This window comes from Anabrus simplex, chromosome 6 (genome assembly GCF_040414725.1).
Source record: "Anabrus simplex isolate iqAnaSimp1 chromosome 6, ASM4041472v1, whole genome shotgun sequence".
NCBI classification, from domain to species: Eukaryota; Metazoa; Arthropoda; class Insecta; order Orthoptera; family Tettigoniidae; genus Anabrus; species Anabrus simplex.
Window position 1 is genome coordinate 241,249,546 of NC_090270.1, and position 144,179 is coordinate 241,393,724.

The following is a 144,179-nucleotide window of genomic DNA, read 5'->3' on the forward strand; positions in this document are numbered from 1 at the left end:
TCGAAATATGGATGCAGTTTTAATGACGGCGCATAACTTAGTTTCGGGATAGTTGGTGGCTAAACAGTTAGTCATATCACAAAACAGATAGCATAATCGCCCTTCAATTTGGAGCGATCCACAACTTTGGTCCTATGACTTATTGTCGTGTCTCGATTGTTTGTGCGTTAGATAGCATTCCATTTCTCGATTATAATCAAATATCTCCAACTCGATTGTGACTGGCTAGGGAAAGGGTCTGGACTTTATAATTAAAACTCTTCATCTCTATTGTAAATGTCAGATGACAAGTGAGCCTGCCGTTATAGTAGCAACTCCCGAACTCGATTGTGATTGTCAGTAGGAAATGTGGCCTGCCATTGTTTTCAAAACTTCCCCAATGCCTACTGCAACCATATCGACGACGCCTGAACTTAATTCAGTGGAAAGCATAGGTTTGACGCCAGGGCGTGTACGGTCCATGCTTAGGAGACGTCAGACAGATGGTAGCACAATAAGTTCTTATAGTTTTGAACTTTTTGTTAATTCAAAAGAAACGAGCAAATCATATCACCATGTCATGGATGAACAGCAGAATTTACAGAGTCCAGGTTGGAAAATAAGGACGCCGTCCCCACGATGTTGGCGTCGAGGATGTCCCGTGGTGACGAGTTCCTTCCCCTCACAACTGAATACCTCTCCGTACCATGGAACCGCGTAATCCCTCGGTGGTCACCGGCGCTGTAAGTTCTGGTAACAGAGTCTTGAACCAAGGAGTCTGATGACAGCTGAAGTGCAGCGTGGAATGTATACTTATATGACTGAATTGCACTTAAGTCCCAAGATTGAGGTAAAAAAAAGCGTGCAACACCGAACAGAATGTCAATAAAATCTGAACGACACTTCCTTACAGCACTGCACTGGAGATAATTGCTTAACACTGCTCATACGAGTTACGAGTTCCACTGTTGGTAAACTTTAGCACACATAAATAAGTTTCAAGTGATGTTTTTATCGAAGAGATTAAGCCAGTTTTATAATCTACGACGAAACGTAAATTAACATAGTTCAAAAGTGAAATAATAACTCTACGATTCATTCGTCGGAAAAGTGGAAGTTAATGGAATAGTGTGAAAAACAGTTCGTAACTTTCTCCATCACTAAGGTTAATGAAACGAATTTAATACTGTTTTTTTTCTAAGGACAGTCTAATGAAAATAAAACAATGAAACAGAGACGTAGTTTTATTTAACACTTGAAAGTATGACAAGCGTCGTAATGAAGCACAGTGCCTTTAACATGCTACAGCACAGTTCGTGAAATGAGAACGATCGCTAAGACAAGATCGAATGAAAGAAAGCAAAGTCCTTTCTTGATAACATCGCAGTTTCCTAAAGTACACAGTCTTTCAAAGTACAATCTCATAAAATTAACACAGTTCTTTCATTCAGATCGGTCTTTAGAAGTACGAAAAGAAATTAAGTTCTCGTGCGGAAACAGTCTGAAAAAGCACAGTTCCTACAGAAGTAAACAAAGTCTTTCACCGAGCACAGCCATGAAGGTAAGTCATCGTCTAACGCAAGAGGCGAATTTCCACCACTGAGGCAGAATCAATTCATTATGATAAGGCACAGGTTTTCAGAAAAGAAAGCACAGTTTTGTAAATGCACATTCGGGGCGTTATTCAAACGAAATAATTTGAATGCACAGTCTGTAAGAGAACAAATAAGTTTTCTTACGAAGCACAGACTTTCAGAAAAAGAACTGAGTTCTCACGAGTCACTTCGCGAATAATTGTTCGCAGAATGAGTGTTACTTTTACGAGATAAATCATACCACACTCGTGTCACAGTTAAATGTTAGTCAATCACTATAAATGACTTGTCATACCTTAAACACCTTTTCTCACACTTGAAATTTAGAGTTCGAGGTTCGCACCTCGGAATTAGAAAATTTACTGAGCATTCGTACTTTACGCTTAGAACATCGATGTTTCGCCCGGCAGAGTAACGATGTAGAATCTTAAGTCCCACAGTTGGTCCGCGCACGAGATGGCTGGGACAACGAGAAGATATTGATTTACTACCGATCTCGTGGCCCTATTTTATACTTGAAGGTCGGACCACATGTTTCTAAATTAATATAAATATAACTTCTGATTACTTGGCTATTGACCGTAAAACTTGGTAAATCATCAAATTTAATATTGGGCTACATGATGGTGTAGTCAGAAATTTGATATCAGGTTTCATTCAAGAGATAGTGACATAGAACTTATAGAAGGTTCTATTGTGACGTAATTTGTCCTTGCCAAGCTCAGAGCAGCGAGCAGCCACATGATTCACAGTCAATCCTTTGCCTGTGCATACAGCGGTAGCTTCAAATCACCTAGACGGGTGTTGGCTTGCGTTGCCTCAGAAATACTTTGGGCGGAGAATGTCGGCACGGCATTCTCGTTTCACTACCTAACATCGGAAACAACGTTTGGGCGTCCTCCCTGTTTTGTTTCTCGGATAGCGCTAAGAGACATGCAAATTAATATAATCTTATTTACTGCCTTTACAGTAATTTGCTGAGAAATCCGTATACAACGTAGAATATCTTAGCGAAGCACGGGTACATTTGTCAGTAAATTCTTAATCTTAATGCATGTTCTTTCTATTAATGCACTTGCTGAAATATCAGTCAATAATTTTGCAAAATCTTAATAGATATGGTGAGGAGCGATTAAATTTCGAACCGGTACTAGTACCGTTTAAATTACTCCCCCCCCCCCTTTACGCCTTCATTTATTATGGATGTCGCGGCGCATTTTGATTCACACAGCACACGGTGGACTAATCGAGACCATTTTGATACAGCAGCATTTGAAAAGACCGATGTGAACAAGAAATTCCTTCAAGTGTTTCGTGATCTATTTTCACCTCCCAAATAAAGAATATACGGATTTCTCAGTTGTTTAATATAGGATGACGAATACCGGTAACAAAAATGCTATAAATTAGGGAGACAGATTCAACGGTCAGAGGTGTAATATCGTTTCCACTTGCATTACATGTGACAGGCTTCTTATCTTCACCTTTTCCATTTGACTTTGTGGCGCTAAATTTTGACGACTTCAAATCAGTAAACTCCAATCAAACCTAAATGGTATTTGGGCATTTCCTCACTATGTAGACTTTAAACGTTGAAAGTTACGTGTTTCCACAGGAGATGTCGAATTGATTTAGTATGTTTTAAGACCACTAATGCATCGGGTGATTATAGGATTCCACTAACATCGGCATTGCTTGTAAATGGGGACAGACACAGGGCATCAAGGTTGTGCGTGAATACCATGGCAACAAACCCTTACTTGATGATTAATTAACCCTCATGATTTGTTAAACCCAGCCAAATTTTCTTACGCATTTCCATATTATAGTATAATTTACTGCCGAGATAAGCATTTTGCGCTATGTAAATAGAGTAACATTACTGCTCCGTACTTGTTAATACCCTTAATAACCTCATAGTGACAAGAATAAGGAACTGGAGTGGTACTGAGAACTCTCTTATGTAGCGGTGTATTGTTAATATATTCAGCCTAGTTCATTGGTACAATACCTACAAGAAATATTATATACTCCTACATGTATTTATACATATATTTTAAATTGTTTCTAAGAAATTCCATCTGCAAGGAACGTATAAAATGCCATACAATCATCCATACCTTGAGAAAGTATACAACTTGACGACCATTCCATTGTCATCCAAAGTGCTACCGCGGTTTCGTGGCTCGCTGAGGAATAGGAATTGCCTGGGTTGATTGACTGAGCAGGGGATTGTTTAGAGCAAACATTTACTTTAACAAAATTGGAAATTACATTTATTTCCTTTCTTAAGGTTCAGAGAGAATAATTTAATGGGATGGCACGGAACAGTCAAAAAATACCTTGGGCATATTTACACTAACACCGAGCTCGTCAGCTCCAACAACGCATTGGACTTAGAAGTCCTTAATAAGGTACAAGAGTAATTGGGAGAACTCCCAGTCGTTAACTTAAATATGAAAGAGCACAATTGCTCCTGACAGATACAACGTCATGAAAGAGCATAGCTGCCCCGAGCAGGTACAATATTATAGAAGTCTCAGCTCCAAGATACAACAGAGGCTAGCCTTAATCAAGCAATCGATTGCTGTTTACAATCTCAGTTACACCTAGAAGAACCATAAAGAATATACAGGGGCATAATTACCCATACTACGAGGCCTTAAGAGTAAAAAGGAATTATTACTCAAAACAGGTCATAAACTAACGGAAGGAAGCGAAACACCAGTACTCCTTAACGAACATTCGAGAAAAACAAGAACCTAAGTGGACTTAAGGCCGCATAATGAAGAGGCTAATCCCATACTGAACTGTGTGACTAAAGGAAGATGGGTGGTAAAACCTCTAGCGACCCCTTGTATCATATATGATACACTGAGAATTTATTTTAATGGCGCTTCGTATGCATGTTGGAAAGTTTGTACCCATTGTATCACATTCGTTACACTTTACGCTATTCAACCGTCGCTTGTTTTTCATTGCTCGCTGTCCCGATAGATGGCAGGGGAGGTTGTAATCAGGTGGAGATTGAACCAAAACAACGATGCTGCGTAATAAACATGATAAGTTACATTATTACGTTCTTTATAACATAAGATTGTTTGCTAATTGCGCTCCAAGTCTGGAGATCATATTTTTATCATAGTAACAAATTTTTCAATAATATTTCAATGTGTAACACCAAGATATATCTTATGTATCATATATGATACATTGGGTTCCTATAACTACTCTTCAAGCAGTTTTCTCGTGGGTTGTCTGTGATTTAGTATTTAGATTTTTATTCTCGGAATAGTCATGTTTTTGGCTTTAATGCGATAGAACGGTGAGGTAAATACGTATCAAATATGTAATCCCATACAGACGTCTTAAAAATAAAAATATATCGATATTTTAAGGTTATGCTACACACGATCTTCCGATTTATTTTGTTAGGGCTGGATGATGATGAGATTTTTGAGATGTTGGATGCCATATATCCAAACAATTCATATATTGAAATTGAAGATGAGGATGTTGAGGCTGATATTCAAGCTCCAGCAGTTAGTACTGGCGTTGTGGAAGAAGGAGCTGATGATGATGATGATGATGATGATGATGATGATGATGATGATGATGATGATGATGGTGATGATGCTAATGATGGAACAGCTTCCAATGGTGACGTTTCTGCCAGAAGGTATCCTACTCAGCGATGGCGCCACAAAACAGAGTGAGTAATTTTTTTGTCAACTGGTCCATTTAATAAATAATCAACCCAGATAAAAGCCAAATTCCACAGATTATCTCATTGTGTGTTGTAGTTCAAACAGTAAAAAGTATCTTGTTACTAATTTTATGGTTTGGTGTTTTTGTTTTCAGGTCTCTGGGGCCATCTCATCATGCCCCAGGTACTGATTCAACAGTTTATTTTGAGGTTAAGAAGCCATATAAGTATTTTGAGAACTACCTTCAAGATAACTTTTTTGAATAAATGTCTGAATTCACCAACAGAAGTTACATGCTGCAGACAGGAAAATCTTTGCAGGTAACTGGACATGACATGAAGATTTATTGGGGTGCCAGCATTGTTGCATCTTTATTAGGTTTTCCAAAATTAAGGATGTGCTGGGAACAAAAGACCAGATACCCACTCATTGCAGACAATATCAGTAGGAATAAGTTCTATACAATTAGAAGCAATACCAAAGTTGTTGATGATCAGGCTACCAGTGAGGAAGGTGAGAGTGACGATAGATTTTGGAATGTGCGACCGATGTTGACGCGAATAAGAAATACTTGTTTGCAACATCCTCGTCCTGAGAAGGTGTCTGTAGACGGACAAATGATAACGTTTCATGGCCAACTGAAGATGAAACAGTATGTGAAAGGAAAACCCCAACCTGTTGGGTTAAAAAACTTTGTTATGACAAGTACCAGTGGCCTTCCCTTAGATTTTACCTTGTACGAAGGAGGTGGAAGGGGACTTGTGTCGGAAAAGATTCCTCTCCCAGAGAAAATGGACATTGGAGGAAGGGTTGTACTTAAACTCTCGGACTCTCTTCCTTCTGGTTCAACCTTTGTTATGGAAAGATATTTGTCATCTGTGACTCTCTTTGATGCATTGTTTACCCACAGGTCCATTTTAGCTTGTGGTACAATCATGGTAAACAGGATTCCAAAATATGTGACACTGAAAAGAGATGGTGATGTGAAGCGCGAAGGGAGAGGTGCAAGTGACCAAGTTGTAAGAGCAGATGAAAAGATGGTTATAGTAAAATGGTATGATAATCGCCCCATTCATTTAATTTCAACAGACTACGGTGTTGCTCCCATTGAAGACTGCAAGCGTTGGTCAAAGAAACATGGTCAGTACGTACGTACTCCTTGACCATTCCTAATCAAAATGTACAACAACAACATGGGGAGGTGTTGATCTCTTGGTCAGAATCCTCAGCAAGTATGCTATGAAAAACAGGACTAATAAGTGGACAATTAGAACAATCCACCATTTTTTCGATTTTGTGTTGGCAGCCGCTTGGATCGAGTATCGAATGGCTGCTATGCAAAATACGTGGCTAAGGAAAGACATTCTAACCTATTTCTCATTCAAGATATGTATTGCAGAGCATCTCATCTACTCTCATGTCACTAGGAGAATTGTAGAAAGTGAAGACGAAGATGAAGAAGTAGAAGAAGAACAAAGAAAACGAACCCCAACCCAGCCACTTCCACCATTGGTAAAAAGATCAAGAAATGCCATGAATTTACCAGAAATGATGACTCAACAGAAGTCAAGATCAAGGTGTAGAGCTCCCGGATGTTCTGCACTAACATACGTCAGATGCATAGATTGTAACGTGTTTCTATGTTTCACTTCCCAAAGGAACTGCTTCCGTGATTTCCATGCCACATGAGGGAGTTGCCTGTTGGATAGGTATGGAAAAGCAAACCTAAAATTCATTCTTTCGTTGTCTAATAGTTCTAACAAGTAAAAGGCTACGAAACAGCTTATTTTAATCTGTATTATCATGTAAATATATTTTCTTACACTAAATGTTTGTTCTTGATACAGACCCACTGTATCATATATGATACATCCTCTCCTGCCACTATGGAAACCCTAAAAAAATTAAATTGAAAGACCATTTTCAAGCCTAAAAGAGTAAAATTAATTCAGGGAATCATATTTCATGAAAGCGCTGGATCTTGAAGACTGCAGGTGATGGTCGCACCCTGCCTCCGGGCCCTCGCTAGCCTCAGTCAAGTTGCACTCTCAGTAATCGGAGCAAATCATACAAGACGGTCCTAAAGGGCCTTCCTTAAATAGTTCTGTAGTGGAAAGTTCCAGATTAAATTAAAATACAGAGCACTAATAGGCTAGATTTCCATGCACACCCGTGAGTTTGATTGGCTAGTGAACATAGTTACAAGCATGTGATAGGCCGATTACATTAGAGGAGGAACCAGATGAAAGATGAAGAGTTGACAATTTCCGTACATAAAAAATATCATCAGAAATAAAAGTTTACAACCTACATCAACAAATATATCTTCATCAATTAGTTTGTGTTTAGTCATTAGAGGTCGCTAAAAATAGATGGCGGAGCCATCTAACCGTCGGGGAACGAAGTTTTGGAAGTTTTTAAAAGTTCGTGTTCACTGACATAGATGACCATAGGGAAGGTGCGCAGTTCTAATGACCGGGGAAGGTGTATCCCAGGTACACAGGGTACAACGTAGCTTTTGTCCATTTTTCTCAGCCACCGAAGAGTTAAGTTTTTCTTCCCAGCTTCAATGGGAGGGCAGGCTTGAACTCACACTGAGGGACTTTCTTGACATACCTTCAGTCCTGTAGTTAGTCTTTTACCGTTGCTCGGGAAGGCCTTCTACACTTTGTCTGTGTTATGATCTGATGGCGCAACATCTCAGTGAGTTTTGTATGCGAGTCCATGCGCTGCAGCGTGAGTGAGAGGGGAGGAGCGTTCACTTCGCTAGTTGCTACGAAACTGTACACATCGGCTCCTGGTAATTGAATTCGCTTCTCCTGTTGACAACACGCCAGATGACGACTACATCTCGCTCTCAGTTGCACAGCAGTAGTTACACATTCCATTTCCTTCCCTCCCACTTTTCCTCTCCAAGCTCGTAGCTTCGCGCAGGTTTGTACCACTAGATGGTAATCAAACTCCAATATTAGTGGAATTTTGGAACGTGTCCATTTGTATTCGTTTTATTACAAGTGATTTTATCTGCTGGTCTGTACCGTATGTCTGTCAATGAAGATTGGATAAGGAGAGAGATGCAGGTGAAAGTGGAGGAGAGATTTCGTGTGATTTTTCGTACTAACAAACAATAGAGTTAAGCTGTGACATCCAGGTAGTTACAGGCCTCTGAAATATTTTATGGTGTGTACAATTTTAATTGGTGTTTTGATATCATTTAATCACTTATATCATGTTGTATGTGTATATATCTGCATATATAGATATATTTATAGGATTATTTGATAATTTCATATCGTCATTTCATCCCATTATATTGTACGATAAATATTAGTGAGAGCTGAAAAGAAAGGTTTCATATAAAGAGTATATTGCAACATACATGCTAAAATTAAGTTAACGGTTTACTTGAGCGTTCACGACAGCAAGTGGTATTTACTCAACCCGAACGGAGTCTAGCTTTTTCCTGGAAATTCAAGACAGTGGCTAGCCAAGGCCAACGTTAACATCTTTCCTTGTTCCCCCGAAATGTTAAGAAAAAGCTACTAGAGTCGATTTGATGGAAGGATTGATTGATGTAGGAGTGGGAGAGTAAACTTCAATATGGTTGGAACATGGGATATATCAAAGGAGGTGTCCAGTAAGTTGATAAGCACGAGAGGCTTAGGCCCCTCACTCTCAGCTGATATTAATATTTCTAGAGTCTCACTTGGTATTGTAACTTAGGGATAGCCACATGATGTAAGGTCAGTGGACAGACTTACTTCTGAATTGCGGTAACAATGACTTATCGTAGTACAGTGGCAGAGCTATCATACTCTGATTTCTTGTACTTTGTACATTAACTCATGGCCACTTACTTCATTTGACTAAATGTAGTCATATTTTCATGTCCGGAACAGACAAGAGACCCACTGCGTCTCAATCAGGCACAGATAGATTTTCATATCTAGAGGAAACACCATATTAATAATTGGGAAAAATTCCGATCTTGGAATTTTCTCCACCCTAAAGTATTCATGGTGGTTTGTTTCACTTGGATGTTATCTGCTTTATAGATATTGCTGTAATAGGGAGTTTAATGTTAGATAAGACGTCTTTCAAATCTTGATTGATGCACGCAACATGCAGGTCAGTACTAAGATGACGAGGTGAGCAGCCCAAATGAAGGAAGGCAACAACCACGGAAGCAGCCCATATGAGAAGGATGTGCAAATGATCAAGTTTACAATCGGTGAGCGTTTGATTAAATTGCAGCAAGCATTCGCGGAGTCAATTATAGTTAATGGGTCACTTTGCAATCAGTAACGCTTCAGTTCTTGGTACATTACCAGCATTTCTTTTACACTTTCATAAATTGCTTTTTTGCTCTTTTATTCATTCAGATTACATTAATTACCCTAGCTCCTCAAGAGAGTACTTAATTGTTAGTGCCCCATCAGCCTAACCCTGGAATTAGCTTGTGTCTCTCTTTTAAAAAATGTATTTTGACCTATAACCTTCAGCTCTCGGCTGGCTCCCAATCAACTTGCAAAAGAAAACTAATGTTAATTTAGGACGAGTAACCACGGAACTATCAGAATCAGAATCTATGTTTTATAGCACGTCACTGTTAATCAGATCTTTCAAGGTAGTAATTGGTAATATACATACTGTCGCCCGTCCGTGGTGCAAGAGCGTGTCCACCACAAAGCTACCATGAACATTTTTATTTTGCATTACATAGACTGGCTGTGCGTAAATTTTACTCTAATGGATGGTGGGGATACTAGTACGCTATTTCTGACAGTTAGTCAGTGTTGCACGGTAAAGAGCGAATGTGTCACCAGAGATTTTCTAAAAGCCGACATTGCATTATAGCTCAACAAGTTCAAGTAAGGCCGTTAGTACACTGTCAAAGGACTTTGATACAATATTGATAAAATAATTTGATCAAGATTTGATACCATGTTGTAATGAACGATATGCTGTTACGCCACATCAAATATCTTGGACAGAATCTACAGTGCATAGTCTTATTTTCCAGAAGGCAGTACAAAGCGATGTTGTCACATTTGAGTGCGGATTGTCTGCTGGCGTTGCAGAATAAGAACTTGACAGTAAGGATTACCTGCAAATAGAGGGTCCTCAGTGCGAAATGTGTTGCACATGTGGGCTTACTCCTTCCTGAACTCAACCCAATGTGGAGGGATGTATTAACTATTACGTGCTTTTCTGTTGGTTGGTTGGTTGGTTGGTTGGTTGGTTGGTTGGTTGGTTGGTTGGTTGGTTGGTTGGTTGGTTGGTTGGTTGGTTGGTTGGTTGGTTGGTTGGTTGGTTGGTTGGTTGGTTGGTTGGTTGGTTGGTTGGTTGGTTGGTTGGTTGGTTGGTTGGTTGGTTGGTTGGTTGGTTGGTTGGTTGGTTGGTTGGTTGGTTGGTTGGTTGGTTGGTTGGTTGGTTGGTTGGTTGGTTGGTTGGTTGGTTGGTTGGTTGGTTGGTTGGTTGGTTGGTTGGTTGGTTGGTTGGTTGGTTGGTTGGTTGGTTGGTTGGTTGGTTGGTTGGTTGGTTGGTTGGTTGGTTGGTTGGTTGGTTGGTTGGTTGGTTGGTTGGTTGGTTGGTTGGTTGGTTGGTTGGTTGGTTGGTTGGTTGGTTGGTTGGTTGGTTGGTTGGTTGGTTGGTTGGTTGGTTGGTTGGTTGGTTGGTTGGTTGGTTGGTTGGTTGGTTGGTTGGTTGGTTGGTTGGTTGGTTGGTTGGTTGGTTGGTTGGTTGGTTGGTTGGTTGGTTGGTTGGTTGGTTGGTTGGTTGGTTGGTTGGTTGGTTGGTTGGTTGGTTGGTTGGTTGGTTGGTTGGTTGGTTGGTTGGTTGGTTGGTTGGTTGGTTGGTTGGTTGGTTGGTTGGTTGGTTGGTTGGTTGGTTGGTTGGTTGGTTGGTTGGTTGGTTGGTTGGTTGGTTGGTTGGTTGGTTGGTTGGTTGGTTGGTTGGTTGGTTGGTTGGTTGGTTGGTTGGTTGGTTGGTTGGTTGGTTGGTTGGTTGGTTGGTTGGTTGGTTGGTTGGTTGGTTGGTTGGTTGGTTGGTTGGTTGGTTGGTTGGTTGGTTGGTTGGTTGGTTGGTTGGTTGGTTGGTTGGTTGGTTGGTTGGTTGGTTGGTTGGTTGGTTGGTTGGTTGGTTGGTTGGTTGGTTGGTTGGTTGGTTGGTTGGTTGGTTGGTTGGTTGGTTGGTTGGTTGGTTGGTTGGTTGGTTGGTTGGTTGGTTGGTTGGTTGGTTGGTTGGTTGGTTGGTTGGTTGGTTGGTTGGTTGGTTGGTTGGTTGGTTGGTTGGTTGGTTGGTTGGTTGGTTGGTTGGTTGGTTGGTTTGGTATAACGAGGAATTTGTTGTGATGAGCACGGACGCCCAGTTCCCGCGTCCGACCTGGCCAGGAATCGAACCCGAGTCTCTCTGAACCTAAGCCTGCGGCATAGACTTTTCAGAAAAGACCCAAGAATAGTGAATTAGGATGATAAATAATCAATAACATGCAAGTGAATTTATATTTGTATTTGAAATTATAACATTGAGATTTAGTATAAACATCCAGTTGTACTGCTTCTGGCAAAGGAGACTGTGCAATGTGGTTTTTGCCCAAGATATGTGATGCAGTGATACAGTATTTTCTGGCAAGTTTTGGGATCTGAGGACATTTATTGTCTTCCTAACGTCCTCAACCGTAATCTCCGACAAATATCCTCCAATTTCATTCGCTATCTTTCTGTATTGCCTTCATTACAGTTACGTGATTTTAGAGTTTGTACAGAAACTAATTCTCCTCATTTATGCAATAAAATGATTCGCTGCAGCAACGCTCATGTTTTTCCATCATTTTTACCTGGTTTCAACTCAGTTATATTTTACCTACGCATATCGGGAAATATTTAATCCGATATAGCCACATGGAGTAACTCCTGCAAGAATGATCCAAGATAGTTTCCAATCGAGTACTTTTATCAAATTTCTTTCGTTCAAGTTATTGGAATTAGAGTTATTTGACAGTGTAATACCGGGCTACGCCAAACGAATTGAGCGTTAGTTCCATCAACTGATGTGACGGAAATAGTAGAGCGAGTATGAGAGAGAAGACTGTGAACGCGTTGTTGCCGATGTAGCGAAGTATAACAACCATAACTCGATGTAGTTCAGCACTCGGCGTTCGACAGCCACAGCACAGGCTATTTAGACCTGGTTCACGGCAGCACCCATCTCCGTGTTGACAAGCCGTACGCAGTGAGAGCCAAAGCGCGGAGCTACCAGCACCTCCTTCTTACTTTCCATTTCCTTCTTTAGTATTTTACCCGTATTTTTCTTTGTTCATGCGGGCTAGAAAGAGAGAAAATAGTAAAACTTTTACTGACCAGCTTCTGAAGCAGAATGTCGCACGCGCATGAGTCTAGTTGATATAATGAGAGAACAAGTTGACCTTGTAAGACTGTGATGGAGACTGGTTGAAAAGCCTTTATAATAAGTTAAACGTCGCGAATTCACATTTTATGCATATAAAATTGATGAAGTTGACATATTCGCGTTTCATTTCGTTTTATTTCGCGAAACAAGTCTGTCTATTTTCGAATTCTTAACTGTTTCTCAGGCATTTTCCAAAACGTTTTTTAAAAGTCGGGGTTACCCCCAACGCGAAAAGCGAAGGTCCCTACATAGACTTCATATCATAAACTCGCTTACTATAGCCTCATCTTGCCATTCGTGTCTTGATATTTTTGATATTTTTATAACCACTGCTGCATTTGTGATAGGATAGAGAGAGCTGTTAAAGTTTCCTGACAACAGAATTAGTAAAAGCAACAAACAAACAAACAAACAAACAAAAGAAAAGGAAGCACTCCTGCTGTAAATGTTTTTTCTACGTCTTACTTATAAACCCTTAATTGTACAAGTTTTCCATACTTTCCTTAGCATGGCATAAAATAAAGAACAGGTAAATTGTGGAACTTGCCCGTCTCGAATCAGAGACACCCGTGCAGAAATCAGAGACCCTTACCACTCGACTAGTGGTGCCACAGATACTAGCATGCAATTTGCGAACAAATATGTAGGCTTTTAACTTTAAAAGTACATTTTCTCGTTACGTAAGGTCCAATGTCACAAACATTTACATTATTCATGGGTTTATTTTTTTACTTTGATCAACCTCCCAAAATTTGAAAGAAATCACTTAATTTTTGTTTGTTGTTTAAAAGGGCCTAAGAGTTAGATGGTCGGCCCACAAATCACCTCATAGCTGTGCCCTTCTCTTATGAGCAGTAATGCGTCGGCTTCCTGCTAACTGGACTCTAATTTAGAACGTCCAGAAAGAAATATATTAAAATACTTCATAACATATTTTTATAAATAAAATTCTAGGGGTCCGTTGTATGTAATGTCATTTATTTCGTAATTTGTTTTTATATTTATCCGTTTTAGATCTATTCAAGATTGTATCAGTAGTTTTTAGCTTTCGTGTCTGTTTTTTTGTCTGTTTGTTCCATCATCGTGGGTAAATGGCTAAATAGATCTCGACCAAACTTCATATTTAAAGTCTACTCATCTAGGAGCAGGTTTCCATATGCATATCACCTAAAAATTACTGAATAGACTGGGGGTTTCTAGAAAGACTAGAAGAATTCTTTTTAATTGTCTCTTGCACTATTGAATATATCTCGATCAAACGTCATATTTAGATTATACCCATCCAAGAGCGAGTTTTTGTATGCATATCATTTAAAAGTCACTTACATAATAGACTGGGGGTTTACAGGAAGATCAAGTGAGTTTTGTTCAATTTTTCTTTTACACTATTGATTGTGTCTCGTCCAAATTTAATATTTAGCATCTACTAATCCAAGATCAAGTTTCGATATGCAAATCATTTAAATACCACTGAATAGACTGGGAATTTGTTGCTATAACAGAAGATGGTTTTCAATTTCCTCTCACACTATTGATTATATGGAAAATCTGTAGACGATATGTGAAAAGCCCGCTTTAATTTAAACATTTTTTGTTATGTACATAGTTTCGCTTACTCTTCAAATAACGGAGAAAATTAATATTTTCTATCGGCTTCACGCTCAGCAGCCAGTGACGGACACCCTCGCAGATGTACAGTTATTTGAAGGATCCCTAACATGAGAAAACCAGAGGATGCGTAATATTACGCTCGGCTTGAAAATTAACCCCACCTATTGTAACCGAACACCGAGTTAACATGAGGTAGAACTTTTCTCTTTGGTGCCTGTCTATCTGTCTGGTTATCTATCTATTTATATATTTCTAAAAGTGGGGGTGAAGCTGATTCCTGCTCGTGGTGCCCCTGCATAGGTACCTGGATTAAAATTCCAGTACTGAACTGAACGTCAGCATTCCAGAAGTATCTACCAGTCAATATGACCCAATCGCTATATTCAGAACGGTCTTTATCAAGACCAACACTAACCATTATATCTGTAAATATTGAAGGTTTATCTCCATCTAAAGAAGGAATATTACACCAGCTTTGTCAAACTTACAAATGTGATATATTATGCCTTCAGGAAACTCACAGGGATGAGCAACTACGGCGACCAAAAATAGCGGGAATGAGACTTGTGGCCGAGATTCCCCACAGACAGTATGGCAGCGCTGTTTTTGCCAAACCAAATTTACAAATTTTGTCTGTTGCAACCACCAATGAAAATCAAATCGAGATAATAACTGTGGAACTCAGTAACTGCACCGTTTCGGGCATCTACAAACCACCAAATGTAGATTTCTCCTTTAAAATTCCAGATAACTACTTCAAGCAAAAGACAAACTTTGTGGTTGGAGACTTCAACAGCCATAACAGTGCATGGGGATATACAGATGATGATAATAATGGAGAAGCTGTATTAGAATGGGCTGATGATTACCAATTACAACTTATTCATGACCCCAAACTACCTCCATCCTTTAACAGCAGTAGATGGCGACGAGGCTTCAACCCAGACCTGATATTTGTGAGTGAACACGTGGCACAGCAATGTGTGAAATCAATGTGCAATCCTATTCCAAATACCCAGCATCGGCCTGTAATGTGTCAACTTTTCTCTGCAATTCAACCAATAAAGGTTCCGTTTCGAAGGAGATATAATTTCAAAAAAGCAGACTGGGAGAAGTTCAGCTCAACCCTTGATAAAATAATATCAGATATCCACCCAACACCAGAGTTTTATGATCAGTTTGTTGAAGCTGTGAAGAAAGCTTCCCGCGCTTCCATACCACGAGGATGCAGAGTTAACTATATACAAGGTCTAACTTCAGACACAGCTGCCCAAATGAACACATATATTTCACTGTTTCAGGAAGATCCACTAAGTGAAGACACTATCTCAGCTGGAAGGAAACTGCTTTCCTCAATTGCAGAGGCAAAGAAAGATGCTTGGATCAAACTTATGGAGGAAACTGACATGTCAAGGGATAGCCGAAAGGCTTGGAAGCTTCTCAAACGACTTAGCAACGATCCAACAAAGGGACCAGTCCATGCAAATGTTACGGCAAACCAAATCGCAAATCAGCTTGCCATCAATGGGAAAACAAATCACCCAATAAGGAAGATGGAACATAATATCCTAAAAAGCGAGGTAATGAAGTCCAGTAACCTATCCCGGCCATTTGAAATAACGGAATTACAGAAAGCGATTCAATGCGCCAAAAATGGAAAAGCGGCAGGATTAGATGATATCACAATAGAACAAATAAAACACTTCAGTTCAACCACACAGGCATGGCTTTTAAAATTCTTCAACAACTGCTTTACTTCCCTAAAAATTCCAAAAATATGGAGAAAATCCAAGGTGATCGCATTTCTGAAACCTGGAAAGGAACCTTCGAACCCTAAAAATTTCAGACCAATCTCCTTACTCTGCCACCTATACAAAATAATGGAAAGAATGCTGCTCAATCGCTTAATGGGAGTAGTAGACCAAGTCCTAATCCCTCAGCAATGTGGCTTCCGCCCAGGAAAGAGTTGCACAGCACAGGTTTTACATCTAACCCAGCATATCGAGGACGGGTTTGAAATGAAGAAGATTACTGGTGTGGCTTTTGTGGACCTCTCAGCCGCCTACGATACAGTAAATCACAGGATATTATTACACAAACTTTATAGAATGATTACAGACATCAAGGTAACCAAGATGATAGCTACTCTCCTGGAAAATCGTCGCTTTTTTGTCGAATTCCAAGGACGCCGAAGCAGATGGAGGAATCAAAGGAATGGACTACCTCAAGGCAGTGTACTGGCTCCTGTTCTTTTCAACATCTACACTAATGACCAGCCATTACCAGAAAATACTAAAAGCTTTATCTATGCCGATGACCTTGCACTTACTACTCAAACTGATACCTTTGATGAAGCAGTGATCTCTTTAACTGCTGCATTAGAAGAGCTAGGTAACTATTATGAGAAAAACCAACTCAAACCAAATCCAGCTAAGACTCAAATCTGTGCGTTCCATCTGCGGCATGCGCAGGCCTCTCAGAAACTCAAAGTACTATGGAAGGGGAACTTACTGGAACACTGCTTTACGCCAAAGTACCTGGGAGTTATGCTGGATCGCACATTAACATATAAGAAACATTGCCAAAACCTGAAACAAAAGATAGCTGCCAGAAACAACATTCTACGAAAGTTATCAGGAACAAGTTGGGGAACACAACCACAAACAATTAGAACATCAGCTCTAGCTCTATGCTATTCTGCAGGAGAATATGCCTCCCCAGTTTGGTACAGGTCAGCTCATACGAAGCAGGTCGACATAGCTTTAAACGAAAGCTGCAGGATCATCACTGGATGTTTGAAACCTACACCCATTGAGAAGGTCCAACTTTTAGCTGGTATTGCTCCCGGTGAGATTCGTAGGGAGGTAGCAGCTAACAAAGAAAGGCTCCAGGCATCTTCTTCAGAAGCACATCCTCTCTATGGATACCAACCAGCCATACAGAGGCTAAAATCTAGGAAAAGTTTTCTCCGCACATCAGTCAACCTTGAGGGGAAAGCAGAGAATGCTAGAGTCACAATGTGGAAAGAAAGAATCCACCACCTTTCCAACTGGATAGAGCCAAAGGAAAGTCTTCCATGTGGACACCAGGAGAAGTGGACAGTATGGAAAGCCCTTAACAGACTCCGTACAGAAGTCGGCAGAACCAAAGTAAACTTGCGGAAGTGGGGCTTCTCAAGTGATTCATCACTCTGTGATTGCGGAGAGCAGCAGACAATCCAACATCTATGTCAGTGTGTTTTATGTCCTTCAATGTGCACTATGAAAGACTTGATTGCAGCCTCCCCCAACGCTATTGACGTCGCCCAATACTGGGCAAGCATCATCTAGCTCTTGAATATTGTTGCTCTATCTGTGATTGTATAATAGACTTGTATATTTGTATAGTAGAAATGTAGATGTTGCTTTTTGTTAAATATCTATAAGTTGATACTTCTGACACGAATAAAGAAAGAAAGAAGATTTCTAAAAGTGGAACACGGATGGACTTATTTCAATAACACTACGTATTTGGATTCTACTCACTCTGAATTGTGTTATCAGGTGCATATGGTGTCATGGATTTCGAATTTATTATACTGAAATATTTTTATTCACATTTGGTCTTTCGAAATTCTGTATACAACAAACGGTTAAAAATTTGTTATTTCTGTTACCTTATGTCATGCACGTATTTATCGTACGACGGATAATAACGCAAATGATCATGAAAATTTTGATTTTTAGTCCAGTTCCCGTGGGACATACCGTATATGTCACTTGAAGGTAGGCAACTTGAAGCCAATGAGCCATTTTACTTTTTTCGATAGGACAGATATTAAAGGAGCTATCTTCTATGTCAGAGTGCCACGCCAGTGGTCACAGATACAATATGCGACCTAAGAACCACGGACAATTTCGCACAACTTTGGACCGGAAACTGTACACGTCATCATTCTGTCTCAATTTTGTTCAGCTTCATCATACTTCACGTTACTGCCACGCGCTTTCGTATGAATATCACTTTAAAATGTCAGATTAAACGTGTGAGTAGAGCCATATTACTTTTCATAAATTCCTGAAGATAACATGTAATCCACTGCAATTTCTTGTGCGAAGAGCAGGTACAAATGTTAGTAATAAAATAAATATTTAATCAAAATGAAACTAACTTTACTTATACAAGATAATTCTCTATCATACAAAATATAAACATAAAACCGAAATTAATTGTATTGCAAATGATATTGTGAAAATTGCCGTGCATTTATTGCTATAATTCTATTATAATACCATTATCGAAATGTCATATCCTGAAATAATCCCCATTGTTCAAGTAATTAAAAACAGAAATAAATACTGAAATCTCATAACTTAAATATAAAATGAAATATAACTGAATGAAGCTATGAATGAAATCACATTGTGTAATACACAAATCCTCTTCGTAATAGGTCCAGAAAGATTAACAGTAAACAAACATTATTAAATCTCTGCGAAATACGCAACATCTGTTCTCTGTTATGTGATAACTAGATTTGGGAAGTGATTATGAAATCAAATACTCGTTGTACTAATTTTCCCACCATGTTCAGTTATTTAATTCTTCTTTGTTTCCAGCTTTCCCTTTCTTTTTACTGGATCGCTTATTCCATTTCTTTCTGGCCAGTGTCCATTGCTAACTTAAGTTTCTTCTCTTTCATGTCTTCAGAGATTAGTTTCCTCTTCCTTCTTGCGGCTCTCTCTCTCTCTCTCTCTCTCTCTCTCGATCTTCCATTTACTCTCAGTCTCCTTATTCATGACACCTTTCCCCCCCACAATATGTCTCGTGACAAAGGCAAATCATCGCGATCGTGCTCCTTGAATTTATCCTGCACGCACTGCCAACTTTACTGTTCCTCTCATGTGTTTCTTATGGACTCAGTCTAATCTGGTGGCTGCGCACATTAATTCTAACATTTTTATTTCTTCCACTGTCATTGTATTGATGATGTACATCATTGGAGGCCTCTCCACTGTCTTGTACATTTTCTTTTAAGCGTGGCTGGTACTGTTCTGTCACACAATACGTTTTTTGTCTTCTCCCAGTCCTCCATCCGAGCTGCCCGTGAGTTCATTCCACATTTTCAGTTTCATATAAGACTGACCCCAAGTATTTAAAGTACAGTAGTCTACTCAGTTCACTACATCACCATTCAATTACAAATCACCTCCATCAGAGTCTCCAAAATGAATTCGATGGTATTCTGTCTTCGTTCCGCTGATCTTCAAGCCTCTCTCTTCCAGTGCTTTACTTATCAGTTACTTTGTCAACACTTAATTAGAATTAAGCAGTCAAGGGGTCAGTGGGTTGAATTTATCATTAATTGTTTCAGACTTAAAATGTTAAAGGAATAGCAGATTTACTGCTTTCTTCCATTTGCTTTGAGCCTTTTTTTCGCATTTTCTAACGCATTAAACCTCATATGAAGTCCTACGCTGATAGTTTGATGATCGAAGTTATATGTTGGATATAGGTTATATTAAATTCGATAAGCTACTTCTTGAAAGTGATATGGTAATAATCACCAATGCAGAATAGGTTTGAATCCGAGGTATCATAGCTGAGAGAATGACAGGAGAAGAGTTACAAGTAGAAAGTACCACATTTGGAAATTTTGACGTCGATTCGATAGGACATTTCAACTCCTCTGAAATGTACTATCTCAAAAATAATATTGACAGCATAGTATTGTGTAAGTTTATCCCAGATACACTTTTCGCAGAAACAATCGAACCTATAGATATATGTTTGTTCTGGATATCCAGAAGGATTTGACAGCTGAATTATAATAATTAAATCAGATAAACTATTAAATATAATGAACGTACAATAGCTTGCGCTTATTATTTTTCTTCAGCGACCATATAACAAAATATACTGCACAAACTTGTAAACTGAATTACACTAAATATCCATGATTCTAGGTACTCTGAATAAAGTGTATCAACATTGAATAATTTTTCAATCATACTGGTAACTTGTTGAATAGCGATGCTGGTTGTTGTTGTTGTTCTCCGTATATTCTTATAAGGTAAAAAGCCACGTGACCTTCAGCCGATGTTAACCAGGAAGATAATTATGTTAACCATCAAAATTAGAAGTAAAAACAATGCGACAATCTCTTACGGAGGTTGAAATGAAAGACTCTTTTGACATCGTTGTGCTCCAATAAAACACCTCGTGTAACTGCTGATACAGAATGTTCGGTTATTCCTATCACAACATGGTACGTTTTAATATTGTAACGTTCATTCCAACTTAGCATCTTTCTATAAATATCTCTTATTAGGTTTTCTGTATTTTATTGCAGCCCAAATCTCTTCAATATTTTAAGAAATTATGCCGACACACTGATGTGAATTTTAATATATTTTAAAATAGTTTGATCTTAATAGACCTACTGAAGATGGAACGAAGATTCCTAAAGCTGGTTTTGGATTAATTGATTTTACAAAGTGTGTTGATACAAAATGTATGTTAATTCAGTAAATTGTATTTATTTTGTTGTCCAATTCCAGCACTTTAAATGGAGCTTCATCGTCGCGTACCTCATCAGTTCACCGGGGTACTCATTTGCTCGCTGTTGGCCCCACACACATTACAACCACTGCACCAGTATAGTATTATCGCCTACTTCCGGCATTATAGCCTTCCATCGGCTCCACTGCACTTTCTGTCATTACTGTCACAGTATCATTAACCGTGTGGCAAATATGAGTTTTATTTATTTACCACAGGTCTGAGCAGAAATACGGAAGGTCTAATGAAAAAAGGGTGAACCCCCCATGTACAGAACTATCGTCGAATTATCGTCGAGTCAACGAGGATGTAGTTAACACTACTCAGTTACCGGCGAACACCTGCCAGCATATTTTGACAAAGACACTTTCACCAAGCCAGGTCCGTAATAGACTAAAACGTTTTCACCAAACATTAAGCTTCTATGCTTCAGCATCCTACCTATGCACGTAACCTAGCCACCTGCCATTGTCACCGATTTTTAATATGAAATAAAACACCGACAGGGAAATTCTTTTGTAGATACGCCTATATTTTTATAACGGACTGCAAAGAAAAACGAAACATCCGTGGATGGAAAGCAGAAAGGTAAAAGTCAAAATGAATTTGAGACCTGCAAGAACTATCACAAATAATAATGAGCTAATTTGAAGCAAATAAAACGAATTAGAAATAAACAAGAATACTTTGCAAATTTACTCGCGTCGTATCTGTGAGGTAAAACTAGCAGAAGCTCGTGACATTTTTATTGCGTGAAGTTCACAACACTACTGGATGTCAACACTTCTGAAACAGGAAGCTAGGAGGGGAGATGGGCTTTTAGTCTCAAGCAAGCTCAATTACAGCAAATAATCACCAACGTGTATCTCCCAGATGACTCGCAACTATTGCAGTATTAAACAGAGATTGGCAAAACTAAGGAGGTCTGCAAAGCTGTGTGAAATTTTCAGAAATATGTGGTAATGGAAGTCTAAGGAAGATGAGAAAGAGAGATGATTCATGAAGCTACAATTAATAATATGTATCAGGAAATATCCTGGAATGTACTGTATCACTTAAAGTCTAAAAAGTATAGGTAGTACAAAGGAACATCGAAGAGGACAAGGTTTACAATTAACTGCAGAGCCATGACTCCCAATTTCACTAATTATCTATATATATAAAATAAGAATTTTGTCTGTACATTGCTCCGAATTTTAAAAGAATGGTATTTCTGTATCGGTCATGTCCACAGTAACAAGGAAATGCAATTTTTGCTTTTCCGTAATTTCTGTCTGTCTGTCTATCTGTCTGTCTGTCTGTCTGTAGTATGTACACGCATCACTAGAAAACGGCTGAAGAGAATTTAATAATAATCAGTATGCAAAGTCGGGAAATATGTCGCTACCATCTAAGCTATAAATAATTTTATTCAGGATGATTGAAATGGTAGTTTAGGGAAGACCTAAAATTTAATTCTCAAATATTTATCTTCTTAGTGGTGACATCTTAATGAACATAGGTATGCAAAGTCGTGAAATAAGCCGCTACAACCTAGGCTATAAATAATTTTATTCACGCTAGGTGAAGGCGCCTAAAATATAATTATTAAATACCTATGTTATTGGTCCTATCGAAAAGTACTACATAACAAATGTTACAGAGAATACAATTTCCGACCATGTAAATTTTATTCAGTTTTACCGTACCGACTATGATAGGAGTGGTATTTCAGAGTCGGGAGAAAACTAAATGTGAAGGCCTACAATATCGAAAGCGCATAACAGTGATGAACAATAACATTACATTGACCATTTAGATGGGATTAGTGTTGCGTACCGAGTATAATAGCCTGACTGATTACTGGCGGAAAATAGCCGTGGAGTTAGAAAACTTTCTTCTTTAGCATGCAATGCCTGTGGTTCATACATTTTCTGATACAGCTGGTACGTAACACACCGGTTCATCATAGTATTCCAGTTGTTCCATCCCCACTCTGATGCGCTGTTTTGAATGAGCAGTGTGCATACTTAAGGCAGAGGCTCACTTAGTAGTAGTAGTAGTAGTAGTAGTAGTAGTAGTAGTAGTAGTAGTAGCAGTAGTAGTAGTAGTAGGCCTATGGCCTGGTCTAGAATAACAATGTATTTTTGCTAGTTGCTTTACGTCGCACCGACACAGATAGGTCTTATGGCGACGATGGGACAGGAAATGGCTAGGAGTGGGAAGGAATCGGCCGTGGCCTTAATTAAGGTACAGTCCCAGCATTTGCCTGGTGTGAAAATGGGAAACCACGGAAAACCATCTTCAGGGCTGCCGATAATGAGATTCGAACCTACTATCTCACGAATACTGGACACTGGCCGCAATTAAGCGACTGCAGCTATCGAGCTGGGTGAATAACAATTTAGGTCTATTCCAAATTATAGCACCACAATTCACTATGTTACCGTGTTTTAGCGGTAGGTAGAGGCGTAAGAAGGTGCGGGCGTGAATGGGTTTCAAACTACGGAATCAAAGTTAATGTAAAATTAATTTAAAATTTAACTAGGTTATATTTTCTTTTCAAAAACCAAGCAATAACAGACATGGCAGGTACAATGTAGCAAAACAAGGGGAGATACAATATTTACAGGTTTTGGGCTTCACGCCCTGACTTCAGCGATCAGCTCAGTTTTACCACAAACACAAGTTTTAACAGAGGGGCAGAAAACCCCATTCATCCCTAGGAGCCCCTGGCTCCGAATTACACAGAAAAGCCTCCACGAGGCATATGACACTCCATTATCAAAAGAGCGATCCGCTCTTAAAATTTAAGCCTCTCAAAGGCCACACCAAACTCTACCTTCAAGCTGTCCTCTAAGGACGTATTCACAGGGGTAAAATACCCAACCTACAGAGGTCTATTACATGAAAAGAAGGTTGATTACATGACCTCTAAAATAACAATTTGAGAGGAGGCGATCTTGCACTCCTAATACACTTTGTTTTTTTAAAACCTAATCTGGCTCTGGGCCGCTAACGCAAGGGCTAATCCCATACTACAGAGGTGACTTAGAGAAGAACACTTTACATTACATAAACGAAGAATAGTTTGAGAAAATAAGTTCACCTCAAAACAAATGTGAGTGGGAGCTCGAGAGGGTTAGCACTCTCTATCCCAATATGTAGCTTTACAAGAAAAAGACGAAAAGAGTAATTACATTTTAGGAAAAGGTTACATGATGGAAATGCTTCGAACCCGCCGCGAGTGTTAAACTGCCGACCTAGCAAGAAAAGAAGTATTAATAGGCCATTACCTGGTGTTGAACGGCAGAAGAAGAAAGAGGCGCTTCCCGCCTCCTGCTATGTACTTAATACACTGAAAGATGGAACAGAAGTGGCCCGGAGACCCCAAAATCAGCAGTTTATATCCTCTCGCGGAAGATTCTAGGCGTTAGGGGAAATAAAACACCCTCCCTCAAAGTTTTTATTGGCTAGGGAAAAGAAACCCCTACATAGAGGAAGAAGAAACACATTATTGGTGGAAAATTAATTAAAGAAATTCGGGATTGGCTAGATCCAAAATAAGGGGAAAAAGAGGGGTATACAGCCAACTTAAACCATGACAGAAAGAAATTTAACAAAGAACAAACTCTTGAAATAAAAATTTCTCCAACAAAATAGTTCTTTGATTTCGCACTAGGTTGCACTATTGTAATTCTTCAGTAGTGTCCTCTAGAAGAGAAAGTTCACACTTCTTACTTCAAGCGAAACAAAAACACATCAAAAGTGACACAGTTCAAAAACTCAAAATTTTCCACGTGGTGACATCTTCTGAGAAAGTAGAGAATTAATAGAATAGATAAAGTTCAACCTTCCTCCAGAAGAGGAGTTTCAACTGGCGCAACTTTTAAATAAATGGTGTAGAGGTGTACCGCCCGGTACAGACCTCCCCCCCCCCCAAAAGTTCCTCCAGGGGTTACACATGAAATCAGTTTGAAACAAAGTCCAAGTAATGACGTTGATACGAAGATAGATAGCAGAAGCATTTACAAGATTTCTTAATTCAGTTTCAAAATGTTGTTGTTGCAGGTGAATGAAAGTCTTTATATTTGTAGAATTTGAATTTCTGAAGATAAACTTTTAATACTTAAAGGTGAAGAAAAATTTTGCAATGTCCACCAAATATTGTTGTGGAATTCCGAAGTGTAGTTATTGCTTATGGTGACTGTCCATGTAGTTGATGTAGATTGAGTCGGATGGCCAGACCGGCCGTTGCGGCTTGCGTCCAAGGGAGGCCGCTCGGACCCCTCAAGTACCCTGAGATACCGCTCGCCCGCACTATGAGGGGAGCAGAGGTGTTGAAGTACGCCGCGCCCGCGGTGAACAGATACAGGCTGCGGGCATGTAGCAGGTCGTGCGCCGCACATCAGCCTTGGCCGGGAGGTGAGCTCCGGCTCGCCGTGCACATGTCGTCCTCGCTGGAGAGGAGGGGGCCCATCCCCCTCCCCAGTCGCTGCACGGCGCTGCGCGGCTGCGGGGGCGCTGAAACATTAAAGCTAGGCGGCAGAATTGTGTTGGACAATCATTTTCTTTGAGGGTACAGGCTTGTGGAGAGGTTGAGGGGCCAGCGGCGTGTAGATATCCATGGCATTTACTATTATGAAGCCACAGTGTAAGGTGGAGCAGGAGACGGGAGCGTGGTAATGGCCGTGGCAAGAACAGGATGGCAGTTTAACGGATCGGGGTGGGTTTTACAAAAGGCTTACATAAGAAACAAAATCCTATAGAAGGGGCAGAATGCCTTAAAAGTGAAACTCAAAAAAAAAAAAAATATAACCTTCATATCCTTTCAAAATAATATGAAGCAAGTTAACACAGAAATTACACCGGTTTCACCTGGGACAGGTGAACTCTAAATATCCTCTCGGTGGCTGGATTACTTAGCAATAAGGTAACCGGCGTAAGAAAATCGAGAATGATACAAGGCCCATGAAATCTGGGGGCAAGCTTGCCCGCGGGAACAAAATTTTTGACCATAACCTGGTCACCTACCTTCAAGGTGGTGGGTCTCCGTCCACGATCATACCTTTCCCTAACCTTTTCATGAGATACTTTAAGATTAGCTTTAGCCTTCTTCCAAAGATCTTTAATGTTGTCCGGATCTATTGTCTCGGGCAGAATGTCATTCAGAGACCAGAGGTTAGAGAGCGGCGTGTTGGGAACGAACTTAAACATCAAAGAAGCTGGAGTAAATTTGTGAGATTCATGAACCGCCGAATTCAAAGCAAAAGCTAACCAATGCAGGGACGTGTCCCACCTAGAATGATCTTCATGATGATAGGCAATAAGTGCGGACCTGAGATTACGGTTAACCCGTTCAGCCAGAGATGGTTGGGGGTAATAAGCAGATGTAGTTACATGAGAGATGGACAAGTCAAAACAGAATTTACGAAACAGATTTGATGTAAAAGCTTTAGCATTATCAGATACAATGTATTGGCACGGACCAAAAGAAGCAAAAATAGAATTTAGGCAAGTAATGGTGGACTGAGCGGTAGCCAGCTTAGTCGGAAATAACCACGAAAATCTTGTAAAACCATCTACACATACAAAGATGAATTTGTTGGCATTCCCCTTTGACTGGGGGAAGGGTCCCACATAATCAATATACAGGCGTTCCATGGGGCGCGACGCTTGATGAGAAGACAAAAGGCCTACTTTAGTGGACATGGTGGGTTTACTGATCAAACAAGATTTACAAGCTTTTACAAGTTCCCGAATTTCACCGTCCATACCTTTCCATATGAACATTTCACGAATCTTTTCACGAGTTTTAAAGATTCCAAGATGCCCCCCCAATGGGGTCTCATGATAGTATTTGAAGATCATAGGTACAAGAACCGCTGGAACAACAACTTTCATCAACTTATCATGCCTCGAAGGGCAACATAAAACACCATTCCTCAGAACATAAGGGACGACATGTTCCCCAGAAGAAAGGGTTTCCATTATCGGAGCCAGCGTAGGATCTTCACGTTGGTATTTCTCAATATCCCTAAAGAGCATGGGAGCATCGGTTAGGATGGCATTAACCTCGGATAGCATGGACTCGGAAGGTGATGAACTGTCGACCGGTTCATGGGTCTCGACCTCGTTTGAAAACATACGGCTGAGTCCATCAGCCACAACATTTTCGGTACCTCTGATATGCCGTACATCGAATTGGAAGGCAGAAATACGGATGGCCCAACGGGCTATACGACCTGTACGACGCGGCCTACCTAAGACCCAGCTTAAGGCTTGATTATCTGTCTCCAGATCGAATTTGACGTGTTCCAGATAGAGACGGAACTTTTCTAAGGCGAATAAGACTGCCAAACCTTCAAGCTCATATATGGAGTACTTTGCTTCTTGAGCTGACAATGTCCTAGACGCATAGGCGATGGGTCGCCTCCCTAGTTCAGTCTCTTGAAGAAGAACTGCAGCTACTGCTGACGACGATGCGTCGGTTTGGACGATGAATTTCTTCGAGAAATCCGGCATAGCAAGTACAGGGGCATTACAGAGAGCTAATTTCAGATCTTCAAAAGCGGCTTGTTGAGAAGGTCCCCACTCGAATTTGATGCCTTTCCTACGAAGAAGGTTTAAGGGCGCTGCTCTATTAGCGAAGTTAGGAATAAACTTCCTGAAGAAATTCACCATGCCAATGAACCTGGCGATACCTTTAATGTCCTTGGGAGGTTTAAAATCACGGATGGCCTGTGTTCTAGAATGATCGACTGCTACACCATCAGGTGACACAATATGCCCTAGGAATGACATAGAGGGCTTAGCAAAGGCAACCTTGGACAACTTAACAGTTAACCCAGCCTTACGAAGGCGATTGAGAACTTCTCGCAGATGATCTAGATGTTCTTCAAAGGTTTCGGAAAATACGACGACATCATCCAAGTAGTGATATAAGTACTCAAATTTGATGTCAGAAAAGACCCTATCTAGTAGCCTAGTGAGCACAGCTGCCCCCGTGGGGAGCCCGAAAGGCACGCGGTTGTATTCGTATAAGTTCCAGTCCGTGGCAAACGCTGTAAGATGTTTAGACTCTTCGGCAAGGGGAATTTGATTATAGGCCTGATTCAAGTCCAAGATGGTGAAGAACTTGGCCTTACGAAACCATGAAAAGCAAGAATGAAGGTCGGGAAGGGGCACAGATTGCAACACCACCTTCCGATTGAGAGCCCTGTAATCAATGACAGGCCTGAAGCCTCCTTGGGGTTTCGGGACTAGAAAAATAGGCGAAGAATACGCTGACTTAGAGGGCCTAATAATACCATCCTTCAACATCTGATCGATGATTTCTTTCAGAGCCTTCATTTTAGGTGGAGATAGCCTATACGGTGGAAAACGGACAGGAATCGAATCCGTAACCTCAATTTTGTATTCAATAAGGTCAGTAACACCAAGAGTATCAGAGAACACCTCGGGAAACGACTGACACAGTTTCCGAATACTATCAGCCTGCTCCTCAGGTAGATGTCTAAGGTCTAACAACATCTCATCCTGGGCAGGCGAAATAGATGAACATGATACAGAATTACACTTTAACAAGGGAATTCTACAATTGGACGCAAATTTGAATGTGCACGACCTACTCTGGAGATCGAGCACAAGACCAGCGTGAGAAATGAAGTCCGCTCCCAATATGATGGGGCAAGACAAACGCTTGGCCACAAACAATTTGATCTTCCATGTAAATTTAAAAACCCGAATTTTGACATGTAAGGAACCTAGAATTTCTAATGGAGATGAATTAGCCGAAACATATTTAACAGGAGATGAGTCATAGTCAGGGAGTTTACAAACAGATTTCAATTTAGAATACCAATCAGCCGAAATAATGGAACAAACACTGCCTGAATCTAAGAGAGCTGTTATAGGCTCGTTATATAACTCAATCTTAAGAAAAGGAACAGGTGCGGGGGTATCCGCCGCAATCCTAAGACACTCTTTAGGGCATTCAAAAGATGAATTTGAAGGCTGGTCGTTCTCTGCATTTACAACCTGTTTACTAGGGGCTGAGTCTCGGGAATATGGATTAGTCGGCTCAGCCGACGCCACTAGTCACTTTTTATTATTGGCATAGATGGAATTTGCACCAGAAGTTGAGCAGGAGGGGGTGCTATTTGAGTTTGGGCAATTCTTGGCGATATGTGAGAAGGCCCCACACTTAAAACAGCCTTGTGATGACCCTGCTCCATTCCTTGTCCCACTTGATTTGATCAGAGGACACTTATTCCGCAGATGGTCAGGCGACCCGCACGCATAACATTTACGGGGATTGACTGGTCGGCGAGGTGGAGGCCGAGTGTTACTAAAAGAAGGCGGGGGTTCTTTTGCCACACGCAAGGAATCGGCATACCTAACTCCTTCCGCAGAGACGGCTAATGCTTCCAGTTCAGAGAAGGTTTGCGGGCACGCCGCGAAACACAAATATGACCTGTAGGATGGCGAAATACCTTCTACAATAGCCTGTACAATTTGATCCTCAGGGAAGTGAAGAGCAAACACCCTAGTATAAAACTTGTCCTGTATGAAATCAGCCAAGTTTTCATCCAAACGCTGTACACGATAATAGTACTTCTGAATAAGGGAGGACCTGGCCCTAGCCGGGATGAAGTTAGCTAGCAAATGGGCATGGAAATCCTCAATAGATGATTGCTCGGCAATGGCTCTAACTATTTTGTCAGATAGAACACCAATAGCATAAGGATAGATAATTTGCAAAATTTGACATGGGGAGAGAGAAAACACAAGGGCATGATCCTGAAATTCCACTAGAAATCTTAAAAATGAAATTACGTCACTGGTGGTGTTTACGGAAAACTTAGAGATACCCCTAAGCAACATTGCCAATGGATGAGGCAAGCTGCTGAACCCAGGTGACATAGTCGTTAAAGGTTTCAATGGCAAAGAAGTTAATTCAGAGCGGATGTTACTCAATGACGCACGGCGTTCAGATTCGTTGTTCGATGGGGCAGAGATAGTTTGAGCAGCAACGGTTATCCTATTGCCTTCTCCCTTAGCAGGTTCTTCCTCACTACTTACATTCACAATGGTGGGCTGATCAGATTTGGGGGGAACTTCGCCGGTTAGCAATTGAGTGACCTTATTAGACAATTCAGAAATAGTTTCAAAGAGCGTATTAGCTTGCTTCCTCTGAACGTCATTCACCTTCAGAGACAACAGATCATTAACTCTATTTGAAAAGTGATATAATCTGCCTTGCACACGCTTAATTTGGTTAGGAGACGGATCATTTTCATCAAAAAAACTAACTACGGAAGCTAGCCCAGTAATATTCTCCGTGATCGTGGAAAGAGAGTCATCAATTTCTTTCTCTCCCAAATTGGGGATGGAAATGGGCAAATCAAGGGACTCTCTAAGCTTGTTAGTGTCTATTGCAACCGTGCCTCCAGATTGAACATTTCTGATAGTTAACTCGTATATCAACTCCTCTTTGCGCAAGTAGTTAAGGAGGAGAACATCGCGAGGGCCGGGCATGATGACAGAACAATTTTGAAAAACTCAAAAAATTCCAGCAACTGAGAAAATTGTTAGAGTTCGAATCAAAGCAATGTTTAGCCGTCAAAAGGGGCTAAATTGAGACCCATTCAACCACGCTCTGCTACCACTTGTTACCGTGTTTTAGCGGTAGGTAGAGGCGTAAGAAGGTGCGGGCGTGAATGGGTTTCAAACTACGGAATCAAAGTTAATGTAAAATTAATTTAAAATTTAACTAGGTTATATTTTCTTTTCAAAAACCAAGCAATAACAGACATGGCAGGTACAATGTAGCAAAACAAGGGGAGATACAATATTTACAGGTTTTGGGCTTCACGCCCTGACTTCAGCGATCAGCTCAGTTTTACCACAAACACAAGTTTTAACAGAGGGGCAGAAAACCCCATTCATCCCTAGGAGCCCCTGGCTCCGAATTACACAGAAAAGCCTCCACGAGGCATATGACACTCCATTATCAAAAGAGCGATCCGCTCTTAAAATTTAAGCCTCTCAAAGGCCACACCAAACTCTACCTTCAAGCTGTCCTCTAAGGACGTATTCACAGGGGTAAAATACCCAACCTACAGAGGTCTATTACATGAAAAGAAGGTTGATTACATGACCTCTAAAATAACAATTTGAGAGGAGGCGATCTTGCACTCCTAATACACTTTGTTTTTTTAAAACCTAATCTGGCTCTGGGCCGCTAACGCAAGGGCTAATCCCATACTACAGAGGTGACTTAGAGAAGAACACTTTACATTACATAAACGAAGAATAGTTTGAGAAAATAAGTTCACCTCAAAACAAATGTGAGTGGGAGCTCGAGAGGGTTAGCACTCTCTATCCCAATATGTAGCTTTACAAGAAAAAGACGAAAAGAGTAATTACATTTTAGGAAAAGGTTACATGATGGAAATGCTTCGAACCCGCCGCGAGTGTTAAACTGCCGACCTAGCAAGAAAAGAAGTATTAATAGGCCATTACCTGGTGTTGAACGGCAGAAGAAGAAAGAGGCGCTTCCCGCCTCCTGCTATGTACTTAATACACTGAAAGATGGAACAGAAGTGGCCCGGAGACCCCAAAATCAGCAGTTTATATCCTCTCGCGGAAGATTCTAGGCGTTAGGGGAAATAAAACACCCTCCCTCAAAGTTTTTATTGGCTAGGGAAAAGAAACCCCTACATAGAGGAAGAAGAAACACATTATTGGTGGAAAATTAATTAAAGAAATTCGGGATTGGCTAGATCCAAAATAAGGGGAAAAAGAGGGGTATACAGCCAACTTAAACCATGACAGAAAGAAATTTAACAAAGAACAAACTCTTGAAATAAAAATTTCTCCAACAAAATAGTTCTTTGATTTCGCACTAGGTTGCACTATTGTAATTCTTCAGTAGTGTCCTCTAGAAGAGAAAGTTCACACTTCTTACTTCAAGCGAAACAAAAACACATCAAAAGTGACACAGTTCAAAAACTCAAAATTTTCCACGTGGTGACATCTTCTGAGAAAGTAGAGAATTAATAGAATAGATAAAGTTCAACCTTCCTCCAGAAGAGGAGTTTCAACTGGCGCAACTTTTAAATAAATGGTGTAGAGGTGTACCGCCCGGTACACACTAAATGACTCAAAATTCAACCCTGAAAAGAGCCGTTTCTTAAGCTTCTTCCTCCTCACTTTTATTAAATTCTACATTCATTTTATTCCAAATTAGCAGTGAAGAGAGGGCTTCTCCTCTGGCTTGGAAGAGAAATTTGCCTCCAAGTCAGATTTTTCCGCCGCCAGTCCAGTGAATTGATATTTTCCGACTCATCGTGTACTCCTAGGAAATTGGTTAGTATAAAGGCATGACTTTTGCCCTAGGAGTCTCCACTATACGACCTCCGCCCTGTCGAAAAAAGACGAAGAGTGTTCACGGATCACGGCTGTCTGTGGCTTGGTCATTCCAGCTCTGAAACTTCGGACTGTAATATCGGGAGCTTAGACCTGTTCGTTAAAAGTGAGAAAATGTGTGGTTTGTGATTTGATGGAGTATTTCATATGAAAGCATTGCTTTTAATTGCGCCGTTCCTACTGACGTCACTGTAATGTTTGTTCATTTCAGTTGGGAAAACCAGTAAAACAGTCTTTCTGAGGATGTAAAAAGGCAGGTGGAGAGTGAGTGTCTGCCATTAAAACGAAAGCTTCCCAATCTTATTGTGACTGATGGTATGCAAGCGGGTCTACCATTACAGTGAATATTCCCTAGCTCAGTCTTCATATGAGAAAATAACTTTGGTGACATCGCCGTCGCCTTTCTAGGGTAACGTTAAGAGCTTTGCAATTTAATACAATCTTGCTCATAACGTGTACACTACCTAACCTAGAATTCTGTATACAATGTAGAATTCCGTAGCGAAGCACGGGTACATCAGCTACTTAAATATAAGTTCAAGAATGGTTTTTGACTAAGTCCATTTCAGGTCATTCTTGTTTTCTCCGTTTGAATTATGAAATGGTCCAAAACGCGCCATACTCTGGTGAAGGTAAGCATGTCTGACTACTTTTTATGTAGAAAACATGATTAGGCTTCCCTCCATATTGAAAAGAAAGGAACTAATTTGATAGAGAAATTTAATACTAGCAGGTATCGAATATTAAACTGGATTTTGAATCTCAGTTTGTGAGTTTCACCAAGAGGAAAAGACCTCTTAATCATTGTTCTGATGTGGAGAAAATACTTCATGGGGATCACTGCAAGTAGCCTACCTAGGTATAACATATAAGGAAAGATCTTTATTATGGTAACCATATAATCGAGATTTGAAATCAAGTTTGCAAACTTTTTCATACAGTTGCAAGGGTATATAGGGGTTGGAATAAAGATTTAAAATGGAGGACAAGGCCCCAATTAAAATATTTTTCTAGTTCATGGGAACCTAAACACGGTTTCTTGATTCGAGAACTGGGAAATATCTAAAGGAAATCAGTACGATTTGTTCTGGTTGTTTTCCTACAAAAGAGTAGTGTTAATTAGTATGTTGCAAACTTGGGCTGGGAAGACTCGGGAGTAGGAGATGAGCTGCTCGAATGAGCTACAGTATACGTTCCGTTCAGTTAGAAGGGGTATTGCGTGGATTGACATTAGTAAACAAATAAGCTTTATAATGTAACCTTCAAAGCTTTATAGAGACTACTGGACATAGCATAATAATACAGGGGAGTGTCCTACACACAATTCTGGAATGTTTTGTGGAAGAGAGGAGTTATATAGCTGGCATACATCAGTGAAATAGCGATGGATAAGTTTGACACAGTTACCTACAGTTGATGGAATTAGAAAAGAACGGCCAAGAACTGCATCATACTAATCTCTGGATTAATCACCACAGACGAAAAATTGACAAGGAACCACAAAATGGCTACAAACTCTCTTAAAGGAAAGCTTTATATTCTTCTCAAGAGTGGAGGGCGTGGCCCGCAAGCTGTCACGAGAGTTATGATGGTGCAATAAAGAGCAGCTAGGAGTTATGTCTCTGCTTACAACAACGACTTCGTCTTCACGACATCCCATACTTTTATGTAGCTTTCTTAATTTCCTTCCACCTTAACGTAGACTATAACTGTATTCTCTCTTATCAGTCTTTATTGCTACTTTTCATTCATCCTCTTTACAGTTAAAATGTGGCTGTTCAGTGCAAGATTCTAAGGAGAGTTTTAAGATCAACGCCATTTCATTTATGTTAAGTATACAGCAGCATTTACATAAAAGAAAGAGAAACATTAATGAAGAAGAATTATCTCATTGGTAGAAACCACGCTTTACAGTGAAGACTTACCATGTGAAAAGGAATTCCAGTAATGTCACACGAACATTGTAAAATAAGCGGAGAGAGAAGATTTAAATGCTATTGGACCCATTATGACGTGTTTTATTGAATGTTACTTAGTAATAATGAAGACTTACATTCATCCTCATGTCATCGTGTGTAGACATTTTCGTTAAACATGATTATCTGTATCTATTCATCCATGATTTTTATTTAGACATTTTTTCCATCGAATTCTTTACAACAGTACTTCCTTTTGTTGACAAAAAGAAAAACTTAACATTCTTTCAATAAGAAAATTGAACCCACTGTACCCAGGAAATGTGCGTCGACTGCGTTTTGTATTCCATTTGGGCCAATGATTTTCGGGTCTTGGGTCTTCAAACAGTGGCTTCTAGTGAGGCAACACCAATTTCTAATTTTAAACACTTAGAAAGTAAATGTTTTGTCTGATCAAAGTAAATGATTAACTGTATATTTTATATAATAACGAATGTAACGCAGGCCAAACTTCTACGAAAGCTGGAATACATTAAATCTTATCTGAATAATTTATTTGAACATTTTAGAGGCGCAACATGTTAACATGTTAAAGAATTTGGGTAATGAGATCACATTTTCTTAATTTGTTTGGCAAAGTCGATCCACGTTCCCTTGATGCAGTGGCCTCACATTGCTTTCTTAAACAAAGCGTTAAAAAACTAAATACCTTGAATATTTTAACATTTGCAATAAATGAAATTATGGTTTCCTTCGGGGAACTCATGCTTTGGTATATAAGGCTTATTTCGATGTCTTGGCATGACGAGCAGTGATGTTTCCATCATGAAGAGTGGATTATTAGTGTGCACATTTCATACATGGTACAGTAACACCTGGTGTGGAGAATGAGTTAGAAAATGATGTCTATTCGTCAGCTAAAATCTTAAAGGTTGCCATACGTTTACAAAACAATATACAGAAGTCGGTAGGAAAAATATGTTTCCTACTTAAGTAATCGATGAACTTGACTGTTCCCTGAACCTCGTACTTGTGCTACATTAATTCTTTCTGTCCACCAAACATAGTTCTTTCGACCTACTGTAAATTTAGGCTGCCCACAGATCAATGGATAGAGGCAGTCGCTGAGTTGCAGTAGGAATTTTAAACGAAGAAACTGATGGGAGTTGGTTCCCTTCAGAAAATCATTCAATGACAAACAAACACATTGGTCTTGTGACCCTCACTTACAACAGAAAGTGAAAAACTTAGTTGATGACAAGTTTGGTTAAGATGTAAATTTGAAGATCTGATATATTTTTCGTAAAAACGTTACGCTAATTTTACTCAAAATAGACGCATTAGATCATATTCAATAGCCTACGTATATTACATACTGAAGAGATGTCAAGTATTTCATATTGAGTACATCGATGGCAAAATAAGTAGCACAATAATCTAATCGCTAAAACACGTCTGAATTTAGCCAATCATTCATTTTGCTGAATGTTCCACTGTATGTTATCAGAGTAGCAGACTCAATTACAGTCTACTATGATTGCGATAAATGTCTGTATGATTCAATACCAACGATCTATACGAATATTTCTGCTGCAAAATGTCGCTTTAGTAATGTTTGTATAGCGTTCTAGCCTTTGTTCTAGGGTTTCCCGGATTCGATTCTCGGTCGGTGCGAGGGTGATTATTGTTTTAAGAGGAACTGCAACAAGGCAACCATCCTCTATTAAGACAACCGATGACCGAAATTTCGTGATTTCGTTACAAGAAACGATTTTCGCAATTATTGTTAACAACAACACCAGTTCTTCTATTATCAGTTATACGGAAATTCCGTGGCTCATAAATGTGTAAGAAGGTGCTGGAGTGAATGGGCGGACAAGAAATGAACAAGAGTTGAACTTAACACAACAAAAATTCGAAATTTTATTTCTTTCCTCCTTTTACTTTAAAATTTGATAAGTAGTCCGGCTCCATGGCTAAATGGTTAGCGTGCTGGCCTTTGGTCACAGGGGCCTCGGGTTCGATTCCCAGCAGGGTTGGGATTTTTAACCTTAATTGGTTAATTTCTCTGGCACGTGGGCTGGGTGTATATGTCGTCTTCATAATTAATTTCATCCTCATCACGGCGCACAGGTCGCCTACTGGCGTCAAATCGAAAGACCTGCATCTGGCGAGCCGAACTTGTCCTCAGACACTCCCGGCACTAAATGCCATACGCCATTTCATTTTTTTAATAAGTAGAAGATAAGTAGAATACACAGTAACAATATAATAAAGAGCTCAGAAGCTCCAACTGCAATGACTTAAAGTCCAACAATCAGGTACAAAACTAGAGAGAATTATCAACATGATAACATATGAAAGAAATGAGCGTTATAGCTGGGAAACAAGTACACTATTTTATAAAATACCTTGTGCTCCATTCACATACATAGCCTAGGAGTATGAGCTCCAAAATTACTACAGTCCAGCATTTCAAAGGGAAAAATTTCTTATAGCGCACAAGGTTATATCTGTCAATCACCAAATAAGATATTTACAGTCACTAAGCCCTGTTTTGGGCTTATCCTCTGCTCAACAGTTCTTCACTTTCTTTTACTGGAACAGTGGCGGCTAGTGGTATCTGAAGCTGGGTGTTGCACCAACATTTTCAGTGTCACATTTTTATAGCTTACAGAAATAACAAATAACAAGTAACTACAAGTACTACATTCCCACTAAAACTGTAATATATCTGGCAATTACAACCCAGGAAATAAGAGGCTAATTATACACTGTAACTACAGTTACTTTTCGCTGCCTCTGTGGATCAGTGGTAGAGTGTCGGCCTCCGGAACCCAAGATAGCGGGTTCAAACCCGGCAGAGATGGTCGGATTTTCGAAGGGCGAAAAAAAGTCCATTCGACACTCTATGTCGTACGATGTCGGCATGTAAAAGATCTCTGGTGACACGTTTGGTGTTTACCCGACAAAATTCATTAAATCTCAGCCATAGACGCCCAAGAGAGTTTCGGTTTACTCGGTCTGCCATCTAGTGGGCCTAGAGTAAAACAGAACGTTGAAATTGACGAGCAGACAGCCAGATGGCGTCAAATTGAAATGTCTGCACAGGGTAACTGAGGCCATACGATTATTATTATTTTACAGTTACTTTTAATAATAATGTTATTGGTTTACGTACCACTAACGACTTTTTACGGTTTTCGGAGACGCCGAGGTGCCGGAGTTCTTTTACATGCCAGGAAATCTACTGAAATGAGGATGTGGAATTTGAGCACCTTCAAAAACCACCGGACTGAGCCTGCATCGAACCTGCCATGTTGGGGTCAGAAGGCCAGCACCTCAACCGTCTGAGCCACTCGGCCTGGCACAGTTACTTTTGCCTCACTTGAATTGAAAATTTCCCGTCCTGCTTTTCATTGAAGCACGATGTTGGTAATATTGTGGGTGGTCTGGTATGGCGTGGAAGAGAAATTATCCGGCAAGTTGGCCGAGCGGTTAGGGTCACGTAGCTGTGAGCCTACGTTCGGGGTATAGTGGGTTCGAACACCACTGTCGGAAGCCCTGAAATGATTGTCCGCGGTTTCCCATTTTCACACCGGGTAAATGCTGTGGCTGTGCCTTAAATAAAGCCACAGTCGCTTCCTTTCAACCCTAGCCCTTTCCTATCCCTTCGTCGCCGTAAGACCTATCTGCGTCGGTGTAACATAAAGCAAAAATTGTAAATTAAAAAAATGGAAGTGAATTACCTTTACAAGAGGAGAGAAAGTAGGAATGAAGTAATCTCCGCAGAGTGGCGCAATCTATCGGGAGCATTTGGAACTGTTTCTCGGCAGGGGACTTGCTAGTCTCGTGCAACTCCCTGAGACAGATACTGGCGAGCATGCTACTTGAAGCTATACAGGCTTAGGCTCGTCCCTGCTGAGGTACATTGCGCCGCGCTGTCCGCTAGGGAGTTGCCGTAGGAAAGCAAACCCCCTGAGTTTGATTCGAAGCCAGCAGTGTTTGTTGGTCCGATACGAAACATTAATACAGCGAACGGCCGAAGATGGTTGATTTTAACATGTTTTCGAATACGTGTTAGGTTTATTAAACTAAAAAGTTAGAAGGAAAGACGACAAATGAAGTGAAAAAATATTGGGAGTTGTGCAACCCTGCAACACTACCACGCACACCGCCCCTGCTGGAACATAAAACTAGGATCAATAAGTGCCCATACTAAATGTCCTTAATGTAAAAAAAAGAAAGAAGTTGAACATGACTGGCCATGAACAAAAGTGTAGAAGTTTTCAAACCTTAATTATCTTGAATTACATTAGTTGAAGTTCAATAACATGGAAGGCCTTATAGAAGGCGCGCAGTTTAACTGGACGGAGGTGTACCCCGGCACAATCAGAAAATGGCAGAATATTTCAAGTTCCGCCAATTTCAATGGCCCAATGAAACAGAGGCTAAAACTATTCTACGCTGGGGTGACTAAATGTAAAACATAAATTCCAAGAGAATGTTAAGAGTTTTAGAGTTTTAGAAACTTGAGTCACCCTATACCAACTTGAATGGAAATCAGCAGTAGGTATTCTCTCCTTGTTCCCTTACATTACATGTTTCCCAGCAGGGATTTGAATAGAGTCCTCCGACTTGCCGAAAATCTACATTTAAGCCATGAAATTAGAACTTTATATTAATAAGTTTGAAACCTTCCCTCAAGCTATCTGCCGGAGCTCTCACATGTTAAGAAAATTCTGCCATTGAGTTTTTAGGCCTTCCGAACGCCGACCTGCGGCCCCTGCCCCCTTAGTACACGCCGCACACAATAAACTGGAGTGATGAAGATGACGATATAGCCCTAAAGCGCCCAGCTTTTATAGTGTTTCCAGAACTATTTAAAGATACGCTGGACGCCTGTACACGACCCCAAATTCAATGGGTTAGAGAAAATTTTCACAAATCTTCTGATTGGTTGATAGATACAAGAAATTGAGTTGGGTGGGGCAGAAATGTTGACAACCTTGATACAAAAGCAAAACAATCTTCAAAAACTAGGGTTATCCAACACTAAAAATGAACTTTCCCTCAAGAATTACTTGTCCTTAATCCCACCAGAGGGGGCACTAAGCCGATGGTAGAGACATATAACAGTTACAAACCCAAGTATCTTGAACTACATTAGTTCAAGTTCAATAACATGCATGGCCTTATAGAAGGCGCGCAGTTTAACTGGACGGAGGTGTATCCGCGGTACAATCAGAAAATGGCAGAATATTTCAAGTTCCGCTAATGTTAATGGCCGTATAGACATTTTAATTGGCTGCCGTGTGGGTGTCTCCGCCAAGCCCACCTCACACTGATTGTACGTTATCGCATATTTTGGCGGTATTTTGCCGTTTCCGTTTGAATTGGGCTCAAGGTTTGACAAATTACGGTGTTGTGGTGTCAGAGCTCTACGACGTTCCACTGTTTACTTCATAACTTTCAAACAATATTTGGTGCATAAAAAATATCAGATGCTTTCTTCTCACCTTTCATTTTTTCAGTGCTTTGCTTCCATGTGCTGCAGCTCTTTTCTGAATGATATGAAACTTTCTGGCGTTATAGTAATATCATGAACTAACAAAACATACTTATTATACATATTTTTATGTGTTTATTGGTAGCAACGTTACATGCATTTGATTACGACAGTATATTATTTTTCTATAGAAATTAGCAAACCGGAAATTCAAGAATTTCTAGTCTGATACATATTTGAGGAGAAATACATTTTAAGTAACTTATATGCATATGTGTATGTAAAAACCGTTATGAAATTTAGAATTAGTAGGAACCAAAATTGTGTTTCAGGGAACGTTCTTCAATAACTCGTAACTAAATGTCAAACAATAATATTTGAAGAAGATTAAATAAACCCACGGGTTTGAAACTTGGTAAAATACGTAATTTTTACTTCATAAATGTGCTCACGAGATTTATTGCTGACATCTACAAAATTGTAGTTGAAAATTTGGGTCATCGGTCCCCTTAAAACTAATCGTAGGGGAAAAAATTGAAGTAGTCCGACACTTCAAAAAACGAAGGTATCTGCCAAAGGAAGGCAAGGGTCATGAAGGGCGTGAAAATGAAAGTCTCGCTAGGGCTGGCAACCTAATACTGTCAGGGACAGCAAAGAACAAGTGTTGACCAAGGGAAGTCGGATAGGATAGATAAAGGTGAGGAGCCTGGAACAAGTAAATGGAAGTAATGCCAGGATTCAGGTAAGTGCCCCGTGATCGCCAACCCACGCTCCAAATTTCAGACCCCATGGGGCGATTCCCGGGAGGGTCGAAGATTTTTACCTTAATTGGTTAAATCGTTTGGCCTGAGGGATGGGTTCGTGTGTGTGTGTGTGTGTGTGTGTGTGTGTGTGTGTGTGTGTGTGTGTGTGTGTGTGTGTCGTTTTGATCATTAGAAATCATCCTAGGTAGGGCTATGTCCCTACAGACATGCAGGTCACCTATAATCTGTCAACTAGGAAAAGACTTGCACCAGTCCTCTCCGGAGGCCATACGCCATTATTATTACTGGACTCCACATGTTTAGGTAGTAATGCAAACTAATTTGGTTATTAGGAAGTATCGTCTAGCCCGTTCTTCCGTTATCTAGCGAGAGTAACAATAATTATTGGTGTACTGATGGGCCGTACCCCTAACATTTACGCAAGACTCATAGCATAACCGTTGTGCAGGATAGACTATACCTGTTACCCGCTTCAGTAAGTTTGCATTCTGACCTTTTCCTGCCCAAAAAACCGGGCTCGGGTTTATTACTGTAGTAACGTAGGTGAATGTAGTGTCCGGACTTCTGAGAAACTTAAACGAAGAAACTGGTGAGAGTTATACTGGTTTATGATACACGCTAATACATTCACTGCCACCCGAATTTGATGGTTCCTTCCTAGGAGCTTCTGTAATACTGCTTCGTGGACACATGTAAATTACATCCGTGTCATAATGTACTGGCATTTGCTTTCTTAAGTGGTCGTTTATCAGAGCTCCTACCTGTAATGACAAAAAGCAAAGCAAGTTTCATTCACGACCTGCCATAAAATTGGGCAAAAGAACGAGCTATGGCCTGTCTCTGGTTGATAAAAATGGATTTGTTTATCCCAATCTTGCCAATTTCCCCTTGTCTATCGACTTCCTGACTCTGAAAACGCATCATTTTAACCCGAATTATGACCAAGTGGAGGCCATAAAGACCGCTATCCTAGGACGATTTCCTCCGCAAGGAGTAGAGTATACATCCGTTCCGTGTATAATACAGTAGCCTATATTTAATCGGAATGATGCATTTGAGTTCACCGATTCTCTCAGTTCGTGGACATGCTAGGAAAAATATATGTTGAAAAGCCTTCGCAATGGCGATGGAGTTGTAGAATTTGAAAGCTTCACAGTTCTGTAAAGCATTGGCTTTTGTGTGAGGGCTCTTCGCAGGAAATCTCACTTAGACCCTAATATTGACGGGGTGTGGGAATGTTGAAATAGTTTTCCTTCCTCGTAACATGTCGGCAGTTGCTGGGTAGTGTCTACTGCACCATGACCATTCACAAGTGCCAGAAACAGACGCTAAGGTTCGCACCTGCTTCCAGCGTAATATTTCAATCACCTGCTCTAATGCCAACAGCAGTAAGGTTCGGTTATAATAAATAATGTTATTTGCTTTACATCCCACTGAATATTTGTACGGTTTAGGAGACGCCGAGGTGCCGGAATTTTGTCACGCAGGAGTTATTTTACTTACCAGTAAATCTACCAACACGAGGCTGACGTGTTTGAGCACCTTCAAATACCACCGGACTGAGCCAGGACCGAAACTGTTAAGTTAAGAGTCAGAAGGTCAAAGCCTCAACCGTCTGAACCACTCAGCCTGGCAATAAAGTTCAAGACGAGGAAGAGGTTGTATCCAAAAGGCTCTAGAATAACACTTCTGTATTTCGTTTATTGCTATCGACCACGCCGAGCATGTATAATAGTGCACCAATAAAACTGCAATGTCGACATTCTGTATTCCAGGAGTGTCAATTTTACTTCAGAATCTAGGAGGTCTTGGAGGATATTGTATTAAGCATGGCAACGTAATTTTCACGGGGTCAACTAGATTTCAAACAAGTGACCAAGGCATGAGTCCAATAGAAGAAATCACAGGAAACAAACGGAAAAATCAAGGAAGGAATGGCGGCCACGATCTCCAACAGCAACACGGATTTTTGGCAATTACGGCAGAGCTTGTGGCTCTAGAACAGTTCATTTTATCCATCTAAGTGAGTGAATGTTATTTAATTCAACAAAACTGGGAAAGAACTGTTATTTCACTTATGGTATATGCAAAGTGGAGATAACATTTTTGCTCACTGTTTTCTCAAAATATAATTATCACTGCTCTCTGAAAGCCCTCCAGCTACAATTACATATGTTTTAAGGTCAGCTGTCCGTGATATCTGTTTTGCCGTACTGTGTAAATAGGAAGATCGAGGAAGGGTTTATGACAGACTAATGAAAAATAGACTTACACTTTGAGTGGCTGCACGACGTGCAACCATAGACTAAACTGTTGGAATAAAGATAAAGACAAAGTAACCTCCATACAGACCATGAAGGCCCTTGGAGGAGTGGAAGGTAAAGGCTTCCACCATTGTTAACCGCGGCACGTGATGGAGTAGAGTGGTTAGCTCTACGCCCGGCCGCCTTTGCCCCCAGGAATTAATCTGGTACTCATTTTTGGTGTAGACTGAGTGAACCTCAGGGCCATATGCACCTCCGAAAGTGGAGATCTCGTTTCTTAAATTTTACGACTTCCTGACGGGGATTCGAACCCACGTCCTTCCGAGCAAACCGAGCACGCCTTTACCGCCTAGGCCAGGCAGCCCTTAAACTGTGGGAATGGTGATAGTAATTATAGAAGAACAATACGTAAAAAATGTCCAGAATCACACGGGAGACTAATCGATAGTCAATGTAATTTTAATATTACATTCATCAATTACTGGATTTCCATCTACTTCAGTTCTATCATAAAGACATATTTTATGCCATAAAATTTGCGACCATCACTCCAAGACAGCCCACCAATGATTTTATGTTTTAACAGTAAAATACATGTAAGCAACTATTCTCACTCATGATATATAAACTAAAGTCGGCTTGTTGTAATTGTAAAACTGAAATATCATTAAAATTATTGTAGAAATTTCTGCTAAGGTGTCTTTTTTCTGGTTGCAGCAGAGAGAGGTTGGTTGATAGTCTGTTAGAAAATAGATTCATTATCCATTTTCATCCACCACATTAGTAATGGTTAGCTACAAGTTTAGTTCTTCGAAGTGTGACAATAATGTTGAAGATCGCCTTTGGGGTATTTTCTACTGACATCTGGCCTCTTAATCCATACCTTCAGTTTTTATTAGTTTTATATAGAACTCGGAGAATAATTATGTTAGATACGTCATGAATTAAACTGAATTATGTAAGATGGTTCGATATATTTTTAAAACATGTACTTCAAAATCCAGTTAAAGTCATGGAATTTGTCTTAAACGTGGAGGATAGAATCGAAACTAATGTGCTTCATATTATCTCCCGGTTCAGAGAATCTCCTCAATATAACTCCCCGAGAAAGACTTCTTAGTTCACAGCGCTTTAACAATTGCTTGTGGCCATTTCATATTTCTTCACGGATTATGCCAAATAATTGAGAATTAAATTGATGTGATTTAATAAATCTTATAATCCACTCTTAACACTAACTGGAGGGTAATAGATGAGACCTCCAAGCGTTCGATGAATCAAGGTATCAGCAAAGGAAATGAACGGTCAACAAGACTTGAAGAGGAAATACGGCCTTCTTCTTCTTCTACTACTCATTCAATTGTCATTTCCGATCCCTCAGACGTTGACGATCACCCTGGAGAAAGCACTCCTCTCTAGAGAGTTGCTCGGTGTTGCTGATACAAATCGACTTTGATGTTTTAGAGCCATGATATCGGTGGTCTACCAGTTCCTCGCCTGCCTTCTGTTTTTTATTGTAATATGAGATGTAGAAGCCCGTACTCTCTTCCTCGTAGAACATGGACTAAATAAGCTGGTTTCCTGGCTTTGATGTTGTTTGCGAGCTCATGCACATCTCTATCTCTCCTTAACACTCCTTTATTTGTTACAAAATCTGTCCAGGCTATTCCGAGCATTCTCCTGTGTAACCATATTTCAAAAGCCTTTTCATGGAAGAATCTTTGACAGTCTCGGTCTCTATGCCATAAAGCAGTGTTGACCAGATGTAACATCTCAAAAGCTTTTGCCGTTCGCGTCGGAACTGAAGAAGATTTTAATACAGGAGGTTGGATTGCAGGAATAAAATTGAGAAATCTGGCACAAATAAATAGAAACAATGCCGGACTCAGCTAAGGGGCCCTAATTGACAAGCCACTCTTCCAAGTGGAGATCTCCTTGAGTCCTCTCTTTCGACAGGCGGAGGATACCGTGGACGCAAACTATCACTCCTGGACTTGCATATCACTTTTTTTTTTTTGCTACTTGCTTTACGTCGCACCGACACAGATAGGTCTTATGGCGACGATGGGACAAGAAAGGGCTAGGAGTGGGAAGGAAGCCGCCGTGGCCTTAATTAAGGTACAGCCCCGGCATTTGCCTGGTGTGAAAATGGGATACAAACCATCTTCAGGGCTGCCGACAGTGGAGCTCGAACCCACTATCTCCCGATTACTGGATACTGGCCGCACTTAAGCGACTGTAGCTATCGACCTCGGTTTGCATATCACTAGTAAATAGGTGACTTGCCTTCATTTCCAATCTTCCTAGTCTAATCCAAAGATGTATTAAATCCCCGCCATTGTGCACGAATACAGGTACAAGTCATGTATTGCTAGTAAATCTATCCTTCCGCTTTGAAGGCAAAAATTTGTGGCATTTTACATGCTGAAAGAACCAGTGACCTATGTTTGTTTGTGCAAATTCCAGGATTCCTGTGAAAAAGTACTGAACGTTACAGGTGCAGCAGTTTAGATTCGCCCGCTGTGCACTGCACTGGAAATGTTAACAACTGAATGTGCTCTTCTCTGGCTGCTGGGACGGAAATTTCAAATTAGAGAGCGAAGTTTCCAGTCTCCTGCACAGCACTTGAGCTGTCACGTCACTGAGCTATGTGTCAGTGTCCGCCGCAAACGAACAGACAGCCTCACTGCTTGTAACAGTGTTTCATTATTAATCCTAGCTTGGTAATGAAATGAAATGAAATTAAATGGCGTATGGCTTTTAGTGCCGAGAATGTCCGAGGACAAGTTCGGCTCGCCAGGTGCAGGTCTTTCGAATTCATGCCCGTAGGCGACCTGCGCGTAGTGATGACGATGAACTGGTGATGAACACGACACACACGCACCCAGCCCCCGTGCCAGCGGAATTAACCAATTATGGTAATGCGTGGTAACGATTTGGTACCAACAAAACAATAATACATAAAATTAACATTCTTATGTACATAAAGGATATAATCACTCTGTTCCCCTAAAACGAAACTTTTTCGTGCCACATAAAAACTGTAGAGATCACCGTTTCAGTTTCTGTACGTATGTCTGTCTGTCTATCTCTCTGTCTGTGTGTATTCAAGTACGTATTATTATTCAAGTATAGCGTAGAAAGGGAAGGGGAAGGGCTAACTTGTATGGTGGACTCTTTTTAAGTCGAACTCCAAGAGAAATAATTTTAAAAATTCGAACTATCCGAAATTCGAATTAACCAACAATTGTTACTTTAACGAAAATATAGCACAGTACGGTATAAATACATAAATGTTAATAAATTCATCGTATTCAATAATACAGTTTTAATGTATTATACCGTACCTTAACAGCTGACATATTGTCCTGTACTGTAGATGAAAGTTTTCACGCCAAAATATACTATACAACTACTGGTAAATCAGTATTTACAATATTTTCACACAATTTAGCACATGTAACTATTTACTAAGTCCATAGCTCACTTAAAAAGTTAGTTATTCTTGTTTGTTTGGGTTTGATTAGTTTTACATGATCGACAAAATCTTCAATTCCATTTAAAGTTTGAAATCCATCATAATAAGCATTTGAATGAGCCTCAACAAGTCTTCTTGTACTTCCTAACATTTCAAAAGCTTCACGTGTGGTCGGTACTGGCTCTTCTATGACATCATGCATACTGTTCTCTTCACCACTGGACGGACTTGAATCTTGTAGCACTTCTTGCAGAATCTCGTCATAACTGACATCCGGCACTACTTTTTGCCATCGCTCAAATTCCATGTGCATTTCTAGTTCTTCTGGAATATTTCTGCATTTTCCTCTTTTCAATTCCTCGACAGTGATATAACTTTTGAAAATTTTTAAAAAGATGTGTTATTTTCAATACTGGCAATGTAAAACAATCTAATGTCACTATTCCTGTGGTTTGCAGTTTCTTCCTCAATTCTTCCTCAATTCCTTCATGGTCTTATACCAAAAATTAACACAGACTCGCACAAGCACTCCCCTTTATACAGAATCATGACTCAACATAATGTAGTACACCATAATAATATCGCCATCTGTAGCATGTCGGCAATCCAGTTTGGTACATCCTGTGATAGAGTGCTACTGTACAGTCTTCGTAAGATAAATGGCGTCTTGATGCAACTCAATGTATCCAGCATTAATATTATATCCTTTTCCTCTGTCTCTTTCTTTTGTAATTACGTTCTATTTTTCATTCAAACCATTGATTTACTGTATTACTTGCTGATAATATTAAACAATGTAATTTGCGAAATCTGTATTGCTCAAAACAATGCTTCAATAAATAAATAAATAAATAAATAAATAAATAAATAAATAAATAAATAAATAAATAAATAAATAAATAATTTCACGTTTACAAGACCATGAAGGAATTGAGTTCATTTTGTACTGAATGACAAATTTATGAATATCAAAAAGTTACTACTGTAGAAGCTTCAACGAAACTAGTGCAGTTCACTCATAATAATATCATAGTAGGGCAGGTCATATAATATGCATTGAAAAATTAATCTCGATAACGTTCATCAGTTAAATCCACGGTAAATGCCTTGTAATTTTATTTCATTATACAACATAAATATTTCACTGTCCATAAACGCTTCTTCGATGTACTTCCTCAGATGAACGTCACGTCCAAGTAATTTATTATCAATGTATACTGTAAATTTAAAATCATTGGCATCGTTAAATATAATGATTTCAGGGGAAAAACATGTGAAATAAAATTGAATAAAATATTATCGGGATGTGTTGGAGGCAAAGCGCGAATATATGACACACAAGACGCCTTTTTGACAGAAAATAGAAGTATTTCAAAATAAAGGAACACGTGAAACAATCCTGACTTTTTGTATGTTCGTACATGTTCTTCTGGCGTCAGAAAATCGCATGATATTGCTATAGCAGGTACAACAGAAGAAGACACTCCTTAAGACGATCTATATGGGCGTTAATTTTGTTCATGCTTTACGTCGCTCCAACACAGATAGGTCTTATAGCGACGATAGGAGAGGAAAGAGCTAGGTGTGGGAAGAAAGTGGCCGTGAAATGAATTAAGGCACAGCCCAAGTATTTTCCTAGCGCGAAAATGGGAAACTTCGGAAAACCAAATTCAGGGCTGCTGACAATGGGGTTCGAACGCCAATGCAAGCTGACAGTCACGTGATCCAAACCATGCAGCCTCTGGCTTGATCTTGAGCCTTAATACCTGGAAGTCAGACTACATGGAACTTAGACCGCTGACTGATGACACCCTCTGTATTGGTGATGAACCATTAACGAAGACCACAAAGTTCAAGTACTTAGGTTCAGTCATTAGCTGTGCTGATGATATCTTTCCCGATGTCTACAGTAGAGTTCATGAAACCTGGGTGCGATGGTTACAAAATTAATTACTGGAGTCTCTGTGATCGGTGGATTCCTCAAAAACTGAAGAGAACAATATACAAGACTGTCGTTCTTCCTGTTAGCCTCTATGGAACTAACTGCTGGTTTGCAACATCAAAGCACGAATATTCACACCCAGTCACAGAAATGCGGAAGATGCTTTGGAGCCTTGTGTTGACACGATGAGCTTGCCTTCAGTAGTATAGAAGATGTGGGAGGTGCGGCTGAGATGTTATAGGCACGTTGTCTGAAGTGTCGTGGATTGAATCAACTAACATGGCTTTGAGACTGGACCCAATCGGAAGGCGATCATTTTGAAGACCCAGGGAACGTTGGTTAAGCAGAGTTATGGAATACATGAAAATAAAGCCAATGCCACACTTGAAGACGCATTTGGCAGCAAAAAAAAAAAAAAAAAAAAAACAGCGGAGACACTGCAAACGTCCCGACCCGGTAATTGTGTTGGAATAACGCGAAGAAGAATATATGTCATTTAAGTAATGAAGACGAACTACTACAGTATACATTTCCGGGTGACGCGCTAAATTCTCCGCAGGTACAGTACACGTGTGCAAACTAAGGACGCATTCTATCTCAAAAAGAAAATTAAAATAAATTAGTGAAAGGCTTATTTATAGACATTGTTTTATCACTGTCATGATTTTAATATCATGATGTTTCTAAAGTTGAGATGGATGTCTCGTTTGAATTGAAAACCTTGCAATTCCTTCAAAATTCCGATAAAATGTCAAGCAAAATTTTGGAAAACATCTGCAGTGTTACAAATTCGTCCGTATTTACTTAGAATGTTACTTATGGTTACAGACATATAGATTTGAAACAAGTTAAAACCCATTCACTTTTTTAGTTTATTATTTTATTTTCGTTTTTTTTTTTTTTTTGCTAGTGGTTTAAAGTGGGTCAAACACTTTCAAGGATTTTGACTACCCAAGGATGGTAAAGGGATAGGATTTGGATGGTAGAGGCCGTGGCCTTAATCAAGGTATATCCCCAGGATTTTGCTGGTGTAAAAATGGTAAAACACGGAAAACCATCTTCAGGGCTGCCGACGGTGGGATTCAATCCAGCTGTCTCCCGCATGCAATGTTGCAGGTACGCGAAATCCATTTTAAATATGGATCGTTCTTAAACAGAAGAGATTGTTACTTAAAAGAGAAATGGATTAATCTGAATGACGCGAAATATTGAGGCAAAAAACGCACCGATCAGAGGTGTATGTCAGAAACTCATCGGCAACACCCTCAGCCAAGGATAGATGGCGCCTGCACAGCCACTTACATAGACAATGTCATAGTTGCCCGAAGTAAAACAATTCGCTCTAATCATGTATTATATTATGGAGGGTTACTCCATAAAAATATCAATGACATTTTCCTCACAACTGTACTACCTGTTTAGTCGTGAAGCCTACGGTAGTGTTATAATTTATTGGTGTTATTCGACGGGAAAAGGCACTGAAATTAAGCACAACCAAGAATTGTAGGAGGGAGCGAAAAGGAAAGTAGAGGGACCAGAGGATGATATCACAGTAGAAAATATAGGTCAATTCCCATATATTAATATTGCATTTGTGCTTGAACTTCTCCATAAAAAAAATAATATATAGCTTTCAAAAGACTCAAACTCAAACTTCAAATCATTGGCATCGTTAAATAATTCGTCCCTGTTCTGCCAAAACGGCGAATGTGACAATGCTCTTCCTGTCCATTATTTCCCTTAAGACTGGTCATGCCTTCCAGCTATATATTGATATGCGGTCCATCAGAACAATTTCTCTTGAGCTCATTTTCCTATGCGAGTGGGTAAAGGAAAATGAACCTTAAATACATCACACTCTAGGAGTGGGTAAATGTCATGCAAACATACATTCTTTCAGAAGGGTACAGTAAGGTTCATTTTACTTTACATACGCACATAGGAAAATGAACTCAACGGCAATTGTTCTGATGGACCGAATATCAATATGTGGCTGGAAGGCGTAACCAGTCTTAAGGGAAATAATGGATAGGAAGTGCATTGTAACATTCGCCGTTTTGGCAGAACAGGGACAATAAAATGACTTCAAGGGAAAAAATGTGAAATAAAATTCAAATATTGAATAATCGTCTGGGCAATGCAGGAAAATATTTATTTCCTTATAAGGTCAGTAGAACAGTTTTACTGTGGGTACAAAATATACTCCGTGCGCATACACGATCGCCCTAAGACCTACCATGGGTGACAACTCCCGTGTGGAATTGAATTCCTGAAAATATCAAGGCAATTCAGAAATCGAATTCATATAAAGCGGCTATGACGGACTTCTAGTGTAGCAAAAATGAGTGAATTTAAATATTTATTTCTAAACATTCAAGCTCTTAATTTATTTATAAGCTCACATTATTACTAACTGACATGTAAATTCACACTTGCATATTGATATTTTACGTATGATGTTTAACCTTATTGCATCATATATTCAATCATACCTCATTATATCCCCAGATATTCATTTACTTTTCGATTATTATTTTAATCTAAAATACCATATTAAGCTCATAGTTATAATTCTTTATATATATATATGAAACTAAGAAAGTTTAATACTGTGCTAGTTATACGTTTTTGTCTTTTTATTCATGTGTAAATTATTTATATATTACTAGTTATCCTGTATCTTATCTTGTTACAGTGTTTGTGAAAATAATTTGTAACCTTTCATTAACCTGACTAGATGTTCGAAAAGGCTAGATGGACTTAATCTTGCCAAAATAAATCATAAATCAAATAATCAAAATCATTGTTCGACGTCTGTCTGTTAGGTCATCAGCCCAGAGGCTGGTTGGATCCTCAAATAGCACCACCAAAGGTTATGCGGTTATAAGGAAACCGCAAAAACCAATGGCAGCACCAAAATGAGGCATACTAGGCAAGACGAGGAGTGAGGTAGTTTGCCATTGCTTCCCTCACTGGGTCAGAAAGTGCAATTGCAGCACGACTGACCCTATGAGCAACACCTTTCATAACACTCAGATGCACTAGTTGTGCTCTGAATGTCATTACTCAGCACCACCCATACCCCATCAGCTTCCATATTGTCACAGCCATGGATGAGACTGGGATCTCGGTGGAAGCCACACTTTACTCTGGCCTGTGCCAAGAGATGGATACTTTTTTTTTTGCTAGGGGCTTTACGTCGCGCCGACACAGATAGATCTTATGGCGACGATGGGATAGGAAAGGCCTAGGAGTTGGAAGGAAGCGGCCGTGGCCTTAATTAAGGTACAGCCCCAGCATTTGCCTGGTGTTAAAATGGGAAACCACGGTAAACCATTTTCAGGGCTGCTGATAGTGGGATTCGAACCTACTATCTCCCGGATGCAAGCTCACAGCCGCGCGCCTCTACGCGCACGGCCAACTCGCCCGGTAAGAGAGAGATGGATACAAAATAAAAGAAATTTCGTTATACGTTTTAAAACAAACACTGGGGTTGTACTGTTACTATCAGTAATTAGCGGGATGGTTTATATTTTAAGAAGTAACTGATCCCCATATCACACAACCTATAGCACTGACAATAGCTATTTATTGCTACGGTAGCTATCAATCTATCTAATGATTTACTGCCGGCGTTCATGTTTGTACCTGAACCACAATTAAAATTAACTGTTGACTGTGAATGCACGCTGGGAAGCTAAGTGGAGCTGATTTATTGTAGCAGTAGGCAGAGTCTACTGCAGATGTGTTGAGGCTAATAATTTCTGTCTGTTCATCGACTGCTCATTTGCAAACTACACATGTAACATAATGAAGAGCAGCCGACTGCGTAATGAAGTTCATCAACTGCATATATTCAGACAGAAGTCGATCTTTGGGAAGTCATAGGATAGAGAAGATCCGCCTCAATCTGCTATATTAAGGCAAAAATTGGAAGTATGACACATTTGGACAAGCTATGAAAACAATATTCATATAGTGTGGTCGCAAACAACATGAACCGGTTATATGAGTTGTAGAGGGTTGGCTATGCTGATGTATAATTTGAAAGAAATAATTCGATTTCTCGCACCGTTGTCATTTTAACATCTGCTGGATTTAGCCAATCAGATCACGTCGCGTACTAATTCAAATAGGCTTTGTGAGGCTGTTTTGCTACCTCTGTACGTGACTTAATTCTTATTGTGCCAGGCAGCCCATCCATCGGCCATCTGAACTGCTGCTAAAACTGCCGGAGGATGGGGGGGGGGGGGGGGTACGATCTGTCGACAACGGAAATATTGAAGAGTTTGCTCTCTGGAAATTACCCCATTAGTTTTACAAAAGCTTTCTTTCTACGCACTGTAAATTTCGCGCGTGGTAGCCCTGCACTCTGCCGCTCCGTGTCACTTGCTTGTTATTTCGTGTGTTTATATGTTTGTTAATTTACCCCCAATAGTGAAAATATGGTCAAGTATATGGAAGATGATTAAAATATGCAATACTTTAAGATTAAGTGATAAATTGGAGGATAACTTGTCGACTGACAAGTGTTGGAAGTAAAGATGAAGTTATTATGCATTTAACCTGCGTATACATAATTTTGTAAAAATCCGTCATTCTTAAAAATTAGTATCAAGAAGTGCATAAAACCTTAGTTTTAAATTCAATATTAGGTGAATATTCTCACAAAGGTATCATACCCCTGATAAAGAAAACACTAAAAATAAAAATTGGGTCAAATTTTGAAATGTAAGCTTTTTAAAAATAATAAAATTTCGTACACATTTCAATGAAGAAAGTGAAATTCTATTACAGTTATAGTCCTACTCTTATGTTCTCTATTCACTTGTGTACTATGGAAAAACAGAACAGGTATTTACCTCCAAAAATATAATTAAGTGAATGATTTCCCTTGGCGTGTGCTTTTGCATTAAAATTGTCTTGGCATCCTTAACGTAACCACAACATTACAGCATGGCATCAAAAGGGTTAAGACCGACATAAGTTCACCATTTATAGAATGAAACATCGCCAGGAAAGGGGTTTGAGTAAAAACCTCCGAAGCTGGCAGGATCTCGCCAAAGCAAGTTCGCTACGGTGACTCTGGCTGAAGCCAACGGTAGCCGTTCTTAAGTCACGTACAAATTTAGCAACGCTCATATACCTGGTTCATGTTGTTTCCGACCACCCTGTATCCTGTAACAACTCTCACGTAGGTTATATTTATATAATACCGTATTTCAGCACAGTAATTTACATATGAATATATATACAGGGTGTTTCCTAGATGATGATACAGACTTACAGCAATGCTGGAAAAGTACACATAATCAATTTGAGGTAGGGAACACCTGTCTTGAAACAGTCGCATTTTATACGCCAACACCGCTTATCGTAGGTTGCAGGTTTTTCAACGCATGTAGGCTCAATATTATATGGCCCGGGCCCACTTTTCACACGCCGCACGAGAACACTTCATTCACATCTTCCAGGAAAGGGGAAGAGAATATCTTTTGCTTGCCCACCTTGTCCGCCTGATCTGAGCCCACTTGATTTCTTCTTGTGGAGTTTTGGGAAGAGTCTTGCCTGCGAGATGCTTGTAAGGACTGAAAAATGAACTCCTGGAAAGAATCCTGACTGCTAGTGACATGACTAGCATGACGCCTGAGATGATCTACCAGAACTTACTGCGATGTTGTCGACGCTAGGGCACGCTATTATGAACATCTGTTGCACATTTCTTAGTAGTGAGTGCATGCAGTGAAGGTAAATAAAAATACTATATCTCCACACAAAGATTATTAAAGTTTGCTTAAAAAGTTCCATTGCATCCGGGGCAGCCCTGAAGAGGGTTTTCCGTGGTTTCCCCATTTCCACACCAGGCAAATGCTGGAACTGTACCTTAATTAAGGCCACGACCACTTCCTTCCCATTCCTAGGCCTTTCCTATCCAATCGTCGCCATAAGACCTATCAGTGTAGGTGCGACATAAAGCACCTTGTGAAAGAAAAAGAAAGCAATCCTACGTTCATAAGTAGCCCCCGGATATTCAAGATCTGAATATCAACCAAATGTGCAGGCAAATAATAATATGATCTTAAAAATACCTAAATATGACCAAAGAATGGAAAATATGACAAAACATATGTACATATAACGAATGGCTTTTGCTACTATTTCCTTTTTATTAGAGACACAATTTATCAAACATTCAATTCATTATAAAATATTACTACACCAACTCACTTAATTTCCCTAACTTACTATTTCTTTAAGTTTATTAATTCCACTAGTCTACATCATACACTCGTTATCATTAGTTAAACTATTATCAGTACGGAAACTATTTTTAATTAATATTGCAGTCTTACACAATAGTGACAGAGAACTCATCGCTGCTCCTGCAACCCAATGAGAATCGTATTATTTATCGGAATTAAGAATTCGCCGTGGCCACAAATTATTTAATTGAAGTAAAATACAGGAAAGGAAAAAATTCATGCCACTTATTTCCCATTGATATCAGCATTTTTGTGTCTAGCAGTGTCGCTATGTTGCTGGAGAGTAAATCGCTTTATTGCACTTACTTTGCAGAGGAAGATTTTTCCTTTGTGGGAGAATCAATTCCCCCGAACTCTTTAAAATTATTTTCTAATTTAACACTTTATTTAGGTATCCTTATGCCAGGTCTATCACTGTTTATGTGACTAAAATCTTTGAAAATAGTCTATGTTTAAACTTTTAAGAAAGGTGAGAAAGGTAATTTTGGCTCTACTTGAAATGGTCATGAGCTAATTCAGATGCGCTTATGGTATTTTCTTGACTCTTGACAAGGGTGACATTTCAGTGGACGTAAATACGCGCACTGCAAGCCTTACTCTTAAGGAAATTATTTTAAAATTAGTGATAGACTCAGACGATATCGTCCCTGTTCTGCCAAAACGGCGAATGTTACAATGCTCTTCCTATCCATTATTTCCCTTAAGACTGGTCACGCCTTCCAGCCACATATCCACACAAGGATGACTTGTTTGCCTTCGTTCATGATTTTGACAAATAAGAGTTGTATTTCCTGTGTTTCGATGCATAGCTTGTTTTATTGCGTACAGCTCATTAGAGAAGACTGTGTAGAAGTCAGGCAGTCGGTATAGCATGGTATGTTCAGGATATAAAACTCACAACCATTTCTTTCCTCACATTTTGATTCATCAGTATAGATTGAGTGTATTTTGTGTATCTATTAGAAATGTCAACAAATAATTCATGGTAGTGAGATCTGTCAATTTGGTATTCGACACTGTAGTTTAGTTCGAAGTGAACTGCAGTATTCCGTAGTGAACAAGATAAGTATTGAAATTTTGTTTGTTTGTTTGTTTGTTTGTTTGTTTGTTTGTTTGTTTGTTTGTTTGATTGATTGATTGATTGATTGATTGATTGATTGATTGATTGATTGATTGATTGATTGATTGATTGATTGATTGATTGATTGATTGATTGATTGATTGATTGATTGATTGATTGATTGATTGATTCATTGATTGATTGATTGATTGATTGATTGATTGATGCCATGTGGCTTTTGATAGGAATGGGGCAATTCTTTCTAACTGACTCCCACGGGCGACCAGCGCAACTGCGTGTGAGATGATGACGGCATGAAATATGTAAGGTTGAAACCCGGTGTTGTTACGTAGTATACACGGAGGGGTCTGCTCAAAGCTTTACGTCTCCATCTGACGGACGAATCACCACCAACAGCATCATATGCTCTTACTCCATATAAACACTGCAGTTAGGTTTACAATTGAACTCAGGTTTTTGACACGCAATCTAGTGATTACAATTTGATTTGTATGCCACCAACTCTCCTATCCCCCTGGCCAACATTCTCATGATGAATTTCTTTCTCTAGCGTGACTAGAATCTGATAACCGTAATTTCAGACCATACAGACATGACATGACGCCTTAACGGTCATAGCCAACAGGAAGACGAAGTTCCTTGATTCTCCCACCAAAAATATCGATTGTACAATTTACAACGTTTACGAGTACAAGCCGTTTAGGTGACGTAATAAGCCGATCAGAACTTCTCCTCACGCTGGGGTAAAGGCATATAAACCCTCGACTGGTTTATGTGAGACGGCTGCGAAACTTTCACATGGCGATCTCCTCTCCTTCTGGAATCCCACTAAATGTATTATTTACTTGAAACAGGAAAGCATAGCGTACCCAATTAAATGGAAAACTGCGCATTCTGACATGAATATCAGGTTCAAACTTAGCCTATGCTATGAATGTTCCAGTATTTTATTTCTCTGATTCTAGGTTTCTAGATTGATTGATTTTAGATGGACATATTAGAGATATGATCGTAGAAAAATGTTTTATTAAATTTTTGAGATAAATAAGGTATATTTATTCGGAGCTTCATTTTAATACCAATGAATTTTGTTCTGGTTCTGTAACATTCATTTTAAGTTTCGTTGTGACGTGACATAAATATGTCTCATAGCTTTTATCAAGTTTGCGATACGAAATGAGTGACGCTATGTAACCGAGACGTATTCTAAGTTTTCGCCAGCAAAACCACTCCCACCCTCTTCCTGGAGTTGCTTTAGCAGCAAGAAAATTTCATCACTCATTTTTTTAATAAACATTGCCAAGGAAGTGGACAACGAACAACATTTTCCTGAATGCACTAAAAATTTTAATCAAAACCATTCAGAAAAAGTTAAATTTATCCTCTAAAATATTTTCTTCTCATTATTCTACATTAGTACATGATAATCGGAGGTTAATTAAAGATCGCTAGAGTTGGTTGCACTGATAAACATGTGACGTCAATCTCATTGCTCAGTAGATCTCGAATGTCTCATTGTTTGATACACATATAGGCTTTTTAAAGTAACTGATGGTGGATATAGAACAATTCGTTTTTAACAGTGATTTTAAAGAAGCTATTTCACTATAGCAGTGTGTTTTGAAGCTCAAAACCGATACAACTGATCCTTAGAAATCTACTGTTACGCATATCACAATTCTTGAGAAAATGGTCTGTAGGTTTTTGAATCTAGATGATTCAGATGGATGACCTTGTCAGAGAGACATATCAAGGAAGCCTCAACTTATTGTACACAAGGGAATAGATTATTTCATTCGTGGCGGTTTCATAGGCCTTGCTTCAGTTCCTCGGTATCGATGCACTGAATCCTACACTTGTATACTCCAAATTTTATACAGATGTTTCGCGAAAACGATCCGTTAGATGAAGATAAATTAGTCGTTTAAAATTTGAGTTTCATTTAGGATTAAATAACATTCAGGAAACTCTATCGTCAAGAATTACCAGTGTCTCGCCCCAGTGCGGCATTGGTTCATCAGTTGGATACCGCACCTTCCCAAGACACAAGCAGGCCGGTATGGATATCACTGATAAACACAATGGGGTGCCGATGTACTAGGGTAGAATTGCATCTCCTCTTGTTATATATGATCACCCCCCCCCCCCTCACCTGGGCCAGCATGACCAAAAATATGGCTTCCGATAGAGATAGCTGAATAACATTCAGGGAACTCAATCGTCAAAAATTATCGCACTGGGGAGAAACACTGCTAATTTTTGATGATTGAGTTTCCTGAATGTTATTTAGCTATCTCAATTGGAAGCCAAATTTCTGTTCATATTTATGATTGATTTTCCGGACTAGAAATTTGACACCATTTATTAAAAGTAATTAAGTAATATACAAGTAATAATTTATAAAATATTAATTTGAGAGCAACAAATTACTATTCACTCAGCTAAACAGAGAGACGTCGAAAATTGGTATGTTTTTAGGCTTAGAAGGCGAAATAATTTTCTTTTCCTTCCGCAGTGTTCAGAATTTTATTAACGTTTTCCTGTTAGCCCGCGAGTGGTCGCTACATGAGATTTTCTCTCACATTATTATTTGTTGTGATATTACTTCACAGTGATGAAAGGGAGGTGACTGTTCCCTCTTCTAGCTGAGTTTATAACTGTCGTGAGTAGAGCGATTCACATTTGAAGGGTAAGCACCCCCTCCCCTAGTCAGAACAAAGGTTCTTATATATCCGTGCGCGCTGTGTGAGAGTTTCTCTCATCCCTCGACCAATGGCGTTGGTGTTATGTTGAAGTGGAGCGGAAAACTTACTCCTGTTGTACGCCTTAGTATTTGTATTATGAGCACTTCTTGTTTTTGAAAATGATATTGTGTTCAGAATCCTTGCTTTTTACGTAAATGTTACTAGATATAACGCATGTGTGAGATTTCATTTTTTTTACAACTCCAGGACGGAAGTTATTTTTATGTACATTGCATATGTTATTTTAAGTAGCAATTTCTGTCTTTAATAAACAGCTAATCATTTCATATTTATGTCCGGCCCCACGAATAAATGCTTAGCGTGCTGGTCTTTGGTCACAGGGGACCCAGGTTCGATTCCCGGCAGGGTCGGGAATTTTAACCATAATTGGTTAATTTCACTAGCACGGGGGCTGAGTGTATGTGTCGTCTTCATCATCATTTCATCCTCATCACAATTCGCAGGTCGCCTACGAGAGTCAAATAGAAAAACCTGCACATGGGGAACCAAACTTGTCCTCAGACACTCGCGACACTAAAAGCCATACGCCATTTCATTTTCTTTATTTCATTTTTATCTAAAATATATAAGGTAGAACTTGCGTTTGATTTCAGTGGTAAATTTCAGCCTTAACGCAAAACTGTGAAAACTGTCACTTTCATTTTAATGTGAGAGAAAGTCTCACGCGCGACCACTCTCGTTACATTTTGGCTAGCGACCACTCGCGGGTTAAAATGATTCGCTATTGCTTTGTTTTCAGCCTCTATTTATACGTGACATACGAGGTCCAAATTCAACATTTTGCTAAAACATCTCTTTCTCTCCACCAGAATAGCGTCGTTCTTCAATCCATATGACATAAACTAGCTGTCTACTTACGACGGCGTCATACGTCCAAAATCAATATCTTCCTAAAATATCTCTTTCCGTCCACCAAAATGGCGTCGTTCTTCCATCCATATGACGTACACTCGTTGTCTCGTTACGACGCTGTCGGTCTTTTGTCGAAACTAAATTGTTTACACTATTTCCTGATAGATCCCCAGCCCAAAAACATATTAACCATGTTAATATCTGGGGTCTGATAGACACCGTGATACCCATAAGGTTACAAACAATTATGGTAGCAGTTGAGGGTTAAAGTTATACTTCTGTTACTGTGGAATTAGCCGAATATCTCAAATAAATATCGACATGTCATTTTTTATTATTAACTTCAGTACTAGACTAATGAGATGGAACACTCCATGTTATTATATGCCGTGTCGATTTATCTCTACATTACTGACGCATTCTGCACTTACTGTAATATGATCGGGCGATATGACGACGTACTGTCGATGAAGGCTCACAACAGCGTCGAAGGCGTGGCTCCAATTCCATAAATCATGTAAAAAACGAGACATCCTGAGAAGAAATGAAATTCACCAGGTTCTACAAAAACAAGGAGATTTGGTTGATATGATGTGCCTGCATTATAGCAGACATGTAAATATAGGATGCTTCCAAACATGTCATAAGTATTCAAGAAGTTGTTAGTAAACACAAATACAACATTATATGTCCCTACGAGCTTTTGCTCTGCGGTCAATCATTCACGAGTTACAGTCTTTCCAGCTTTGTATGGGAAGGAATGGTAAGAGCCTTACCTGGCACATCCCATTTGGAGTAGCTGTCACAATGTTGGTGGAACAGTAGTGATACTGCAATGCAGTAGAAGAAGTCCCTACGCAAGGGCTGGACAAATCCCAGGCACCCGGTCGCCATGGAGACGAAGCTAAATCTGTAACGATTGCGAAAAACCAGGTAAGTGACAATGCACTTCCTAACCATTATTTTCCTTAAGACTGGTCACGCCTCTCAGCCAAGTACGGATTTGCAGTCCATCAGAACAATTGTAATTGTGTTCATTTTCATATGTTGATGTGCACAGGAGCATGAACCTTACATACCTTGTAGCATAGACCTGCTGCAGAAATGTATGCATGATTCCTTCCTACAGTATAATGCATTTTACTCTACACACAGGCATAGGGATATAAACATAAGGACAAATATTCTGATGGACTGCATATCCGTACGTGGCTGAGAGGCGTGACGAGTCTTAAGGAAAATAATGGTTAGGAGGTATGTTGTCAGTTACCCTGTTTTTCACAATCGTTTCAGAAATGTGTGGGCGCCTAAAGGATCAAGTTGTAACTGCTAAATTCCAGTCTGAGGAAAAAATTTGGAATTTATTTCCACTCTGTAAATAAGAACGTATAAAAATAATTTGATGGCATTTTAAAAAACTTGACAGTAAAATTCGTTCCTAAAGTGTTTTTCTTATTTGTTTTTGTTGATGGTGGTGATGTTCCTGTAGTCTCTCTATAGTACCTAAATACTGAGATTATAAGGTTTAGAAACTGTTATAATCACAGGGTACACCTGAACGTTACCTGAATCTATAAGAGCGTTCGTCATATCTCGTAATCATTCGTAAACATTACATCGACCAGCGAAACCTTCGGTATTGGCTGGTCTGTTGGTCCGATTTTTTCTACGTTCTGTTGTTTGTGCAGTGCCCTAATATACATTAAGCAAAGTTCGGGGTTTAGTACATTTGAGCCGATGTTTATAACGTTACTGCTTTAACGTCACGCTAACACACTGAATATTTTCGGCGAAGCCAGGATGTGAAAGTAGTGGCCATGGCCTTAAGGTACAGTACCAGCATTTGCCTGTTGTGGAAATGGGGAAATCACAGAAATCTATCTCCAGGACTGTCGTGGGTGGGATTCGAACCTTCGTCCTAGATGTTAAATAAGGTAGGGTTTTAAAATATTTCAATTCTATGGGATTCAATTGAGTGTTAGTACCGAAAATTAACAACCATCCCTCCAAAACCGTCTGACGTACGAACTGAAGGTGTATGTAACTGACTCAGCGGATATTTGACTCTCCAGAATGTAAAACTTTGAAAGATATCGTCGCTTCACCGGTAAAAGGTTGTCTTCCACAAAGCTCTTCCTACCAATTATTCTCCTTAAGACTGGTCACGCCTCCAAGCCACGTATGAATATGCAGTCCTTCAGAACAAATTTCGTTGTGTTTATTTTCCTATGCCCCCGTGTAAAGGAAAATGAACCTTACTGTACCGCAGTGTAGGAATGCACGTTTGCATTACGTATTTTCGCACTCCTAGTGTATAATGCATGTAGGTTCATTTTCGTTTATTCGTCGGCAAAGGGAAACGTACACAACGGACATTGTTCTGATGGACTGCGTATCCATATGTGGCTGAGAGGCGTGACCAGTCTGAAGGAGAATAATAGGTAGGAAGAGTATTGTGGGATACAACGTTTTACCGGTGAGGTGACGATATGTTTTAGTTTAAGACCGTAGTGACATACAGGTATGTTGCTACTTATATCTTTATGTTAATTTCTGGAGATGAAATGTTAATTTCTTCAGATTATCTCAAGTATTTCTGGGGTTGCTGAAGTCATCTTGCTCAAAGTTTCTTTTTATGCCGGAATTCCAAGCCAGAATGCTCTTCCTGATATCACAGATATTTTCATTTAAGAAATATTTTCATTTTATATTTAAGAAATTGTGTTACGAGAAACTTCTATTACGCTCTCTCACAAGACTCTAACAGACACTTGAAGTGCGCCTGCGCTGTGAGTGAGTTTCTACATTGGTTGTTCCCCCTCCTGTCCTTCCCCTTCCCTTCTCAAACGTAGCCTTGGTGGCTGGTTGCATCCAGCGTTAGACTCTCACTAATTATTTGTCACTCTCTTGAGCAACTACTGGGAGGTTCCTTTCGAACCCAAGGCTTCTGGGCTGCGAACATCGGAGCGTAAGTCGTGAGTGAATGTTGTATGTGTGTGTATTGAGTGAAAGGTTAATGCTTGTGGCCGCGAATGGGTGTGTGTAAGTGGATTTGAGTTGTGCTTCTGTGTGTGCTGTGCTGTTTGGATGGGCCGGGTTCGTAGTCCAGGGGCCTATGGCCAGTTGAAGGACGTTTCTTTTCTTTAATGTTAACTACTTGCCTCTATTATATTTTCTGGGGACAACAGATCTCCTGTTCTGTCTTACACGTAAGAGGCCAATAGAAGTTTATTGGTTTACCTTTAAAGAGTGTTTCAGCTATAATGTTATACATAATGTTGTACATATGTTGTTGTCAGTGAATAAAAGACAAATGGATTTACAGATGGAAAGCTCCCTAACCTCGGTCCACCTAGCTTCCTCTCTGGGAATGTTCCTATTTTCCTAGGCCCTTATGTTAGCACCTTCACAGGTGCATTTTCCCGTTTCGTTTGGTTATTTCCCACGCGTGATGCCACAACCAAAAGTACTGTCTTATGTTTGAAACAGATTTTTGGAACGTTTGGTCCTTGCCAGTATCTAGTGTCGGACTATGCTTCAGTGTTCACTTCTCATGCATTTAAGAAGTTCTGTTTTGGTTTAGGGATAGACCATATTACGACTTCTTCCCACTACCCAAATCCTTCATATGCGGAACGTTTTAACCGCAACTTGAGATCAGCCTTGATTGCCTATCACTCAAATGATCACTCTCGTTGGGACTCTAATTTGGAATGGTTGTCTTTGGCTTTCAACTCGGCTAAGCATGAATCGCATGGGCAAACTCCTATCAAACTCATGTTTGCGTTCTCTCCTAATTCTCCATTAGCCAATCTCTGGTCGATTAATGACATTTTGCCGGAGGTTATTGAACCCTCCTCCATCCGTGAGACTTGTACTAGAGCCCGTCGTAATCTCCTTGCTTCTCACGCTCGTGTGGAAGCGTGCTGGGCCCATAACCCAGAGGTCCGTGGATCGAAACCACGCTCTGCTACCACCTGAGAAGGTGCTAACATAAGGGCCTAGGAAAATAGGAACATTCCCAGAGAGGAAGCTAGGTGGACCGAGGTTAGGGAGCTTTCCATCTGTAAATCCATTTGTCTTTTATTCACTGACAACAACATATGTACAACATTATGTATAACATTATAGCTGAAACACTCTATAAAGGTAAACCAATAAACGTCTATTGGCCTCTTACGTATAAGACAGAACAGGAGATCTGTTATCCCCAGAAAATATAATGGAGACAAGTAGTTAACATTAAAGAAAAGAAACGGCCTTCAACTGGCCATAGGCCCCTGGACTACGAACCCGGCCCATCCAAACAGCACAGCACACACAGAAGCACAACTCAAATCCACTTAGACACACCCATTCGCGGCCACAAGCATTAACCTTTCACTCAATACACACACATACAACATTCACTCACGACTTACGCTCCGATGTTCGCAGCCCAGAAGCCTTGGGTTCGAAAGGAACCTCCCAGTAGTTGCTCAAGAGAGCGACAAATAATTAGTGAGAGTCTAACGCTGGATGCAACCAGCCACCAAGGCTACGCTTGAGAAGGGAAGGGGAAGGACAGGAGTGGGAACAACCAATGTAGAAACTCACTCACAGCGCAGGCGCACTTCGAGTGTCTGTTAGAGTCTTGTGAGAGAGCGTAATGGAAGTTTCTCGTAACACAATTTCTTAAATATAAAATGAAAATATTTCTTAAATGAAAATATCTGTGATACTGATATCCTAGAACTGAAAGTATGATATCTGTTATTTATGTTCATACTAGCTGTACTCACTCACGGGCTCATCACAATTACAGTTACAGTTAGCGGAATATTCGAAATATGATTGTTAGTTTTGTGCTGTCTACTGTAGACGCCACAGGTAATATTGTTATCACATATTATCCTTCGCATTTCACAGCCCGACACAAAGTAACATAAAAGATTGATGCACACAAGGGATACCGTACGTATTTTTTCTGACATACTGGATTTTAGGCGCTTGCGTGAGAGGCAATTTCTAGAGGCAATTATAGCCGGTCATTTAATCGCATGCTTCTTTGTACAGCACATTCGTCGCTCTGTTACCGTAAGCACAAATAAAAAGTATCTTCTAAAACAAACAACCGTCAGCATTTTTTGTGCTGAGTCAGCACCCGAGGCCATTGACCCCTGGCAAGGTCATCGACTTCATAACGTCACGGCCACGTGCTATTGTTTACAAACAAGACCACCTGCACTTGTACAGGTGTTGGGCACGGAATTTGAATAAGTGGGCGAACCTAACCTCACAGCTGTAATCTTGACAGCTCCTAAGATCACCCTCCGTGCTTTAGACAGGTTTGAGGAGCAGAATTTGAATAAGTGGGCGAGACTAATTTCACAGCTGTCATCTTGATAGGTTCTAACCATGTGCTTTAGAGATGTGTGAGGCGCGGAATTTGAATAAGCGGGCGAGGCTAACCTCATAGCCGTAATCTTGACGGCACCTAAACACACGACGGCGTGCTGAGGCGCGCAAGAGTGCAAGGCTAACCTCAGAGGTAGTCCTCTCTTCCAAGCCTCCCTTACCAAAAATAGGGGATGGGTGAGTGAGAGATGTGCTCTCTCTATCTCTCTAGAGGTCCACTGCCTTGACGATGAGTCCTCTTACCAATTGTCCCGGCTAAGATGCCAAGGAACAACCGCCTCTCTCGAGGCGACCGAGTGTTTTTCTGCCACGATCATCTGCATTTATAGCATTGTTGAGAGTGTGGGGGGTGCGCAGTTCCGCGAACAGAAGAAAGGTTAATGCGCGCGCATCGACTGGCGATAGTTGCGCTCTCTGACACAAGATAATGTAAACTCATCTCGAAACTTTTACGATAGTCGATGCGCGCGCATCGACTGGCAATTTTTGCGCACTCTGGTAAAAGGGAATATAAGCTCATCTCGAAATTTTTCGATTGTCGATGCGCGAGCTTCGACTGACGATATTTGCCCTTTCTGATAGAAGAGAATGTAAACTCATCTCGAAATGCTTCTATTGTCAGTGCGCGCGCATTTTGACGATACTTAGCCACACACCACGTGCTTCAGACATGCGTGAGGCACGGAATTTTGAAAAAGAGAACGACCCTAACCTCACAGCTGTTATCTTGACAGGTCTTAGCCACACACCACGTGCTTGTAAAAAGTGTGAGGCGCGGAATTTTGAAAAAAAAGAGAACGACGCTAACCTCACAGCTATTATTCTTGTCAGGTCCTATCCCCACACCATGTGCTTTTCTTGATTGACCACGTGCTCTTGTCTGACAGCTGTCAACACAACCGCGCAAGTGTGCAAGGCTGTTCTCACAGACGCCACATTAGAGGGGCGTATCCTCTTTCAGTGTGCTTTTTTCTTTGACAGGTGTTACCACGACCACGTGGTGCGGGAAGGCTAACCTTACAGACGCTATCTTGTAAGGGCCTAACAACACAGAGCCTAGTTTTACGGTTATATGTCCTTCTCCAACACATCGCTATCTTGAAAGATGCCCTTCCCCCTCTATTACCATCTTGGAGGGCCTCTCCCCCTCCCTTCACCACACCATCTTTAGTGGTTTTGCGTCACCATCCGACAGCCAAATAACTATGAACGTCCTCCTCCTCATCGTCTGTCCTAGTTTTACGGATAGGTTACTGGATGCCCTTTATGACGCGGCGAAGATACAACACAAAAGAACTGGTTCAATCCTGTTTTCAGCTGTACCTATCCTAGTCGCCATTTTGTTTTTAGGCTGTACGTCTCCTACCGACAAACTACTTAGTTGTGCAGTCTGCGTATGGCTTTACGACACTATCTGACGGACGCTATTTTGGAGGGGACCTGGCTCAGTTCATGTCTCCATCCGACGGACAAATAACGTGACGTTACAGCGTGACCTGTCTCATCCTTATGAACAAGTCTACACATGACGACAGGGCTCAAGCAAACTGTGCAGGTTCTATCCTGTTACAGAGGACCGGAAATGCACTGTGCTCTGATCACTTAAGATGGCGACATAAGTGTTACTTTTTTTTTGTTTGCATATATATTTTCGTGTTTAGAACATGCATGGTATGTTGTTATCTTTCCTTGCGTATAAATTTTTAAATATGCATGTATTTTGTAATAAACAGTAAGGATATGAACAGTCAGCATACAACCCCTTGCGTTCTAAACTGAAAAACATACCTTGATCATAAATGTATGCTAGGTGAATGAGGAGGGCGCGGTGATTGAGGGAAAAATAAAACATTCGAAATTGACACGCAAGGCAACCTAAATATCTAACCTACTAGCTTCCAAATACCAACTTACAACTGTAGGTCTCACTCAATATAAAACAAAACAATCGGAAATGGCATACAGGCAACCTAGATTGTGACAAGAGAATCACATAGTCACCGAGCGTGAGTAAAGAAATTCCCTATTACAGCCATGGATTCGAACCCTGATGTGGAAAATAACGGGAAACTACCTCACTCCCTATTTCTGCGAGTTGGCTACACATGTAGGTCTACATATATATCAACACCGCTCGCAGTAAAAAAACGTAGTCATTTTATATACATGCATTGAAGTATATATACTGTATTACCAACTTCATGGCACAAACACATAGTCGCCGAGCGAGAATGCAAAAACAATTCTCTGTCATTGACATGGATTCTAACCCTGAAGTACCCATAACAGGAACGTTTCTTTGGGTTGATTCAACCATCGTCTTTGCTTGGTTACATGTTTTTCGTACAAGGAAGAAAACATGCGTTGGCAATAGGATAGCAGAAATAAAGGAAATTGCTCCTGCTAAACACGGGCATCACATTAAATCGTAAGATAATCGCGTAGACCTAGTCTCAAGAGGCCTTGAACCAAAGGTTCCCAAGAAAAATGCTCAGTAGTGGAATTGGACCCGCTTGGTTTACGCGACGACATTCATCCTGGCCTACTCAGCAATTTGCTATCAAAGCTATCAAGATCAATACAGAAGGAAAGAAAAAAATAATTAAGGTACATCAATGAAAGGGATCAGATGGAACTTCAGCCCGCTATCCGCATCTCATTTTGGCCGTGCTTCTGTATCGGTGGTTAAATCACTCAAGTATCATCTTCGAAGAACAATGGGCAATTTAATACTGACATTTGAAGAACTAACAGCACTCTCTTCGCAAATTGAAGCATTCTCGCCATTACCTAGTATCAATGACTATGGCTCAGATTCTTCCCACCTTACTCCATTTCATTTTCTAATTGGTGAACAATTACCGCTTTGCTCGATCATGACCTCACTCACCATCCCGCAAATAGACTTGTCGAATGGCAACACTCACAAAATATTACACAGTACTTTAGGCAGAAATAGTATACTCTTCAACAACGACATAAGGGGCCTGAGGAGCATACTGATTTCTGCCCTGGAGACCTTATATTCGTCAAAGATGACAACTTATCGAGAGAAGAGGAGTTCTTAACATCGTGTATCCCGGTGCTGATCGTCTCGTCAGAGTTGCCACAGTAAAAACAATCAATGGTGTGTTTAAATGTCCTGTCAATAAACCGTGCGTACCTCCAAATCAGAAGATGGCGTATAGTTTATCGAGAACAGTCTGTTTAAGTGAAAGTTGATACTTATTAATTGTTCTCGTTTGTTCTGAAAGTGACTAGCCCCTTTCCATTGGCGTTATGTTTGGCATTTAAAGGTGCATTATTTCAATATGTTTTCTTCTTGAAGCCAATATGTATTAAGGAATGATCTTTCATATGCATACCTCCCATTCATAATTGTTCTGAAATTATATTATTCGAAGTATATGGTACCCACCAAAATGAACACTTCAAACATATCTATGACACTTGTGTCTTAAAATTGTTTCAACGTTTCTGAATCCAAACTTGGAACTTCCATTAAGAACCTTCATGTGGGGTAAACCAACAATTTAGCTGGGGTTAATCAGTGAGACTACCGTACTAATGTAACACAGGACCAAACATACCCGTTGGCTTGCAGACGACATTACTCTAGAGCATTGTTCTCTAAGCACATACGAGCCGCGGGTTATGTGTTATAATGCATCATGATCCTGGCTCATGAATAACGCAAGTGAACACAGCACAAATGTATATTTGGAATTTATGAACAAAATATCAAAATGAGATGCCGAATGAATCTAAATGAAAAATAGGATCTTAGTGCCGATTTCTCCTCTTCTTTGTCTGGATCATTACTTGCGTATACGATAAGTTTAATGTTTGATAATGAGATTGTCGTTCATTATTAACAAAACACACGATACAGGATGGTTCATTCACAATGCAACAAACAACCAACTAAGCTGTAATGTGTGATGTCGTAATCATACATAGGGAACGTGCAAGTTTTACCTAAAATTCAAACTATGGGGACTTGTATTTTTACTTCAGAATTTCTCCATACAAAGGCTGGATTTCGAAATTAAGCCGCCGATGTTAGAAGCCAGTAATTTAATTCAAAACCCTTCACCCTCTGGCTACTGGAGATTTTGACTGGCGGTTTAGGGCAGAGTTCCCTCATCTGACGGCACGTGGCTTTTGGAGAAGATTGAACCTTCAGGTCAATCAGTGCTGGAACGTCGGCCATGTGGGTTAGAGGTCATCTTAACACGTATCCCTTCTGTCTCGATGTATGTTCTACTCGACACACATAACGCGTATTTATCAGCCCATTAGAGATCCAGGCAACCCTCTAAACGCACAAATATTGTCATTAGATAATCAATGAACGGACAGAGTTACAATTATTTCAGATGTAGGGGTGGGAAGAGTATGAAAATTGTAGAAATACAACGCCGGAAAATTAATATATCGTAATCCCTTAGTGATTATAAGCTTTTGGGCACAAGGATCGCGTAATATGATTTGATCTTTACCATATTATTTTCCTTTGATTCAATCAATCAATCAATCAATCAATCAATCAATCAATCAATCAATCAATCAATCAATCAATCAATCAATCAATCAATCAATCAATCAATCAATCAATACTGATCTGCATTTAGGGCAGTCGCCCAGGTGGCAGATTTCCTATCTGTTGCTTTCCTACCCTTTTCCTAAATGATTTCAAAGAAATTGGAAATTTATTGAACGTCTACCTTCGTAAGTTATTCCAATCCCTAACTCCCCTTCCCATAAAGGAATATTTGCCCCAGTTTGTCCTCTTGAATTCCAACTTTATCTTCATATTGTGATCTTTCCTACTTTTATAAACGCCATTCAAACTTATTCGTCTACTAATGTCATTCCACGCCATCTCTCCGCTGACAGCTCGGAACATACCACTTAATCGAGCAGCTCTTCTTCTTTCTCTCAATTCTTCCCAACCCAAACATTGCAACATTTTTGTAACGCTACTCTTTTGTCGGAAATCACCCAGAACAAATCGAGCTGCTTTTCTTTGGATTTTTTCCAGTTCTTGAATCAGGTAATCCTGCTGAGTGTCCCATACACTAGAACCATACTCTAGTTGGGGTCTTACCAGAGACTTATATGCCCTCTCCTTTACATCCTTACTACAACCCCTAAACACCCTCATAACCATGTGCAGAGATCTGTACCCTTTATTCGTGATTACCATCACCATCGCCAATAATGACTTACCTTGTAGCAACCAGTCACGTTCAATAACTATTAGATTGTTTGTGTCGGTGCGACATAAGAAAAAAAAGAGAACCCAGAGGAGAATGTACGTGCAATGTTCCTACAATAACATTGTGAGATGTTTCACGTTTATATTTTCCTCTGGATTAGCATTAGATATTGATTAATCCCAGTTTTACGACCGGGAGCCTTTCCTGAGGGATGTATTCACTTTGCCTTATTTCTGTAGTGGTTGGTTTTATAGTATACTATATGCAAAATAATGAAGACGTGCAATAAGGTAAACCAAACGCGGATGCAAATCGGCTCCCGCTCAGGCAGGTGAAGGAGCAGAGTATGCGCTCTGACGGACGGTGCAGCCTGGCAGCTGCTTGCACGGCTCTCAGTTACAACTAGTAAAGGAGCCCGTATCAAAACTGATGTACAGTTTTAACAGTTTTGTTGTGTCCAATGTCTCGTTATATTCAGTGAATTAGATTATGGCGAGGAAACAAAGTAAGGCACAACAATTTAATTTGCATACAAACACCTTGTGCTAAGTAAATAGGTTTAAATATACTAATTTCATTAGATTGTGCGTGGGAAACAAAAATAAATTATTTTTACATGTGGTAAATTAATACTACGCTTAGAAATACTTTAAGCCAAAATTAAAGGTTATTTAGGAATACAGCATAAACAGTGAAAGGTAAACGAACTGTACGATTGTATTGCGTATACATAATATACTCAGCAAGTACATTGCTCTGACTTTCTTTTGCTCCTCGACTCCACATATCGCCATCTAGTCTTTAGAGCACAAACTATTATAAGTCCGCTGCTCTCGGAAATTCCCACGCTCGTCCCGTTAGCTCAAAGGGTGGGGCTCCCACATTGCTCCCCTTTGAGGTAAACAAAATCAATGGGCTCCCGAGACAGAGGAATTTACCAGACGAGGCTAAACCATGGCCAGCCCCGGAGTCAAAGCCAGGATCCTCTGAACCGAAGGCCACTAAGCTGACTATTAAACCAAAGAGCTGGAATTGTGTTTCCTTAGACGATCATTAAGTCTTCATACCTTGATTGCAATTACATAAAATAATTTTATACGGACCAAGCGAATTGGCTGCAGAGTTCGAGTCACTTAGCTGTGAGCTTGTATTAAGAGATGGTGAGTTCGAACACCGCTGTCGGCAGTCTTCAAGATAATTGTCTGCGTTTTCCTATTTTCACACCAGACAAATGTTGAACTTGTACCTCAAATATGACCATGGCATATCCTATGTCATCGTCACCATAAGACCTGTCTCCGTTGGTGCAACGTAAAATGAATATATAGGAAAAATATTACTGTCGGAAAATAAAATAAAAAAAACAGGAACAAGGATGCACCTAAAAGAACATAAACAAATCAAGCAAGTGGCCGCAAGGTTTGAGTCGCTTAGTTGCTAGCTTGCATTCGGGAGATAGTGAGTTTTAATCCCACTGTCGGTAACTCTGAAGATGGTTTTCTGTGGTTTCACACCAGGAAAATACAGGGGTTGTACCATAATTAAGGGCACATCTGCTCCCTTCCCATACTAGGCCCTTCCTATCACATCGTCGCCATATGAACTACCTGTGTCGGTGCGAAGTAAAGCAAAAACAAAATTCGTAAAATAGAATACACAAGCAATGTTTCTAAAGTAATAATATCAATTGGAAGAGGAATGCAATTTATGACGATTTGCTGGACTGAATGGCTCAGACGGTAGAAGGCCTGGCCTTCTAAACCCAAGTTAGCTGGTTCGATCCTCGCTCAGTCCGGTGGAGTTAGAAGGTGCTCATATACGTCAGCCTCGTATAGGTAGATATATCGCCACGTAAAAGAACCACCGAGGGACAAAAACTATCGCAATCTGACGTCTCCGAAAACAATGAAAATTAGCTAGTGATATGTAAAATTATTATTATTCTTATTATGGATTTTTCTTTTAATAACTTACTTCTGCTTGGTGGGGAAAGTAAATGTACCGGAGATATAATCATTTAAGTGTACGGTGGAATTCCCGCCCAAACTCTCATTTACTAATCTAGACTGCGGTTAGCAAACTAGAGTGCTCCATAGTGAACCCTTTGGTGGACGTGTGTGCTAACTCAGTTTGAGGAGTTAAACACTCTAGCAAGAGCAGGTATTTACTCAGGTTATTACATACAGTCAGCGACGGTTTGATCTCGCCAGATTAAACTCCGTTTGCACGTCTTGGAGTGGACTTCACTGTGATTTAATATTGTCGCTAAGTAAGTTAAAAGAAGCAGAAGTTTTAATTTTTATTGGTGAAGTTTAATTTCATATCATTATATAGTGTAATTATCTAACATTACAAACTATTTAAACGTTACCTCATACCGGGCGGAATTACAGTTTTTTCAACGTATATTGCACCTGTCACTCTGCTCCCTTAAGTGCTCCGGCTTAACTCAGGGTCTTTCTTAGTTATTGCTAAAAATAATTTCGTGTGGCTATTTATAGCCGAGTGCAGCCCTTATAAAGCAGACCCTCCGATGAGGGTGGGCGGTATCTGCCATGTGTAGGTAACTGCGTGTTATTGTGGTGGAGGATAGTGTTATGTGTGGTGTGTGAGTTGCAGGAATGTTGGGGACAGCAGAATCACCCAGCCCCCGGGCCATTGGAATTAACCAATGAAGGTAAAATTCTCTGACCCGGACGGGAATCGAACCCAGGACCCTCTGAACTGAAGTCCAGTACGCTGACCATTCATCCAACGAGTCGTACTTAGTTATGGCTATAGATGGTATTGAAAATTTTTAGGCATATAAGGGTAGCAGCTAAACTACTACGAATGCGAATTCACAAATCTGCGAAAAAGGTAGAGATTTATTAAGTCTTGGAGAGTGTACGAGAAATTTGAAACATAATAAAATTACCCCAATTGAATACATAATCGTCTCCATAGGACCTTGGCGAAAGGTGCGATCCTTGGTCTAGAAAAAAATTAATGAAGGTTCATGTGAATTATTATGACTGAAAGCGAGATAAGTTAAAGTACAACCATGATAAATATTATTTGCCTTACAAAGCGCGTGCAAGACAAATAACTTAACTAATCCCTTTTAAATTGGTGTTTCATTACACAAAACACTATGTAAAAACATGTATTCCCCTCTAGAAGGCATAGCATTATTACTAACCCTCACGGAGTAGCGCGCTCATTTGAACCTTGAGTAGTCCCGTGCGGTGTTGACAACCAACCTACCCTCATTTCATAATAATAGTACCTACTGGTAGTTAAAGATATTTCCAAAAAAAGGGGGTGGTTATGTATAATGTATATTTACAAAAGAGACTAGCCTACGAAAATCATAAAATGCGCAATATGTATCTACAAAAGAACCAAGCATATCAAAATAATGAAATCATTTCTTAATTTCTGCATTTCAGAACAAGACAAATCAATATATGAATATTTTTGAATTACACTCACTGTTTCTGTTTTCGAACTGAAACAAAGACATGTAAAAATACACTCAACATACCGCACGGTCCGAAACTTAGTCTGTATCACTTTGTAGAACACCTGAATCTTGGTAACACTTTTCATATGTTTCAGACACATCACGCTACAACATCGATCACAATACGACTTAGTCTTCAAATTTTCTTTCTGGGGAGTACTGTGTACCATAATTATTTGGGGGCTCGTTCTCAGACGTTTATTGCCTTACTGGGGTCATCAGCACCAGTTAGTTATGCCGCTTTTTCCCGAATGGACTTCGGTGGACTGTCAGTAGGCCTATAGACTTTTTTACGCAATGAGGGATTCACTCATCCCCTTCCAAGTTCACGCAGAAAATTTCGGCGTGCAAGTTTCTTCTCAGGGTTGTTTGAATAAAATATGATCTGCGCGTTGTAACGGTTCAAATCCCGTTAAAAGGTGATGTCTGAATTTTATTATTATTATTATTATTATTATTATTATTATTATTATTATTATTATTATTATTATTATTATTATCATGTCCCTACTATTATTATTTTATCTGTGAGATTACTATTATTGTATTATAATTATTATTCAATTCAATTCTGCAATGCTTGTCGCTTGCGTGATTGTAGTTAAATGTATGCATATATGCGTGTGTGTAGATTAACACTAAAGACATGTACAGTAAGTGTTGCTGTATATCAGATGTGGATATAACATTGCTACATTGTGCAACACTGCTGGCGATACTGCTAAGTCATCGCCACGTCATCGCTACGTCATCGTGCTTATTTAGCGATAAGCTCACGTTCTTGGAGATACCTACTGGGTGCTGCGGGCGATTTCGCCATAGGGTGTAATATTTGTCGCGAGGTGGGAGTAGATCATAGTTATTTCTGGAGATTACGTAGGTGTGTCAACCAATGTCTATAAAAGGTGGCTGTATCTTGTAACGTCAGTCATTATTCAATTGGAAGCAGAGGCCACAGTTGGTCGGAAAGTGAACGAGATGGAGTGGCCTCAGTCAGTCAACGGGATTAATTAGTTAAACGGAAGGTGGACAGTGAAGAAGTCATTATTCAATTGGAAGCAGAGGCTACAGTTGGTCGGAGTGTGAACGAGTTGGAAAGGCCTCAGTCGGTCAGTCAACAAGAGTAAACGAGCTGGAGAAGACTCCGTGAACCATTAGTCTTTGGTCATTGAGAGAGTGATGCCACAGTTGGTCTGTCACTTAGTAGAAGATACGGACGGAAAGGCTTAATATGGATTCATAGAAGGATACACTTGCAATGAAGTCCTACAATACAGACTTACCAAGAAGTCATATGATATGGAGAAGAAGCAGTCACATGGATACATCACCAACTTAGGCGTGACACATCTACAGTAAACACCAGATAAAAGGAATACGTCGTAATTACACTCAAGGTGTTGAAGGTACAGTCAAGTGAACAAGTGAGGGATATATTTCGTGTATAATTGTTAAATGTCCGGCCAAGAAGAATTCAAATTCATGCCCAGTTTCTTTCAATTGCAATGTCATAATTTTATATTCTTATCTGCCTTATCGCAGCAAGACTTACTATTTTTTCATTTTATTTAAAGAATATATTCTGTTCTATTAAATTAATTTAGCGTTTCATTTCCAGCGTAGAATAACATGACCTCAAATTTAATGGGGAAACCGAATGCCAATCTCCTTTTCCCGGAACTTATATGGTATGTTGTCAAAAGTAAGCTTATTACCCCACACCATAGAGATATTCAAGATACTCATTATATTATTGCTGCACTGAGTTGTAATTGGCGCCCTTCAAATAAAGTGTGTGTAAGTAAGCAGGTAAAAACCAAGTGTGAGTACGAGGTCCAACGATTGTGTATTTTATGTAATGAATATTAATTTTCATATTTTTCAATGTAAATGCAGTTTTATATGTTTCAAAAGATAGTCTGCGAGTTAGGAACTTCTCGGCGTTAATTCCGGCAATGCCAAGAATTCTGAAGAATATCGATAAGTTCCTCACAACATTGTCACTTTCTTCGGGATCTGACTCATCGAAATCTTCCTCACAATTTTCATCATCTTCTAAAGTTTCGCGTATTCTAGCCTCCTGTTTTTCAAAACTACGCATTTTCATAACAAAAAAATAAGACTTTCACCACTCAAACGAAAGATTAGTACTGATCCGGAAAAGTTACGATAGTGGTCGCGTGGGGGTATGAGGACACTACACGTGTGAAGAAAGAGCGTTAACGCCTTATAAGCACTCACTGAACACTTCAAGGTCAAGGAAACTTTGATATGTTTAAGAGATTACAGCAGGCCAAATGAACTCTATCTCAATATTTAGCAAAACAAATGTATATGAGGTGTTGTAACACCCCGCGCAACTTCTTGATGGCTAACCAAATCAGAACAAAATTATCCAATCAACCTTGTCCGGACACGAACTCAGGATACGACAAATGACCACAAGGTAGAACGTGCGTCATCAGTTAACACAATGATATTTTATATAAATATAACAAACAACAAAAATACTGACATGGTGAATACAGTTGTCCCCGATAATCTTCTGTCTTGGTAGCCACGCTAAATACGTCCGCTAAGGTTTGAAAGGGAAACTGTATGCGCTATACTTAGGAATAATGATATCCTATAATAAATCGGTATAAATGTCGCTCGCTTGTAACCCATTATCTACGTAGAATAGTTCTGTGTCGTGCCTTGGCTAGCAGAAAAGAATCATCCCAATTTCTGAAAAGTTAGTTAAGTTCCTCGGTGACCCTGTCACATAAATACCACTGTTCCCTCTGGAATTCAGTAACCACAAAACGTCTTCAACGCATTGGGCTAATGTTCCCATTTTCATGTAAATCTTACCGCCCTTCAGACTTCCATCGACATAGCATATACAATCACATGTAATCCATTATTTCACTTAATTCACTAAGGCATTAAATATCATAACATGTTGCACGGCCAGCATCGCATTCCACGGCAGATTCCTGGCTTCGAATCTTGCAACATAACAAGGCGACATTATTCCTCTACCTACATTTCAACAAGTTAAGTATTTCTTCAAAATGTTTTTACAGATGATCAAATTGGGTAAACCAAAATATTGTCCGCTACAAGGTGTCACCTAACTATAAGGATGGCTCCGGGAAAGATCCGGTTGGTAGACCAGCATGCCAATACCCAGACACCTCCACCTCGACTCGAAAAATAATCTAAGATTATTTTTAAAAGATTGAGAATATTGCAAGGAATCTGTGTCCAAAATTAGCCTATATCTTTGCAATCTTTGGATATGATTTCTTGATTTTTAATGAAATTAAATTCCTTATAAATAAGGGGTGTGATGATGGTAATTATTGTTTTAATATAGGCTAAAATAAAGTGGGCCACCATCCTGTATTAGGGGCTGCCTGGCCGAGGTGGTAAAGGCGTGCTCAGTTCGCCCGGAACGACGTGGGTTCGGATCCACGTCAGGAAGTCGTAAAATTTAAGAAACGAGATTTCCACTTCCGGAGGTGCACATGGCCCTGAGGTTCACTCAGCCTACACCAAAAATGAGTACCAGGTAAATTCCTGGGTGCAAAGGCGACCGGGCTTAGAGCTAACCACTCCACCCCATCAAGTGCCGAGATTTCGGATAGTGGAAGCCTTTACCTTCCACCCCTCCAAGGGCCTTCATGGCCTGTACGGAGATGACTTTGCTTTGCTTTTACCATCCTATATTAACACTAATCAGTGGGAGAATTGGATGAGGTCTGACAGTTCTAAAAACGAAGATAGCGGCAAAATATGTAGCAACGACCACAAGGTACTTGAAAATTAAAGAATCGCTAGGCATCGTAAATGTAATACTGTCGGGGTAGAAAAAGAACCTAAGTTGATCAAGGGGGATCGGATAGGAAACATGAAAACGAGGAGCGTTCCATGAGTAAGTTGAACCAATGCCAGATTCAGGCATGGAACTGTTATCGCTAACCCATGCTCTAAATTTAAGGGCCCTTGGTTCCCCCTTTTCGCCTCTTGCGACAAGCAGGAGTTGGCGTGGATGTTATTCGACCGTCCCCCACCCACGAACAGGAGTTTTGCAGGTAGGCATTATTATTCATCATTGAATATGTGCCCTTATCATCTGCGGTACCTTTTTTCCATCTGAAACATTTCTACCAAATCGGGGGATAATTTTTCATTACCTTTATAATACTTCTAAATACTGTACACATACTTCACTTGTTGGACTGTACTCGTGGTCTAATTGAGTACTAGTGTTTATTAATAAACACAATAACTCAAACTGTGTTAATATAAACACAGAAACAGCCATGAAATTTGTTATTCGACAGAGGAAGGTCAATAAATTGGTTGTCCGATAAAGTTTTATGTTTGTGGACATGCTCATTAATTCCGTCGGTGATTGTTACACACAGCACTCGCAGCAAAATTACATCAGAGGTAGACTGAATTAACTTGTTCCAGTTTTGTTCTCGATACATATTTACAATCCTAGCTGGTTTTCAAATGCATTCCACTTTACAGAGTGTCGATTTGCACATATATTAGTATATACTTTCCATCAGAGTAACTGATGGTTGGCTTGCTGGTGTCACTATGATATCCTAAATGTTTACATCATAAGGATGAATCTAATAATATGAAATGGAAAAACGAAATGGCGTATGGCTTTTAGTGCCGGGAGTGTCCGAGGACAAGTTCGGCTCGCCAGATACAGGTCTTTCGATTTGACTCCCGTAGGCGACGTGCGTGTCGTAATGAGGAAAAGCTAGTAAGAGTTCATCCACCAATAAGATTTTCTGTAGTTTCCCGTTTTCACACCAGGAAAATATTGGGGCTGTACCTTAATTAAGGCGCCGTTTGCGGCCATCCCGCTCATAGCCCTTTCCTCTCATGTCGTCGCCATAAGAACTATCTGTATTGGAGAGACGTAAAGTAAATTGTAATAATAATAAGAACATTCATAATAACCCACCATTAAGCACTTATATGAAAACCGGTGACACGGCTCGGCTTCGCCCGACAGCCATTACAATTCATGTCGACGGACTTTTACAACATTTTCTTATGACTGCCATTAGTAGCTTTCTTCCTGATGTTTGTACGTAGCTCCGTGCCGCGTTCCTCCTTATTCAATATTTAACGATCCCACAGCCTAATCGATGTTTCGGCCTGCTACACTTCATAGTTCCGTAGTGATGACGTCGATCATTTAGTGCATCGATATGGAGGTACCGGTCTTGTTTTCATGGTGGTTTGGTAGCACGTTGTTGTTATTTCAACATTATTAGAGGTGTTCGATCGTGTTTGCAAACGATAACTGTATTAAAACGCATCAGTAAAAGATGTATTTTTAGCAATAGCATGTGTTAAATACTATAACATTGTAATTTGAGCAGCCTGATGTTAGGAAGTATTGCTAGGTTATGTGATAGGTTAGGTGAACCCACTGAGATATTATGAATTGTCTAAAGTACTCTAAAGTTTATTATTTAATTATGATTATTATTGTAATGTGTTAGTGTAGTGTATGCTCCTCCTTGCAAAATGGGGCGAAAGTGTAGTGTGACTGGATGTACATCCAATTACCGTTCTAATAAGCAGGTGGCTATCTCAGCATTTGCGTTTCTTAGAAGCGAGCTATATCGAGGCATGCTATACACCGAGTTAATTTCGAACCCAAAAAATATGCCTGTGTCTGTATAAAGATTTTTCAGAAAATCACATAATTCGAATTAAAACTGCAAAATGACCAGATGATTCCGTTTTAACTGTGCCTAGGTTAAAGCCAAAATTAAATGACGATGCTGTGCCAACTATATTTCCTGAGAAGCCGTCATATATGTCTCAACCAACACCCGCCAAGCGACAATCGCCAGAAGAAAGGAGGGGATATTTTGTAGAATGACGAACTAACCTTTAAGACATGGTGTGACCGAGACAAGACATAAAATTATGAGAACTTTTTGGGTAAGTTAACAACCCTAAACGTACTTGAATTTTCTACCAAAATTGATGAAGACAAAGTATTTTACAGGGTACAAACCAGAGACATTAATTACGTCTGTCGAGATATCTATTAAAATTTTCAAAGACTTAATTGTATAAGTATTATTAAATGGTTGCAAGATATCTTCTAAAACTATAGCTGTATTTTAGGAGATAGTCTGCTGTGTACCACATGTTCAGCACTTGAGTGTTTACTGAGTCATTTAAATGCTTTTAGTAATTCGTTAACATCAGTGGAAACAGTTAACAAGTTAATTCATGTGTGCTTAACTCTAGATGACTACATTAATGAGTTTTTGAATTTAGACAGCGATGACACATTGCCACTTGCTAAAACTGACTCCAGTTTTTAAGAGAACTGCTTGAGCTCAGTGAGTCTAAAGAAAGGAAGTATTCACCAGAGACATTTTTGTGGGCATCTTCAATATATTTTTCATTTTCTGGTGCATATATTCAATTAAGAAATTCAGGTGTTCTTATCCTTACATCAACCTTCTTACTAAAGAAGGTCAGGTGCTGATATGGAGAGTGAAGTAGGGTTGAAGGAATCTTTAAAAAAAGGCAAAATGTTTAAAACAATATTTAAGAATTCGCATAATTGAGATAGTGACATATATGGGGTGTCATGTAAAAACTATACAGGCAGAAGAATTAACACTCCAAGTACTAAAAGTGTTACATGAATGGGGATTTGTTCAATCAATCAATACTGATCTGCATTTAGGGCAGTCGCCCAGGTGGCAGATTCACTATTTGTTGTTTTCCTAGCCTTTTCCTAAATGATTTCAAAGAAATTGGAAATTTATTGAACATCTCCCTTGGTAAGTTATTCCAGTCCCTAACTCCCCTTCCTATAAAGGAATATTTGCCCCAGATTGTCCTCTTGAATTCCAACTTTATCTTCATATTCTGATCATTCCTACTTTTATAAGCGCCATTCAAACTTATTCGTCTACTAATGTCATTCCACGCCATCTCTCCGCTGATAGCTCGGAACATACCACTTAGTCGAGCAGCTCTTCTTCTTTCTCTCAATTCTTCCCAACCCAAATATTGCAACATTTTTGTAACGCTACTCTTTTGTCGGAAATCACCCAGAACAAATCGAGCTGCTTTTCTTTGGATTTTTTCCAGTTCTTGAATCAGGTAATCCTGGTGAGGGTCCCATACACTGGAACCATACTCTAGTTGGGGTCTTACCAGAGACTTATATACCCTCTCCTTTACATCCTTACTACAACCCCTAAACACCCTCATAACCATGTGCAGAGATCTGTACCCTTTATTTACAATCCCATTTATAGAAGGTTGCGTCTGAGAACCATTCTCTAGAATTTGATGGTGAATCTCAGGAAGTAAGTCTAAATAAGTCAAGACAGGGACGACCACGGGAAAGTAGAGTTCCTTTTCACCAGGCATTACTTTGTGGCCAAAAGGAAAACCTATCTCTGAAGCCAAACTAAGAGACTTTGGTTCGCTGATGCACCTAATACCTGCAGATGCCAAACAATTTTACCAGAATCTTCAAGCAGATTCTGACATCGTGGATGACGTAGATGGATTTAGTGGAGATCCTGATTTCGAGATTGAATGAACTAAGAGCAACAATCTTATTACCTGTCCAGTGATTTGTGTGTATTTATGGGAGAAAATATCTTTAATCACATTTGCTGTCTCAAGCAGAAGAAAACTTAGCCATAGGCTTAAAAATATCACGTCAATACTGTACTCTCAGAATATAATAGGCCTATCGTGAAGGAAAATCCATTCAAAAATTATATAGACTACAATGGCTCATGTCTTACAATTTGTATTTGACTCAGATAAGTTGAAATTCCTCAAACCTGTAAATCTTTATAGCAACGACTTTAGAGAATAGCTTCCCTTCTAGAATTTCTCCATCTAAAACTTGAATTATGTACCGGAGTTGTGGCGCGGCTCGCGGTGGATCAAGCACTTAGCGGGCCTTTTCAGACAGTAGGAAATTCAGATTTTAATCATGGCTGCCACCACGTTATATTTTTTGAAGTTTTACTCAGTAGATACTCAACATTTAGCGGTTATTGGTGTAGCATCGTGATACATTATTCGCACTTGAGAAAAACCTTAAATTGCAGCTAATCATACTTGCCGTAGTGCTATACAAATTGGTTAGCGGCGACGAACAGCATTTTTTGCGTATTTCCGTCAATAATTATGTTAATAATCAAAGAAAATAAACGAAGAAATTAGCAGATAAGATAACAAGGTTTGTACAAACAGCTTTTTAAAATAATTCCTAGTTCCAGCTGGCTAAAGTGGAATGAAAATGTAATGTGTACTCCACGAAGTTTGGGGGGGGGGGAGAGCGACTGTCCCTCCTCGCCGCACCTCCTAATCGCCGCTACTGTTTGTAGACACGCCAAAGGTGTAGAAAAGGAAATCTAATAACTTATTTGTTTATACAAGTGTAGACATTCCACTCGAAGGAAGAGTTGCATGTATGAAACAAAAACTAATACTGTTCGGTGAAGTACGTATGTAGCAGGCATACGTCTGTTTGGAGCATCTGTTGCATTCCGACCAGATTGTTCAGATTAAAATAATGTCTGTGTATTCACCGCTGCTGATCACACTAGCTACTGCCGATATCCAGACAGCAAATACAGTGCGGCTGTAGCATACACCAGCCTCGAGCTATGGGGTCGAAAACGATGTATACTAATGCAAGGGGTGTATTCGACTGGCAACGCTGAGTAACATTCTGCGAGTGTGACTCTGTTTCTTATCTCTTCATATTCTGACGTAACTTGCCCGCTGGCAGTAGTTCCCCTGTTAAAATCAGTTGGTAGACACCCCACACATCACTTATGCATGCCGGACATTTATAAGTAGAAAGTACGGCGTCCGTGAGCCACCTTGGTATATTTGCGTTCGTTGTGTTTATTTGTTTCCCGTATCTGTCGATGACAGAGAAGGAGACATGGAAATGGGAAACTATTAAATTATAGTCCACTATAATAACACGAAAAGCTGTGTTGGTACCTTAGATTATGAGAGCGCCAAACACGTTTGAAGCCGCCGTACACAGCGCTGGCCCATGATTGTGTTAATGGTTATCAGAGCATGTATTGTTCACCAGTCCTTCAATCAACGAACTGTACTTAGTAGAAAAACTCTCACGAAACAACTGATAGAACTTACTTGCCAGAAAGAATAATGAACAAACACCTTCCACGAGAACTGTGATTTTCTGTTGAACGAATTGTGGGAGCCAAAGTACATCTCCATGAAGACCTGGCCCAGGAGGACAAACTGCCGAAGGATGCAAGGAAGACATGCCAAATTTTCCTTCCAAAAAGGAAGAAAAAAATCTGCTTGTTTAGCAAGTGCAAAGTTTCAATTTATTTGGAATGTTCAAATAAGATATGCCCGCAGTGAGCGAAATGTGACGTTGAATGTGGTCAATTTTAGTGCAGGTTTTTCTGTGTAGGTAATTTATAGTAGAAAACACGTGTCAATTTTAACATCAGTGAGTCCTGTATAACATTAAATTTTGTAAATAAATGTTGAGTGTAATATGAAAAAATTTTCAAAACGGTGAAACTAAATTTTGTAAACGTGATGCATTTTATGGTTTATTAAGGAATACATTTTTGTACCAAACGAAAAAGATTGTGCTGGAAGGTTATTTTTACATATTTTACCCACTTTCCAAACGCTGTCAAGAGGATCGCACAACTGTATTTGTGTGCAAAATATTGACTACTGCGGTTGAGGGTTTATGAAATTGATATTATTCGATAACGCGTATAAAACTGCTCAAACTAATTCTCATAAATAACAAGAACATATAGGATATTTTTTTATTTAATACACACAGTATTTTATAGCGTACACTTGTATGCAAGCCTGTTTTCGAAATTTGAAGTTACTGCGTAAAATATAATTCGAAACGTCAAATGAACATATCATGGAATCATAACCGGTATTACAACATTTCCTTACGAATCATATTGAACGTAAGTAGTTGTAGATGAGAGACGCGCTTTGTCGCCAAATGATCTGCAAACTCTTGTGAAAACTACGTACTATCCAGTATTCGGGTGATAGTTGGTTCGAACCCCACTGTCGGCAGCCCTGATTATGGTTTTCCATGGTTTCCCATTTTCACACCAGCCAAATGCCATAAGATCTATCTGTGTCGGTGCGATGTAAAACAACTTGCAAAATGTCTTCTTCCTGAAGCTGATCCTTCAGAATTTCTGTGCGAACGCTTCTTTCTTGTCCTAAGAACAGTTAATCACATTACAGCAATAATCTTTAGTCTTTAAATCGCGAAGAAGAATCCTATGAGTTTGAATTGTGAAGTGGCCTGCCAGCAGGATGGAATTCAGCAGACTAATGTACTATTTCACGAATATCACCCCTTCCTACGCAGTCAAACTATGTACCTTATGTTGTCAAATTTAAAAATGCTCAAACCCTATTGGTCGATGACTTTAGCTTGTTTGTTGTTGGGCATAAAAAGTGCTACTTTGGAAATATTCTCAGCTTATTTCTTTATTCTCGTGTCAGAAAAATATACATACTATAAGGCACAATTCCGATATTAAAGGGGGGAAAATAAGGCCCACTTACAGATAGACTGCCGTTTGCTCTTAAAATAACAGAGATACAAGAATTCGTTTCAAATAAAAAATGTTCCTTGATATATCTTTTCACCAGATATCACAAATAAATAATTGTAAATATATCCGTGGTTCCCCCATAGCACAATTATGTAATTAATGTAATTGGACCTTATTTCCTGCTCTAACATGTAAAAAGGCCCGCAGTGGAAGAGTACCTTATGAAGTCAAATTGGAAGAGGAAATGGCATGTTTTGTATATAATAAGTTTTAAAAGACATGTTCATTCATTCAAAATTATTTATGTTGAAATTTTAAAATTGAAAGTGTAATATGGAACATTTCATCATGCTACGTTAGGAGATCTGAATTTTCCTCTTTAAAAGTTACAGGAAGCATAATTTCCTCTCACCTTACTTCCAGGAACTAAGCTAATGTGCTTCAAAAACTAATTATAACCACTAAATATAAAATTCTTGAAAGTTAAATAACACAAACATTTAAAAAAACGCTTAATTTTCAGACAAAGTCATTTTTGACTTTTCCTTTCACTTATTTAAAAAACTAATTTACTTCAATATAACATTTAATTCTGCATGAAATAAGAGTCTTTGATGTTTTGGAAACGAAGTCTGAAAACTATCTTCCTTGTCGTTTACACTGTCATCTCTTCTCTTGTTAATTCAGTAACGGTCAATACGAGCGGAGCAGATGAAATCTCAAACAGGAGTGAGCGGCTCCTGACGTTCCGCTGGTACTATGGCCACATGTCTTTGCTAACGCAGGTTTGAGTTTCATCTATGCCGTCACAAAACGCAACGCTTCGCTCGCCACTTGCACTGTGGCCGAAACCCAACGCTTCCCTTGGTTTTTTGACCGATGCCACTACCTACTCACAATTGTTCTCACAACGCGGGGATAATGCCATTCCAGATCTCCTTGCGCCGCCTGGGTTTTCTACATTGTGTGGCCAATACTGGGAATCGAATCCAGGCCGAGGAGCTAGCATGCTACCCTGAGACCAACGCGGCAGTCTTTAATACAAAAGTCATGTGTAAGAACACGTCTTCGACTTCAAATTCAGATCAATACCAATGTGAACACGGGATAAAAAATATAAAATTGTCTTTGTTTATTTAAAATAATTTTCGTATATTTAGTATACTTGTGAAACTTTAGACCTAAAATAACATTGGGTTAGCATATTTTTGTATTAAATTGAAACTAAATCTTCCGTAGCAGCTGCAGGAAGTATGTCCCACATGTTGCAAAGTGTGGGCCTTATTTCCTGCATCGTGACTTTGAGGGTTTTCGATTGCATTGTCTTGTGTTCTTAACCAAATTCGAGGAAATGTATACCGTTTCATTACTTATTTAATGCACTATTAGATACATATATTATTTTAATGCTATCCTAGCACTAAAATTCCCTTTTTTACTTCCCTTTCCAAAGAAATGTTATTCAAATGAGATCAACTCCCCTTCTCCAGTCTTGACTCTGGCCTAGCAACCAAATTCTGAGGAGGGCCGAGTTCTCACATTCTCCAACAGGTAGCAGGCATAGACAGTAAGCAGACATCTAGGCTCACTACCGACAAAAGAAGTGGCATATACGAAAATCAAACAGTGGGCCTTAATACCTGCTGGGCCTTATTACCGCAACCTAACTTATATATTCTTTGTGACCAGAACTTGACTACTTCTAGTGCATTTACTGTGGAGTAATGAAGGTCTCATTGAGTACATGAAGCCGGATACACTTGGCATTGCCGAAAATGTTGTACAGTCTGGACTTCTCCACATTCACACGAAATACCATTCTTATCAGTGTAGCCCCACATCTTGATAAATTAACCTTTGATTTGCTCTCAATCTATTCAGGGACCCCCAAGCCATCCTTTCCTAGTCATGGCGAGGAGGCAACGTTTCCAAAATTCTTCTCCAACCAGTGGGAACGTAGGTCGTAGCCTCCCATAGTTGTAACTTAGCTTTTTCAGCGGTTGTTCTAAGTTCATTTGATTTTCTAAGGCGAAAGAACCACATCCGCAAAGATTGAGCTATTCCCTGATTTCAATCTTTGCGGATGTGGTTCGTTCCCATGCAAAATATGGGTTCCTTCCTGCTCCATTTTCTCTCTTTCCTTATTGGCAAATATTTCTCTTCGAACAGGAAGTGGGACTAACCCTGATAGGTGGCGAAATGAAATGGCGTATGGCTTTTAGTGTCCGAGGACATGTTCGGCTCGCCAGGTGCAAGTCTTTTGATTTGACACCCGTAGGTGATATGCGCGTCGTGATGGGGATGAAACGATGGCGAAGACGAGACATACACCCAGCCCCCGTGCCAGCGAAATTAACCAATGGTGGTTAAATTTCCCGACCCTGCCGGGAGTCGGACTCGGGACCCCTCTGGCCAAAAGCCAGCATGCTAACCATTTAGCCATGGAGACGGACTGCGAGATGGTGAAGTCATTCAACAGTAGTGGATTCCAAGCAGCCTGTTATAACTCTGCGGATTACTTCCACCTGTTTGGCATGTGCGGAGCTACACCAAACAAGATAGGCATACTCTGCTGCGGAATAACATAGCGCCATTACAGAAGTTCAGATAGTATCAGCATGAATTCCCCGACTTGTTTCATGACGAGATTTGTCCTGGTGGACACCTTTTACTTGCAGTTAATGCAGTGCTTCTTGACAGTTTTCATACATGGCTTTGTGAAATCTCGATAGTGTCATACTGGAGTAGTTCTCAGTTGCTGAATTTTAGAAGCCATTCGCCATAGTTAGGTTTGTTTCAGTTTTAAAATATTTTAATTTTCGGCCATATAATATTTGAAATTTGACCGAAGAGAATTCGGAAACAATCGAGATATCAAATACATAAAATAAGCCATTGATAGTTGAACGCGTTTGAACTGGCTTCAAAACTTATGCACCGAACTCGATAGCTAAAGTCGCTTAAGTGCGGCCAGTATCCAGTATTCGGGAGATAGTAGGTTCGAACCCCACTGTCGGCAGCCCTGAAAATGATTTTTCCGTGGTTTCCCATTTTCACACCAGGCAAATACTGGGGCTGTACCTTAATGAAGACCACGGCCGCTTCCTTCCCACTCCTAGCCCTTTCCTGTCCCATCGTCGCCATAAGACCTATCTGTGTCGGTGCAACGTAAAGCAACTAGCAAAAAAAAGAAAACTTATGCAGTAATTTTGATATAATCTTTTATTTCCTTTAATTTATAAGTAAATGTCTGATTTTGTTTCGTACGGTTATAATTAAACAAGAATTGATCAAGGGAGGTCAGATAAAAAGAGGGAAACATGAGACTTAAAGCCGTCAAATGACATCCATCGCCTTAGTATATGCATCAATTATGCATTCATTAATGGTATTTATGGTTCAGTACTCTTAACTAAATATTTTTTGTGTCGTGCATAGTAATAAAATGCGTTTCATTTCTAAGATAACCAACATATAAGAACGATGTGGTAATATTTACGAGACACGCCGTGATATGTATGTTTTACGATGCCATAACATTTTATTTTAATGTTATTCTCTAGTAGATATAAAATGTTGTTATTAACTATTCGTTGGAATTCAAAGTAATGTTCACGCTAAATGTTGCTTGGTAATTTATAACCATTAACGTGTTCTAAACGACACACTACTCTCATAGTATTATCTTCAAACATTGCTTTAGGAGATAAAAGTAAAATATTTGAACATTGCTTCAAGGCACTGATCTCTCTTCAAATTCATATCTTGCACTGTAATGTAATGCAGAGAGTGAAATTTACAAGCACTCTGATTAAAGTATCTACCAGTTCCTAATATCATCAATTTCCTAAAGGAGGTTATGGTTTTTTGCACAATGTAACAGAAATATTCATCATCAAACAATGAATCATCACTGGCCAGTATTTTGGATTGTCACCCACATGACAGATTCTCTATCAATTGTTTACCCAGTCCTTTCGCAACTGATTTCAGAGAACTTGGAAATTTACTGAACATTTCCTTTGGTGAATCAAGCCATTCCATAATTCTTTTTCCTATACATGAATATTTCACCCAATTTGTCTTCTTCAATTGCAACTTTATCTTCATATTATTATCTTTCGTGCCTTTAAAGTCTCCACTACAGATTATTCGTTTACTAATACCATTCCACGCCATCTCTCCACTGACAGCTCGAAACGTACCACTTAGTCGAGCATCCCGTCTCCTTACTCCCTATTCTCCCCAGCCCTAAGTTTGCAACACGCTTGTAACAACTCGTCTAAGCCGTCAATGTTGACCCTTCACAGAACAACGTTGTTTTGGTTTAAAATGTGAAGAAGAAATATGTAGTGATTCTGGGTGGAAGGAAGTTCAACAAGGATAACAAAATTAAAAGCAATGATGTCACGGTTTCAGTGGTATTTTTATGTAAGAGCTATTTCAATGACATGGTGGCATTCTAATGTGAAAAACCACCCCTTTATTTTTATTTGTTAAAAGTTGCTTTACGTCGCACCGATAAGGCGGTTCTTATGGCGACAATGGGACAGGAAAGGGCTAGGTGTGGGAAGGAAACGGCCGTGACCTTAATTAAGGTACATTTGCCTGGTCTGAAAATAGAAAACCTCGGAATACAATCTTCAGGGCTGCCGACAGTGGGTTCGAACCCACTATTTCTCGAATACTGGATACTGGCCGCACTTAAGCGACTGCACCTATCGAGATCGGTACCTTATTATTATAAACCTTTTCTCTGTTGATGTATTGGTGACCTTATAATTTTGGTCAAATATTTTTATGTATTTATTTACAAGTTACTAGTTTGTTTTCCTGATACAAAAATTACTTTCATTTATTTGACAAACGAACGCGAATGTCTCAAGTTTTCAGAGAGATTTCATTCCAGATGTGACAGTTGTCAAACCAAAATATCTGAAAATTTAAATTATCCTAACCGTAATACCAACTTCCCATTTTAATTTATAGCATGTAATTTCTGCATTTATTGAGATTCTAAAACAGTTCGTTCAATAGTCAAATATCAATCACATATTTAACAGTGTTTATTTAAGTTCAGTATTCAGTACGGAATTCTGTGGGTTATTTACCTCTGATATGTTACCCATCTTATCATGATTAGCTATTGCGCTGCCGTCATTGACGGGTTAGCTTTTGTATCCTTACCGGTATTACCATCTACCGGATTTGAGTGGAAGCATAAGAGGCTAAGCACATTTCAACTAACAACAATAGCTACAAAGAAAGAAAGAAAGAAAGAAAGAAAGAAAGAAAGAAAGAAATCCTTACCAATGAGCTGTGCTGAGTGGCTCAGACTACTGAGGCACTGACCTTCTGACCCCAACTTGGCAGGTTCGATCCTAGCTCAGTCCGGTGGTATTTGAAGGTGCTCAAATACGCCAGCTTCGTGACGGTAAATTTACTGGCGCGTAAAATAACTCCTGCTGGACAAAATTCCAGCACTTCGTGTCTCAAGAAATTCAAAATATAGTTCGTGGGACGTAAAATCAATAACATTATTATTATGTCTTTCATTTATTGCTATTGATGCTCTCAGAGACCATAATTGGAGACATGATGTGGGTTTTTCGGGCTTATGTTGTGTCATGAAAATAAGGTGGAATTCTTTACAATTGTCAGGTATGTTGTACCATAAAACCCCAATTTGTCATAAAGCATTAATAACAGTAATGGGAGACACCCCCTTTCTTTCATTCTTCTTATCTTTGTTTTCTTTTTCCTTTCTTTCTTCTGTTGGTTATAACACACGTTAGTGTTAAGGATTTTTAATATGGTGTTATACTCTATAAAGTTGTAAATAATTTACTGGATTGTGAGCAACTCCAAACAAGATATCCACGATGTTTGGAGATGGACAGCAGGCAATGGTATGATGGTAAATGGTATGAGAAGTCAGATTGTAAGTTTCACCAAGAGGATAAGTCCCCTCAGTTTCAATTACTGCATTGATGGGGTCAATGTACCTCACGGGGATCTGTGTAAGTACTTAGGGGTTAATAAGGAAAGATCTTCATTGGAGGTTTTAAATAAACGTAAGAGATGTCTTCGTATAGTAATGAGAGAATTCAGGGGTTGTAGTAAGGATGTAAAGTAGTTTCTCGTAAGACCTCAATTAGAGTATGGTTCCAGTGTAGGGGACCGACATTAGGATTACTTGATACGAGAACTAGAAAAGACCCTAAGGAAAGCAGTACAATTTGTTATGTGTGACTTACGACAAAAAGAGTAGTGTTACGAATTTGTCTCAAACTTTGTTCTGGAAAGACATAGGAGTAAGGAGAGGACCTGCTCGCCTAAGTGCTATGTTCCGAGCAGTCAGTGGAGAGATGGTGTGGAGCCAATATTGAGTTATAGGACGAAGATTTAGGGACTGGAATAATTTACCACGAGAAATGTTCGATGAGTTTTCAAATTCTTTGGAATAATTAAGGATATGATCAGGTAAACAATTGATACGGAATCTGTTACCTGGGAGACAGTCCTAAATGCAGATCAATGATGACTAATTGATTGAATAATGAATAATGAAATTCGGAGCCTGGCGATAGTATTGCACGAGTATTTAACAATTAATGATTAGCCCTCGAGCAATAGCAAAAATAATTTTGAAAAGTATGGCTATGTCCTATTAAGTTTTGCGCGTCGTCATTACAAGAATCAATTTAAAAAAACTACATCGAAGAACTCCACAAGGTATAAGACAATCTATATCTTACGAAAATGGTAAAAAAATGTACAGGATTAAGTGCAGTACTCTAGCAAAGAAAGGCGTGAGCGTTGTACCTATTTATATTCATATTGTAATAATAATACTGTATGTACTAATGGTCACCGAATTTTTGTCTCATTTTCACTTAAAACCATTTTCATTTATTTAGGACACAAATGACCATAATTTTTAACGCTAATGTGTGCAGTAACAGTTTATTTATTTATTTATTTATTTATTTATTTATTTATTTATTTATTTATTTATTTATTTATTTATTTCTATTCTCATTATTTTTTATTTATTTACAGACTACACCAAACTTGTCGCTTTAACTCATATGGTTGAGGCGATCGCCTACTGACCCCAAAGTGGCAGGTTCGATCCTGGCTCAGTCCGGTGGTATTTGAAGGTATTCAAAGACGTCAGCCTCGTGTCGATAGATTTACTGGCACGAAAAAGACTAAATTCCAGCAAATCAGCGTCTCCGAAAACGGTAAAAAGTTAGTTATTGGGGCGTAAATTAAAAATGGCATTAAACTTGTCGCCAAAGTTGTTTTATTTAACGAAACTTTAAGTAGATATTTCAGGAATAGTAAAAGTAAACATCAATAATTTTACTGATGATGAAAGTTCGTTTGGGAAATTACTATAATTTTATTTTAATATATTTTGATGCGGACTATACTTGTTTACTAGTGTATCATATGTTGAAAATGCAACAATAATCTTGGATATCTCTATTACAATTCATCCTGCGATAAATATGTAAGAGAGTGCATATTTTCACATTTTATTACGTGCACTTTTTCAGTCTGTCTGTCTGTTAGGTCATCAGCCCAGAGCCTGGTTGGATCCTCAAATAGCACCACCAAAGGCTATGCAGTTATAGGGAAACTGCAAAAACCAATGGCAGAGCCCAAATGAGGCGAACTAGGCAAGATGAGGAGTGAGGTAGTTTGCCATTGATTTCCTCACTGGAACAGAAGGTGCCACAGCAGCACGATTGATCCTGTGAGCAACACATTTCATAACACTCAGACACTAGTTGTGCCCCAAATGTCATTACTCAGCACCACCAATACCCCAGCAGCTTCCATTTTGTCACAGCCATGGATGAGACTGGGATTTCGGTGGAAGCTACACTTTGCTCTGGCCTGTGCAAAGAGACGGATACAAAAATACTGCATCTATCGAGAAATGGCAACAGGCGGAACCTTTTCAATATAGCTAATATTAATATTTCTACGATATTTTATACTAATAAAATAATATAAATTCTAATGCACAGCACGGCTATCTTTGAAATTAAAATCTGAGTACTGAGAAATTATTTTAAACTACAGTGCATTATTTTGATGTATTAAACAAATAGACAGGCAAGAGATGAATTGCACTAACTTTCAAATTTTGTGCACCTAATCCGAGGTCAAAACAATTTGAGGGGTTCTGACTCTATTAACTAGCGTTACTGGTTAATACGAATGATATTGTTCTGACTCTATTAATTCGCGTTATTAGTTAATTTAATTGGTGTTCTGACTCTATTTACTAGTGTTATCGGTTAATTTAATTGGTGTTATGACTCTCTTTACCAGTGTTATCGGTCCATTTAGTGGGTGTTGTACAGTGCCCAAGAGTAATTCACGGTACTGAAATATACGAGAGTAATATCGTGTTATCGCGGAAGCGATAGCGTGGTAGTTCAGCTCGAGAACACTGTTTGACTTGTCTGTGAATAATGAGATAAAACTGTTGCCATAGTAACAACCTTTACTCGAGTGCTCTTCATTTACGCTTACAAATTTCACCACCAACCCCTTTATAAAGTGCTCTTCATTTCGCTCTTGAGAATTTCTCTCGCCCTGGGGAGTTGAAACTTAGAGCTCGTTAACTCCACACAATCCCACATATACACATCCAGACATTCATTGCTGCTACTTCGGAACATGTTTACTGTGTTTTGCTATTCCCAACTGCTCGCTTTCAAGATGTACCATTAACTATGTCATCAACATGACAATTAACTTTGTATGTTAACATTACAGAATCTGTATGAGAATAACAAAGAAGTTTCCCCGACGAGAATGTGCCGTCTTTTTGTCCCATCGATAATAAAAATAATCATATATGTGATACTTAGTAGTAGATCTGAATATATCTCCCTGTGGTTCAGCAGGTTCTTCTGCAGGATGGTGGTAGTGTGCAGGCTCCCAGATCCTAAGATTACGAGTTCAAACGCGCCCAATGTAGACCTATTTTTTCAAGGAAGAAAGTCCATTCGACACTCCGAGATGTACGATGTTGCCTTATAAAATATCCCTTGTGACACGTTGTGTGTTAGATGACAAAATTAATAAATCTCTGATCCGTTGAACGTTACATGATAAAACAAATAAATCTCAGACCCATTGATCGTCCAACTGAGATCCGTTTTTTTCTTTTGTGGTACAGTAAAAGGAAGCAAATAATTTGTCACGCAAGCAGTATAAATGACGTCACATCGAAATGCCTCACGTGGTAGTTGAAGCCATACGATTATTATTATTATTATTATTATTATTATTATTATTATTATTATTATTATCATCATCATCATCATCATCTGTTTACCCTCCAGGGTCGGCTTTTCCCTCGGACACAGCGAGGGATCCCACTTCTACCGCCTCAAGGGCAGTGTCCTGGAGCTTCAGACTCTTGGTCGGGGGATACAACTGGGGAGTATGACCAGTACCTCGCCCACGCGGCCTCACCTGCTATGCTGAACAGGGGTCTTGTGGAGGGATGGGAAGATTGGAAGGGATAGACAAGGAAGAGGGAAGGAAGCGGCCGTGGCCTTAAGTTAGGTACCATCCCGGCATTCGCCTGGAGGAGAAGTGGGAAACCACGGAAAACCACTTCTAGGATGGCTGAGATGGGAATCGAACCCACCTCTACTCAGTTGACCTCCCGAGGCTGAGTGGACCCCGTTCCAGCCCTCGTACCACTTTTCAAATTTCGTGGCAGAGCCGGGAATCGAACCCGGGCCTCCGGGGGTGGCAGCTAATCACACTAACCACTACACCACAGAGGCGGCTTTATTATTATTATTATTATTATTATTATTGCTAATTGCTTTACGTCACACTGACACTGTCGGCAAGATGGTTTTCCGTGGTTTCCCATTCTCACACCAGGCAAATGCTGGCGCTGTACCTTAATTAAGGCCACGGACGCTTCCTTTCCATTCCTAGGCCTTCCCTGCCGTAAGACCTATCTGTGTCGGTGCGCGTAAAACAAATAGCAAAATAGCTTGAATTTGCTATGAACGCGGTCGATGGTGTACACACGTCGTAGCCTAGTGAAGAAAGCAACGGAAAATGGTGCATTTGCGGAAGCATAACACTTGCACAGATTGTATGAACGCATTTAATTCCACACACACACACACACACACACACACACACACACATGCAGCAACAATATTGCTTATCTAATATTAATATAATATACTTACAAGTAAAAAAATTAGGGGACTAAACATGTTTAAAATGTTGCATGTGGAGTGCATTCAGTGGTCTTAAAAATGAATGCCTCTGCTTCTCAACATAGTGTATGCGGGCAGGACTGGAAACGAAAGTTTTATGTTTCATTGAAGATGCTTTCTTCCACACAGCACACTGCAGGAACTCTCTATTGCTCCTTGCCCCTCGCATACATAACTGCGTGTCCAGAAACTTAGATAAATAATAAAAATAATTAACAGACTCTATTTAAAACGTTCGTTTGCACAATTCTTGTCCCGTTTCTCTACGATATCGGAGTATGAGGTGAGATGAATCTGTTGAGGCGGAATTTTCATAACCTGATGCCTTTCCTGACGTCATCCTCATCAGAGAAGTTAATAAGATGAACTGTATGACATGATAAGCCGGCCCCGTGGTGTAGGGGTAGCGTGCCTGCCTCTCACTCGGAGGCCCCGGGTTCGATTCCCGGCCAGGTCAGGGATTTTTACCTGGACCTGAGGGCTGGTTCGAGGTCCACTCAGCCTACGTGATTAGAATTGAGGAGCTATCTGACGGTGAGATAGCGGCCCCGGTCTAGAAAGCCAAGAATAACGGCCGAGAGGATTCGTCGTGCTGACTACACGACACCTCGTAATCTGCAGGCCATCGGGCTGAGCAGCGGTCGCTTGGTAGGCCAAGGCCCTTCAAGGGCTGTAGTGCCATGGGGTTTGGTTTGGTTTGGTATGACATGATATATGATAGTAGAAAGGGAGGGTGTAAAACCCGGTGCCGGTATATTGCCTAATCTTGTTGAATAGCACCAAGAGGTCTGCACAAAGTTTTACGTCTCCATCCAATGGAGAATCACCATAAACAGCGTGTTATGCCCTCACTCTATTTGAGCACTGCTATTATTATTATTATTATTATTATTATTATTATTATTATTATTATTATTATTATTATTATTATTCCCTTCCCCCTACAAGGTCGCCAGTTCTGCTTAAGAGATAAGGCCGCAGTGTGGTGGTTGTTGTGATAAGCAGTCTCAGGGAAAAGACAACCTAGGGGGAAAACAGATTAAGAAAGAAAGAAAGAAGTTGCGCCGTGGAGTTTGTTTTGGTCTGGTTAAAATTATGCTATGTGAATTTTCTGTTACCTTGTCCTTTAGAAAGTGCAATTGGGCAACAACAACACATATATATATATATATCAAATGGTTCCATCAGTAGTCCCTTATCTAATATTGCGGAGGTTCCGCTAGTAAGGTCGGTTGATTCATGCGTGTTTACAGGCAACAAATAGATATGTACTAACTTCACCTTTCCTGGTGGAAAAAACAACAAGAAACGGCCTAATTCCTCATTCTTCAGGCACATGCATTCGGTGACATTTGGATTTGCATAACACATGGTATAGAAACAGAGATCCCGTCAGTCTATGTGCAGAATGTTCAACATATTCCGCTCATGTTTAAAACAGACACATTGTGACATTTCTCGCAACTTTTACCACCACAAACAATTGATACCGGAATATCTATACTTCAGAATATAATTTGCAGCGGAGTCTGTGATAACTACTGTGTGTACTTGAGAGAAAATTAGTCAAACCATATGAGAAAGTAAAGAACGTATGATTTGTTATAGAATTACTCCTAGAAATAAACGATGAACTTTGTAATTTGAAACATATTCTCGAAGAAGAAATTTTAAAGTTAATATATCGCGAAAAGTTGATTTTATTCTCATAATCACCCAAGAAAACCTTCTTCCTATATATTTCGTCTATCTTGGTTACTGAAGGATATACTTCACCGCTTTGGAATGTAGAAAAGCCTTTGCTCCATCGTGGATTTAAAAGACCATCCTTTCTCAAGAGTAGGAGGTGAATTTGGAAAATCTTTAGCGTGAAGTTGGATCACTTTCACACTAATGAAGTTTGTCCTCAGCATGTATAAGGGACATGAATGTCAAGAGTACCGTACGTTCAAAGTGCTGCATAAGTAAACGTTTGTATTTTATTCCTTAACATTTCCAGTAGTCCGCCTCTGTGGTGTACTGGTTAGCGTCATTAGCTGCCACCCCCGGAGGTCCGGGTTCGATTCCCGGCTCTGCCACGAAATTTGAAAAGTGGTACGAGGGCTGGAATGGGGTCCACTCAGCCTCGGGAGGTCAACTGAATAGAGGTGGGTTCGATTCCCATCTCAGCCATCCTCGAAGTGGTTTTCTGTGGTTTCCCACTTCACCTCCAGGCGAATGCCGGGATGGTACCTAACTTAAGGCCACGGCCGCTTCCTTCCCTCTTCCTTGTCTATCCCTTCCAATCTTCCCCTCCCCCAACAAGGCCCCTGTTCACCATAGCAGGTGAGGCCGTCTGGGCGAGGTACTGGTCATACTCCCCAGTTGTATCCCCCGACCAAGAGTCTGAAGCTCTAGGACACTGCCCTTGAGGCGGTAGAGGTGGGATCCCTCGCTGAGTCCGAGGGAAAAAGCCGAACCTGGAGTGTAAAATGATGATGATGATGATGATTAACATTTCCAGTATATTGCATATTCCTAAGCAATATTTATGCGTAAGTAATTAAGTGCAGAGAGCTTTGAGGGTGATAATTATTGTTGTCGAAAGAACTTTCTGTTTAAACTGTAACAATACTAAAATTAAGAGTAAGTATTTCAAGAAAGATATTCATAAATATAATGTAATGAAGGAACACTGTGTAATACAATTCCTCTGAATGCTATAAGTACTTAGTTAGTTAGTCAGATGAAGAGTCGGCTTCGGCCGTATCGGCGGCCACGGCTTTACCGTAGCTCTTTACCTTTGCATTCGGGAGATGGAGAAGGGCTGCTTCCCAGCGTCGGATGTCCTGGGAATAGTTTTCCGTAGTTTTCCATTATCTTGCATTAAGGTGAATGCCAGAACACGGTCGCCAACCACTTTTACGTTATCCAAAATCTTTCTTCACGGAACCCAATCTCCTTGGCCTGAGTGACAGCATTACCGTCCGAAGGGCCGAGGTCCCCACCAGGGACTGAATGAGAAATTGAGTAGTAGTAGCAGTAGTAGTAGCAGTCGTAGTGGTAGTAACGGTATTCTTCGTCTGAATGGTGGCCAGCATTTCTTGTGAGAAAAGCTCAACGTTAAATAAAGTACTAAGTATTGAAAATCATGCTATTGTTCTGTGAGATTTACGCCAGGTGACATGATAGCCATCAGCCTGCGGTAAATACTGTGTGTATTTGAGAAAGAATGAACCAATCCACATAACCTGTCTTATTTTAGAGAAAAATACTTACTGGAAGTGTGAATAAAATTTGTGTAAAATATTATCAACAAGAACACGGATGGGGTCACACTGGCCTCAGTAAGGAGTAGACTGATTCTAAAACTCAAAAACTACAACAGCAGATTTTCATCTCAAAAATAAGTTAGAATTTCCTTAATTATTTCGTCAATCAGTTGTTAAGAAACACGTTTCATTAAAATGTCTAGTAAAAGACAGATTGAACAGAATGTTTCTTGGACGATCAATGCCTGCGATTTAATTATTTGTCATGGGAAAATATCAAATGTGTAACCAGAGATTGTTAAATTCCAATGTCAGACGACATTTTGCGATGAATGTTTTTTTTTCCGCACTTCAAAAATCAGACTACCTTCGTCAGGTTTGAACCCAAAAATATTAGGATATACACTTACAGAACCACAGAGGGAGCCACTGCTGAGTATTTAATATTGACTGTATCCTATTTTGTGTTAGTAAACGAATTCAGGTTGTTATTATGTTGATACCTATTATGGCAAAGCAAAGTCTTCTCCGTACAGGCCATGGAGGCCCTTGGAGGGGGTGGAAGGTAAAGGCTTCCACTATCCGTAACCTCGGCACTTGATGGGGTAGAGTGGTTAGCCCTACGCCCGGCCGCCTTTGCCCTCAGGAATTAACCTGGTACTCATTTTTGGTGTAGGCTGAGTGACCCTCAGGGCCATATGCACCTCTCATTTCTTAAATTTTACGACTTCCTGACGGGGATTCGAACCCACGTCCTTCCGGGCGAACCGAGCACGCCTTTACCGCCTCGGCCAGGCAGCCCCTACCTATTCTGGCAGAAAATAGGATTTTAGCGTCCCGCTCTGGCAGTCGTAAGCGGTTATGCGAGGGTTGGAGCATAAGTCATGACAACTATTTTTTCACATGAATGCGGGATCTGGCAGACAAGTGGAAATATACAGATGATAGTGAGTAGTGTAATGTGCTGTGTAATATATGAATAATGTCGTGTTGGTTTACCAGGTGTAGGATATGACGCGAGGAAACTGTCGATCATGAAATCCTTGTTCTACACAAGTACAGTAACCTTTACTCTAAACCTTCAAAGTGATTTTATTATTATATTATATATTATATTTTTTTGCTATTTGCTTTACGTCGCACCGACACGTATAGGTCTTTTGGCGACGATGGGATAGGAAACGCCTAGGAATAGGAATTGCCTGGAGTGAAAATGGGAAGCCACGGAAAACTATCTTCAGGACTGCTGACAGTGGGGCTCGAACCCGCTATCTCCCGATTACTGGAAACCTTCAAAGTAGTCCCCTATATTGTACACAAAACGTAATCAATGATACGTTATATGAAAGGTTATATGATTTGGCTCATTCTCTCTCAAACACACACAGTAGTTACCTCAGGGTGATGGCCATCATGTCCCTCGCTCCTGGGGTAAATATCAAACAACAATAGCAATAATAATATGATTTTCAATACTTAGTAAAAAGCATAGCAAAGCAAAGTCACCCTTGGTGAGGTGGAAGATAGAGGCTTCTACCATCTGTAACCTCGGCACGTGATGGGGTAGAGTGGTCAGCTCTACACCCGGCTGCCTTTGCATCCAGGAATCAACCTGGTACTCATTTTTTGGTTTAGGCTGAGTGAACGTCAGGGCCAAGTGCACCTTCGGAAGTGGAAATCTCGTTTCTTAAATTTTCGGGGACTCGAACCCACGTCCTTCCGGGCGAACCGAACACGCCTTTACCGCCTCGGCCAGGCACCCCCTCTTCAGTACTTAGTACTTTATTTAATTTTAACCCATCGTGGATTTTAAAATACCATACTTACTCAAGAGTTGGAAGTGAATTTTGAAGATATTCAACGTGAAGGTGGAGCACTTTCAAACTAATGAGATTTGTTCATAGTATGTATAAGAGACATGAAATTCAAGTGAAGGTTCAATGTGCTGCTTAAGTAAAAGTTTATACTTTATTACTCAACATTTCCGGTATATTGCTTATTCCTAGGCAATTCATATGCATAATTAAGTGCAGGGAGCTATGAGGGGGATTTGTTGTCGAAAATATTTTCCATATTAACTGCAACACTTAACATTAAGAGTAAGTTTTCCAAAAGAGATATTCATAAATATCCGCCTCTGTGCTGTAGTGATTAGCGTGATTAGCGCCACCCGCGGATGCCCGGGTTAGAATCTCGGCTCGGCCACGAAATTGGAAAGTGGTACGAGGGCTGGAACGGGGTCCACTCAGCGTCAGGAGGTCAACTGAGTAGAGGCGGATTCGATTAACACGTCAACCATCCTGGAAGTGGTTTTCCGCGTTTTCTCACTTCTCCTCCAGGCAAATGGCGCGATGGTACCTAACTAAAGGCCACGGCCGCTTCTTTCCCTCTTCCATGTCTATACCTTCCAATCTTCCCATCCTCCACAAGGCCCCTGTTCAGCATAGCAGGTGAGGCCACCTGGGCGAGGTACTAGTCATCCTCCCCAGTTGTATCCCCCGACCCGATGTCTGAAGCTCCAGGACACTGCCCTTGAGGTGGTAGAGGTGGGATCGCTCGCTGAGTCCGAGGGAAAAGCCAACCCTGGAGGTTAAACAGATCAAGATATTCTTATTCTTCTTTTTCTACCGCTTTTTCCCCAGACCTGTGGGATCGCGGGTGTGAACTGCGTCGGACATGTGGATTTGGCCGTGTTTTACGGCCAGATGCCCTTCCTGACGCCAACCCTATATGCAGGGATGTAATCACTATTGCGTGTTTCGGTGGTGGTTGGTAGTGTGGTATGTTGTCTGAATATGAAGAGGAGATTGTTGGGACGGACACAAACGCCCAATCCCCGAGCCAGAAGAATTAATCACAAGCTATTAAAATCCCTGACCTGGCCGGAAATCGAACCCGTGACCCTCTGAACCAAAGGCCAGTACGCTGACCATTCAGCCAACGAGTAGAAAAAAAGGAAGATATTCATAAATATAATGCAATGAAAGAAGACGTTGAATACTAGCCATCTCATCACGTGTGAATTTTTCAGTCTTATGTACCGAGCTCGATAGCTGCAGTCGCTTACGTGCGGCCAGTATCCAGTATTCGGGAGATAGTAGGTTCGAACCCCACTGTCGGCAGCCCTGAAAATGGTTTTCCGTGGTTTCCCATTTTCACACCAGGCAAATGCTGGGGCTGTACCTTAATTAAGGCCACGGCCGCTTCCTTCCCACTCCTAGCCCTTCCCTGTCGCATCGTCGCCATAAGACATATCTGTGTCGGTGCGACGTAAAGCAAGTAGCAAAAAAAAAGAAAGTATTTTATTTCACATTGTTGGAAATACCTTCTCGCATCCAAAACCGTCTTCCAGGCAATGGTTCATTCACTCTGGGGATGAGATCAAAATCGCACGGAAGCAGGTCGGTGAGTATGATGAGTGCCCCTGTAGTTACCACACCCAGCGCTGAAGTTGTCTCCATACGGCCTCTGCTGCATGTGGTCTGGCGTTGTCATGGAGGATGACACTGTTTCGGCTTGTAACTCAAGTAGTGTCAATTTTTCGTCCACATCTATTCACTGGATAATTAATGCACGTGACCCATCAGTCTGGACACCAAAGGTCTTCTGGACCTTCGCATGCCGCTGCTTCTCCTACTTCTGTGCTGCCCATCTCGTACCAGTTCGGTATGGGAGGACATTATTCCCCACAGCTTCCACAAAATATCTATGACATTCTTTGGCATAACGACGAAAGAAATCGGCCAGTTTGACGTGGGGACGCTATTCTTGCCACATCACATCCATTCTGCACTGAGCCTGACTCACTACTGCAGTCCGTGCGTGGTACCTGTCCAACGCACCGCCAACTCGTTCTGAGACCATTTACTAAGAATGTCATACTTTCCAGGATATATGACTATTGTGTGGTAGTGTCATACAAATGTGAGGAAAGGATGGTAACAATGACTTATTCCACAACCCTCGTATGTGGTTACGCTACTGAGGATGGTGGTGGTAGTAACTATTGTTTTAAGAGGAAGGGAAACTAGACATCAATCTCCTCCTCAATATCAGAAGGAGAAAAGGATGTTCAATACTTCGAAGAATGAAGTTGTCTGCAAAAGGAAGGGAAAGGCCAAGAAGGGCGTAAAAATGAAACAATCCCTGGGTGTCACAAACATAATAACGTTAGGGTCGGAAAAGAAATACATGAAAGGCTAAATTGAAAAGCCTGACACATGTAAGTGGAATTACTCTTCTACGTTACCCGTGGCCACCAACCCATGGTAGCAAGTTGAGAGGCAGTAGTTCCTCTTTTAGCCTCATCATACGCCAGGCAGAGATAGTGGTGGTTATTACTGTTTTAAGAGGAAGTAAAATTGGGTAACCATCCTCTTATAACACTAATGAACAATACAATATTCACAATGCATGTAAAAGTAGTGCAAATTAAGGAACGTAATTATACAAAACCTGCCGGCCCCATGGTGTAGGGGTAACGTGTCTGCCTCTTACCCGGAGGCCCCGGGTTCGATTCCAGGCCAGGTCAGGGATTTTTACCTGGACCTGAGGGCTGGTTCGAGGTCCACTTAGCCTACGTGATAAGAATTGAGGAGCTATCTGACGGTGAGATGGCGGCCCTGGTCTAGAAAGCCAGGAATAACGGCCGAGAGGATTCGTCGTGCTGACCACACGACACCTCGTAATCTGCAGGTCTTCGGGCTGAGCAGCGGTCGCTTGGTAGGCCAAGGCCCTTCAAGAGCTATAGTGCCATGGGGTTTTAATTATACAAAAGTGGAACATTACAGGTTGCGTTCAAAGCTGAGAAAACACCAGAGATCGAACAAAAGTTCGTAAAGACACTCACTTAGACACACATCAGACACTCAGAAACAATTGCCTCAGTGGTCTATTAACTCCCAAAATTACAGTTAAAACTCTTAGAACCGAGCTAAAATAACGCAAATCACAATGTTCTTTCTTAATCCCTTTGCCCTCCAGGGTTGGATTTTCCCTACCGTTTGAAGGCGTCGTCGCGTTTGCGAACACAAAATATTTGGGGAGAGTGCCAGCTCGTTCCAGGTTTCTCCCTTTCAGTTGCGTCTTTGTTGTGGGCAGTTTCGATTGTGGACACACCATTAGTGATCTCGATGTGCCTATTTCCTACAGATAAGCCTTCGTGAAATAAAGTACCTACTGTATATTGTACTTTTCTTACAAGTGCAAGTGCATTTCATTGTTAGCGCTAACCGGGACTGCCTGCCCCACCTTTTTTTTTAGCACCTTGCTTATTTTCGAGATAGGCCTGCTGTGTAGCTCCACACATGAAGTTAACTGCAGGGGGTTGGAAGACCCACACGGACGCAGTGAACCCGCAAGGTTAACCGTACTCGGCCTTTAAAATAATGAAGACCTAGTCCCATAATTAGCTGCTTTTTTGCTTTCTCAGAATAATTGTTTGCATTTTTAAGACGTTTGTCGTTTTTACTACTAATTATTTGCGTATTAATTTAGGCTTATAAATACTTCTCATCTATCAGATTCGTCATAATTGTACATACATACCGTTAATACACTCTTATTTACAACATAAGTTTTCTGAAGGAACGACAGTTAACGCTTTTCTATGCTATTTGCTTTGCGTGCAGCGACACACATAGGTCTTATGGCGACGATGGGATAGGAAAGGCCTAGGAACGGGAAGGAAGCGGCCGTGGACTTAATTAAGGTAAAGTCCGAGCATTTGCCTGGTCTGAAAATTGGAAACCACAGAAAACCATCTGCAGGGCTGCCGAGGTACACTTACGTTTACACCATTCTGAGGACAAATGACATTACGTCCTAAAGCCTTTCCTAGTTGCCATCTCATTGTACTTCCTTGTGCTTCGATCAATTATTTCGTCCAGTTTACAGTACTTCCTTTTTCTTTTAGTTCCTTACATCCGCATCATTTAATAATCTCAATTATCTGCTTCCAGCTTTAGATAGGTGATGAGATCTCTTATTCTTAGGCGAGGCCTTCCAACTTTACTATTGATTTTGCAATTCCACCCTTCAGTGGTATTGTTTGTTCTATGTCTAACGTTAAAACAGTTCCACATCTTCAGCGGGATAGACTCATTCAGCATCCATTGCTCAACAAAATAGTTGAAGAATTCTGTTAATTTCACATCCGGCGGAGCTTGGCTGTGAATTAGAATCCATCCACTCTCTACATCTTCAGGCTTCAGGAAAGCAAGTGCAGCACATTCTCTTACATTTCGTCTGATTTCTTCGTTTACCTTGTAAAGAGTCGTCATTCCTATTTCCTGAACCCTCCTCCACAGACACTGCGTGAAATGGAAAAAAACATTCGTGAATCTCAGATTGAGGAAATGTTTCTCTTAGAGCAAAATTAGCATCAGTCTCAAAGTGTACTGTGAATTTCTCTGGTTTCCATTCTGGGACAGCTTGCACAATGTTTTCGAGCATCCGAATATAAGTTTCATTTTTATTGTCATGAAGAAGTCCAAATACAATAGGTGTGATGTTAGTTTCACTTTCACTACTTCCCAGGTCCACATGTATCGTGTATATTTGGACGAACTGGTTGCCTACACTCTTAATTGAAGAAAAACCACGTTTTTCCTCGCAACATTTCCTTAGCTGAAGAACTGGCGAAAATTAGCATTCTGTCATCTGTATCATCATCTGAATGGAGAAAGCTCTTTCCGTCAAACATTTTCAACAATTCTTCACTGAGGATGTTTTCTGGCGCTAACTTCGGTTCTTTCTGCACTCCGCATTCCTTCCATAGTACATTGAATGTTTCATATTTGGAGACCGAGGAATGTATGTTACAAGTTCATATCCTTAATTATGCAAATCTTGATATTTTTCAGAATAAATCTGAGGTATAGAAGGACTAGGCTCTTCTCCAGGCCGTTTCATTGCACGAAATATTGCTTGTTTTACATCCAGTTGAGCCTCATCAGGTATGCAATCATAATTTACAATTTTCACGACTTCATTACCCAAGCAAGCAAATAAATAATAATTAGTAATTAAATATTAATAATAAAATAAGAATAACAAATATTTAATAATAAAAACAATTAGGTACTTTGGTTGCTAATAAATACAACCAAAATAAGTTTTAAAAGTTCTACACGCTTCATAACACATGCAATGAGACTTAATGTTTATCGGTCTGGAAAAAATGAAATTGGATCACAAATAGTAAATATAATGTACTTTAATATATTTGCAACTAAAGTTTAAAGTTGAAACCTAATATAGAGGTATACATATTAAAATTACTAAAATCTGTTAAGATTTAGTTCTATTATATACCTTTGCACTTCGTTTTCTTCTTCAAACAAATCCATGTGGTAACACCATTTATACTTACTTAATCTGTTTACCCTCCAGGGTTGGTTTTTCCCTCGGACTAAGCGAGGGATCCCACCTCTACCGCCTCAAGGGCAGTGTCCTGCAGCGTGAGACAATGGGTCTGGAGATACAACTGGGGAGGAGGACCAGTTCCTTGTCCAGGCGGCCTCAGCTGCTATGTTGAACGGAGGCCTTGTGAGGGGATGGGAAGATTGGAAGGGACAGACAAGGAACAGGGAAGGAAGCGTCCGTGGCCTTAAGTTAGGTATCATCCCAGCATTAACCTGGAGGAGGGTCTCAATAAATTCTATAATAGCACAAAGATTAATGAGGAGAAACAAGAAAACGAACTAAAAACTCAAGACAGTGGTAGAGTTAACCTTCTGTACGACAACTAGAGAAGAACTGGATTGATAATATGGGTGGAAGAGGAGTGGAAAACCCTGGAACGAGCTAGCACACTTCCCAGATATTTTGTGTCCGCAATCAACACAGCACCCACCTGAATGACAATGTCTTGGAGCATCAGACTTTGGGTCGGGGTATACAACTGGGGTGGAGGGCCAGTTGCTCGCCCAGACGGCCTCACTAGGTATGCTGAACAAGGCCCTTTTCGGGCGATGGGAAGATCTGAGGGATGGCTGAGGTGGGAATCGAACCCACTCTACTTAGTTGACCTCCCGAGGATGAGTTGACCCCGATCCAACCCTCGTCCCACTTTTTAAATTTCATGGCAGAGCCGGGAATCAAACCCAAGCCTCCAAGGGTGGCAACTAATCATACAAACCACTACACCACAGAGGTGGACCAGATCACAATGTTACTCTTTGAAATGAACCTGTTTTTTACCTGCATTCATAAAGGGAGTACGTGTTCTGGGAGTGTAATATGAACGGTCTGCCTGAAGCGAATAGAATTGCTCCAAGTATTCCCTAGGGTCTGAATAGCCTGCCTGAGCTTATAGCACAAGCAACTGTGTCGCTGCGGTGAGCGGAAATGGAATTTAAAGCTCTGTGCGTTAAACGCAATTCCGTCGTAACAGGACGTAAAATGGAGAGCTAGAAGTGTAGCGTCTGGGGATTATTGAAGAACAATATTTCTCACACCTCCTTCTTTCTAAAGTTCTGGTATTTGTTCAGTGTTCAGGGGCAATTTTTCAAGTAAGGGTAGTGGGAATTATTTTCATCTGTCCGTAGGTGTAAATCTTGAATTATAATACATCGCACAGTGCAGGATCGATTTTCACAACTTCTTGCTACCAGCCAGAGACCAACTACAATTACATCAGACCTCAATCCAGAAAAGCATTGCGAACATCGGTGAGGGACATGAGAGGTTGAAGGGAAGACTATGCGTGTTTATACCGAGTCACCTAAAGGGAACATCACAAGTCGAACGTCATGAAATGCAACTCAGTAACTCAAAATACGAATAATTATACATCAAACGTAGCGTTACAGCGTAATTCTATTGGAAATATAATTGTAATTTCAGTCGAAAAATAACGAAGGGAAAATTTTCATTTCAATGAAAGGTTGAAAAATACACACACCATAACAAATTCACATATGAAACTCCTGCCAGCAAATATGATAAATAGGTATCAACAAGTAACATTATTAACCGTACATGAAATACCATGCAGCATCACCATTAACCACAGTCCATTATAATAATTATTAAATTAATGTAGTAATGGTCCACCTTTCAATACTATAATATGTAATATACTAAATTTCATTAACCAGGGACTAGTTTCGGCCGGGGCTGGCCATCTTCAGCCTTAATGTAAAACACCTAATAACTAAACAAATGTACATGCACACAATTGACATAAAACAAATGAAAACAAATATATACAAAGTAACATTAAAAACGGGGATGGAATTATGAATAAATTTGAAAATGAACTTTCTAACATCTTGAGTCAATGAGAATAATTTCAAGTATTAATTTATACACACAGCAGTATTAGAACTTAGGATAGTTTGTTACAAGAGAGAAGAAAGGCATTTTTGATACTTTCACAATTTTTTGCATAATTTTCTGGGTTAGCGGGTAAACTAATAGTAGATCCTAGCAAGTAGCTGGGCAGATGGAAAAAATATTTAGAAAGCATTCTCAATATAAAAGAACATCTTTGTGTTGACGTCGCGAACAACCATGTTCATGGGGCGAAAGAAAATGATACGAACGAAATGATGCCCCAGGAAATGAAAGAATTGCAAATAAAATACATCGTCATAAAGTAGAAGAAATGGATGGAATAAGTGAAATATATTGTGAAGGCAGGAATGGCATCGCTTCACAGAGTAATAAGATTGGCATATAATGTTAGCCGGGCACCTTCTTATTGGACGAAAGCAGTAAATGTACCCATCTATAAACAAGGGAACAGGAAGGATTGTAATAACTATTGAGGTATTAATTTGATCAGTACACCAGGAAATGTGTTCACTGGCACTAAATAAAAGAGGGTGCAAGCAATGGTAGATAGAAAGTTGAATGAACGTAGTACAGTTTCAGACCACAAGGTGTGGGGGGGAGGGCAATCAGGACCAGATATTCAGTATGGACCAAGTAGTTGAAAAACTCTACGAGAGGAATATACAGTTATATCTAGAGAAGGCATATGATAAAGAGTACTGCGAGAGGAAAGGTGTTGACTATTTTCAGGGATTCAAATATTACGGGTAAGGCATTATAGGTGTGTTGACACCCAGATCGTAGAGAGAATTAATTATGCAAGGAGTTCCTGGTTCAGGGCAGTTACAGGGGTTAGATACGGCTGTAATATTTCATCTTTATTGTTCATAGTTTACATAGATCATTTGCGGAAATGTTGAAAATCTCGGGAGGATTCAGTCTGGTGCAAATATAGTAAGCTGTGATGACTTGGTGTAAATGGCAGACTGCTGCAAGCCTACAATCTAATACCCTGAAAAAACATCAAAAGAGGTGAAGTGAGTATGACATGAAAATAAGCATTTTAGGTACTAAGGTGATGTCATTAGGAAACAAAACCAAAGGGGACCGAAGGTCAGTTCAGAAATAAAAATCTCTGACAGGTCATTTCATCTATTTAGAATGTGTATTATCTCATATTGGTAATAAGTTGTATTTGTTCTTGTCATCAGTCATAGACTGATTTGATGCAGCTCTCGTGGTGTTGGTGGTGGTGGTAGTGGTGATTATTGTTTTCAGAGGAAGTACAACTACGAAACCATCCTCTATATGTATCTCTCGATGCCACTGTACGCTGTTTTAAAATATTCATGTCTACGCAACTACTACATCTTATATCTGCTCCGATCTGCTTGTCATATTCATAGGCCTACCTTGGTCTACCCCTATTATTCATACCGCCTACGCTTCTCTCAGAAATGAACTGAACAACTCCTGGTTGACTTGAGATGAGTCCTACTACACTATGTCTTCTTCTCGTCAAATTTATCCAATTCGATCTCCTCTCACCAATTCCATTCAGTATATCTTCACTCGTGAGTAGATCTACCCATCTCACCCCCAGAATTATTCTGTAAAGCTACATTCCAAAAGCTTATATTGCCTTTTTATCTGAGCTTGTTATCATTCATGTTTCACTTCTATACAACGCCACGCTCCACAAGGAAGTCTTCAAAAACATCTTTTTAATTCCTACAGGAATGTTCGAAGTGAGCAAAGTTATTTTCTTAAGAAAGGCCTTCCTTGCTTGTACAAGTCTTCATTTTAAGTCATCCTTGCTTTTACAATCGTTAGTTATTTTACTACCAAAGTAACAATATTATTCTACTTGCTTTAAGGCATAATTTTCTAATCTATTTTTCTTGCATCACCTCACTTTGTTCAACTACATTCCATTCCTCAGATCTTCAGTAGACTCAGATAAATAACCAACATCATCGGCATATCTCAGGGTTTTGATTTCCTCTCCTCGGGTTGTGATTCCCTTGCCAAATTGCTCTTTGATTTCAATAACCAGCTGTTCTGTAAGAACACTGAAAAGGAGTATGGAGGACAATCTGCAGCCGTGTCTCACTCCATTCTGGATGGCTGTTTCTATTTCACAGCCCTTCATTCTTATCACTGCAGAGTGATTCTTATACATATCGTGGATAATTCTTCTTTCTATGTATCTGATCAAGAACCCCTTCAGAATCTCAAATAGCTCCGTCCAATCAATATTATCGAATGCCTTTTCTAGATCTACGAACGCCATGTACGTGAGCTTGTCGCTCTTTTTCGGTACTCGAAGATCAAGCGTAAATTCAACATTTTTCACGTATTCCTATACTTCTTCTGAAGCCAAATTGACCTTCTCCCAACTCAGTTCCAACATGTATTTCAGTTTTTTTGTAAATAATAATTGTTAAAATTTTGCAGGCTTGAGATACTAAACGAATTGTGTGGTAGTTTTCACCCTTGTCACCACCGAGAATAGTTTAACAACATTCTGCCGAAAATTGGATGGCATTTCTCCTGTATCATCATACATATTACACACGCAATGGAATAATCTCGCCACTCTGGTTTCTGCTAAGGCAGTCAATAATTTTGACGGCATGTAATAAAATCCAAGTGCCTTCTTCCTCTTTTGGTCCCTCAAAGCTCTGTCGAATTTTCACTTCCATATTTGGTCTCCCATTTCATCAGCATCAACAGCCTCGTCTTGTTCGACAACCGTATAATCTGCCTCATTACCTTGTACAATTGTAGGATATGTTCCCGCCATTTCTGCCTTGTCTTCTTTCCCTAGAAGTGGTTTTCCATCAGATGTCTTAATATTTATACACCTACAGTTATTTTCGTTTCTCCAATGGTTTCCTTTACTTGATTTTCCCATATGCATCATTTATATTCCCTATGACCATACGACATTTGACATCCTTGCACTTCTCTTTCAGCCATTATTAGTAAATGAAATTGAATCAAGTTGCGGAAAGGTAATGCAGTATGCTCGCAGTTGCCAGCAGCAGTATGTACTCTCTAAGAAAGAAATCAGCTCCTGGACGATATTGTATTTGCATCACTCTGTCTCTAGATCGACTTCCCTCCACAGGAGTGAAAGCTATGTGGACTCAGGACATGTTATTCAAGAATTAGAAATAACAGACATGAAAATAACTAGGATGATTCCTTGTAACAACAGTTGGGAACAGTGACAGAAGGATACTCGTAAACGAAATGGCGTATGGCTTTTAGTGCCGGGAGTGTCCGAGGACATGTTCGGCTCGCCAGGTGCAGGTCTTCTGGATTTGACTCCCGTAGGTGACCTGCGCGTCTTGATGAGGGTGAAATGATGATGAAGACGACACACATACCCAGTCCCCGTGCCAGAGAAATTAACCAATTAAGGTTAAAATACCCGACCCTGCCGGGAATCGGACCCTGGACACCTGTAACCAAAGGCCAGCACGCTAACTATTTAGCCATGGAGTCGGACAGGATACTCGGAATAAGGAAATCAAAGCTATGCCAGGAATGAACTCGATGGTTGAAATTGTGAGGTATGCATTGAGGGACTTCGGGGATGGGGTGATGTAGGATGAATGGAAGAGGAAGTGGACTCAATCGTGAAGGAAAGGAGATTTAGAGGGAGGAAAATGTGAGGATGTTTATTTTTTTTTGCTAGGGGCTTTACGTCGCTCCGACACAGATAGGTCTTATGGCGACGATGGGATTGGAAAGGCCTAGGAGTTGGAAGGAAACGGCCGTGGCCTTAATTAAGGTACAGCCCCAGCATTTGCCTGGTGTGAAAATGGGAAACCACGGAAAACCATTTTCAGGGCTGCCGATAGTGGGATTCGAACCTACTATCTCCCGGATGCAAGCTCACAGCCGCGCGCCTCTACGCGCACGGCCAACTCGCCCGGTGAGGATGTTTAGACTCAGTTTCTAACTATTTAAGCATAAGAGGCTTGGAAATAAATTAGGCCACAGAATTATTGTAGTTACAAATAGACAGCCGTGAATGCATTTAGTTGATTCAACATGGCTATTCACCGAGACTTGTTGACTGAACGATGAAAGACATAAGTCTATAATGAAGATATGTGCATGAATGCATGTCATATTGCATGTAAAGTCTTGAAAGGAAAATCTATCAAGTACCCGCAAGAACAACAGCTGAGTTTGTACTGTTGAAGGTTGAGCAAGATATTGTGTTGATGAATTGATAAACAAATTATCAATACCTTGCTTATTACTTACAAACACATTTCTCACCAAGATATCAAACACACTTCTTACTTTATACAATTCAGAAATGGTTTAGCTGTCTCTATGGATAGGTGGTAGAGTGTCAGCCTCAAGATCCCTAGATAATGGTTTCAAAACCGGCAGAGATTCAGATTTTTTAAGGGTGGAAAGAAGTCCATTGTTCGCTGAATATCGTACGATGTCGGTACGTAAACGATCTCTGGTGTCACACGAAGAAATTCTTCAAAACTCAGCCATAGACGCCTAAAAATTATTCCGTTTATTCTGCCGTATACTAGGCCTATTGTGAAACGGAACATCGAAATTGACATGCAGGCAGTCAGATGGCGTTATATTAAAATGCCTGCACATGATAGCTGAGGCCATACAATTATTATTATTATTATTATTATTATTATTATTATTATTATTATTATTATTATTATTATTATTATTCATGAATATACTGAGACCTGTCTTTAAAATGGGATTTAATGGGTTGTATTCATGAATACCGAGATGAAAATTTCTGACCGATTGATTGTTTTTGCCTCGTCTCATATCAGGGAAGGTAATTTTAGTATGTATGTTTATGGAAATTACTTGTCTCATTAAACCAGGAAGAAAAATTTTAATCAGCGTGGCTACAAATCAATGTCAGAGAAGTTTATATCCCTTGTAGCAAAGTTTGTTGGAATACTGCTTTGTTTTTGCAGCAGGTGTTTTCTACTCTACGGGAGGGAAGTTGCAAAGTGGGGCCGTATTATAATATTGGACTTCGATAACGAATATTCCTACATGGATGAACAACTTCAATTGAAACATTATAAAAGAAAATTACAAGAGATATAAAACTAAAAAATATGGAAATATAAAGTATACGCAAGAACAGCAACTAATGAGAAGACGAGTATCAAAGTGACCGATAGTTCAGGTTTATTCTCTGCAGTCTGTATCCCTGAAAATCATCTGGCCTGAAATAATTCAATCTAATATTATCCCCAACAAAGGCCATTGGAACAGGCAGCACAGAAGTTTTGTGTGTGCAAGTACGGCATCAACGCTTAATGAAGATAAAGTATTTCTGGCTCCAGATAGGGATGATGCTATGTATCAAATGAGGAAGTAAATGGGTGCATGTAGACACTGGGGATTAGCAATAAATACGGATCAAACAGTATATCGTGTTGGAAATGAGTAAGCTGAAGATTTTAATTTTGAGTTCGGCCGGATGAGAAATGTGGATGTATTTAATTACATCGGTTCAGCATTTGACACGACTGGCCAATACGATGTGGATATATTGCATATCATAAGTCAAGCAGTGTAGCTACTAGTTATTTTTAAATGGGGTCTTTCGGAGTTATCGCATATCCAGACGACCAAAGAAAGCTGTGCTGCGCGTTGTGGTTGAAAGCATTCTGACATATGGCTCGGAGTGTTGAACGCTGAACGGCAGACAAAGGCGTAAAGTTGAGGCTGTGGAAATAGATATGTTACGGCAGAGCATGAGACCTACCAAATTGGATCGGCTGAGGAATATATATGTAATAATTGAGACAGAAGCGGAAGAACCGGTTAAGGAGAGGATTGACGCCGCTCAAGCACTGAGATGGTATGGACACGCCGGTTTCATGGAGGAGCAGCGATGGCAACAGCGGTTGCTAAACAAGTCTCTACCAGAGAGATTATGTCGAGGGAGATCGATGGCAACCTTGAGGGAAACAATAGATAGGCTAACCGAAGAAGAATGGCAGGATATGAATATGTGGTATCTGAGAACAGGCAACTGTTGAAAAGTGCTAATGCCTGAAAAAGTAAGTAGAAAACGTTTCATAACATATGTCGTAGCAAGCGCGTGGAACAAAGGAATGTATTTCTCCAACTGTTTTCAAGAAATTATTTCCTTCTTTTCCTTCTTTTTTACATTATGACCACATTCTTCAATGTCCATCATGTTTAATCATTTTAATTGACACTATTAACTGTGTGCTGTAAGTTCCAGTTGGAATTTAGTCATCCTGTAAAAGAAATAGTACTTTTTGAACTTGGGAAACGTTGAGTGTGTCATTACAATTAATAAATAAACTTGAAATCTGACGGTGTACGTCTTCGTATATTTGTATAATATATTTGGACTTTTCGTATGTGTTGTTGGATAATTTGCATGGCAAATTTGACACTCCTATGTTGGTAACACAGTGTATTCGACTGCCTGAAATGTGTACGTTAACGCCATCTATGCGCGCGCTGTGGAACTTGTGGTGAGCGCGTAACTCGCTAAACTGTGGAAGCGTGCTGGGCGCTTGGAAACGCCTGTCGGCTGCGTGCATTTTGAACTCGCGGGAGCATGACGCGAACTGGGTTACAGGAAAAAATGTTTTAGTGTCTTCCCATTGACTTCTGCTCCTCATTTTCTGAATTGAAACGTCAACTTTGAAGTTAACTTCAGTGATACTAACAATTATTGATGTTATAATATAGAATAATATCATTATTATATTTCTCGTGCTTAGCGGAGTTGATGCTCATACTTACGTGCTACGGTACTGGAGCCAAGATTTGCTTTCGCAGAAATCGTGGCTTCGAACCCCACCGTCGGCTATCCTGAGGATGGTTTCAGTGAGTTCGTATTTTCATTTCCAGGCGAATGGCAAGACAGTTCCTATTCATAGGCCACAGCCGGTTCATTCCACCTCCTTACGTGAATTCATTCATTCACTTCATCTTCATTAGCTTCTCAAATGAGGTTGGCGTCAGGAAAGACATCCGTCCGTAAAAATGGCACATAAATTCATCTCATCTCATCCCCGACCTTGCATCACGAAACTAACTTACACTAATTCTCATATTATTATTATTATTATTATTATTATTATTATTATTATTATTATTATTATTATTATTATTATTATTAAAATTAATATGTTCGAGGTATTGTAAAACGTCAAAACTACCTTTCAGAGAGGCAATTCGAAAAACATGTGAATTCAAGCTTTACAAAGGGAAGAAAGCATGCTATTAATCTTACCTGGCTATTCATATCATGATCATGGCCATGAAGTTCCACAAGGACATGATTTATGAATCTTTCCGACCATAATCTCAAGTTTAATATTTTAATCAACTTCGACGTCACCAACAAAATAGAGCCATATCTGATATCTTCTCATAGGTAAGGTAATATTCCTTATTCCTCGATGGATTCGTGTCATATTTTGTACGCCTTCATTTTCCTGTATTAGTTGATCTGCTGGGATATCTTCTTTCGAACTAAGTAAGACCCAAATATAAGATAATAATTTCTACATTTCTCCAGAGTTCATTATGTGAGGTTTATCTCATCGTTCATATTTACACTAATACGTTTTAATTTCGTGTGGCTATTTCTAGCCGAGTGCAGCCCTTGTAAGGCAGACCCTCCGATGAGGGTGGGCGGCATCTGCCGTGTGTAGGTAACTGCGTGTTATTGTGGTGGAGGATAGTGTTATGTGTGGTGTGTGAGTTGCAGGGATGTTGGGGACAGCACAAACACCCAGCCCCCGGGCCACTGGAATTAACCAATGAAGGTTAAAATCCCCAACCCGGCCGGGAATCGAACCCGGGACCCTCTGAACCAAAGGCCAGTACGCTGACCATTCAACCAACGAGTCGGACACTAATACGTTGAAAGAATAAGAGAACATCATTTATTCCGTGTACTATTTATGAAACTCGTTTGAGTCATCGGAGCAGAATACACGTTAACCTTCGACTAGCGTTGTGAAGACATTGATACGTAAATGGCGTTGTGGGGTCGAAAATGATACAATAGAATGGATGACCACAAACACAATTTATTTAAGTTTCAAAAATAAATACACGTTAATTATGTTTCCTTATAAATTTTGCATCTGCAATGAGCAATTAACATCTTTACTGATTAAAGATGTGAGATAATACATAATTGTTTTACGGTAACTGATTTTAAAAGAAAATCGCACTCCTATGAATTACACGTAAATGAACACAAATTTTAAATGTTCATTGCTCCAAACCAAATTCAAAGGTACATTTAAATATTATAGTATACAAAACTCATAGAACGTGTGAATTTCACAGTAAATTACGTCATTTTCACAACCACTTACAACCCATTACCTGTCGTCTTCTCCACAATCCTTACACACCACGGAACGGCAAGTTTGTCAGGTTGGACGGTCACATTTCACACAGTACTGATTTGTCTTTTTTTCAGCAGAGCGTAGACACAGTGCACATCACTTCCTTTTTGAGTTTTGATTGGATCATTGAACCATTGGAACAGTTTTCTTATTAAAAATTATTGACACTACCATTCGAAGTTCTTTCGGAAGTCTGTCATTGACAAGTCTTTCGTTGAGGTAGAGTTCAGTTAATTGTCCATCCAACGTTTTCAGAAACTGAAAGCTAGTGGCAAGGCTTGTAGTTTTTGAGCGATGTCTGTATTTATTCCAATAATATTGAGGATGGTGAAGAAATTCGCGTGAGGCCATCTGCGCGTTTTGATCCTAGGATCATACACTGGCATGCCGGGGAGAGATATGAAAGCAATAGCAAGGCTTTCACCAGTGGCGTATACTGAGGGCTGCCAAGGCAATCAGTGAAGCCCAAACCTCAAATGCGAGAGATGGAAATCTAAGGCACATTATATTGTAAGCATCTGACACATTGTTCTATTTGCAAACCTTGAAACCAATGAGAAAAGACGTCACACGTATTTCTGAGAACAAGGCTTCGGAGACTGATATTGCAGCCCAGACTCTTGTCCCGCTCCCCTCGACTAGCCTCGCGCGGCTTGCTGCTGTATGCCTACTGGTGCGTGACCGAAGGGGATACGTGTGCTAGGCTTCGATCCGTCAGATCACCACTGCTACTGGTGCTGGGACCGAGGAGGTAGGTGTGCTATTGTATGTCAGATGGCCACTGCTAACTATCAACCATGCGTTAATCATCGTATACACTTTCTCACCTCATCTTTCTTACTTAATTAAATAGGTAACGAAGTGCTGGTATTTCACTCCCGTTTACTTCTACATCCTTGTATGAAGACACTGCAGGCCTGCTGTTATGGGAGTAACATAGTTTTATTTTTATAGGTAGATCTGCTAAAATGTGATGCAATCTTTCAGGTTTAGTGTTCTCTTTTATTGATTGGAATCCAACCCGTGATCATGGGTCGGACACCACCACTAATCTTCCGAAGAAGATAATTTACCAGTGAACGGTGGATACGACCGCTGTAAAATTCAACATTGTTATTTAACGATTATGATGATGTTAATAATAATAATTGAGGAAGCGGATTGCAATTGTAAAGAATTTCATGTTAAGGCTTTAGCCTACGTAAGGTTTCAAAAGTTCTTTGCCCCGGGCAAGTTTCACTTAAAATAAAGTATGTATGATAGAGGTATTTTAAGGTCTGTAGACCTGAGTTCGTTTGCTATGTTGTCCTTATGTATGGGACGGATAATGTTTTAAAATTGTTTTAGCGTAAACTATTCCGGTCTCTGGACTTTAAAGAGTTTTGGTCAATGTGTGAAATAATTGAGAACGAGAGGCGAACAGAAGGCTGTGATGTAATGAGCAAGCAGTATGTATTTAGAGTTCTTGCTGTTATGTATGACACGTTAGTGGCAAACGCTCTTGCGTATTTTCTAGTAAAGATTATACTGGTTAGAGTTAGAATCTTGGTACTATTGAGCAGATTGGCACACCAACAGACCCTAAGTTAGGTGTTGGTAAACTAAATCGTGTATTGTTTACAGGGCTAGACCCCCGGTTTCTAAAGAATGTTCTATTAATCAGTATATTGTGCTGGTCACATGTGTTTAAATTCTTTTAGTATGGTACTTTAAATTGGGACATGTCCCTGGTCTTGTTTAACTTTGTATACCGAGGTAGCGCAAACTAATTTATATAATAAATTACTACCTGGCAAACCTTATGTGCCTTCAAGCCCCATTCCCTTGGCCCACCGCTTCTTGCTTCGAAAGCTATCGGGTGTAAACCCAGTACAAACTCTGGTAGGCAGTCCAGCTAGCGGATTCTTGGTGACGTCAGGCTGCAACACCAAGTCAGTGCGGCTCTGCCTGTCATGGCGTGTGGAAGTGTGAACACCGGGAAGTGGAACTGGCACTTGGAATCGCTCTCGTCGCACCAGAACAGAGCAGTGACGGTCGCCATTATAGCTACAGTGAAAAACAACGATACGACGGATGGTTCAACAGCCTCGCGCACCCGGACTGGGGATCGGTCGACAAGCACCTGACCCGCAAGACTCCACCATCGTACACCGATGGTGTGTACATGCTGGCTGGTCAGAACCGCCCCAGCGCACGCAAACTGAGCCAACTCTTCATCAAAGGTCAAGATGGTTTGGGGTCTGCTCGGAACCGTACCGCACTGCTGGCCTTCTTCGGACAGGTGGTGAGCTCAGAAGTGCTTATGGCCAGCGAGAGTGGTTGTCCTATTGAAGTGCATCGAATTTAAATTGAGAAATGTGATGAAATGTATGACCGGGAATGCCGCGGCGACAAGTTCATTCCCTTTCATCAAGCAGGCTATGACCGTAAAACTGGGCAGAGCGCCAACAGTCCCAGGGAACAGATAAATCGGATGACATCATGGATAGATGGAAGCTTTATATATACAGCACAAGTGAAGCATGGGTCAACGCTATGCGCTCATTTAACAATGGTACCTTCCTCAGTGAACGGGACACAGATCTACCAATTCGGAACACGATGCGTGTACCACTCTTCAACTCGCCAGCACCACATGTATTACGTATGCTGAGTCCTGAAAGCCTGTTCTTGTTGGGAGATCCCCGTACCAATCAGAACCCAGCTTTGTTGGCGTTTGGTATTCTGTTCTTTCGATGGCACAATGTGGTAGCAAAGAGGGTGCAAGCTCAGCATCCGAACTGGCCAGATGAAGAGGTGTTCCAACACACAAGACGGATTGTAATTGCAACACTGCAGAATATTATTGCATATGAGTACCTGCCAGCATTTCTTGGAGAAAACCTACCACCTTACACTGGCCACAAACCTGATGTACATCCTGGAGTGAGCCATGTGTTTCAGAGTGCTGCTTTCCGATTTGGTCATACTCTCATTCCCCAGAGTTTGTACTGGGTTTACACCCGATAGCTTTCGAAGCAAGAAGCGGTGGGCCAAGGGAATGGGGCTTGAAGGCACATAAGGTTTGCCAGATAGTAATTTATTATATAAATTAGTTTGCGTTACCTCGGTATACAAAGTTAAACAAGACCAGGGACATGTCCCAATTTAAAGTACCATACTAAAAGAATTTAAACACATGTGACCAGCACAATATACTGATTAATAGAACATTCTTTAGAAACCGGGGGTCTAGCCCTGTAAACAATACATGATTTAGTTTACCAACACCTAACTTAGGGTCTCTTGGTATGCCAATCTGCTCAATAGTACCAAGATTCTAACTCTAACCAGTATAATCTTTACTAGAAAATACGCAAGAGCGTTTGCCACTAACGTGTCATACATAACAGCAAGAACTCTAAATACATACTGCTTGCTCATTACATCACAGCCTTCTGTTCGCCTCTCGTTCTCAATTATTTCACACATTGACCAAAACTCTTTAAAGTTCAGAGACCGGAATAGTTTACGCTAAAACAATTTTAAAACATTATCCGTCCCATACATAAGGACAACATAGCAAACGAACTCAGGTCTACAGACCTTAAAATACCTCTATCATACATACTTTATTTTAAGTGAAACTTGCCCGGGGCAAAGAACTTTTGAAACCTTACGTAGGCTAAAGCCTTAACATGAAATTCTTTACAATTGCAATCCGCTTCCTCAACTTTCATAACGCGCTACACAAGGGGTTCCTGTATTAACGTCTTACCTCCACGTCTGGTGAGTCCTCAGTTCGAGGCCGCGGCGGGACCGGCTGCGAATGCAGCGAGCAAGTCAAGCAGACCGGAATCAGAATGACGGCGAGGAGCAGCGAGCGCTCGCCTGCCCAGCAGGGAGAGGCGCGCGCGCACTCAAAGGGGAGTGGAGTTTTGTCACCAGACGTGCAGGCAAGAGGAGGATAGCCAACCTAAGGTTGAAAACACCCCAGGACGGGAAGAAACTTCCCTTTATCCTGGGGCCATGAGGGCATGAGGACAACGTTTATTTAGGAAGGGCAATGCAAAACATAATACAACATGACATATATAAATAACATCTAAATAAAAGAGCTTGCAAGCACAATTACACTGATAAAATAAAACGAAGAGTGAAAGGAAATCTTCTTCACGGTACAATAATAATAATAATAATAATAATAATAATAATAATAATAATAATAATAAAGAAAATGGAAATGCTTCAGATGAAAGGAACACATGGAACAATTCCGGCAACAGAGGAACGAAACATCCAGGATCATTTGAAAAAGCTCAACTGGAAGAGATTCAGACCGACTTTGTCACGAACAATTCCAGAGACTTTTATCAGACCTTCAAGAGAAAACTCAAAGGATACCAAGTGCGAAGTTTTAGCTTCAGTAACAAACAGGGTAAAATCGGACTGAACAACCGAGAAGACTGTGAGTTAATTCAAGCACCTTAGGCTTGCTCTGAAGCATCTGAAAATCCACGAAGCTCTCTATGGGTGCTATTACTACTTCCTAGAACATAACGAGGAATGTGTACATCATTAATAGATGAATGTGTGTTGTGTATTTGCTGCCACTGTTCGTGAAGCTCATCGCATAATATTTCCTCCCAATTTACTCGTAATTCCCATAAATATTGAAGAATTATTTTGGATATTAGTATGACAGGACCTTGTAAGCCAAGTGGGTAATTGCGGCTAAACTGGCCAGCATTTTACATTTCGTCCAGGTTGTTGATTTTTGTGTATACTTAGAGGTGACAAATTAGATTCGATCACTCGAAGGGTGCCATAACAAACCAAGGGGTTTTGTGTTCATCTTTACTTCAAGACTCCGTGGAAGCCTAGTTCGTTCCTTGAAATTCCTTAGGGATGTCTTCAATGATCCTGGGGTGGTTGGCACACCATTTTCTAAGTGTGAAACTCCCGCTGTGAAGCAATCTCACAATCTACATTTGCAGCTCAACTGCGTTTGGAGTGTTCTCTCCTCTAAGTAGTCTGTCTTCAGGATTTCGTCAGCCCCAGGATATACTTTTTCTTCGTCATAAGCCAGTCGCACAAGACACCTGGTTGCCAGGAAAAGAGCTGCTGCAGTAACGTATATCATGGTGTTCAATTTATAGATTTTGATACTTTCTTGATATGAGCTTCTCCAAGTTATTCTTTGCAGATATTTATCTTCTGGATGCACCTTTATTCCTCTGTACATTCCTTGAATATCTGCAGTTAGAGCATATCTATGCATTCTAAATCTTAAAATAATGGAAAACAGGTCTTTTGGAATGTTGGACCTACCATCAGAATATCATTTAATGACAGGGAGTTAGTAGATTTAGCTGAACCATTAAATACCACACAAAGTTTTGTGGAGGTAATATCTTCCTCGATCACAGCTTGATGTGGCATGTAGTACGATGATTGAATCAGAGACGTTTCTTCAACGGATTTCAAGTGACCTAATGCAGCATATTCGTTCATGAACTCAGAATAGGATTCCCTCATGGATTATTGGGGCATCAGTCTCCTTTCCATATTTTTGAATCAATGCATGGCATTGTTGAAGGAATCTCCAAGTAGCTCTGGCTGGGTTCAAAGAGACAATTTCACCGTTTATCTTCCATTTCGTCTCGAGTTGTGTGCTTCATAAAATTTTCTTCACAAAGTTTCTCCTCCTGAGCGAGTCGATGACTTTGAAACTCTTCTTGTTGCCAGAAACGTTCCACATTAGTATGTGGAGAGTCATGAGTTAGTACACAAATTATGGTTGTAGAATTTTTCTGACTTACGTTTGTAATAGGTATGCAACCTGCCGGCACCCAACCAAATACTGTATTCTGGATGGTAGGATGTCCTCCTTGGGTGAATTGGCCTGGACGCAAAACTTCAAGAATACGCTCGCTCCTAGCAGTAGGTCAATTTCTCCTGGTTCGTTGAATCTTGGATCTGCCAGGCTAACATCAGAGGGTAAATGTCAATCTGTACAGTCGATGTGATAACAAGAATGCTGTCCAGTAATTGTAGGCAAAGCTTAACAAACAATATGGTGACTGTAATCATACATTCTAGATGAAATGTGAATTTGGCAAATGTGATGACTGTAGCTCTGGGGTTACTAATTCCTTGAATAGGAAAGTGGAGTTGACTGAGAGCTAATCCTATTTATCAGCAAGCTTTATCAACATGAAGTTCATCTGCGAGGCACTATCCAGAAGAGTGCGACATTCATGAGTACGACATTGACCGTCAGTTACCCTAATGATTGACAGTCAACCCTAACGATTGCAGTTGATAGCAACACTTCACATGTGTGGTAATTTCCCTTTAAAAACAATATTATTATTTGGGAAATATCACTGGTATCCTTGTGTAGTAATGTATGATGTTTTTGTTGCCCAGTTTGCAGTCTCGAGAGGAACAGTGGCTGGTACGATGAACACACTTAAAGCAATTGTAACAAAGTTCATGCCTCTTTACATAATCTAATTTGTCATTAGTTCACATATCACTAAATTTTAAGCATTGGAATAAGAGATGAGGAGCGTCACAAAGGTCACACGTTGATGCTGTGGTCACAAAGGCTTGCCCTACACTTTCATTCTTACTAATGCTGTATCTGGTTCCTTGCGGTTGTCTTTAATTTATCAGTTTATTAGTACTGACTATCTCTAAATTCTGACAACTACTTTCAAGGAATGATATTAGTTCTTTCAACCTAGGATACGGTTGGCCTGAGGTTTTTATCTCCCGTTGCTTTCTAAGGCTAACACTGATTCGTTCTAAAATGTAATGCGACATTATAATTTCATGCAAACGGATTTGAATCTTCATTATTTCAATGGCACTTAAATTACTGTACGTTTGGTTTATTAGTGTTTGTGGGTTACTGTAGTCACGTCCTAGTTCGTGAACCATTGGCAACGGCTGAGTGGCCTAGTAAGTGGTCCTGAGAGTCGGGATACCAGTTGCTATGGAATGGGAGTGGGCATCTCAGACATATTCTGAGTCGTGGCCCTCCTTGTGCTCAGGCGGCTAGGACTATACAATTCACCGGTGGTCCATAACCCGTTAGAGGAGAGATCCTCACTTGGACTATGTGCAAGTAGGGCAGCATCCTGCTTCATCAATTTACCGAGCTCAGAACACTTTAAGCAAGCCTCGGACCTATGGGAGTAATGGAGTCCCACTCCCATTTGACAGGCGAGGGGCTCCTTGGAAACAACTTGGCGAACGAAATGGAATTCGATGGGGAGCTATCAATATTATTGGGGCTTATGGAAGAAAGAAGGTAGAACTGGCTGAGTCAGCAAAGAGGATGCATCTGGATGTGCTAGGAGTAAGTGATATTCGGGTAAGGGGGGATAATGAGGAAGAGATAGGAGATTATAAAGTGTACTTGACGGGTGTTAGAAAGGGAAGGGCAGAGTCTGGGGTAGGGCTCATTATCAGGAATACCATTGCACGCAACATAGTTTCTGTTAGGCACGTAAATGAGCGAATGATGTGGGTAGATTTGTCAGTGGGAGGAATTAGGACAAGAATTGTGTCCGTGTATTCACCATGTGAGGGTGCAGATGAGGATGAAGTTGACAAGTTTTATGAAGCATTGAGTGACATCGTGGTCAGGGTCAACAGCAAGGATAGAATAGTGCTAATGGGCGATTTCAATGCGAGAGTTGGGAATAGAACTGAAGGATACGAAAGGGTGATTGGTAAACGTGGGGAAGATATGGAAGCTAATGGGAATGGGAAGCGTTTGTTAGACTTCTGTGCTAGTTTGGGTTTAGCTGTTACGAATACATTCTTCAAGCATAAGGCTATTCACCGGTACACGTGGGAGGCTAGGGGTACCAGATCCATAATAGACTATATCTTAACAGACTTTGAATTCAGGAAATCTGTTAGGAATGTACGAGTTTTTCGCGGATTTTTCGATGATACAGACCACTATCTGATCTGTAGTGAACTAAGTATCTCTAGGCCTAGGGTAGAGAAAGTGAAATCTGTCTGCAAACGAATAAGGGTAGAATGTCTCCAGGACGAGGAAATTAGACAGAAGTACATGCATATGATTAGTGAGAAGTTTCGAACAGTAGACAGTAAGCAGCTTCAGGATATAGAAAGTGAATGGGTGGCATACAGGGATGCTGTAATAGAAACAGCAAGGGAATGCCTAGGAACAACTGTGTGTAAAGATGGGAAAAGGCAAACATCTTGGTGGAATGATCAAGTGAGAGCAGCCTGTAAACGTGAAAAGAAGGCTTATCAGAAATGGCTCCAAACAAGGGCCAAGGTAGACAGGGATTGGTACGTAGATGAAAGAAACAGAGCGAAACAAATAGTTCTTGAATTCAAAAAGAAGTCGTGGGAAGATTTTGGTAATAACCTGGAAAGGTTAGGTCAAGCAGCAGGGAAACCTTTCTGGACAGTAATAAAGAATCTTAGGAAGGGAGGGAAAAGGGAAATGAACAGTGTTTTGAGTAATTCAGGTGAACTCATAATAGATCCCAGGGAATCACTGGAGAGGTGGAGGGAATATTTTGAACATCTTCTCAATGTAAAAGGAAATCATCATGGTGGTGATGCAAACAGCCAAGCTCATGGAGAGGAGGAAAATGATGTTGGTGAAATTATGCTTGAGGAAGTGGAAAGGATAGTAAATAAACTCCATTGTCATAAGGCAGCAGGAATAAATGAAATTAGACCTGAAATGGTGAAGTACAGTGGGAAGGCAGGGATGAAATGGCTTCATAGAGTAGTAAAATTAGCGTGGAGTGTTGGTAAGGTACCTTCAGACTGGACGAAAGCAGTAATTGCACCTATCTATAAGCAAGGGAACAGGAAGGATTGCAACAACTATCGAGGTATCTCATTGATTAGTATACCAGGTAAAGTATTCACTGGCATCTTGGAAGGGAGAGTGCGATCAGTCGTTGAGAGGAAGTTGGATGAAAACCAGTGTGGTTTCAGACCACAGGGAGGCTGTCAGGATCAGATTTTCAGTATGCGCCAGGTAATTGAAAAATGCTACGAGAGGAATAGGCAGTTGTGTTTATGTTTCGTAGATCTAGAGAAAGCATATGACAGGGTACCGAGGGAAAAGATGTTCGCCATACTGGGGGACTATGGAATTAAAGGTAGATTATTAAAATCAATCAAAAGCATTTATGTTGACAATTGGGCTTCAGTGAGAATTGGTGGTAGAATGAGTTCCTGGTTCAGGGTACTTACAGGAGTTAGACAAGGCTGTAATCTTTCACCTTTGCTATTTGTAGTTTACATGGATCATCTGCTGAAAGGTATAAAATGGCAGGGAGGGATTCAGTTCGGTAGAAATGTAGTAAGCAGTTTGGCCTATGCTGACGACTTGGTCTTAATGGCAGACTGTGCCGAAAGCCTGCAGTCTAATATCTTGGAACATGAAAATAGATGCAATGAGTATGGTATGAAAATTAGCCTCTCGAAGACTAAATTGATGTCAGTAGGTAAGAAATTCAACAGAATCGAATGTCAGATTGGTGATACAAAGTAGAACAGGTCGATAATTTCAGGTATTTAGGTTGTGTGTTCTCCCAGGATGGTAATATAGTAAGAAAGATTGAATCAAGGTGTAGTAAAGCAAATGCAGTGAGCTCGCAGTGGCGATCAGCAGTATTCTGTAAGAAGGAAGTCAGCTCCCAGACGAAACTATCTTTACATCGGTCTGTTTTCAGACCAACTTTGCTTTACGGGAGCGAAAGCTGGGTGGACTCAGGATATCTTATTCATTAGTTAGAAGCAACAGACATGAAAGTAGCGAGAATGATTGCTGGTACAAACAGGTGGGAACAATGGCAGGAGGGTACTCGGAATGAGGAAATAATGGCTAATTTAGAAATGAACTCGATGGATGAAGTTCTACGCATAAACCGGCTTCGGTGGTGGGTCATGCGAGGCGAATGGAGGAGGATAGGTTACCTAGGAGAATAATGGACTCTGTTATGGAGGGTAAGAGAAGTAGAGGGAGGCCAAGACGACGATGGTTAGACTCGGTTTCTAACGATTTAAAGATAAGAGGTATAGAACTAAATGAGACCACAACACTAGTTGCAAATCGAGGATTGTGGCGACGTTTAGTAAATTCTCAGAGGCTTGCAGACTGAACGCTGAAAGGCATAACAGTCTATAATGATAATGTATGTATGTATGTATGTATGTATTGAGAGTAATTACGACGTAATCCATTGCTCTGGTGTATACTGTAGATGTGTCACGCCTAACGTGGTGATACATCCTTGCGACTGCTTCTTCTCCATATCATCTGACTTCTTTGTAAGTCAATATGGTATGACCTCTTGGCAGGTCCAGGGTTGCCCTCTCTGACTCCTTGGTAAGCCTTGCGTCCGCGTCTTCCACTAAGTGACGGACCAACCATTTGGTCTCACTCTCTCAATGACCAATAATTAATGGCTCACTGAGTCTTCTCCATCTCTCGTTCACACTCGTTGGCTGACCACCTAAGGCCTCTTGATCTAGTAGCCTACTTCACTGTATTGCATCCGTATAAGTAATGACTGACGCTACAATATGGAGCTACCTTATATAGACGTTGGTTGACACAACTACGTAATCTCCAGAAATAACAATGACATACTCCCACCTACGCGACAGATATTACATACAGTGGTGAAATAGCCCCGCGGCGATCGACTTTCGTGAGCGCATATCTAAATAAATACGATGACATAGCCATGAAGCGGCGATGACTTGGCAGAATCGCCAGTGGTGTCGCAATATAACAACGTCACATCTAATCTCTGATATATACAACAATTCTCACTGTACAGGTATTGAGTGTTATACTGCACATACGTATATATGTATACATCTAAGTGCAATCTTGCAAGCAACAGGCAATTGCAAAATTGAATAAAACGGATAATTACAATAATAGTACAATATCACAGATAACATAATAATAATACTGACATAATAATAATAATAATAATAATAATAATAATAAAATACAGATAAAATCATACAATAATAAAAATACAGATATCATCTTGTAACGGGATTTGAACCGTTACAATTCGCCTCCCTCATAAATAAATCGAAGAACAAAGAATCGATTGATTTATGAACAACATAATATAAATATAACACTGACACATATAAACACTTTAAATAAGTATACAACAATAATTTTCTTTTTCAGCATCCATACATTTTATAATACATCACATATGAGAATTTTTCTCGCACATTGCCATCGTAGATAACTGTTCAGTGTCCCATTCTCATACTATTCACAAGAGCATAGCCCTTAATTTAACACACACAAATAATTTTCAATTAATATACAACATTCTTCTCCTTTTTTTTTAACATCAAAATATTTTGTGAAAATTCACTTATATGAGAACTTTTCTCGCATATTGTTATCGTAGATAACTGTCCAATGTCCTGTTCTCCGTTTTTTTGTCACACAGTACATGACAATGTAGCACTTATTCTTCCAATGCACCAATACGACACTTGGTTCACACGCTAATTCATGTATGTTAATTTTATTTTGCCAGTTTCTTACAAAAATTTAATCATCTTACTCTTATTTCAACAAATCTCACGTGAAATACTCCTTTACATATATAATACTACAAATACCGACAATATCCCCTTCCTGATCTTTTAAGGAATATGCACACTTCCCGATACGGTTCACAATAGTGAAATACCCCTGATACAAAATAATAACTTCAACATATTTCCCGCCTCTGCAGATGATGAAATGGAACTCTGAGTAGCACTCTGTCACGCAAACTGAATCAATTTTGCCCTCATTGACTTACATATATCAATAAATCACATCCTTCTTGGCAACAATAATTAAAGGTTCAATACCATAGCTACAAGATGGTTCAATTATTCCGTAATCCAGCATAATGTTTATTTGTTCCTAGACGTCACTAGCATTTTTAAGTTGACTGGGGTACTTACCTCCCACAATCGATCTATGGTCATTTACTACAAATTTAAGTTCATATACGTGTTCTTCCTCACTTACCACTTAATACATCTCGATGCTTACCTAACATCGACCACAATTACTCCTCCTGTAATTCACTCAAATTACCTCACGTCACTGCCTCATACCGACTATCCCTCGGATACTGGTCGTTATAGACACCTGACACACTTCAACACATTTCCTCTCACTAGGAACAACTTCACTTACCTCTCATATATTTCAAAGAACACACGTCACCGACACACTTACCTCAGACCATCATAATTAACACGTACTTCTTTGCTAGTTTCCTCCCAGAACAAACACACACTACCTAAATTAAAGTCTACTCTACTTCCATGATTTGCAACCACGTCAGCTCCTAAAATCACTGGATACACAAGATCTGGTACAACAAGGCGTGGCTGAAACTTACAATTTTCTTTACTTATGATTGGTACCGCTATTAATTTATTTACTCAATTTGACTCACCCAACGGCTGTTATAAGATCTGATAGTACCTTCACTTACCTTCTTCACATCACAATTTCCATCATCGGAGTTATTCCCTCACTACTTACATCACATTCTCGGCATTACAAGTACTTACATCACTTAACAGAACACTTCTTACGTCTACCTTACTACTACTATTAATTACTTCATTATCTACGACTACGTCATTACTTAAATATCTCACTTAACATTACTCAGGTCACATTCACACTATACTTAAATCTGCTTTCACTACATAACTACTTATACTAAATACCAGTTCATCTACTACCTTCAGCCTGTTCGCTTAATTTATCCGATTCCCTGTGAATCTGAAATACTCTGGCTCGATAACGACACCTGGATAACATTCATATTAAGACTATCATAGTCTCTCTGATAACTCAAATCCGTACGCCTCCCATCTTCCGATTCTCTCTGATTACTCCTCTGACCTTCTCTCTCATAACTCAAGTACATACGCCTTCCATCTTCCGATTCTCTCTGGTTATTCCTCTGACTCTCTCTCTCACAACTTAATTCCATACGCCTCCCATCTTCCAATTCTCTCTGGTTATTCCTCTGACCCTCTCTCTCACAACTTAATTCCATACGCCTCCCATCTTCCACTTCTCTCTGGTTATTCCTCTGACCCTCTCTCTCACAACTTAATTCCATACGCCTCCCATCTTCCAATTCTCTCTGATTACTCTTCCGACCACTATCACCATCAACACAACTATTAATCCTCTGCGGATCATGATCACCCCCTCTCCTCTGATACACGGCTAACATTTCCCCCTTCTCTCTACAATATTACTTTCCCTAGACATCATGCGCTCTCTCTCGCTCGCCCCTGTAAACATTCTTCCCAAAGCCTGTCCATGAACTCTTTAATCTCTCCTAAATTAGACATATTATCCCAGTACACTCGAAACCATATTTTACTTCCACCGATAAAAACATTAGACAAAATCTCCAACACATATTCCCATTCATTAATATTATTCCTCGACTTACTTGCAAATCTTTTCTCAACTACTTTTACAAACTCTATAGGATTAAACTGTTTTCCAGAAAACTTGGTTAAATCACGATCCCTACTGAACAAACCACTCGCTACTATCACGTCTAAACCTGTCTTACCTCTACCTTTCTGCCGTATCATTCCCTGGCAATTCACAACTTCTTCTTCTTCTTCCGCTGCTCTCTCAGCATTCTCTTCCACGATTCTCACGTCTTCCTGCAATTCTTCTTCTCTCTTTCTCACCTGCTGTGATAGCGTTTCCTGTTCGTTCCGTAGTTCAGTGACCTCCACAAGTTTGCTTTCAATTTGTTCATTTCTACTAATCTGTTCCCCCATCTCTTCCCCAACTGCATTGCAAATCTTGTCCAATCTCTTCTCGACTACCTCATGAATTTCTTCCCGATTACTCGAAATTTTATTTCTTAATTCTTTGATATTCTCTGTACATGTTCCTTTGACATGCTCAATTTGAGTATGAAGCTCACTCCGATTCAACTCCATTTCATCTCTAAGGTCAACACACTCTTTGTTTAACTTATTTTCTAACTTGCATATTTGATTAGTTACCTCTATTATCTTAGTATCTATTTTAGCATTTAGTGATTCACTTAAAGCATCTATTTTCTCATTGGTCACATTAAAATTTTCTTTATTACTGCCAATTAATTCTTCCATTTGTTTCTTATTATTTTCATTACTAATATCAATCATTTGTTCCATTTTATTACTTAGAGAGTTAATCTGTTTATTACAATTGTCATTATTAGTACTAATTAATTCTTTCATCTCTTCCTTACTATTTTCGTTACTACTAATTATTTTTTCCATTTTATTACTTAGAGAGTTAATCTGTTGATTGCAATTTTCATTATTAGTACTAATTAATTCTTTCATCTCTTTATTATTTTCACTACTACTACTACTAAAAAATTCCTTCATCTCTTTCTTATTATTTTCACTACTAGTATCAATCTTTTCCTCCATTCGTTTCTGAATATTTTCACTACTAGTATCAATCTTTTCTTCCATCGCTGTAAATCTGGCCAGCAGCAAACTTAGAATATCTTGGTTCATTCCCCCCGCGATTTCTTTTTGAGTTTCAGTGTGCTTCTCAATTTCTGCACTTTCCTGAATTTCCTCAGAAGGTTCCATCGTATTCACCTGCTCCCTACTCTGAATTTCACCTTGGATGTCCGCAGAAGCAATGACCTCGTCGTCACATGACTTGTTATTGTCTTCCTTGTCCATCTTTGGTTCACTAGTGATAGTACGCGATCTCAAATTAATTTCCCTCTTCAAATCCCTTGACATATCCCCAAAATACAAATATATATCACAAAATTATACTCTTGACATTTACCGGTAATAATTTCCGTTGGCTTAAATGCGCACACTCCTCCCAAAATGAACCTATGATATGCTGTCATTCAGAACAAATTCTGAATTTATTCGAGTCCCACGTTGCGTCGACACTTTGAGAGTAATTACGACGTAATCCATTGCTCTGGTGTATACTGTAGATGTGTCACGCCTAACGTGGTGATACATCCTTGCGACTGCTTCTTCTCCATATCATCTGACTTCTTTGTAAGTCAATATGGTATGACCTCTTGGCAGGTCCAGGGTTGCCCTCTCTGACTCCTTGGTAAGCCTTGCGTCCGCGTCTTCCACTAAGTGACGGACCAACCATTTGGTCTCACTCTCTCAATGACCAATAATTAATGGCTCACTGAGTCTTCTCCATCTCTCGTTCACACTCGTTGGCTGACCACCTAAGGCCTCTTGATCTAGTAGCCTACTTCACTGTACTGCATCCGTATAAGTAATGACTGACGCTACAATATGGAGCTACCTTATATAGACGTTGGTTGACACAACTACGTAATCTCCAGAAATAACAATGACATACTCCCACCTACGCGACAGATATTACATACAGTGGTGAAATAGCCCCGCGGCGATCGACTTTCGTGAGCGCATATCTAAATAAATACGATGACATAGCCATGAAGCGGTGATGACTTGGCAGAATCGCCAGTGGTGTCGCAATATAACAACGTCACATCTAATCTCTGATATATACAACAATTCTCACTGTACAGGTATTGAGTGTTATACTACACATACGTATATATGTATACATCTAAGTGCAATCTTGCAAGCAACAGGCAATTGCAAAATTGAATAAAACGGATAATTACAATAATAGTACAATATCACAGATAACATAATAATAATACTGACATAATAATAATAATAATAATAATAATAATAATAATAATAAAATACAGATAAAATCATACAATAATAAAAATACAGATATCATCTTGTAACGGGATTTGAACCGTTACAGTATGTATGTATGTATGTATGTATGGTTTATTAGTGCCCTCAGCTCCTTAGGATGATCACTCTTAGAAGAGAGCAACGATAACAACTGTCTAAGATGCATATCCGGAATCAACCTAGGATTGTTGTCTCGGTTACAGATCAATTCCCATGCTAATTTGAAATTATACTGTGTAACTGGTAAATTCTCTATCAACTTATGTGGCTCATCAGATAAGTACGACAATAAATAATGGTACCTCTTAACATCTGAATGGGCACCATCATCAACCACTAAATTTTTAAACGTATGATGAAAACGCATGAACGTTGACAGCTTCATCAATAGAGTTCGTTTCTATCTTAGCCTTTTTCTCCTGACTCCGAGTACCCTCCTGCCATTGTCCTTAGCTGTTTGCACCAGTGATCGTTCTCGCTACTTCCATGTCTAATACTTCTAACTTATGAATAATATATCCTGAGTCCATACAACTTCCACTCCAGTAAAGAAAATTTGATTTGGAAACAGACCTGTGAAAAGATAGTTACGTCCGTGAGCTGACTATTTTCTTACTGTTGATCGCAACTGCAAGCTCACTGCATTAGCTTTGCTGCACCTTAATTCAATCTCATTTACTATACCACCAATCTGGGAGAATATACATCCTAATTATTTGAAATGACATACCTGTTCCAGCTTTGTATTCATAATATAACATTCATTTCTCTTAGGTTTCTTACCTACTGCCATCACTTTAGTCCTGGAGAGGGTAATTTCTACATCATACTCATTGCATCTATTTTTCAAGTTCCAAGATATTAGACTGCAGACTTTCAGCACAATCTGCCATTAAGATCAAGTCGTCGGCATAGGCCGAACTGTTTACTACATCTCCACCTAACTGATCCCTCCTTTTCACTTGATAAATTTCAGAAGATGATCCATGTAAACAATCAACAACAAAGGAGAAAGATTATAGCCTTGTCTAACCCTTGCAAGTACCTTGAACCAAGAACTCGTTTTACCATCCCTTCTCACTGCAGCCTAATTTTCAACAATGATTGTTTTAATACCGTTATTATTATTATTATTGTTATTATTATTATTATTATTATTATTATTATTATTATTATTATTATTATTATTATTATTATTATTATTATTATTATTATAACTCAATTCACACAAACGTATATGGATTTTCATAACGCTGAAACTTACTGGAAACTTACCGTAGAGCTCCAGTGTTGTAAATGAACCTTCAACTTGTGTAACGCTTTTACAGCTTATAACAATTATATGACTCGAAATTAAGGTGCATGCTATTTAACTGTAATGATCTACTGTTTTGAAACCTACCATATTCATCTGATAAAACTTTCTTGTTTCTTTATTCATTTGTGAGATCTCAAGAAGTTTTTTAAGTTCGCAAGTAATGTTAAAATATCTATCTAGTTAACTAAGGTTAGCTTGATGAGCTAAAGGAAATAGTGCATCTTGTAAGTACATAGTTTTTAAGAAATGACAAATGAAATTCAGCTACCTTTCATGTTTATGTTGCGTGTTTTGTAGGTAATAAACGGTTGAGCTGTGTGGTGTGGTTATCTGGAGGCTAATAAAGTTTTATTTTACACTCTGTACTCCGGTTTAGGAGTGTAAAATTACGACCCCTTTTTTCTCAGCTTAAACTTCCCCTAGAGTATTCTACAAGCTGTGTTAAGTGAATACTTCACATTACAGCCTCATCAAGTGGGTGTATCTGTAACTGCAGTATATGGCAGATTTATGTTCAGATAAATGTAACTCCGCAACCTAATCTAAGTGTCAATGTATGAAACATTAGCTGTTGCTCTGAAACCATCATTCAGAGTCGTCATAAGGGATACCTAAATTTACTAGTCACCTAGCCACGAGATACGTCGTTGGGAAAGGAGCATCTATTTTTGCATCATTACCTAATGAGCACCCTGTGTCTTATTCGTGTTTCCTATCCACGAGAAAAGAGAGTTGAAGTTCTATTGCAATCTCTTTGGGCAGGAAAGTAATCCATATTTATGAGATCCTGGATTACAATTTCGGATGAATTCGAGCACACTCGAGGCTAATTTCTAAGATACGATAATTATCCAGATGTAAATTAAAACTTGGACTGGTACAGTGAAACGCCCAATAAATTGAAAGGTTTTGTCATGTTATAAAATATTTTCTGTCCAAAAATGGAAAAATTGTTCTAATCCGTGGGAAGATTCAAAGCTACACGAGTATGTCGTTAAGGGGGGGGGGGAAGTATTTATTCACTTTAGTAGAGGCAAATTGAAATTATAAAATCTTGAAATTCAAATTCCTCCAATTTTTCTGAATACTGGGGATACCAACACCAGGCATGAGACCCGTGGGATAATGAAACTATGTAATGTGATGCAATCCTCTTACTAATTTCCGCGCGCCAAAACGCAGATATATCAAATCAAATCAAAATCTCTTTATTTGCAAATGAGGTGTCTACCTCGGCGGCAAACGGTGCACTAAAACACATTATTGTCAAGCACTAAATTTTAAATTAACAAGAGAAGAAGAAAATTTTTCTAGAATACAATAATATACAATTTACGCTAACAATTTTTTCTATTAAGCAAACAGATCATCCTTAATAAATTTATGTTGTTTACAAAATTCTACTTATAATATCTCCTATACTTACAGACATAGTCAACTCATATACAGTATGTGGAATTACTTCAAATAATACTATGCAATTGGTATAGGATTAAAATTTACATTCCATTTATTTACATTTTTTACCCATTTTGAACCTAAATAGTATTTTAAGAGTGACGAGGGAGGCCAGAAGCATTCATTCCTTGGTGGTGCGTGAGTCGCTCTGGGTCAATTATTTATGTGCTGGTGGTAAACTAAACATTCAAGATTGGTTATTGGTAAGAGTAAATACCAGCCTATGGTAAGAACTCGTGGAGTGTGAAATAAAACAAATACTAATATTCGTGTGAATATTAAATTTTCCCGCGTTTAGTGATGAAACGATAAATTACCGGCATATCCCGGCCCGGTAATATTGATACAGTCCTTTGCCTATTAAATGTGTCGGTGGTGTAAATATTGAAATATGAATAAGAAGTGAATTGATCGTAATTTATATGTGGTAAATGTGCAGTGTTTCATATAAATATTATATAGAAGTAAGAGCATTGAAAAAAGAAACATGTCAGATGAACTTGAAGACTATTATATAAATGTTAAGTGTGTATAATGTAAGAAAATAAATAATGTTGTTAATTAAGAAACTCCGAGAAGAAATGTTTGACGTGTGTATAGTTTATATCAACATAGTGTGTTAAGCCATAATTGTGCGTTCGGCGAATGCCAATGTCTGATAACATGCCATTGTTCAGCAGAAATCCAGCTGGGTGACATGATTTGTATTCTTTAAGTTGTATTTTGCATCGTTATTTTCTGTGTAAATAAGGGCCGAAGTTTCAGGCCGATAGTTTGTAATTTTACTTTGCTTGGTTTAAATATTAAGTGTTGTGTTGAGCATACATGTTATGAGAACTCTACGCACGTTTTATGATGTAATACAAAAATTTCGGATTATTATGTTAAATCGGATTGAGGAAGAAATCGTATTAAAGAAAGTATCGGGTAAAAGTAAGTTTTACGCCATTATTTCGTTATAGAATTAGGATGTCAATTTTCCATGTCAAAGTATAAGGTAACATATAGTTTAGTGTTGGAAAATTTTGATTTTGTGGGTATCAGATAGAGATATCATAATGTCTCAATTAAGTCAAGATCGGCGTGATTTTCCTATCATTTGAAGTTTGATAATTGCTAAAAATTTGTTTCAATAGTTGCGTAATTTCAGTACGATAACGAATCCATGAAATAAGCCACGAATTTAAAATAAAAGTAGATCGAGAAAGGTCATATAACATTGTATAAGAAATTAATCTGAGATCATGCACTCCTCCAATAGCCATGAAGGAAGAGGACGAAGCAGCAGGGACAATGTTAAAATAAATGAGTTCAGTTGGATTCTGAGATGGAAAAGCACGGAGGGAGTATGGAACTCAGGATGTGTTGATGTCGGGAAGACGTGATGCCCCGAGGAAACATTGTGTTATAATGCCGGGAGGAGGAAATGCCCCGAGGAATGCCGTGGGAGGTATGTGCAATGTCCAGGGTTCGAGAATTTCAGGAATTATGTGATCTCAGAAGGCTACATGTTATGAGAGAAAAATTCATCTGTAATGGATATATTATAATCTGGCTTGTTCCCTTGTAGAATTACCGCAAGTATAAAAACGTCAGGTGGTACGTTATATGACTGAAAAACCGCTGGCCGAAGGTAGGGATACTTTTAGAATACCGCGAGCCCGTTATGAGACGCCTGTCTGGAAGATTTGAGAGGGTTGAAGGAAGTAATGCTATTATGTAAACCTCGTAACTGATAGAGATGGTATTTGGAATATTGAATTTATGATTTTTGAGAGGTGGAAGAGTTTGTTACGGTGAAATCTTGACACAATTACTCGTTATGGCAGTAGAGTGTTAATTTGTGTTTTGGAGAATTTTGCGAATGATACGGCTAAATGACGGCAGTCGTCTGTCATGCGCCCCACAATTGGGATTTTGGTTTATTTATTAGATGGCCTCAGTTCTGGTTGTCTAAGGGACCATCAGCGTGTTGGAATTGTACAATAGTGATCTGTTAAAGACGTAATGATTGCGGCTAGACTCATATGTATTTTTATTACTTGGTTAGCGGCCCACACGAATAGTTGTGATTAATATAAATAATTATAGGGTTAAAAGAACGTAACGATGCAGAATGATTACATCCTTATATTACATACCTTGTAACATAAAGTAAATACATCCCCTAAGAGAGAGAGAGATCACTAGTTATAAAGTCAGCGTATGTTGATGACAGTTACTTTCAGATATCATGAAATCAATTAGATGGTTAGTTCAGTCTGCAATGGTCAGTGTACGGTTTATTTACAACATTCATGAAATCAGTTAGATGGTTTGTTCAGTCTGCAATGATTAGTGTCCAATTTATTTCCAGCATTCATGAAATCAATTATATGGTTAGTTCAGTCTGCAATGATCAGTGTCCTGTTATATTTATTTACTTGTAATGTTCGTTATCCAAGCTAGAGGGTTAACTCAGTCTGCGAGGTCTTGTGATTAGTTTGTTCTAGTGAGAATTAATATTTGTGGATAATCATTATACGAACAGTTCAGTCTGCAATGATGGTGCGTTAGCTAAATTTAATGGTGTTGATCACTAAAGTTAAGTGTTTGTGATAAAATTTTATTTCGATTTATGATATCACTGAGAAGCACATTTCTTCAATGATCAAGGTGATGGTTGTGATTACTGAAGTAAATAACAAATCGTTCTCTATATGAGTGAGATGTTTATTCGTGTTCCTTGCCGCAGTAGTAGTCATGATTATTGTAATGAGTATGTTTTCTGCATCCTGCATTTGTTAAATAAGTTCACGTTAGTTGCTATTGATAGCATGGTGATGATTATTGCGACATTGACGTTACTCTTTGCAATCTTGTTGGTACCATTTATAGACAGTCGGATTAAATTCATTGTTATTCAGCGAAGCGATAAGGTTAATTAGTTTTCAGAAATTTAAATTATCCTGAAAGATATTTGTATGTTAACTTAAATGTAAACTCGAACTTTTAATTACATTTTATAAATATTGCAGTTCAGTGGAACAATACTCTACATTATTCCAGATTAATTAATTAATAAAGTATTTCTGGGTGTCTGGTTGTGACACAACATGGTGCGATCATGCATTTTATAGAGATATTAGGGATTTGTTAACAGTGAATTTTGGAGCACCATGCCTTGTCAAGGAGCAAGTTAACATATGAATTAAATGGTTCTTTTCTTGTGTATAATTAATATGTTCAGATGCAACCTGAGGTTGTTTCAGTTCGATTAAGGGCCCATTTGGTGACTGATGATATACTGAACCCTTGAACTTACCATTCCATCGTTGGTCGGCCACGGCTGCTACAGTAGAACAATCTAGAACTCTTAAATCATGGGTCGTTGCGGGAATAAATTCGGTCAAGATCTTAACCAAACGATGGGGTTCAGAAGAGAGCCTAACTACTTGAAATGAGGAGCAAAATGTGCTTACTAACTTTTATTAAATTGAAATAGCACGATAACATTATTAATTTAATATGCATTCTTAAAATAAAAAAATTATGAATTATTGATTGTTGAATGTTTCAAACACAGTCACATTACATAGCGTTGATTTGTTTCTTACAATATCGAAGAGTTGGTTCGGAGAAGTTAATATATTAGTGGACAGCGAAACTGAAAAACTGGATAAGGTAAGACCTGAAAACCGGGCACCTATTATTCCAAACGAAAACTGAGAGTTAATCCACACGATCCGTGGAAAATCTGACTTTCAACAAGTAGAACGCCTGATTTTCTCTCAATTAAGGTTATCCACCAGTCGAATACCCTTTACGGATACGGAACACCCGCCGAATGGACCCTTAATCGAACCAAACTGACTATCAGTTGCTTTGGATAGGTTGCGAAATATTATGGGAAAGCATGGTGTTCACTACGAGTTAACAGCATCATTCACAATTGAAATAAAATCACACCATGTATTTGTCATTCATGACACCCTTAAGTGATAAGGTAATCCCGATGCTAAATGTGCATCACCCAAAACAGCTGTTCGGAAGGAACCAACAACAACATGATCCATGAGGATCTTACGTTATGTCGTTCTAAAGGAACAAAACTGCGAAATGCAGGAAACACTTATTCATCATGCATTTAGAAGAAATGCCAAACACTGAAGTTAATTAAAAAGTGGAAAGTCACTTGAAAAGTATTATTATCGAACCGATTTTCAGGTTAGAAATGGTTTTTTATGCTTAATAAAATTACCAGTCCACGCTAAAAATTATTACAACTTTAAGAAATTCTTTCCCTTGAAAAACAATGCTACCAGTACAGATCTATTTATTTATTGTCTGTCCCAACACACTACTTATAAAGTGATTACTTAATTACTTCAACTATTAATGAAATGTAAATACGACAAGATTGAAAATAAAATATTGTTACTGGCTGACGAATCGAAACCGCATTCGCAACTCAAGTCTCACACTAATACACTGAGTGTCAATATGCACACTATTAAACGAAACGGACGTCAAAACGAGGAAACAATAAAGTCCGTAAAATAAATTAACATATCGAAGTCATTAAAGCTCAACACGCGCAGAGAATTACAGTAAAATATAATTAATCTAGATCAGGTTGATATCCAACATTTGGGCAACCCTCACTCACTAGCGGTCCCGTTATCTCAAGGAGGGCTACGCACTAACCCTCTTCATAATTTATATTTACTGTAGATGCTACCTTCGTCCAGTCCACTTCAAAAAAAAAGAAACATCTAATCTGAGACTTGAGTGTGTACAGCTGACATCCCAGACCCATCGTCGGGCTCACTTGAAATCTGTACATCCTAACACTAATCTCTATATACATGATACCTTCCAAATTCTATCGTCGGGCGTGACCTAGGACGTCTCATCATCAGTGACTCCAAGGATAACATGTGACGTCCTAAATCTATCGTCGGGCGTCAAAAGTGGGTCGTACTACGCATCCCTTAACATATCAGGCGAACTAGCAATTTCAAACAACTCCGACATTCAATACTAAAGCTGGTCCAACAACACACGACGGAACACGTATCTTACTATCAAACGAAATGCAAGTCGAAAAATACAGTAAGTCTCTATATCGTTACAATACGTGAACTCGAAAATAAACATACGTGACGAACAATTCTCCACCTCGAACACAATCTCAGCCTGTGCACTGAAGTTTTAGGGAAGCAATGACAATTCCCAACGCACGTTTACCATAATGGATGCCTTCAAAATAATAATCATCACTACCGCATTCGAAACTCTCAAATCGCCTATCATCAATTCCAACATTTTATGTCAATGACCTATCCAGTGAACAAATTCAATACACCCCAACCATGGGTCCAAAATGCTCTTTTATCCTTGAGGTCGCATTATCTTACTATTCATACGGGCTTTAAGTAACAAATCGTTGGACGTTTACTACCAAGATTTTAACCTTTTACTAGAGTCGTTTTCACTTGGGATCTTACTAGAAATCTACGGTGCTTCACACAGTAGTCGTCTCAAATTTCGGATTGGTAGCGGAAAACAATATAGCCTGCCTCAACACAGCGTGTTTCCTAAATACTTCCTCTTCAAAAACATAGCCTGTCTCAAACTCATTCTCCTCGCTTTATTCCAGCGGTATCACTTAAAATCCAGGCTTCACTTCATCCATCTCTCTCATCTCCACATACATATAAATTCGTCGCTCTCACTCCCTTTTTCTTATATTTCCAAGACCCTTTTTCATAATTCAATCCCCTGGTGAAAACAACAACCACTGTAAAACACATCTCTTACTTTACTGTTATTACGACTTTCAGACCTCGAGAATCCAAGAACACACCGCGACTTTTCATATCATTGATATACACGATGTCTCAAGACTTCCTTCCCATTAATAACTGTAACTCTATCAAATTTCACTGAAATTACCTAAATATGCCTGCGATCCTTGGAAGAATATACTGGTTAAATGCACTTTTAACATAGAAAAATTTCTTTATCCCGCGGTAGACATTATTATTATTATTATTATTATTATTATTATTATTATTATTATTATTATTATTATTATTATTATTATTATTATTATTATTATTATTATTATTATTATTATCGACAAACATTTCCGAATTCAACTGATATTTGAAATTTAGATATTCGCCACGACTTATTTTCCACTTATAACTTTCCAAAAATCCACGCTTTGGACAATATCTCATCGAACATTAACACCAAATTTTAAGCGTCGCATTTTACCGTTTCTTGACATGAAATTTACACACTGAAAGTTTCACACGCTGACCAAAAATTACAACACCTTTCGCCTGATAATTACGAATATCAACCCGACAATCATCTTGAAAAATTTGTTGGGACAGAACAAATAAAACTAACTACAACATTATATAAATATAGACAGACCTGCACATGGCACCATTCCCAGTATTCTGGTTACATCGTCACCAGCTGACCTCGCTCCTTAGCCGTACATTTTCACAAAGAACATTATCATTTCCAACATCTCACGCTTACAAACACTACCCTTCTCACACACGATATTAAAATTACCACATAATTCACGCACTTTTCTCTGTAATTTGCACCACGAACTTTCCTTGTTCTGCAGTCGGCTACGACTGTCTGGTTCGTTCCCAGAGTTGTCTCTCTCCGTTACTCCAATAAAACAGGTGTTCAACAGATAAAGGGAGCAGAGCTACTCTGAATAGCTTCCCCAACCCTCTTCACTTTCAAACGTACATGAGATGATATAAATAAAATCTGCTGTGTATATTCTAACCAACGCCTACAATTTCCTAGTTCGTCGGCAAACGTTCAGAACTTTTACAATCACCTTCTCTTCTTAACCGAGTATGTTGACCTTAGCCACGGACATGTATTTAGTTGTTTGTCGATCAATCTGGCGCGAATTTCCAATGACGACGGGCACAAGTTCCCGCGGCTTCAAGTTCCAGATCGACACTGAAAAATATACGGTGGGGGGTTTCTTTTATAATCTCAGGAGGGACGCTATCCCCACTATTAAGCTTGATTGTGTAATATGCCAATTTTGCGTCCAATAGACCGATTTTGATTAGACTTGTCCCAGACTTCCGGACAGGCTTGCACTTATTTTAGATGTTAATCTTATAATTTTACCACACTCACAACAGGGGAAATAAATTATTTCTGCCCGTGCGTTTCGCGCGTTTTCTTCATCCCCTGACCTTGGCACGTGTAGCTAGTTCACTGATCTGATGCTGACATGTACTTAGGCTTAACTGCATTTATGTTTCTCCCTGGGGGCTCTGTCTTCACGTAGGGTGTACGAATAATTTAACTTATTTATTTCTTTATTTACTGTATTGCCAACAACCCTCGTTGTATAGAATTCCATGAATTTAAAGAATTGTTGGGCACTCGAGTTCCGCCGAGGTGTCCCGGTATTTCACGAGCTTGCCGTGAGTGAGATCCTTCCCACGCGACATCGGGGCTCTTAGGAGCGCAACATGGCTGCCCTCAAACATAAAAGTAGCTTTTTGATATCAAATAAATATTGAGAAAAAAATATTTTTCTCTCCGTAGAATTATGGGTTCAATACTACGTAGTATTTGTGATCGGTGGATAACCTTAGTTAAAGAAAAATTCGGAGTCCAGTTACGGAAACTGAATCTTCATTAATCTAGTGAATCGACCAACGGTGTTACTTGAAATCAAATAGTAATTTTCAGGTTTTATCTTTTCATTGTTTTTGTTATTGAATTATGTTTTGAAATGGAAATTAACGTTTAAACTAAATCTCTGTAAAATAATACCTGAGGTATTCATATATTTTTATATGTGTCAAAGTTATGTCAGCTGTTTTGTTAATATACAACAAACTTTCTTTTATTATTCGATGCGTCACATCTATTGGATGTAATTTATTTTTAAAATAAATAAATCCATTTTATCCTTATTTTAGCCCACTTCTTAAATTTTATTTCAAGTAGTAATTATATTTCCTTATGCTACCCAACGATTTATGTCAACAAGTGACTGAAGAGTCTGGAATCTTCTGAGATTAGAAGAATCTACATTTGCAAGAGCCAGAGCAAATGCTGATTCTCGGTAAGCAAGGGTGCAGTACATGTCGTTAATATTTGTACAATGCCAGGAAAAGGATCATCATAATAACTTCAACAGCACGTTTCTCAATAAAAACCTAGATATTCCTTCAAATGTGAACAATGCTAATAAAATGGGCAATGGAATTTTATTCTACTTCCTCTCACCAGCGTTCGTCATTTGACAAATTGTGATCACACATTATTTGAGTGTTAATCAGACATGATAATTCCACGCTAATACTGGTGTTAGTGATATCGCATTAAATACATTGAACCTTTCAGTTCTAATATATATGATATTACACTGCTCAAACATGTTCTGCATATTTAGATTTCACACGGTCTATATCTTGGTAAGTCAAACATGATTGCAGTATGTACTGAAGACCGAAGTCTGAGACTCAAAGTGAGGCTAAACCAAGTTCACGTTTAATATTTGTTCAGGAGGAGGCATTTATCATGTCGGTAAGAACAACGTCACTTATAAGGTATGTGGTGAATATATAACACATGTAGGTCTGAGTTAAACACGACAGTAGTACTCTTTTTGCTACTGACCGTATATGAATTTTGACAGAATATTATACTCCCATCCCCCAGTCCCGGATCGCGTGGAACTGAGGAGAGAGTAATAATTTATTGCAATTCACATTATTCTGTTGCACGAATGCTTTCCTTATTACATTTAAGTTTATCTACTACTACCTTAAAAATTACACTTAGACCTAATTACTATTTCTACCCACTCTCTAAATGGTTATTTTTAAAATATTTATTTTTGTCCTAGACATTTACAGGGGTTTGTTGTCAAAAACAACATGTATCTTACCCTTCTTATTAATTGGCACGAGTATTTGTCTTGTTATGAATCCGAACAGATTTTCCCTTATCTTAAAATAAACACTGTGAATTAACTGAATGAGTGGATGGATGGCAGCATGCCTGGGTGAGCTTCTCGGATATTGGATCTATGAATGAACTGAATTCATGAATCCATGAAAAACAAAAAGAAAAAGGAGAAAAAAGAGGCCCTATTCTGGTCACGGATAACCAACAACTGGGGAGTGAGCCCAATGTATTGAATGATTGAATGCTCTATGCTTACAGCTACGGAAATCCTGCAGTTGAAGAAGAAACATTTCATCTATTGTAAGATAAGCAGATTTGCATGCATGAAGGATGGTGACATGGAAGGTCCCCTTGGAGTCAGACTTTGGAAAAAGGCTTAAAATGTTATGAACAGTGGCGAACGGAACACCCATTCGAAGCAACTCGCAGGGAGGATTGGTAGTTGTTGCTTTCGGCAGGTCCTAAGCCCAGTGTTACTATCACCATTCTCCCAGGATATTCAAAGGCCCACCAGATTGAATGTATCGCATCATACGGTGCGAAGTCTAATGTATAAAGTACACTGAATCAAGGATGAATGTGCTAATATATCATCCTAAACCACGCCAACACACAGCTCATATGAAGGGAAAACAACTTATAATCCAACATTTCAGCAATAGTGACAGCAAATTTTCGAAGTTCGCCGTCACTTATTCACAAACTGTAGCCTATTTGTGTTCACTACAATATTGCCTATATGTGGTAGCCTAGCTGATGATGAACAAAATTATACCAGAACCTTTTTAATCGGCGGATTGGTTCTCTTCCAATGGAGGCACTATGGGGGTGAAGGTGAGATACGACAAAAGTACAACAGGCCGTATTTCAGGTCCAGACCCCTTGGAAGCGCTGCAGGGTGTAGAGTCACGTTTTGATTGGCTGGCATGCCTCGTGCTCGTGGCCTATGCTCGTAAAATGGAAAATGGAGATTCAGTTCTGTACTGTTTATTACTGTTTAATTCTGTATGGTTATGACAAGAAGTTGCGACGAAGAAGGAACCGGTTGAATTTTTTAGATACGGTACGCTTAATGTCCAAGTGTTGCTGTATGTTTGAGTTCTGTAGTTTAGTTTACGAACGTCATTTTTTGAGTTCTTACTATTGTCATTTGATTAAGAATATCAGGTCACAGTGTTTCGATAGAGAGATGACCAACGGAGATGGAATAATCTCAGCAGTGTATCTAAGTGAATTATGCAAGATGCAGGGTAACTTGACAGTGAAGCCAGTGTACTACTTAATAAAAAATACATCGAACCAACCCGTTGAAGAAAGTGGAATGTTTTATGGGCCGTGCAACTTTTCTATTCTGCTGTGAAAGAACAAGAAGAATAACCATACCCGTTTCGTGATATATGTCGAGTTTTCGAAAGCGGGACAAACTATTAATTTCATGAAGTTCATGTATACATTCTTCAATTTATATGATGTAAGTCACAGGACCCAAGGCTTGGGACAAAACAATCCAGACTGTATGGACTTTTATTCTGTAGCCGACGAACGACTAGCATGGT

General features: G+C 39.7%; 1 pseudogene; it reads left to right on the plus strand.

The window, feature by feature from the left end:
* Positions 1 to 6,607: 6,607 nt before the first annotated feature.
* Positions 6,608 to 118,082, plus strand: LOC137501295 (dual oxidase-like; annotated as a pseudogene).
* Positions 118,083 to 144,179: the final 26,097 nt, after the last annotated feature.